The sequence below is a fragment of the Poeciliopsis prolifica genome, unplaced genomic scaffold (genome assembly GCF_027474105.1).
Source record: "Poeciliopsis prolifica strain line A6 unplaced genomic scaffold, Auburn_PproV2 SCAFFOLD015, whole genome shotgun sequence".
In the NCBI taxonomy this organism is placed as follows: Eukaryota; Metazoa; Chordata; class Actinopteri; order Cyprinodontiformes; family Poeciliidae; genus Poeciliopsis; species Poeciliopsis prolifica.
In genome coordinates this window covers 225,435-369,613 of record NW_026562390.1, presented here as the reverse complement: position 1 = coordinate 369,613, position 144,179 = coordinate 225,435, and the positions used below count along the sequence as shown (strand labels likewise).

General features: G+C 38.7%; 3 protein-coding genes and 4 pseudogenes across 3 annotated transcripts in view; all 7 read left to right on the top strand.

The window, feature by feature from the left end:
* LOC129366332 (NLR family CARD domain-containing protein 3-like) overlaps positions 1-1,160 on the top strand; it is a 2,124-nt gene extending 964 nt beyond the window's left edge. The window contains exon 2 of the mRNA XM_055040111.1: positions 1-1,160. This exon is cut by the window's left edge and continues 633 nt beyond it. Within this exon, the coding sequence (XP_054896086.1) occupies positions 1-1,160 (1,160 nt within the window).
* A 12,086-nt stretch (positions 1,161-13,246) lies between these two features.
* On the top strand, positions 13,247-16,443 carry LOC129366650 (annexin A1-like). The gene is made up of 5 exons (XM_055040624.1): positions 13,247-13,295; positions 14,114-14,209; positions 14,967-15,025; positions 16,086-16,208; positions 16,289-16,443. Exons 1-5 carry the CDS (start codon positions 13,247-13,249, stop codon positions 16,343-16,345), a joined length of 384 nt encoding a protein of 127 aa, XP_054896599.1. The 3' UTR covers positions 16,346-16,443.
* A 7,182-nt stretch (positions 16,444-23,625) lies between these two features.
* On the top strand, positions 23,626-30,396 carry LOC129366330 (NLR family CARD domain-containing protein 3-like; annotated as a pseudogene).
* Positions 30,397-46,840: 16,444 nt separating this feature from the next.
* On the top strand, positions 46,841-49,001 carry LOC129366335 (NLR family CARD domain-containing protein 3-like; annotated as a pseudogene).
* A 32,915-nt stretch (positions 49,002-81,916) lies between these two features.
* On the top strand, positions 81,917-122,074 carry LOC129366331 (NLR family CARD domain-containing protein 3-like; annotated as a pseudogene).
* LOC129366649 (NLR family CARD domain-containing protein 3-like) lies at positions 86,454-105,306 on the top strand (annotated as a pseudogene).
* Positions 122,075-128,856: 6,782 nt separating the features above from the next.
* LOC129366648 (uncharacterized) lies at positions 128,857-130,945 on the top strand. The gene is made up of 6 exons (XM_055040621.1): positions 128,857-128,925; positions 129,715-129,787; positions 129,869-129,931; positions 130,083-130,487; positions 130,590-130,670; positions 130,781-130,945. Exons 1-6 carry the CDS (start codon positions 128,857-128,859, stop codon positions 130,906-130,908), a joined length of 819 nt encoding a protein of 272 aa, XP_054896596.1. The 3' UTR covers positions 130,909-130,945.
* Positions 130,946-144,179: the final 13,234 nt, after the last annotated feature.

The following is a 144,179-nucleotide window of genomic DNA, read 5'->3' as shown; positions in this document are numbered from 1 at the left end:
CTGCTCTCCTCTGGATAACCACACGACCTGCAGCAGCCAATCAGATCCCTCCTCAGTGTGTTGGCATGGTGACAGAGGTCAGAGGGTTCAATGACCCTCAGAAGGAGGAGTACTTCAGGAAGAGATTCAGAGATGAGGAACAGGCCAGCAGGATTATCTCCCACATGAAGACATCACGAAGCCTCCACATCATGTGCCACATCCCAGTCTTCTGCTGGATCACTGCTACAGTTCTGGACGATGTGTTGGAGACCAAAGAGGGAGGAGAGCTGCCCAAGACCCTGACTGAGATGTACATCCACTTCCTGGTGGTTCAGACCAAAGTGAAGAAGGTCAAGTATGATGGAGGAGCTGAAACAGATCCACACTGGAGTCCAGAGAGCAGGAAGATGATTGAGTCTCTGGGAAAACTGGCTTTTGATCAGCTGCAGAAAGGAAACCTGATCTTCTATGAATCAGACCTGACAGAGTGTGGCATCGATATCAGAGCAGCCTCAGTGTACTCAGGAGTGTTCACACAGATCTTTAAAGAGGAGAGAGGTCTGTACCAGGACAAGGTGTTCTGCTTCGTCCATCTGAGTGTTCAGGAGTTTCTGGCTGCTCTTCATGTTCATCTGACCTTCATCAACTCTGGTGTCAATCTAATGAAAGAAACACAAAGATCTAAGAAATCTTCACTATTTAATAAACGTAAACTAAAGTCTCTCCATCAGAGAGCTGTTGACCAGGCCTTACAGAGTCCAAATGGACACCTGGACTTGTTCCTTCGTTTCCTCCTGGGACTTTCACTGCAGACCAATCAGAGACTCCTACAAAGTCTGCTGACACAGACCGGAGGTAGCTCACAGACCAATCAGGAAACAGTTCAGTACATCAAGAAGAAGATCAGTGAGAATGTGTCTGCAGAGAAAAGCATCAATCTGTTCCACTGTCTGAATGAACTGAATGATCGTTCTCTAGTGGAGGAGATCCAACAGTTTCTGAGTTCAGGAAGTCTCTCCACAGATAAATTGTCTCCTGCTCAGTGGTCAGCTCTGGGTTTCATCTTAGTGTCATCAGGAAAAGATCTGGATGTGTTTGACCTGAAGAAATACTCTGCTTCAGAGGAGCTTCTTCTGAGGCTGCTGCCAGTGGTTAAAGCCTCCAACAAAGCTCTGTAAGATCATAGATTGTTAATGCAGTTATGTTCATAAAAATCTGCTATTGATGAGGTAAATATATATTTATGTTTCAGATTATTTATTGGTGGATTGTTTCTTCAAAGTGTCTAAATTGAATAGTATTTCAGATTTTTGTCTTACTTCTGGTTAACTTAGAAGGTGAGTGTTAAGAATTAATAAGAGGAATAACTTTATTTAGCTCGTTAATTAATTCTTTGTCCCGAATTCCTGTGTCTGTGTAAGTGTGCAGAGAGAAAAGAGCAATCATACGACATCAGACTTCAGATATTCAGAGTTTTATCCAGAGAAATTCAATGCAGTTCAGAATGTTACAACAAGCATCTCACCCTAGATTATCCAAAAGTCCAAGACATGACCAAAACAGAGACAAAGAACTGAGTAAAAAGACAAAAGATTAACAGAAGATGCATCCTCCGGGAAACTCTCACTCAGCACAAAGAGATTCCAACTTCTGCTGTGAAACAAACCATTTTTTATAGAATGTGTATTCTCCTCATTTAAATATATGCATTAGGAGGTGTGTTCTTTTTCTTTGTGTGGGCTGTCTTAATGTTAATTTTATTACCTCCTGCTAAAGAGCCCCAAAGGCAGATATACGGCCCGGCTCTTCTCGTACCTGCCGCTGTCCAGTTTGATATATGATTGCAGCTGCAGTGTTATCTCTGCCTCAAAATGTTTTCACAAGAAAGTAGTTTGTATTTTTAACCAAGCTTGCACACAATGTAATGCTAAATAATGACTATAAGTTTGGATCTAATAAGTAACTAATTAAAAACATGCTTAAAGAAATATAGTTAATTCTAATATAGATCAAATTATTTATAAAAAGTTTTAAGATCCTAGTGAACTTTTGAACGATGCTAAGGAATTTGATAATTGCCTGGCAGACAGGCTCCCTATCCAAAGAGATTCAAGGCGTCTAGGCCTGTTTTCTGTCTACTCCTCTGCGTTCAGAGAGTCACCAGCTGTCCCAGTTTGGATCTGTATCTAAGTTTATCTTAACCTAAAAGTTAACTTATGTACTATTGTGCTACTTTAAAATTCTTATTCCAACATGAGCTATTACTGTTACAAGTTAATCTTCTAAACTAACAAAAAGTAACTGTTAGAGATGATCAATAAACTGGACTGATATTTTAATGCAATATTAACACAGGTGTTATGCCAGATTTACCAAGATTTTATTTTATCATTGTTTTTTATTAAATTAATTGTAAGAATAATTGATAGATTATTCTAGTAATCGAGTGATTACTAAAATATTTGTTTTAAGCATCCCTAGTAAAATAAAGTTTTCCAAAAAATATTTTTGGTAGGAAAAAAAATAAAATTATGAGGAATTGTTTAACAACAGATTTTCCTCCCTGTCTCCTCAGACTGAGTGGCTGTAACCTCTCAGAGAGAAGCTGTGAAGCTCTGTCCTCAGTTCTCAGCTCCCAGTCCTCCAGTCTCAGAGAACTGGACCTGAGTAACAACAACCTGCAGGATTCAGGAGTGAAGCTTCTCTCTGCTGGACTGAAGAGTCCAAACTGCAACCTGGAAACTCTCAGGTAACTCTGGGCTCTTGACAAATTGCTGCATCTTAGGAGTAAAAATAAGCATAATTACAGATTCATCCATCCATCAGTTCAGACCTTGGTCTCTACCTCAATGTTCTCATTTTCTCATCATGTGATGAATTGTGTGTCTGCAGCTTATCAGGCTGTTTGGTCTCAGAGGAAGGCTGTGCTTCTCTGGCCTCAGCTCTGACCTCCAACCCCTCCCATCTGAAAGAGTTGGACCTGAGCTACAATCATCCAGGAGACTCAGGAGTGAAGATGCTGTCGGCTGGACTGAAGGATCCACACTGGAGACTGGAAGCTCTCAGGTATGGAGGAACATCCTGCAGGAGCAGAGAAGGTCTGATAGAGGAGGAAGAGGGAGAAATGTCTTTAGTCAGTCTGCTGGGAAACATTTAGGTTGAAGATCAAAATTGATTATGCTAATTCAGTATCTGTCTTGTATTTATTACAGTTAAATTATAAATACTGCTGGTAATTTTAGCTTTGTAAGTTTGCAAACTACATCCAATTAAAAACTGTAGGAATCTTCCACATGGTTCTGAATGAACCTGGGAAACCAACCCATCTACTGAACCACAATAACATGGTATTCAGAGCAGCAGGGGGCCAAATATAGCTCCATGTGGAACCAAGAGGTTGGAGAGAGAAAATCAGTTGAAACTGTTTCCTATCAGAGTTCAGTTTGTCTCTCTGTCTTCACAAACCAGGAGCATCATGGGCTGGGCGGGCTTCCACTGATGATCTACTGAGGAAATACAAGAAGCTGATTGGCTGATGGACAGGAAGTTAAAATATGAAGATTAATAACATCATAAATCAGATATTATTGGTGTTGTGTATAGATGTAGTGCTGCATCACATGGTGTTATTAGTGATTATAGATCAGCTGTTGCTCACCTGGTGACTTTAGTCAGTGATGATGGAGGAGGTTTAGTTTTTACTGATCACTTTAAGCTTTTATGTTTTTATCTTTGATCTTTGTTTAAACCTGTTAATCTGGTTTTAATGCTTTTGGACACAAATATCTGTTTTCCACTGATGTTCTGGATCTTTGATGATATTAAGGAAAATAAAATCATCTTAACTGCAGATTGGATTTAAGTTTTGATCAGAGATTTTGTTTGACAGTCGCTAATAATTAGTAATAAAGAGACATGGCTGAGAGCAAATATACAGTCATATGAAGAAGTTTGGGCACCCCTATTAATCTAAATTATTTTCATCTCTAAATATTTGGATGTTTGTAATAACTACTTCAGTTTGATATAACCAATAACTTATGGACACAGTAACATTTCAATATTGAAATGGGGTTTATTGGACTAAAAGAAAATGTGCAGTACACATAAACACAAAATTTGACAGGTGCAAAAATATGGGCACCTCAACAGAAAAGCAACATTAATATTTAGTAGATCCTCCTTTTGCAACAATAACAGCCTCTAGTCGCTTCCTGTAGCTTCTAATGAGTTCCTGGATCCTGGATGAAGGTATTTTTGACCATTCTTCTTTGCAAATCAATTCCAGTTCAGTTAAGTTTGATGGTCGCCGAGCATGGACAGCCCGCTTCAAATCATCCCAAAGATGTTCAATAATATTCAGGTCTGGGGATTGGGATGGCCGTTCCAGAACATTGTAATTGTTCCTCTGCATGAATGCCTGAGTAGATTTGGAGCGGTGTTTGGATCATTGTCTTGCTGAAATATCCATCCCCGGCGTAGCTTCAACTTCATAACTGATTCTTGAACATTAGTCTCAAGAATCTGTTGATATTGAGTGGAATCCATGCGACCCTCAACTTTAACAATATTCCCAGTACCAGCATTGGCCACACAGCCCCAAAGCATGATGGAACCTCCACCAAACTTCACAGTGGGTAGCAAGTGTTTTCTTGGAACGCTGTGTTTTTTTGCCGCCATGCATAACGCCTTTTTTATGACCAAACAACTCAATCTTTGCTTCATCAGTCCACAGGACCTTATTCCAAAATGAAGCTGGCTTGTCCAAATGTGCTTTTGCAGACCTCAAGCGACGCCGTTTGTGGCGTGCTTGCAGAAAAGGCTTCCGTGCATCACTCTCCCATACAGCTTCTCTTTGTGCAAAGTGCGCTGAATTGTTGAATGATGCACAGTGACACCATATGCAGCAAGATGATGCTGCAGGTCTTTGGAGGTGGTCTGTAGGTTGTCCTTCTCAGTTCTCACCATTCTTCTTCTCTGCCTCTCTGATATAACCCAGAAGTGGCCTGCCACTTCTGGGTTTAACATGTACTGTCCCTGTGGTCTTCCATTTTCTTACTATGTTCCTCACAGTGGAAACTGACAGTTTAAATCTCTGAGATAACTTTTTGTATCCTTCCCCTAAACAACTGTGTTGAACAATCTTTGTTTTTAGATCATTTGAGAGTTGTTTTGATGTGCCCATGATGCCACTCTTCAAAGGAGATCAAGACTGGAGAACAACTTGCAATCGGCCTCCTTAAATACCTTTTCTCATGATTGGATATACCTGGCTATGAAGTTCAAAGATTAATGAGGTTGCCAAACCAATTTTGTGTTTCAGTAAGTCAGTGAAAAGTAGTTAGGAATATTCAAATCAATTAAATGATAAGGGTACCCACATTTTTGCACCTGCCAAATTTTGTTTTTATGCATATGTAAATGCCCTGTAAAAGGGGGATATTTTAATAAAGAGCCAGACACGGTGCTTCTGCTCCAGCGATTATTATTATCAGAGGAGGAAGTTCCGGTGCTCTTCACTATAACTAGCGCAAGCGCTAGGCTCCCCCTGCTGGTGGCATCTGGCCACTGCTTTAACCAAATCAGCCTAGTCAATCTCTGAGGTGACAAAATTTCAATCCATCACACATATTGCCCATTTTCTGTTAGTACAATAAACCTCATTTCAGTACTGAAATATAACTGTGTATATCAGTTATTAGATATATCAAACTGAGATAGCTGTTGCAAACACCCAAATATTTAGAAATAAAAATAATACAGATTAATGGGGGAGCCCAAACTTTTTCATATGACTGTAAATTTTAGAATCAATTTAAATGTTTCAGTGACAGGAAGAAAAAAACAAGAAACATAAATAGAGGAACTGATCCAGAAAGATATAATTATTATCAATAACATGTAGTAACTTTAATGCATATTGAATATAATGGGATGGAAACAGAAAACTGAAAGTAACTGAAAGAGCAGAAGAACATTTAGAGATACGAACTGATGATGTTTGAATGATGGAAAAGAGACAAAAGATGTTGATGAAGGAAACGGATCAGTTCTTGATTTAACACTCGTGTTTAGGAAGATTTCAGCTGATTGTGGAAAATTATTCTGACTAAGAACGTGAGGAGAGCCTGGAGCTAAATAGGAGCTGGAAATAATAATGAATTTATTCTGATTCAACATCTTCAAACTGTCACATCACTCATTCAGGAGTCTAAGGAGTTCAGCTGTTAGATTCCTATGATGATTTACTGAGGATAGAAACATTAAAACCATGTTGGATGGAGCTTCAGACCAATCAGCCCCCAGAAGCAAAGAGGAGAAGAAAAGCAGCTCCATGGTGATCAGGTGGATTTTAAAGATCTCAGAGTGAAATAAATAAATTCAGATTTAAAGCAAACCTCTCAACTTTAATAAATTTGTGTTTTAAAATATAAAACACATGAAAAAGTGAAGAAAACTATTCATAAGGCAAATAGATTTAGAAGTTTAGTAGATCCATCTATGTGGCAGTTTATCTCCACCAGGGGGCAACATCTGGAAAATGATCAAAAGTATGAATGAAATCAGGGAATAAATTAAATCCCTTGTTTTCCAGAAGGAGGGAAGAATTGAAGTGAATAATGAGGAAAAAGTAGAAAATGTAAAAATGAGAGCAGAAACTGGTTCAGATCCAAAGTTCTGATAAATTTACTAGGAAAGATAAAAAGACAAGATCAGCTCATCCAGAACTTCTGCAGTGGAGGGAGGATTACTTTCACAAGCCATTACTGCAGCTGCTGGGTTCAGGATGCTGCTTCTTCTTCTTGGGCTCATTGTAAATGTGTGCAGCGCCACCTGGTGGTGCTGGTTGGTAGAGGAAGTGCTGAAAGAGACTGATGGTCTGACCCCCCTCCTCCTTTCAGGGTGGAGCCTGCTGGAGGCCGATTCTTGACTCCAGGTCTGAGGAAATGTAAGTGTGTTTTTCATCTGATTCATGACAACAAAGCAGCTCACATTCAACCATCTTCAAACTGTCACATCACTCATTCAGGAGTCAAAGTGTCAATAAATGATCAATAACTGCAGCTGGATTGTGTTTGTTCTCCATCAGATTCCTGTCAACTCACCATCGACACAAACACAGTGAGCAGATTCCTCAAACTGTCTGAAGACAACAGGAAGGTGACATGGATGGAGGAGCTTCAGTCATATCCTGATCATCCAGACAGATTTGATTATTCTCAGCTGCTGTGTAGAACTGGTCTGACTGGTCGCTGTTACTGGGAGGTTGAGTGGAGAAGAAAAGTTGATATATCAGTGAGTTACAGAAGAATCAGGAGGAAAGGAGACATTATAGACTGTGTGTTTGGATATAATGATCATTCCTGGAGTCTGAGCTGCTCTGATATTGATGGTTACTCTGTCTGGCACAATAACATAGGAACTCGTCTCTCCTCCTCCTCTGTCTCTAACAGAGTAGCAGTGTATGTGGACTGTCCTGCTGGCATTCTGTCCTTCTACAGAGTCTCCTCTGACTCACTGATCCTCCTCCGCACCTTCAACACCACATTCACTGAACCTCTGATTCCTGGATTTGGGTTCTGGAGGTCCAGTTCTGGTTCCTCTTCAGTGTTTCTGAGCTGATTTGAGTCTAAAGAGTCTAAAGTTTTTCATCCTGCTAGAAAATCTCACTGTTTAAAAGATAGTCCAGTCTCTATATGTCTGTTTCATTCAGAAATATATTTTCATGGATCCAATCTGTGTCTTGGTTAAACTTTTTAACAACCCTGGGATTATTCCAGGATTATTCCAGGATTATTCCAGGATTATAACTGGATCAACATGTTTTATCATTTTCCAGTCAAAAAATCACAATGAATCTCAGGATGTTTTGTCTCTCTCTTGATTTTTTACCTTTCATTTATCATCAGATTCTTTGAATTTACTGCAGTTTTTCTCAATTACTGGATATTTTTTGTTTCTGTTATCTCCTGTATTATTAAATTCATCTTGGATTCAGATGTTATTTTTTGTATATTTACTGCAGTTGTACTTCATGTGTTTTATTGAACAATAAACATATTTTATTCATTTGCTGCTCATCCTGTTCTGTTCCTGTTTAAATGTCAGTAGATTATTTTTCAATTTCAACTCTGACTTGTAATTTATATTTAAACATTCCCATATTGAAACATTTTAAAATACATTATTTATTTTTTCTTTCTTTCTTAAAAATGTTTTCTATGTTTCATAAGTTTCAATATAATCTCAACAATTCCCCCCTTTTTGAAGTATTTTCTATATGGAAATACATCAATCAAAGTCCACTATTGCAAATAAAAATTCTGATGGAACAGATTCATCATTGTACCTTCAAACAAATCCTTAGTATTCAATGCTAAGTTTTCTTTCTCCATTTCACTGTTCCAGGTATCTTTTATGCATGATAGTTAATTTTTCTACATCCAACACCTTTAGTTTCGCTACTATTGTTACTGTTTTTATATTTGATCAATTAACCTGGTGTCTTCAAAGAATTGCTACCTATCATAACGTTTTGTCAAATTTCACAAGGTAGAACATTTCCCTTTATCCCCCAAAAGATGTTTCTAGTTGGTTCTTCTCCAAAATACTGTTCTCACTTTTAATAAAAATTAGCCTTTCCAAAATTAAATCAAAATCCCAAATTGTCCAATTTCCAAAAATGTGTCAATTTAACGTCCATTAATCAATTAATCCTGGATTTAAAATTTCTAAGCCTCAGTCATAAACCAGGTTACTTTATCCACACGTTCTTTTCTTTTCAAATCAAAGTAATTAGTTACTTTATTTTCTAATATCAAATGAATAATGTGATCACTTTCTCAACTTCTGTGTACAATTTGTTTGCTATTTTCATTTTATTTTCTGATTTTATTCTAATCACACAAAGTCATACTATGTAATCACAAACAAACAATAACACAACAAACAAAAACATAAAACATTTAGTCTCGTCGTGGTCAGTCACAGTCAGTCTATTATCTACATTTTTCTTTCGCTCAAATTTGTTCAAAAGTATATATTGAAACTTCAAATATTTTCCAAATGTTTTAGCATTTTTTGATGTTTTCCTGTTTAATTTAGTCTTCAAGATTGTAATTACCATGTGCACATTCTAAAAAGATCACTACCTTTTATTAGGGCCTTATAACAATTAGTAATTTCCTGCTGTTGAAACATGTTGTCAGTTTCAAAAAAATATAGATTCATTTCCTTTATTTTAGAATGATCTATTCCATTTTAGATGCATCAAAATACTTAAATACCACTGTCTCTATAATTTTCAACAATTTAAGTTCTCAACAAATTCCTTCATTAAGGAGATTCCTTAAATTTCAACTTACTTCCATAACTTAATAGTTTAAAGACCTCTTAAATTCTTTATTTTATTCCCAGGATTGTTCTAATAAATTTATTGTTGTTGATGTTTATCTTTATTAATTTCTTTACTATTTTGTTAAAGATCACTGCCCTTTTCTTAAAAGAAAACTTTCACAACAAACATATTTATCTTTTAGGAAGATTTAAACCTTCAAGATGACTCTATTTTTTTCCAAAACACTTCACATTATAGTTTTAAAGTTCATCACATCATCTTACTCATTAATAATTTTTTAATTCGCAGAATTTTATGATGTTTTTCCCTTGCAAAACATAAATGGTTATAGATTCACTTCTAAACTTTCTTGATCTTTTGTTCTCAATATTCAGGGATCACTAGAACAACTTTTCAGAATTTCTCCATTGTAGAATCATTAAAAACATCTATTAATGCGTTCTTTGTTTATTTGATAATTCTTATATGAACAGATTAGCAAGCAAACAGTCCTGGCTGTGATCACAATGTGCATAAAATATATTACCCTTAATATATTTTATATACTTTTTCCTTGTTTTTGTATAGTTCTTAGGTCACTTTTAGTTATCAGCTTTATTGCTGCATTTGTCCTTTCTCACCAACTTGCAACCTCCCCACAGGAGATTCATAACCAGCACATTCCTAAGTTATTCTGATCTTATCACTAGAACTAATAAAACAGCCTTTTTCTCTCAAAGCATAAATTGAGACATTAAACTAGATAATGTCCTCTCAAAAGATCACAGTACCAAATTAGTATTTTCTTTACAGTTGTACATTAATATAAAAGTATATTTATTTTTACAAACTGTCCTAAAGAATTTTAACTAATGTTTGACAAGGTATGTTTACCAATTTTTAGACCCAGCGTTTTGATGTTAAAAATTTACATTTAACATTTCCATATTATTTCATTAATCTCAATTAATTTGCTTGCTTAAACAATCCACTCTAAAAAAAAAATGGTTCTTTGAACTTAGATTGGCCATAAAACAATTTCACACCTCCTTCACAAACTTTCCCTCACCTTGTGAAAGGAAGTATTTCATGGCAGCAGGAGAAATCTGCTGTTTCATTCAGATTTTAGCATTTATATCTCAAATTCATCTTTTAACTTAAATTGTTTGGGGTACTTCTGTTTACATTCTTTAACCTTTTATTGTGCACTGATGTTTTGTCATCAGGACTTGTTCTCACCTTTATATGACAGCTTAAGATGTTGAACTGCTGTTTAGATCTGCTATTCAAACTATTTTCTTTCTGTTGAACCAGCTGCAAGATCAGGGGGATAAGGCACAGCTACAACTTCTGCCTATTGTAGTTCCTATTGTGCCTATTGCCTGTTGTTCTCCTGAACAGACCTGTTGCTTTGTCCCGCTTACTTTATTTTCAACATTGTCTCCTGTTGATTTTGTATTTTTATGTTTATCCATAACACTGAGATCATAGCATTAACTTTCTGTCAGTCATTTGTGTCCCAAATATTTCATCTTTCATCTGCACATTTGGAGTTTTGTTGTTGCTAACTTTGTAGTTTTCTTTAGCTAAATATTTCAAACAAGGCTAAAGTTTCCTTTTATTGGGGTCAATTTATTAAGTTCTAGTTCATAATTTTTTCGCTCATCCTGAAATTGTTTTGAAACACAGAGTTATCCTAAACTCTAAATACAGCATTTCTCCAGTCAGCAATCAATGCTGAATCAGAGCTGAGTGGGGTTTATTTGGGCAATCTAATGAATAATCACAGAACAGTTGTCCTGCTCTTTTGAGGACATCTGTTTTTCTCCTGACTTTTCTATTTAGTTTCATTTTTGTTTATTATATACCTAATTTATAATCACTTGTAATCATGTCACTACATTTTGATATCCTCAATTGTTTCAAATACTGTTTTTCCCATTAATCAATAAGTTATTTCAAACTTTATCCTTTTTACATCCTGTAAATTTTAGCAAACTTTCCTGTATTTAATCAATTTCTATTTATCCAGAGAGTTACCTCTAGTTTATCCTGTACTATAATTATCAATAAGTTCTGTATATCTAATAATATTTATCCATTTTAATAGAGTTTTGTTCATTGTTAAAAGAATGTTATTTGTTAAGGGCTTCTCTCTCTAAAGTTCTGCTCTCTTTTTTTTTTATAATCAATTCATAAAATGTCCCTATTGTAATTTTTGTTTTTTTATTTTATTCCTCCTTTTGACCTCATACAAAGTCCATCATGATGTTTCTCCTCATATTCTGGAGGTAAGGGCAACTCAGGGTATAATCTAGCACTCTGTTCAACATTCTTTTTAGATTTTTTCTCTCCAATCTCTCATTTTTGTGCTACTTCTAACCAAAATTTTACATCACACCCTTCTTTGTATATATATATTTTTTTATTTGAATTTGTTTTTTGTTTTATTTTATCTTGCAGTAGAATTAATTTCTGTATGTTCAGACTGCCATCAAAATGATACTTTGTTATCCATTTATCTAAGTTTTTATTTTACACGGATCCTGATCTTAATGAACTTCCAGTCGTTTGATTTGAGACTGTCTACTGGATTAGTTTTAGTGATCTCTTTCCCCATTTTTAAAATTTTTTAAATAAAATTTAGACCAGTTTCAGACTGATCCTTTGGACCTAGTCTGGCGAGGAGTAGCTGTATATTTTGGAGGTGCTCTTTTGATAGGTTGCAAAGGCACAGAGGGTGTTGCTGCTGCTGCTGCTGCTTCCTCTGGCTCTTGCATATCTCCTGCTTGCTCAATTAATCCCTGATAGGGTCCTGGCATAAATTCATCATCTTCCCTTCTATAAAACAACACTTTCTTTTCTTTCTCTTCACCTCTTTCTTTCTCTGCCTCTTGTTCTTTTTTTTCTGCTCTTTTGCTCTTTTTTCCCTTCTTCTCTCTTATTTGCCATTTTCATCCACACTCCTGTTTGTTCATACCTTCTTTATTCATCAGTTTTTCTTTGCCCTTACATTTTTCTCTTATTTTCCTTCTCAATTCTGCAATGTTTGCAGTGCTTAAATTACCATTAAAGCCATATTTGTGTACCCAGTATGCCAGTGGTTCAACTGCTCCTGGTTCTTGTTTCTCAACTACCTTCCAATCTTTACAAATTCAACCTTCTAGTTTTATTTCTTTTTTCCATTTTTAACTATGTTTTGGTCCAGTGTGGGGTAACACCTGGTGTGTTCTAACACTGGAATATTTTCAGCAAGATGGTGATAAAACTTCCTGTCTGTGGTAAAGTTCACTTCAACTCTTTTGATTGGAACTTTCTTGCCTACATGCAGCCACAGAGGGTCACCATTTACTTCCTTGCTGTTTTGGTATGAAATCAAGTATCCAGTGATACTTAAATTTCCTTTCACTCTCACATACACACTCTGTTTTTTGTCACGGAATTGAAGCGCCTGTTTCGCTGGACTCCGCCGTCCATTTGAACACGGGTATTAGTCGGGCCCCGTTCCCACAACAGGTGGGGTTTGTAAGATCTCAAACCAGGTGAGGTTGCAAAATACCGAAGCAGGTGAAGTTTGCCAGTCTTCGTCCCAGTAGGGTTTTACAAGACCTCCAGCTAGGTAAGGTTTACAAAGCATTATTTTCTAGTTTTTTTATGATTTATTATTTTTCTTTTCTTTTTCTTTTTATCACTCTTTTATTTCTTCACTCTTTTATTTCTTCAAGCAGGGAACTCCGTCATCCCACGGACTTTAATTACTTCTATGAGTAAGGACTCCGCCGTCTTCACAGAATTTAACTGCTTGTTTTAAGTTACCTGATAGTGTCTAGAATTGTCAGGGTTTTATTTCTTCACTTCTTATTCTCTATTTTATTGCAATATCCATCATTCACCACTTCTTTTTAAAAGAAATTCCTACTCACTGATATGTGTCAGTCTTCCCCTGGATGTCCACCAACCCCCCGGATCCCAGCCTGTGAGAAAGGACCAGTCCCGGAAAGGGTCTTAGTGCTGTGGCCACAGAAGACTGGCTGAGAAATATTCAATGACCTGAACAAGTTATGTCACAAGAATTTGAGATGATGTTGAGTTTTAATCAGACAGGAAAGCATCCAGGCCACTAGGGGGGGAAGATTTCTGAGATTACATTTAGGATTCTGATATTTTCATGTAAAAAGTGTGAATTAATATTTTCAAAAAGTCAGAGTTCTAGCTTTTTTGACAATCTGAATTCTGGGAAAATTTTGAATTCTGAGATTAAAATAGAAATTTTGATCAATTAAAAAAAATTAATTGAATTGTTTTTTTTTCCCAAAAAAAATTCTGAACTCAAAGAAATAATTAACATATGAGGAAAAAACAAATTTTGAGATTGAAATTAGGATTTTGAGTCTAAAGGTGGAATTTTTGACATTTTCAGAAACATTTTTTAAAATTCTGGGGAAAATCCAAAAGTTTTTAGATTAATTAGAATTTTGAGATTAGTGGTAGGATTCTAATATTTAGAAAAAAGTCAGATTTCAGAGAAAAAGCCAACATTTTGAGATTAGATTAGATTGAACAGGATATTTTAGTGGCCATAATCTTCTTCCATATGGTAAGTGTAATCAAATTCAACATTTACTCAGGTTTTCAAGAAAAAAACACAAATATAAGTCAACTTCCAACATGTATTCTCCTGTTTTTCCTCATGGATACAATATCTTCTGCTTTACAGCAGGAATGTATTTAAAAGCAGTAACATATATTCAGGTCATTAGTTGAAATGAAAGTTGTGTTTTTGTTTCCTGCCAGCGTTCCAGCATTATGCTGCCATCAGCGACCTGACGCTGCCTAAAGCCCTGCAGTTGGAGCTGAAGGGAGACATCGAGGATTGCCTCATCGACATCGGTGGGAAGGCCTGTCACCAAAACTCATCAATCTCCCAACTAATAACATGATTAGTTATTAATGCTCTGACATATGCAAAATATATTCATTTCTAAAGAAAATTTAACATTTTAATTCAGAATATTAGAAATAAAACGAAATATGATGAATTGCTCTCTCTAGTGGTGGTTCTAGATATGGCAGCATTTATAAATCCAATAATTTCCACATTTACATCCTAATCAAATGTTTGACTTTTCAATCTCAGAAAGTGTTTTACATTTTGAGTGTTTAACTTTTTTTATTTTTTCAAGTTTTCAGACTAGAGTGTAAACTGAGCATTTCTCAAAATGTTCTGAAATTAATTTAAAAAGTTTAAAAACTAAAATTTCAGCATTTTTTGGTAGAAAAGTTTTGGAATTAATCTCAAAATTTTGAGTTTCTTCTATAAAAATTTTGACTTTTGGAGCTCAAAGATGTTTCTAAAAATTGTTTTTTTAGCATGAATTTGCTATTTTTTCCTTATCTGCAAAGACCCTAATATGTTGTTTTACTCTTAGACTCGGATCCCAAACTGAACAGAAATTGTTTATTTTTTAGTATGCTGCGTCCATCAGAATCCTGCTGGTTTAAATGTTTCTCACCTTTTTGTTCATCTTGAAAAGTTTCTGGTTGAGCTGAACCTGAAGCTCCACAGCTGGAGACACAGAAACATCTGGACTCTGTTATTTTTGTCTGTGACGGAGTTTTTATTTTCTGTTTCCTCTTTCATGTCCAGTGAAATGCGCCTGGAACACACCGGCTTTCTTTGCTGAGAAACTCAATCGGGCCATGAAGGTGAGTGAACGCGTCTGCTGCTCCTAATCCCACTAATAACATGGATAAAATAGGGATTATTTGGATTATTACGGCTACAGTGTTCATATTTTACCATGTTTTAATAAACTCCTTAGTTTGGAGTCATATGGAAAGCCGTCTTAACATAAAATTGTTTTTTTCTGTTTGTAATTAAATTCCAGATGTGTGAAAAATAGTTTTGTATGATGCCGTATTAATAGCAGTGGAGATAGAAAAAGGAAGAACACTAATGCTAAAAAAGCTCAAAGTTTTAAAATCTCAGGAATGCTATGAAAAAATAGTTAAAAATTGTGATTGAAAAGTGAAATATTTGCTGGAAAATCTCAAATTTTGACTTTAATCTCAGTAAATTGCTAGAAAATCTTTTGACATTTCTGAGTTTATAAAGTTCAAAATATGCAAGAAAAATTTAAATTTTAAGATTCATCTAAAATGATAAATTTCTGAGGCTGAAAAGTTGAAAATTTGCTAGAAAAACTTCAGAAATGTTTAATTTAATCTCAGAAATGTTGCAGAAAAAACAGAGATTCTGAATTTGATCATTATAAACTTTGTTGGAAAAAAATGACATTATTTATGTTTATCTCAGACATTTTCTAGAAAAAAATAGGACAATAGAAAGTTGAAAATTTTAATCTTTTGACAAGAAATTCATTTATAACATGATGTATGTTGTATGTAAAATAATATGACAGTGAACCACAACTTTAAAAAAAAATCAATATAAAGAAATTATTGACTTAAAACAAGCTCCGATGTCTTTGATTTTTGAGCAAGATGTTGTTTTGTCTTATTTAAAGTGTTTCAAGACATTTGCACTAGAAACTAAACCAAAACCATTTGGTAAGATTTTGAGTTTTTGCAGTGTAGAAAGGACCTTTTGGCAAACTATATTTCTAAGATTGTTGACAGTTTATTATGCCACATACAGTTTTTTGTTACATTAACATAACATAATAATTTAACCTAACTAAGATCCATGAAAAGGAATCAAAATGTCCAACTCAAACATCATGTGGTCCATTTTGTGCCTTACCAGGGCCACGGTACGAGGGATCAGACTCTGATCCGGATCCTGGTGAGCCGCTCCGAGGTCGACCTGCAGAAGGTCGTAGAGGAGTACCGGGCAATGTTTGACAGAACCCTCCATGAGGACATCGTGGTAAAATACGTTTCCCAAACTGTTTCTATGTTTAAGTTTCAAACCACATCAATAATGCTTTTTTATTTCTGTTTTAACAGAACGACACCAAAGGACATTATCAGAAAGTCCTGCTGGCTTTGTGCGGACCGTACTGAAAACCTGAAGACCTGAAAACCTGAAATCCTGAAGACCTGAAGATCTGAAAACCTGAAAACCTGAAGACCTGAAGACCTGAAAACCTGAAAACCTGAAGACCTGAAAACCTGAAAACCTGAAAACCTGAAAACCTGAAGACCTGAAAACCTGAAAACCTGAACCTGAAAACCTGAAGACCTGAAAACCTGAAGAACTGAAGACCTGAAAACCTGAAAACCTGAAAACCTGAAGAGCTGAAAACCTGAAAACCTGAAAACCTGAAAACCTGAAGACCTGAAGACCTGAAGACCTGAAACCTGAAAACCTGAAAACCTGAAGACCTGAAGACCTGAAGAGCTGAAAACCTGAAGACCTGAAAACCTGAAAACCTGAAGAGCTGAAAACCTGAAAACCTGAAGAGCTGAAAACCTGAAAACCTGAAGACCTGAAAACCTGAAAACCTGAAGACCTGAAAACCTGAAGACCTGAAGACCTGAAGACCTGAAGACCTGAAAACCTGGAGACCTGAAAACCTGAAAACCTGAAGACCTGAAGACCTGAAAACCTGGAGACCTGAAGACCTGAAAACCTGGAGACCTGAAAACCTAGATCTGTGAGGAAACAAAAAATAAGTCAAATTTATGCTCTAATAAAGTTTTTCTTTCCATTTCTGTCTCTTTGTTTTAATGCTGCTTGTAGAAAAAAATGCAAGCAGAAAAAAATACAGGAAGAATGAAAAACTTTGCTTGTTTATTTGTTTCAGTTTTGAGATTATATCTGGAAATTGTGTTTAAATGGAGACGTGTCTGATCCAACATGCCTGCAGGAAGAACATTATATAGTTTTATACTGAGATTAATTGACACAAATTCAATAAAAATAACGTATTTATCCCAAAGGGAAATTAAATGTTTTAAATGATATTATCTAAGGTTCTTCAGAGTTCACCAGAAACAGACAACCTTCACTTCCTCCACATGAATATGTTTTTTATTCACTACATAACAGACTTTTGATGCTTCTTTACAGTGTATTGTTTTTTCTGCAACTGTTTAAAAGTTATGGATCCCATTTGATTGAAAAAAACAAAACTTGTATCCCAGTTCCACATCTCCACTAAAACTTTGCTATTATGAGTCATAATAGTGATTTAGTCGATTGAGCCATAATTATGAGATAAAAGGCTTTACTTTCACTAGATTGGCAGAAATGAGTTTCTTTAAAACGTTGCAATACATCTGTTGTACTAATGATTTAAAATACTGTTTTTAAACTCCAAAGATCAGTTTTTATTTGTACTTGATGTAACTGACAATTACCTGTCAAAATAAACTGTGATTTCTTTTAGTACAGCAGAAAAAAACTTGAAGTATGTCGATGTAATTGTTTTAAATAGAATTTTATTTACTGTCACTTACTTTGTTTTTGCATTGTAAAAATGTTTTGGCTCAGCAACGGCAACAAAAAGTAAAAAGTAAAACAGAAGTAATTGAACAATCAATTGAAAAAGAAAACAACAAAAAAAACAATTAGCAGGTTTTCATTTTGCACAAACAAAATAAAAATGTTATGAAAATGTAACTTTTTTAGACAAAACAATAAATATATTAATACTAGAATTCCAGCACAGAGCATCTGATTAGATACAAGAGATATTGTTCAGAGTGAGACCTCTCGCCTCGCTGCAGCAAACAGAAAGGGGCGGGGCTTGGCTCTGAAAGAAGAAACTACAAATCAGGTAAGAAGTTCTGCAACATCTGTCACATTTACTTTCAGTTTGAATCCACCGTTTAAGGTGTTTCTCTGATTGTTGCTCAGATTTTCTTCATCAACCATTTGGATTGATTGAACAAACAGTAAGTTTTAATTTTTTTTATCCTTCTTGAACTTTGAGTTTAGGAACTTTCCTGCTAGTTTTTGCTCTCTGATGTTTAGAGAACATGTTCACTGCTGATTCAGATCCAAACATCCCATTTTCAAGGAGTCACTGGTTTCATCTTTCATTGTTCAGGTTCCTGAGTCAGAATCCAGAACCTCCTGTAAATCCTGGAGGTTGAATGTTCAGGTTCTCCTCCCAAACATCCAACAAGCTGCCAACTCAACAGGTTCTGGTTCTGATAACTTTTATCAGTCATATTTGGATCATTTAAAAACCCTTCATCAATAATCAATAATCAGACGTCATTCAGGTTGTAGTTTCCCCACCAACGAAGAGTCCAGTTGGTTCCAAGTTAAAACAGGTTCTGGTTCCATTAGAGCTGAACAGAACCTGAATCAGAATAACAGCAACAGAACATTTGTGTTCAAACTGAGAGTTATGAGTAGATTTTATGTCTTCAGACGTCAACAGATAAACTTTCATCTGACAGTTCTCAGTCAAACCAGTCAAACCAGTTTGGCCTGTGAAGGTTTGGTACCAGTCTGGTTCTGTTGGGTCTCAGTTTGTTGATCACATATTCTTGTTCAACTCTTTGGATCGTCTGAACAAACTGTAAGTTTGCTTTGTTTTCTACATGAACTTTGTCTTCAGAAACTTTACAGCCAGTTTGTTATTTTTCTCTCTGATGTTTGGAGAAAATGTTCACCTTTAATTTCAGATCAAACTTTAATCTCTGTTGTTTGAAGGTTAATCTACAGGATTATTGATGAACTAGGATAAAAGAAGATGAACATTTGATGTTTTTGTTCTGGTCTGAACAAATTGACTCATGATTTTTTCCCCCATTACATCAAACTCTGGTCTCCACCATAAAAGACAAAAACAACAAGTTTGTCCTACTTTCATTCAAAAGGAAGTAGGACATATGTTGCTATAGTAAGATGTGTTTAATTCAGTCAAATTACTTGATACTTAATCTGAATTGCATTTAATCCACTTGTAGAGATTAATAATTAACTAAAATCCTTCCTGTTCAGGTTGAATCAGTGAATGTAAATGTTGCTCCATGTCTCTATCTAGTGGACTGATAGTAGAAGTGCAGCAGCTGATGGCAGCTTCCTCTGCCTCTCTGCTGTCTGACTGCATTCACCTGACACTGATATGAAGCAGAGAAGAAGAGCCAATCAGAGGAGGAGCAGCTGATCTTTTTCCAGCACTAATGATGTAAAGGATGATCAGAGTTGATGTGCAGATGAATGATGTGTGTTTCCTCTGCGGTGAAGCTAGAAAGTGTGTGTGAGCTGATGTGGATTCAGCAGCATGGATCAGTGTGAGGACAGAGAGGAGGAGTCCCTCCCTCTAAACCACTCTGTGTGGGGAAGATGAGAGCCAGAGCAAAGGTCAGAGGTGAGGTCACCATCTCTAACTGTCCACAGCCCTTTTCACACAGCGTTCACTATATCAGGCCAGAACAGACGTGGTGATGAAGCTGCTGCTGCTCCTCTTTGCTGATTCAGTTTTAATCATCATGTTTCTGTCAGGATCCATCAGAGACTCAAACCAGAACCAGAACCAGAACGCAGCTGTGTGTCCTTAAAGAGCAACAGATCAAAAGCTGAAGGCATTCTCTTTAAATCTTCTAGCGCCCCATCATCAGAGAGGTTAGTTGTTTCAAACTCCTTTAACTCTTCTGTTTATGTCTATTATTGTGGCCATGTGATGATAAGTTCTGTTGGGTTCTGTTGTCATGAAAACATTAGACTGAATTTCAGGTTATTTTCTTTTAATATGTCACATCAATACATTGATGTCTCCATGTTTACATGGTCCAATAATCAACTTAGGAACTTTGTATCATGGACTTTCTTAGTCTCTATCAGAACCAAATATGTGTATTTTGGGTTTTTGGTGACTAGATGGGACAATGGCCTCCAGAATAAGAACCAAGAGCTGATAGGTGTTGAACCCAGAAGGCCATACAAGTTACTGACTGCTGTGGTGGAGTCATTGTTAATGCTGTTGTCATGTTTACTGGGGGCTGCACAGTGGCACAGTTGATAGCACTGTTGCCTTGCAGCAAGAAGGTCCTGGGTTCGATTCCCGGCCCGGGGTCTTTCTGCACGGAGTTTGCATGTTCTGTGCGTGCGTGTGTTCTTTGCGGGTTCTCCGGCTTCCTCCCACAGTCCAAAAACATGACTGTCAGGTTGATTCTCCTTAGGTGTGAGTTTGTGTGTGCATGGTTGTTTGTCCTGTTTGTCTCTCTGTGTTGCCCTGTGACAGACTGGCGACCTGTCCAGCTGGAGATAGGCACCAGCACCTCCCGACCCCGTTAGGGAGAAGGGTGATGGAAAATGGATGGATGGATGTTTACTGGATTAATTGGATTTTGTTCACAAATGGTTTCATCTGACTGGAATAAATTTGAATTTGAACAACTAAGGCAACCTCTGGGATTGACTTTACATGCAATGAATAAGTACAACGTTAGCAGCTCAGTTCGTCTTAAAAAAGCCGCAACAGATAAAAGCTTAACACAGTACTAAACTGGCTACTACAGTCTCCAATGGCTGCAAATAAAGTCCAACTTGATTGTTGGTAAATTAATAAAAGATATTTGGAGTGTTAATCAGGTCCATTTAGATCCACAGTCTCTATCCATAGCTTTTCCAGGTCCATCTAGTTAACATAGGTCTAGAAATCCCATCTGATTTCCAGATGTTTCCCTGATATCAAATAAACAATCATTCATGTAGTGATAATCCTCTCTAGAGGCCAGAACTAAATCATTACTGCTGATGAATAACAGGAAACAAAATATCCAACCAGAATAAACTCACTTTTCTGCTTTAACCTCTAAAATATAAAATATAAAGAACAAAGAAAATCCTCAATCAGGATATAAACTATTATGTTGACCTTTGAACCTCACATTTAAATGCATATTATTCTATTTTCCATCAACTTAATTTTTCCAAATGAAACAGTCACATTAATTTACACAAATATTATTATTATCACATAAACAAAAAGCCAGAAGTGAATTTAATGTCTAGGTTGATATTAATATTGTTGTCTAAATCTGATGAATGATTAACGTTGAAAGAAAAAAGTTTACATGGATTTTGTGATTCCTATTTCAAGCATCACCCAAAATCTCAGGAACAGATATTTCTGCTCTTTAAAGAAGACGGACATTATTCAGGAGGATCAATGATCAGGAACATGTTGGAGGATTGGACCGGTTCTGATGGGAATCAATTAGAACATGAAGTTGATGAAGTTCTGTTGTGTCTCAAACCTCTTTATTTTACAAGGAGTCAAAATAAAAATTATGTTTAAACTAAACCTTCACAAAAGTTTATAGTGGATGTTTTTCTATCAGGATCCATCAGCGAATAAAACCAGAACCAGAACCAGAACCCAGCTGCGTGTCCTTTAAGAGCGACAGGTCAAAGGATTTTATCATTAACTTTAAATCTCCTGGATCTCCACCATCAGAGAGGTGAGCTGTTTCTAACTGCTGTAACTTCTGTTTATATCTGTTATTGTGGCCATGTGATGATAAGTTCTGTTGGGTTCTGTTGTCATGGGAACATTAAACTGAATACCAGGTTATTTTCTTTTAATCTGTCACATTAATACATTGATGTCTCTATGCTTATATTGTTCAATAATCAACTTAAGAACTTTGTATCATGGATTTTATTTATATTTGGCTCTATAAGAACCAAATATGTGTATTTTGCTTTGTTGGTAACTAGCTGGGACAATGGCCTCCAGTATAAGAACCAAGAGCTGACAGGTGTTGAACCTTGAAAGGTATACAAGTTTTTGAGCGCAGAGCGCTGTTGCTGTGTATCATGGAATAAATGGATTTGTTCAAAAAAGATTCATCTGACTGGAACAAATTTGGACAACAAAGAAAATCTCTGGGATTGACTTTACATGCAATCAACAGGTATAAAATTAGCTACACAGCACATCTTAACAAAGCCACAATGGATCAACGCTTAACTATTACTTACTACAGCCAGTTTCATACTGGCTACCAATAGCTGCAATGAAGTCCAACTGAATTGTTGGTAAATCAATGAAAGATCTGAGGCGTATTGTGGTGGCGCAAGGGTTTAGCACGCCCCACGTTTGTCATCTGCCCTCTTTGCTGTCTGCCTACTCTCTAAAATATGAGCTACTAGAACTACAAAAAGTCTTTTCTTACATAGAGATTTGATCCATTATCTACAGAAATCAGCTGCTCTGTTCTCATGAAAACACCTTCATATCTTTATCTCTGGATGTTGATGATGATGTTCTGTTGCTTCCTGGCTCCATGTCAGACTAACAGTGGATCCCATTTCCACTGGGAAATACCTGGTAAAGCCATTCTGGTCCATCAGGACTTGGTTCCTGTGTGCATTGTGAGAGCAGTTCAGCAGGGAAGGAAAGCTTCATGATGTGGTTGGTGAGATCTGCTGGAACTCAACCAAACTGAGCTGATGTGGACCATCAGAGGTTCTGCTGGTTCTGAATGGGATCAGCAGGAACATTAAATCTTTACAACTACTTAGATCACCTGGTTCACTGCTCACATCCAGATATGGACCTTTACCTTCTGATTGTCTCTGTGTGGACAGATACAATGTGAGCTTACTAGCTCACATTGTATCTGTCCACACAGAGACTGATACAATGTGGCATTGGGAAAACAGTCCTAACACAGAAGTTTCACTCTGGACTGGGCTGAAGACAAAGCCCACCAGAACATCCAGTTCATATTTCCATTCAGTTTCAGAGAGCTGAATGTGCTGAAAGAGAAAAAGTTCAGCTTGGTGGAACTTGTTCATCACTTCTTTAGTGAAACCAAAGAAATCTGCAGCTTTGAACACTTCCAGGTTCTGTTCATCTACAGGATCTACAGGATCCATTTTAAAATCCCCACTATAACATCCAGGAGAGGATCCCACATGGACACACACACATATTTCAGACCTCCTCCATGTCCACATCACCTGAGATCTAGTCATCAGAACCTGATGGATGTCCCACATTATCCTGAAGACCTGTGTGGACAGAGCCTTCACTTCCACTGTCCCCAAGCTCTGGGAAACTGTCTCCACCAGCATCAGATCTGCTGACAGTTTGGACTGTTTGAAGTCCAAGTTCAGCACCAATTTTTTAGAATGTCTATTGGGATGATTCTGTTGTTGTTGTTTTATTACTTCATCTGTGTATTTTCATCTTCCTCTTTCTAATGTCTTTGTATTATGTTTCTGTGATAATCAATTTTTCTGCTTTAAGGGATTGTATTGTGAAACTTTTGATTATTTAATCTGTTAATTGTTGGATGAATATTTCCTGACTTCCTAATTGTTCCTGGTTCCTCCACAGAGTGGACCAGCAGAGCTCAGAGGTTCCCAGGGATCCAACTGTCCAGCAGAATCAAATACAGCTGGACTCCATATTTATGGTCTGTATATGAACAACAAATACTTTTCCATGAGTTCTGTTCAAAGTCACCTTCATGCTGCACTTTGTAGACCAGAGGACTGTCAGTCTGTCCAACATCCATCTGGTGTTTGGCTCCATGATTTCACTCTGATGTTTTCCTTCATCTATTATTCTGTTCCAGCTGCTGGAGGACAACATTGTTACTTTTGTGAAGAAAGAACTGAAGAAGATCCAGAAAGTTCTGAGTCCAGATTACCCAGAACATTCAGAGAGTCAGAGAGATGATGAGGTGTTGGAAGATAATGATGAAGAGCAGAGGAGGAGCAGCAGAGAGGCAGTGATGAAGATCACACTGAACTTCCTGAGGAGGATGAAGCATGAAAAGCTGGCTGACCATCTGCAGAGCAGTAAGAGGATTTCTAAAGAGATTTGAAATGATAGATAAATTACACATTTAATGATGTTTGAAGGGATAAAATCATATTTCTTAACATCTTCAGATAATAATTTAGTTGAGTGACTGATTTTATTTTTTCTGTTAATGTAGAACATCTTGGTATAGTAGGTTGTTGGCAACAACTTAAATCTGGTCTGAAGAAGAAGTTCCAGTCTGTGTTTGAGGGAATTGCTAAAGCAGGAAGTCCAACCCTTCTGAACCAGATCTACACAGAGCTCTACATCACAGAGGGAGGGACTGGAGAGGTCAATGATGAACATGAAGTCACACAGATTGAAACAGCATCCAGGAAACCACACAGACCAGAAACAACAATCAGACAAGAAGACATCTTTAAAGTCCCACCTGGAAGAGATCAACCAATCAGAACAGTGATGACAAAGGGAGTGGCTGGCATTGGGAAAACAGTCCTAACACAGAAGTTCACTCTGGACTGGGCTGAAGACAAAGCCCACCAGAACATCCAGTTCATATTTCCATTCACATTCAGAGAGCTGAATGTGCTGAAAGAGAAAAAGTTCAGCTTGGTGGAACTTGTTCATCACTTCTTTAGTGAAACCAAAGAAATCTGCAGCTTTGAACACTTCCAGGTTCTGTTCATCTTTGATGGCTTGGATGAGAGTCGACTTCCACTGGACTTCCACAACAAGGAGATCCTGACTGATGCTACAGAGTCCACCTCAGTGGATGTTCTGCTGACAAACCTCATCAGGGGGAAACTGCTTCCCTCTGCTCTCCTCTGGATAACCACACGACCTGCAGCAGCCACTCAGATCCCTCCTCAGTGTGTTGGCATGGTGACAGAGGTCAGAGGGTTCAATGACCCTCAGAAGGAGGAGTACTTCAGGAAGAGATTCAGAGATGAGGAGCAGGCCAGCAGGATCATCTCCCACATGAAGACATCACGAAGCCTCCACATCATGTGCCACATCCCAGTCTTCTGCTGGATCACTGCTACAGTTCTGGAGGATGTGTGGAGACCAGAGAGGGAGGAGAGCTGCCCAGAACCCTGACTGAGATGTACATCCACTTCCTGGTAGTTCAGACCAAAGTGAAGAAGGTCAAGTATGATGGAGGAGCTGAAACAGATCCACACTGGAGTCCAGAGAGCAGGAAGATGATTGAGTCTCTGGGAAAACTGGCTTTTGATCAGCTGCAGAAAGGAAACCTGATCTTCTATGAATCAGACCTGACAGAGTGTGGCATCGATATCAGAGCAGCCTCAGTGTACTCAGGAGTGTTCACAGATCTTTAAAGAGGAGAGAGGTCTGTACCAGGACAAGGTGTTCTGCTTCGTCCATCTGAGTGTTCAGGTTTCTGGCTGCTCTTCATGTTCATCTGACCTTCATCAACTCTGGTGTCAACCTGATGAAAGAAAAAGAAACATCTAAGAAATCTTCATTATTTCATTTACCTAAACTAAAGTCTCTCCATCAGAGAGCTGTTGACCAGGCCTTACAGAGTCCAAATGGACACCTGGACTTGTTCCTCCGCTTCCTCCTGGGACTTTCACTGCAGACCAATCAGAGACTCCTACAAGGTCTGCTGACACAGACAGGAAGTAGCTCACAGACCAATCAGGAAACAGTTCAGTACATCAAGAAGAAGATCAGTGAGAATGTGTCTGCAGAGAAAAGCATCAATCTGTTCCACTGTCTGAATGAACTGAATGATCGTTCTCTAGTGGAGGAGATCCAACAGTCTCTGAGTTCAGGAAGTCTCTCCACAGATAAACTGTCTCCTGCTCAGTGGTCAGCTCTGGGTTTCATCTTAGTGTCATCAGGAAAAGATCTGGATGTGTTTGACCTGAAGAAATACTCTGCTTCAGAGGAGGTTCTTCTGAGGCTGCTGCCAGTGGTTAAAGCCTCCAACAAAGTTATGTAAGGACACATTGATAATGCAGTTATGTGCATAAAAATCTGCTATTGATGAGGTAAAAATGTATTTATGTTTCAGATTATTTATCGTGGATTGTTTCTTCAAAGTGTCTAAATTGAATAGTATTTCAGATTTTTGTCTTACTTCAGGTTAACTTAGAAAGTGAGCTATTACTGTTACAAGTTAATTTTCTAAACTAACGAAAAGTAACTGTTAGAGATTATCAATAAACTCGACTGATATTTTAATGCAATATTAACACTGGTGTTATTCCAGATTTACCAAGATTTTATTTTTAATTTTTTTTTTTACAAAATTAATTGTAAGAATAATAGATAGATTACTCAATTACTAAAATATTTGTTTTAAGCATTCTTAGTAAAATAAAGTTTTCCGAAAAATATTTTTGATAGGAAAAAAAAAATCATGAGGAATTTTTTAATAACATATTTTCCTCCCTGTCTCCTCAGACTGAGTGGCTGTAACCTCTCAGAGAGAAGCTGTGAAGCTCTGTCCTCAGTTCTCGGCTCCCAGTCCTCCAGTCTCAGAAAACTGGACCTGAGTAACAACAACCTGCAGGATTCAGGAGTGAAGCTTCTCTCTGCTGGACTGAAGAGTCCAAACTGCAACCTGGAAACTCTCAGGTAAAATGTTCTCAATCCTGGTGAAACCAGATTTCTGTCCATTACCTGCTATAAGATATTATGTAAATTTTATTTCAGTATCAGATTATAAGATCAGTAGATGTCTGACTGTGATGAGGCTAATCATAAGTCTTGACACATAAACTCAGCTGGTTTTCATTTATTCCAGGCTGAAAGAACCAAGAAGAGAGGAATGTAGAAAGATGGAGATCAGACTTTAACTGTTAGTGTAACGCTGGACACTTGACAGATTGTTGCATCATCAGAGTACAAAGAAGTATTAATGCAGATTCTTCCTGCAACCAGTTGTTAGACTTTCTCATCCATTTTACAAATAACAAATTTAGATTTATATTATCTACAGAATGAAATACAGTTTTATTTCTATTTTATGTTATTAACAGGTGAATCTCATGTTTCTTGAGAGTTTTCCTCTCATGAAAATATCCAGTTCAGACCTTGAGTTCTACCTCAATGTCCTCATTTTCTCATCATGTGATGAATTGTGTGTCTGCAGCTTATCAGGCTGTTTGCTCTCAGAGGAAGGCTGTGCTTCTCTGGCCTCAGCTCTGACCTCCAACCCCTCCCATCTGAAAGAGTTGGACCTGAGCTACAATCATCCAGGAGACTCAGGAGTGAAGCTGCTGTCGGCTGGACTGAAGGATCCACACTGGAGACTGGAAGCTCTCAGGTATGGAGGAACCTGCTGCAGGAGCAGAGAAGGCCTGATAGAGGAGGAAGAGGGAGAAATGTCTTTAGTCAGTCTGCTTGGAAACATTTAGTTTGAAGATTAAAAATTTATTATGCTAATTCAGTATCTGGCTTGTATTTATTACAGTAAAATTATAAATATTGCTGGTAATTTTGACTATGTAAGTTTGCAAACTACATCCAATTAAAAACTATAAGAATCTTCCACATGGTTCTGAATAAACCTGGGAAACCAACCCATCTACTGAACCACAATAACATGGTATTCAGAGCAGCAGGGGGCCAAATATAGCTCCATGTGGAACCAAGAGGTTGGAGAGAGAAAATCAGTTGGAACTGTTTCCTATCAGAGTTCAGTTTGTCTCTCTGTCTTCACAAACCAGGAGCATCATGGGCTGGGCGGGGGCTTCCACTGATGGATCTACTGAGGAAATACAAGAAGCTGATTGGCTGATGGACAGGAAGTTAAAATATGAAGATTAATAACATCATAAATCAGATATTATTGGTGTTGTGTATAGATGTAGTGCTGGATCACATGGTGTTATTAGTGATTATAGATCAGCCGTTGCTCACCTGGTGACTTTAGTCAGTGATGATGGAGGAGGTTTAGTTTTTACTGATCACTTTAAGCTTTTATGTTTTTATCTCTGATCTTTGTTTAAACCTGTTAATCTGGTTTTAATGCTTTTGGACACAAATATCTGTTATCCACTGATGTTCTGGATCTTTGATGATATTGAGGAAAATAAAATCATCTTAACTGCAGATTGGATTTAAGTTTTGATCAGAGATTTTGTTTGACAGTCGCTAATAATTAGTAATAAAGAGACATGGCTGAGAGCAAATATAGATTTTAAAATCAGTTTAAATGTTTCAGTGACAGGAAGAAAGAAAGAAGAAACATAAATAGAGGAACTGATCCAGAAAGATATAATTATTATCAATAACATGTAGTAACTTTAATGCATATGGAATATAATGGGATGGAAACAGAAAACTGAAAGTAACTGAAAGAGCAGAAGAACATTTAGAGATACGAACTGATGATGTTTGAATGATGGAAAAGAGACAAAAGATGTTGATGAAGGAAACGGATCAGTTCTTGATTTAACACTCGTGTTTAGGAAGATTTCAGCTGATTGTGGAAAATTCTTCTGACTAAGAACGTGAGGAGAGCCTGGAGCTAAATAGGAACTGGAAATAATAATGAATTTATTCTGATTCAACTTCTTCAAACTGTCACATCACTCATTCAGGAGTCTAAGGAGTTCAGCTGTTAGATTCCTATGATGATTTACTGAGGATAGAAACATTAAAACCATGTTGGATGGAGCTTCAGACCAATCAGCCCCCAGAAGCAAAGAGGAGAAGAAAAGCAGCTTCATAGTGATCAGATGGATGTTTAAAGATCTCAGAGTGAAATAAATAAATTCAGATTTAAAGCAAACCTCTCAACTTTAATAAATTTGTGTTTTAAAATATAAAACACATGAAAAAGTGAAGAAAACTATTCATAAGGCAAAGAGATTTAGAAGTTTAGTAGATCCATCTATGTGGCAGTTTATCTCCACCAGGGGGCGACATCTGGAAAATGATCAAAAGTATGAATGAAATCAGGGAATAAATTAAATTCCTTGTTTTCCAGAAGGAAGGTAGAATTGCAGTGAATGATGGAAAAAGTAGAAAATGTAGAAATGAGAGCAGAAACTGGTTCAGATCCAAAGTTCTGATAAATTTACTAGGAAAGATAAAAAGACAAGATCAGCTCATCCAGAACTTCTGCAGTGGAGGGAGGATTACTTTCACAAGCCATTACTGCAGCTGCTGGGTTCAGGATGCTGCTTCTTCTTCTTGGGCTCATTGTAAATGTGTGCAGCGCCACCTGGTGGTGCTGGTTGGTAGAGGAAGTGCTGAAAGAGACTGATGGTCTGACCCCCCTCCTCCTTTCAGGGTGGAGCCTGCTGGAGGCCGATTCTTGACTCCAGGTCCATGGAGATGTAAGTGTGTTTTTCATCTGATTCATGACAACAAAGCAGCTCACATTCAACCATCTTCAAACTGTCACATCACTCATTCAGGAGTCAAAGTGTCAATAAATGATCAATAACTGCAGCTGGATTGTGTTTGTTCTCCATCAGATTCCTGTCAACTCACCATCGACACAAACACAGTGAACAGATTCCTCAAACTGTCTGAAGACAACAGGAAGGTGACATGTGTGGAGGATCTTCAGTCATATCCTGATCATCCAGAAAGATTTGATTACTGGCCTCAGCTGCTGTGTAGAACTGGTCTGACTGGTCGCTGTTACTGGGAGGTCGAATGGAGAGGAAGAGTTGATATATCAGTGAGTTACAGAAGAATCAGGAGGAAAGGGGACAGTAGAGACTGTTGGTTTGGAAATAATGATCATTCCTGGAGTCTGATCTGCTCTGATAATGGTTACTCTGTCTGGCACAATAACATAAAAACTCGTCTCTCCTCCTCCTCTGACTCTAAAAGAGTAGCAGTGTATGTGGACTGTCCTGCTGGCATTCTGTTCTTCTACAGAGTCTCCTCTGACTCACTGATCCTCCTCCACACCTTCAACACCACATTCACTGAACCTCTGATTCCTGGATTTGGGGTCTGGTTGCTCAGTTCTGGTTCTTCAGTGTTTCTGAGCTGATTTGAGTCTAAAGAGTCTAAAGTTTTTCATCCTGCTAGAAAATCTCATTGATTAAAAGATAGTTCAGTCTCTATATGTCTGTTTCATTCAGAACTATATTTTCATGGATCCAATCTGTTTCTTGGTTAAACTTTTTTAACAATCCTGGGATTATTCCAGGATTATTCCAGGATTATTCCAGGATTTTAACTGAATCAACATGTTTTATCATTTTCGAGTCAAAAATTCACAATGAATCTCAGGATGTTTTTTTTCTCTCTTGATTTTTTACCTTTCATTTATCATCAGATTCTTTGAATTTACTGCAGTTTTTCTCAATCACAGAATATTTTTTGTTTCTGTTTTCTCCTATATTATTAAATTAATCTTGGATTCAAATGTTATTTTTTGCATATTTACTGCAGTTGTACTTCATGTGTTTTATTGAACAATAACATATTTTATTCATTTGCTGCTCATCCTGTTCTGTTCCTGTTTAAATGTCAGTAGATTATTTTTAAATTTCAACTCTGACTTGTAATTTACATTTAATTATTCCCATATTGAAACATTTTAAAATACATTATTTATTTTTTCTTTCTTTCTTAAAAATGGTTTCTATGTTTCATAAGTTTCAATATAATCTCAACAATTTCCCCCTTTTTGAAGTATTTTCTATATGGAAATACATCAATCAAAGTCCACTACTGCAAATAAAAATTCTGATGGAACAGATTCATCATTGTACCTTAAAACAAATCCTTAGTATTCAATGCTAAGTTTTCTTTCTCCATTTCACTGTTCCAGGTATCTTTTATGCATGATAGTTTATTTTTCTACATCCAACACCTTTAGTTTCGCTACTATTGTTACTGTTTTTATATTTGATCAATTAACCGAGTGTCTTCAAAGAATTGCTACCTATCATAACCTTTTGTCAAATTTCACAAGGTAGAACATTTCCTTTTATCCCCGAAAAGATGTTTCTAGTTTGTTCTTCTCCAAAATACTGTTCTCACTTTAATAAAAATTAGCCTTTCCAAAATTAAATCAAAATCCCAAATTGTCCAATTTCCAAAAATGTGTCAATTTAACGTCCATTAATCAATTAATCCTGGATTTAAAATTTCTAAGCCTCAGTCAGAAACCAGGTTACTTTATCCACACGTTCTTTTCTTTTCAAATCAAAGTAATTAGTTACTTTATTTTCTAATATCAAATGATTAATGTGATCACTTTCTCAACTTCTGTGTACAATTTGTTTGCTATTTTCATTTTATTTTCTGATTTTATTCTAATCACACAAAGTCATACTATGTAATCACAAACAAACAATAACACAACAAACAAAAACATAAAACATTTAGTCTTGTCGTGGTCAGTCACAGTCAGTCTATTATCTACATTTTTCTTTCGCTCAAATTTGTTCAAAAGTATATATTGAAACTTCAAATATTTTCCAAATGTTTTAGCATTTTTGATGTTTTCCTGTTTAATTTAGTCTTCAATATTGTAATTACCATGTGCACATTCTAAAAAGATCACTAACTTTATTAGGACCTGATAACAATTAGTAATTTCCTGCTGTTGAAACATGTTGTCAGTTTCAAAAAAATATAGATTCATTTCCTTTATTTTAGAATGATCTATTCCATTTTAGATGCATCAAATACTTAAATACCACTGTCCCTATAATTTTCAACAATTTAAGTTCTCAACAAATTCCTTCATTGAGGAAATTCCTTAAATTTCAACTTACTTCCATAACTAAATAGTTTAAAGACCTCTTAATTTATTTATTTTATTTTCAGGTTTGTTCTAATAAATTTGTTGTTGTTAATGTTTATCTTTATTAATTTGTTTACTATTTTGTTAAAGATCACTGCCCTTTTCTTAAAAGAAAACTTTCACAACAAACATATTTATCTTTTAGGAAGATTTAAACCTTCAAGATGACTCTATTTTTTTCCAAAACACTTCACATTATAGTTTTAAAGTTCATCACATCATCTTACTCATTAATAATTTTTTAATTCGCAGAATTTTATGATGTTTTATCCCTTGCAAAACATAAATGGTTATAGATTCACTTCTCAACTTTCTTGATCTTTTGTTCTCAATATTCAGGGATCACTAGAACAACTTTTCAGAATTTCTCCATTGTAGAATCATTAAAAACATCTATTAATGTATTCTTTGTTTATTTGATAATTCTTATATGAACAGATTAGCAAGCAAACAGTCCTGGCTGTGATCACAACATGTATAAAATATATTACTCTTAATATATTTTATATACTTTTCCCTTGTTTTTGTATAGTTCTTAATTTACTTTTAGCTATCAGCTTTATTGCTGCATTTGTCTTTTCTCACCAACTTGCAACCTCCCCACAGGAGATTCATAACAGCACATTACTGAGTTATTCTGATCTTATCACTAGAACTAATAAAACAGCCTTTTTCTCATCAAAGCATAAATTGAGACATTAAACTAGATAATGTCCTCTCAAAAGATCACAGTACCAAATTAGTATTTTCTTTACAGTTGTACATTAATATAAAAGTATATTTATTTTTACAAACTGTCCTAAAGAATTTTAACTAATGTTTGACAAGGTATGTTTACCAATTTTAGACCCAGCGTTTTGATGTTAAAAATTTACATTTAACATTTCCATTTGCTTGCTTAAACAATCCACTCTAAAAGAAAATGGTTCTTTGAACTTAGATGGGCCATAAAACAATTTTGCACCTCCTTCACAAACTTTCCCTCACCTTGTGAAAGGAAGTATTTCATGGCAGCAGGAGAAATCTGCTGTTTCATTCAGATTTTAGCATTTATATCTCAAATTTATCTTTTAACTTAAATTGTTTGGGATAATTAAGTTTACATTCTTTAACCTTTTATTATGCACTGATGTTTTGTCATCAGGACTTGTTCTCACCTTTATATGACAGCTTAAGATGTTGAACTGCTGTTTAGATCTGCTATTCAAACTATTTTCTTTCTGTTGAACCAGCTGCAAGATCAGGGGAATAAGGCACAGCTACAACTTCTGCCTATTGTAGTTCCTATTGTTCCTATTGCCTGTTGTTCTCCTGAACAGACCTGTTGCTTTGTCACGCTTACTTTATTTTCAACATTATCTCCTGTTGATTTTGTATTTTTATGTTTATCCATAACACTGAGATCATAACATTAACTTTTCCATCAATCATTTGTGTTCCAAATGTTTCATCTTTCATCTACACATTTGGAGTTTTGTTGTTGCTAACTTTGTAGTTTTCTTTAGCTAAATATTTCAAACAAGGCTAAAGTTTCCTTTTATTGGGGTCAATTTATTAAGTTCTAGTTCATAATTATTTTTTTTTCCTCATCCTGAAATTGTTTTGAAACAGAGTTATCCTAAACTCTAAATACAGCATTTCTCCAGTCAGCAATCAATGCTGAATCAGAGCTGAGTGGGGGTTTATTTGGGCAATCTAATCAATAATCACAAAACAGTTATCCTGCTCTTTTGAGGACATCTGTTTTTCTCCTGACTTTTCTATTTAGTTTCATTTTTGTTTATTATATACCTAATTTATAATCACTTGTAATCATGTCACTACATTTTTATATCTTCAATTGTTTCAAATACTGTTTTTCCCATTAATCAATAAGTTATTTCAAACTTTAATACCCTTCTGACATCAAATCCTGTAAATTTTAGCAAACTTTCCTGTATTTAATCAATTTCTATTTATCCAGAGAGTTACCTCTAGTTTATCCTGTACTTTAATTATCAATAAGTTCTGTAGATCTAATAATATTGATCCATTTTAATAGAGTTTTGTTCATTATTAAAAGAATGTTATTTGTTAAGGGCTTCTCTCTCTAAAGTTCTGCTCTTTTTATTATTTTATAATCAATTCATAAAACGTCCCTATTGTAATTTTGTTTTTTATTTTATTCCTCCTTTTGACCAAATACAAAGTCCATCATGATGTTTCTCCTCATATTCTGGAGGTAAGGGCAAATCAGGGTATAATCTAGCACTCTGTTCAACATTCTTTTTAGATTTTTTCTCTCCAATCTCTCGTTTTTGCTACTTCTAACCAAAATTTTACATCACACCCTTCTTTGTATATATATTATATTTTTAATTTGAATTTGTTTTTTGTTTTATTTTATCTTGCAGTAGAATTAATTTCTGTATGTTCAGACTGCCATCAAAATGATACTTTGTTATCCATTTATCTAAGTGTTTTATTTTACACGGATCCTGATCTTTAATGAACTTCCAGTCGTTTGATTTGAGACTGTCTATTGGATTAGTTTTACTTATCTCTTTCCCCATTTTTTAAAATTTTTAAAATAAAATTTAGACCAGTTTCAGACTGATCCTTTGGACCTAGTCTGGCGAGGAGTAGCTGTATATTTTGGAGGTGCTCTTTTGATAGGTTGCAAAGGCACAGAGGGTGTTGCTGCTGCTGCTGCTGCTTCCTCTGGCTCTTGCATATCTCCTGCTTGCTCAATTAATCCCTGATAGGGTCCTGGCATAAATTCATCATCTTCCCTTCTATAAAACAACACTTTCTTTTCTTTCTCTTCACCTCTTTCTTTCTCTGCTCTTGTTCTTTCTTTTTCTGCTCTTTTGCTCTTTTTTCCCCTTCTTCTCTCTTATTTGCCATTTTCATCCACACTCCTGTTTGTTCATAACCTTCTTTATTCATCAGTTTTTCTTTGCCCTTACATTTTCTCTTATTTTCCTTCTCAATTCTGCAATGTTTGCAGTGCTTAAATTACCATTAAAGCCATATTTGTGTACCCAGTATGCCAGTGGTTCAACTGCTCCTGGTTCTTGTTTCTCAACTACCTTCCAATCTTTACAAATTCAATCTTCTAGTTTTATTTCTTTTTCCATTTTTAACTATGTTTTGGTCCAGTGTGGGGTAACACCTGGAATATTTTCAGCAAGATGGTGATAAAACTTCCTGTCTGTGGTAAAGTTCACTTCAACTCTTTCGAGTGGAACTTTCTTGCCTACATGCAGCCACAGAGGGTCACCATTTACTTCCTTGCTGTTTTGGTATGAAATCAAGTATCTAGTGATACTTAAATTTCCTTTCACTCTCACATACACACTCTGTTTTTTGTCACGGAATTGAGGCGCCTGTTTCGCTGGACTCCGCCGTCCATTTAAACGGGTATTAGTCGGGCCCCGTTCCCACAACAGGTGGGGTTTGTAAGATCTCAAACCAGGTGAGGTTGTAAAATACCGAAGCAGGTGAAGTTTGCCAGTCTTCGTCCCAGTAGGGCTTTACAAAACCTCCAGCTAGGTAAGGTTTACAAAGCATTATTTTCTAGTTTTTTTATTATTTATTATTGTTTTTTTTCTTCTTTTATTTTTATTTTGATCACTCTTTTATTTCTTCACTCTTTTATTTCTTCAAGCAGGGAACTCCATCATCCCACGGACTTTAATTACTTCTATGAGTAAAGGACTCCGCCATCCTCACAGAATTTAACTGCTTGTTTTAAGTTACCTGATAGTGTCTAGAATTGTCAGGGTTTTATTTCTTCACTTATTCTCTATTTTATTGCAATATCCATCATTCACCACTTCTTTTTAAAAGAAATTTCTGTCAGTGTCAGTCTTCCCCTGGATGTCCACCAACCCACCGGATCCCAGCCTGTGAGAAAAGACCAGTCCCGGAAAGGGTCTTAGTGCTATGGCCACAGGCTTTTCCTGGATCTCGCTCACCCGCTGGAATCTGTAGGGTCTCGAGACTCCGGCTCGAAGGACCAATTTAATGTCAGGTTTAAACCCCTAACATTAGTAAAACACTACCTGGAAAGAAAGACAGAACACATCAGTTAAGTTTTACTCGCGAGGAGAGTGCCCCAGAGACGTACATCAGTTATAATCTCCAACACACTCTGAGTACGTCTTGGCTCTCTTTTATTTCCTTGGGTCACCCTGGTTACACAAGAGTCACAGCCTCTATAGGGGGAAGAGTAACAAATGGCTGCAACTCAGAGATAAACACATTCCAACATACATAGTAAGAAAAACAAGAACTGGTTGCGGGTGCGACCTCTTGACCTGCACTAAATAGTTTAAAGCCATCTGGTTGAGATCTCTACACCTCTTCCTCTCCCGCTGTTAAACTGACTCTTGCACACACTTCAGACCAGGCTGCACCAACTCAACATACAAGAAACAACACTACATGGGATAACTTATATACAATTATTCCAACAGTCTGATAGAGGAGGAAGAGGGAGTCAGTCTGCTGGGAAACATTTACTGTGAGCTGAACAGTTAGGTTATTGCTCAAAGGAACAGTTTTTGTCTGTTTCTGCTCAGTTTTTCATCTCTGAATCCAAGCAGTTAAAAGAGAGAAAGATAAAAATATGAGATTCTTTCTGCTTTGCTTGAAGCTGTGGTTTTCTGTCAAACCAGCTCTGATGCTGTTTTTCAGACTAGATTTTCACTGGACTTTTTCTGTTAAAACTGAACCTGAATTCATTCATTTCATGGTGGATTATAATATTTCTCTTGCCTCCTTGTTGTCTATTCAATCTTTCAAGACAGGAGGACCATCTACAAAATGATCCAATTCACAAGATCAGCTCATCCAGAACTTCTGCAGTGGAGGGAGGATTACTTTCACAAGCCATTACTGCAGCTGCTGGGTTCAGGATGCTGCTTCTTCTTCTTGGGCTCATTGTAAATGTGTGCAGCGCCACCTGGTGGTGCTGGTTGGTAGAGGAAGTGCTGAAAGAGACTGATGGTCTGACCCCCCTCCTCCTTTCAGGGTGGAGCCTGCTGGAGGCCGATTCTTGACTCCAGGTCTGAGGAAATGTAAGTGTGTTTTTCATCTGATTCATGACAACAAAGCAGCTCACATTCAACCATCTTCAAACTGTCACATCACTCATTCAGGAGTCAAAGTGTCAATAAATGATCAATAACTGCAGCTGGATTGTGTTTGTTCTCTCCATCAGATTCCTGTCAACTCACTCACCATCGACACAAACACAGTGAGCAGAAAACTCAAACTGTCTGAAGACAACAGGAAGGCATGTGTGAAGAAGCTTCAGTCATATCCTGATCATCCAGACAGATTTGATGTCTATTCTCAGCTGTTGTGTCAAACTGGTCTGACTGGTCGCTGTTACTGGGAGGTCGAGTGGACAGGAAGAGTTTATATATCAGTGAGTTACAGAAGAATCAGGAGGAAAGGAAACAGTAGAGACTGTGTGTTTGGATGGAATGATCATTCCTGGAGTCTGAGATGCTCTGATATTCATGGTTACTTTGTCTATCACAATAACATAGTAACTGGTCTCTCCTCCTCCTCTGTCTCTAACAGAGTAGCAGTGTATGTGGACTGTCCTGCTGGCATTCTGTCCTTCTACAGAGTCTCCTCTGACTCACTGATCCTCCTCCACACACCTTCAACACCACATTCACTGAACCTCTGATTCCTGGATTCTGGCCCAGTTCTGGTTCTTCAGTGTTTCTAAGCTGATTTGAGTCTAAAGAGTCTAAGGTTTCTCATCCAGCTAGAAAATCTCTCATTGATTAAAAGATAGTTCAGTCTCTAGATATTTTCATAGATCCAATATGAGTCTTGTTTAAACTTTTCTACACAATCCTGGATTATTCCAGGATTATTCCAGGATTATAACTGGATTATAACTGGATCAACTTGTTGTTTTTTCTGTTTCCAGCCAAAGATTCACAATGAATCTCAGGATGTTTTGTTTTTCTTTTTATTTTATTCCTTTCATTTATTATTCAGATTTCTTTAAATTTATGGCAGTGTTCTCAATCACTGGACTTTTTTTTTCTTTCTATCAACACATATTTTCTGAAATTCATCTTGGATTCAAATGTTATTTTTTGTATATTTACTACAGTTCTATTTCATGTGTTTTATTGAACAATAAACACATTTTATTCATTTGCTGCTCATCATGTTCTGTTCCTGTTTAAATGTCAGTTGATTATTTTTCAATTTCAACTCTGACTCTTCATGTACATTTAAATATTCCCATATTGAAACTAGTTGATAAAGTTGCTGGTGCTTTGCAGAATAACAGGGAGATCATGTTATTATATTTAGTTTCATTCAGAACCTGCTGTTGTTGTTGCACATCTCCTCCCATCCTTCTCTCTACTCTCTCTCTCTACTTCCTCTTCTGAGAGGACGAGATGAGCTTCCAGCTCTCCGTCTAACGGGGGAAATGAGTTTCCTAAATCTGCTGGGATTCACCCTGCAGAAGTAGGAAGGAGAATTAAAGCAAAGTTTACATGAGACAAAAACAACCAGATTGAATTTATTGAAGTTTAACTCTATTGTTGGGTCTTGGTGTTATTGTGTGATTAACTTTAAAGGTAACTTTATCTATTGTTGCTGTTAAATTAAAATCTCCAGCATGGGGAACTGGGATGATCTCAGGTTTTCTTGACAGTGAAGAACATTTTCCACCTTGGAAAAAATCCCAGAAACTGGAAGATTAGATTTGGACAGAAAAGGTCTGATTGATTTAAAAAATTCTGAGAATTTAAAATATGATTTTGTTAACAAAAGTGAATCAACTTTATTTGCTGCTGCCAACAACAGACATGTCTCAGTTTAATGGACCCACCATGTTGGAGAAGGAAGAGAGGAAAATATTCTGCTTCTCTGACCTAAGAAATGATAATTGTCGTGTTATTATCAATTTGGTCATAAAATATTAATATTTATCCAAACACAGCCGTCAAACCTGACCCAGTTCTCCTGGTTCTGTCAGGAGGAATGGACCAGAACTCCAACAAGCTCTCATGAGAACCTTGTGGAGGAAACCCTGATATTTGACAAAGTCAGACAGTTTCATAAAAATTTAACCAAAACCTGAGGAGATAAAATTCAGATATACTGGAGGTTATTAGAGTACTGGGTCCTAAATGTTTTTACTTTATATAAATGATATTATAATGAATCTAACTGGTTCACATTTACTTTATTTGCTGATGGTTCTACATTATCAATCAATCAGTCAATTAATCAAATTTTATTTATATAGCACATTTCATCAGCAAGGCATTTCAAAGTGCTTTACATCATATACACAAAAACACAAAGTCATGCAACATATAATAAACAATACATTGTTACATATTACATTTCAAATAAAGTTCTAAACAGTGTTTTTAGTTGAGATTTAAAGGAAGTCAGGGTTTCTGGTGTTTTACAGTTTTCTGGAAGTTTGTTCCAAATTTTTGGTGCAAAGATGCTGAAAGCTTTTTCTCCTCTCTTGGTTCTGGTTCTGGGGATGCAGAGCAGAACCAGAACCAGAACCTGGGAGTCTGGAAGGTTGATACAACAACAGCAGATTGAAGATTACATTATAAAGCTACATTATGAAGCTCTGGTATGTTTTTAGAAGCTTCTCGGTTTAATGGACCCACCATGTTGGAGACCATTAAATACAAGCATTGAAGAAATGGTATGGGAAAAAATAAAATATTACTAATTTATGGCAAAAGAAAAGTTTTGATATTTAGTGACAAGAACATCAAAAGTGATGTCAATGGGGCGTGTTGTAGTGGTGCACGATCCATGTCTGGAGGCCTCAGTCTTCGACACGGACATTGCGGGTTCGACTCCCGGTCCCGGCGACCTTTGCCACCTGTCTTCCCCCCTCTCCTTGCTCTCTTTCCTTTCTGCCTACTGTCAAAAATATGAGCCAGTTGCGCTGCAAACACTCTTCGAAGAAAAAAATGATTAAAAAAATGTTTATGTCAAGCTCATAATACTGAAATAAATCGAGTTCACAAAATCAGATTTTTGCAAATGGTAAAAGGCCAGAAATTGGAAGGATCATCTTGACAGTCTTAAAGCTAAAATATAAAAAAACTACTGCAATACTGAATAAATAGAATTATTTTATAAATGAGAAATCACTTTACATTTTACATTGTTGCTTAATGTTTCCATGTAGTGAACCTTTTATAAATCCAACACAAAATCTCCAGAATAAACGATCTGAATTATAGCTGTGTTGATTTTTTTCATCCAGATAATTCAAATTCAATTTAAAAAATACTTAATTGATCCTAAAGATAAATAAATGTGGTTGTAACTCATAAATTTAAGTTTTCAAAGGGTTTTTGTAAATCATGATGGAGGTTGGCAGGTAATAGCTATTAACCCTTTCATGCATTAATTATGATGTTTTTAAGTCAATGTTATTTTTCCAAAGTGGTTTTGATTTTCTTAAGACATTGAAAATTGGTGTGAAAAGAATTTTGTAAAAAAAAATAATAATGAAATTCTAGGATTTATCCAAATGTCACTCAGGTGGATAACATGCACTTAAATTTTTACTAATGAAATGCTGTTTAAATCATAATGTGAATATATTTGATATTAGTTTATGGTCAGTGTTCTCATGCGGTGGTTTAGGCCAGTGGTGTCCAAAGTCTGTCCTGGAGGGCCGACATCCTGCATGTTGTAGTTCTGATTCAACAAACCTGAACCAAATGATGATTAGAGGCCTAAGCAGGACACTGACATGCTGAGGAGGAAGTTACAATCAGGCAGAATCAAGAAATCAAATTTCTTTCATTTGTAATGAGAAGATCTGAGCATCTGGTTTGGTTGATCCAGAAGGTTCTGGACTGATCCAGAATCCCAGAACAACTGGACTTCAGTCACACCTTAAACAGAACATTTTTCTAAATCCAGACTGGACCGCTTGATTTCTTTGGTTTTATCAACATGTCTCTAAGTATTTGCTCCTTTACAGATTATTTCTGTTTTGCCTTTTTGTCGATCTGAAATGTTTCAGATCATCAAACTGATTTCAACATTTGATGAAGAAAACTTTATTAAATATAATAAACAGTTTTCAAATTATGATTTTATTCATTAAATGAAAAGAGAAGAAAAACTACAAGTTCTGACCCTTGTGGTTTTCCACAGGTAACTTCTAGTAAATTATAATTCATATTATTTGTACATTTTGATGTTTTGAGGAACTTTTACCCAGGAATGTGAAATGAATCATGATTCAGAAATAAGAGAATAATTATATAAATATATATTGGAGACAGTTTATATGAGCTATAGTAATAATCTGTATTATAATAATGTTATTTCAGCTGCAGTAGTTTGGTGATATCAGGAACTACTGATTATTTTGTTTCTGATTATTTTCAGTTTGTATTTATAGTCAGTTCAGTTACTGCTGCAGGAATCAGCTGTTATTTTTCTCTGGACTTTTTTCCCTCATGATTCCATCATGAAACATTTTCATCAGAACTTCTCTTTTCCTCATGAAGGTTTTATCAACATGTCTCTAATTTCACTGCAGATTTTCTGCTGCTCTGAAAGAAGAAACTAAAAATCATGTGAGTTGTGATGTCATCAGTCCCCACACATCCCTCACATTTACTTTCAGTTTTAGAGTCAGACTGTTGTTCATATATTCTTCATCAACTCTTTGGATCATTTGATCAAACTGTAAGTTTTCTTGTTTTTTCTAATTGAACTTTGATTTTCTTCTTTGTTTTTTCTCTCTCATGTTTTTAGAAAACATCCACTTCTGATTTCTGGTCAAAGTTTCATCTCTTCCTTTTAAAGTTTAATCTTCAGGATTATTAGATTAGTGATGAACAGCTGATGTTTCTTTGGTTTTTCTCTGAACAAATTATTTCATGTTTCTATTTCCTGGATTCAAACTTTGAGTTGTTTCCCAAAACAAGATAGAAGATTAAACCATGATTTATCAGATATTCAGACTTAATTACACCTTGATTTGGTTTCTCAAAAGCAATAACACATATGTTACATTTATCCAATTATCCACATATGTGACAATTTATCCTCTGCCAATAATCTGGCAGAGGATAAATTGCTGTTCTTAGTTCATCCTGGTTCCCCAAACCCATCAGAAACCAAAGTGTTTATCAGTGATTCACCATCTTGTCTGCATGTTTTGGTCTTTTTTCCCTTCCTGAAATAAAATGCTGCAAATTCATGTTGATATTCAGTCATGTACTATTATTATTTTTAACATTATGATGGTAGAAAATACTATTATCAAGCTTAAAAAGATTTATGTTACAGTTTGTTTCTGAAGACTGATGTTCTAACTTTGTCTAATTACACAGTGAGGTTGCAAAAAACCTCTGCATATGAAAAGCAACATGTTGATAATATAAAAAACAGGACATGTGGTATGAAAGAGGGAGAAATGATGGAGAAATGAGGTGAGCAACGCAGCAACCTGGTGCGTTGCAGCAACCTGGTTTATTGCAGCAACCTGGTGTGTTGCAGCAACCTGGTGCGTTGCAGCAACCTGGTGCGTTGCAGCAACCTGGTTCGTTGCAGCAACCTGGGTTGTTCTGTGGGGGATGAGGGAGGGGAGCCGGCGACGCCAGCATCTCAGACTCAGATGACAATAATTGTTCTCACTATTACACCTCAATGCAACTCCAGACAGAAAAACTTCTGATCGGTTCTGCTGAGCTTGCAAATTCTCCAAGGTTTATTCCTGAGGTTTCAGGAACTGCAACTGAACTGTTCGTCTCAGTAAGAACCAGTTCATGTTTGTGGTTCTTCTCACACAGCATCTGAGTCTGAATGTTCACAGCAAGGCATTTCCTTGTATAAGACAGGCAGCCTCTCAATGGGCAGAACAGCTGCCAATGTTTTCTGAATTGTATGATATACCAGATAACTGACAAGCCCAAAAAGCAGAAATCCTGTCATAAAAAACTGAGTTATATCTTAAAATCCTCAACCAACAATATGACAGACGGAGGGTCTTCCACTTCGCCCAGGGATTCATTATGTATAAATATCCTGTTGGGTAAAAAAGGCTTTCCTTTGCTCATTCTCCTCATCAAACCCAGATCCATTGTTTACAATTTGGAAGATATGAAAGAGAGGATCCATAAGTGATAGTGCAAAACACAGAGCAAAACGCACAGCAGATGAAGAAGATAATAGGAGAATAAAAGCATAAAAGCAAATAAATAAATAAACACTATCAGGCCCCCACATTATAATATTGACTTTCTGATTTATGAATTTAAAGTTGTTAAATTGAGCAAATGGCTGATTATGATGATTTTTAATAGGAAATTGTTTGAAAATGTACATTTTGAGCAAATTATGCCTTCAATCATTCAATCCACTATTGGTTACTATAGTACCAACACTTGTTTTGCCTTGAGTCTGATGTTCTTCAATTCCTCATAATCTTCTATCAAAACATGTTATTTGTTTGGTGTGCGGTTTGGCGAATGGAAATGATCTATTATAGCATCAGTGAGCCTGTGAGCGAACTCATGGTTTCTTTAAGACATTTGTTAACATATAGTCATCTGATTTATTTAGGCCTGGCTCAAACTAAGTGAGTCACAACTCCTTAGTTTGGTTTGTTTTTGTGAAATGGATAAAACTAGAATGAACTGATGGCGTTGTGTCAAGCTTGGCTTTATCTCTCATCCTGGATTTCTGAATCAGACTTTTGTAAGAGAGCTCTCCACCATTAAATTCATATGCAACAGTTTCCTGCTGCTTCCTTTCAATATAAAATATTAAAATGTGTTTTATTCAGTCAGAATATTAGCTTTTTAATCCAACTCCTTCACTGGATTGGCAGTTTTGTGCGGGCCTGAATCATTGCCAACAAAAACACACAAAACATGCATCCAGTTTTTCATTTTTCCTTGCTCTCTTTTTTTTCTTTTTATCCAAATTCCTCTAATTCCCATCAGACGTGATAAAGGCTTGAATACGTCTCTATGGACTGATAGTAGAAGTGCAGCAGCTGATGGCAGCTTCCTCTGCCTCTCTGCTGTCTGACTGCATTCACCTGACACTGATATGAAGCAGAGAAGAAGAGCCAATCAGAGGAGGAGCAGCTGATCTTTTTCCAGCACTAATGATGTAAAGGATGATCAGAGTTGATGTGCAGATGAATGATGTGTGTTTCCTCTGCAGGTGAAGCTAGAAAGTGTGTGTGAGCTGATGTGGATTCAGCAGCATGGATCAGTGTGAGGACAGAGAGGAGGGAGTCCCTCCCTCTAAAACCACTCTGTGTGGGGAAGATGAGAGCCAGAGCAAAGGTCAGAGGTGAGGTCACCATCTCTAACTGTCCACAGCCCTTTTCACACAGCGTTCACTATATCAGGCCAGAACAGACGTGGTGATGAAGCTGCTGCTCCTCTTTGCTGATTAAGTTTTAATCATCATGTTTCTGTCAGGATCCATCAGAGACTCAAACCAGAACCAGAACCAGAACCCAGCTGTGTGTCCTTTAAGAGGACATATCAACTCCTCGTCTCATTGACTTTAAATCTCCTGTATCTCCACCATCAGAGAGGTGAGATGTTTCTAACTGCTGTAACTTCTGTTTATATCTGTTATTGTGGCCATGTGATGATAAGTTCTGTTGGGTTCTGTTGTCATGAAAACATTGGACTGAATTTCAGGTTATTTTTCTTTTCATACGTCAAAGATGTAATACGTATGATGTCTCCATGAAACATGTACCAATAATGAACATGTTACTATGAACACAATAAAGTTCAACTGGATCCTTTGTATAAAAATCAAACAGGTCCGTTTGGATCCACAGTCTCTACCCAGAGCTTCACTAGTTAACAGAATCTCTAAATCTGATCTGATGTTTACCTGACATCAATTTAACCATCATTCATTGGACAGTTATTGACTCCATACAGAAAGAATCTTATAAATCCTCAGTCAGGACTCACTCTTATAAACTATTATGTTGACATGACATTTGGACCAGAAACATTTAACTGTTTTATTCTGTTTTGTTTAAGATTAATTTTTCCAAATGAAACTCATTTATTTTGTCTGATATTAATATTAACACAAGAACAAATAGACAGAAGTGAATTTTATTTCTAGGCTGATATTTGAATATTTCTCTAAAATCTGACAAAAGACAGATTCTTTCTGAAATAAAACATTTTTAATGAATTATTTTTATGATTCCACCTCTGAAGTTCAAACATCATCCAACATGGCAGATTATCAACCATTTCTACAGTTAAACTAAATATTTAGTGGATCTGATTGAGCAGTGGGCTTCAGTGCCTCTAACGGACCATCTGGTTCTGATTGAAGCTCCATCAGATCCTCCTTGGATGGTCAGAGTGGAAATGATTCCTGGTTCTGTTCCATGTCAGAGCTCAACACTAAGATCACCAAACTGTTCTCTCAGTCATTTCAAACCAACATGTTGGTCTCAGAAACAATTCTTTCTGCTCTTTAAAGAAGGCTGGACATTATTCAGGAGGATTAATGATCAGGAACATGTTGGAGGATTGGACCGGTTCTGATAGGAATCATTTAGAACATCAGGTTGATGATCTGTCCGGTTCTGTTTTTGGTTTACAGCTTTTTATTTTACAGTCATAATTATTATCTTCAAAGCAAACAGAAAGTTTCTAATGAAATTTTTTCTTTCAGGATCCATCAGAGATTCAAACCAGAACCAGAACCAGAACCCAGCTGTGTCTCCTTTAAGAGTGACGGGTCAATGGATCATCCCATTAACTTTAAATCTCCTGGATCTCCATCATCAGAGAGGTGAGCTGTTTCAAATTGCTGTAACTCTGGAAACTGAACCAGTAAGAACTCAGATGTTTCCAGTTATATTTCCAGAGGTTTGATCCATTATCTACAGAAATCAGCTGCTCTGTTCTCATGAAAACACCTTCATATCTTTATCTCTGGATGTTGATGATGATGTTCTGTTGCTTCCTGGCTCCATGTCAGACTAACAGTGGATCATATTTCCACTGGGAAATACCTGGTAAAGCCATTCTGGTCCATCAGGACTTGGTTCCTGTGTGCATTGTGAGAGCAGTTCAGCAGGGAAGGAAAGCTTCATGATGTGGTTGGTGAGATCTGCTGGAACTCAACCAAACTGAGCTGATGTGGACCATCAGAGGTTCTGCTGGTTCTTAATGGGGATCAGCAGGAACATTAAATCTTTACAACTACTTAGATCACCTGGTTCACTGCTCACATCCAGATATCACTTCATGGACCTTTACCTTCTGATTGTCTCTGTGTGGACAGATACAATGTGAGCTCACTGGATTCCAGGATCTACAGGATCCATTTTAAATCCTCTATAACATCCAGGAGAGGATCCCACATGGACACAAACCTACATATTTCAGACCTCTTCCATGTCCACATCACCTCAGATCTAGTCATCAGAACCTGATGGATGTCCCACACTGTCCTGAAGACCTGTGTGGACAGAGCCTTCACTTCCACTGTCCCCAAGCTCTGGGAAACTGTTTCCACCAGCATCAGATCTGCTGACAGTTTGGAGTGTTTGAAGTCCAAGTTCAAAATCAACTTTTTCAAATGTGTATTGGTTCAATCTGGTGTTAATGTTTTTCGTCTTTGTAGTTCATCTTTTCTCTTTCTAATGTCTTTGTATTGTGTTCATGTGATGGGCTATTTTTCTGCTTTTAGAGTTTTTATTGTGAAACATTTGATAATTTCCTCTGTGAATTCTGCTGGATGAATAGTTTGTAACTTCCTCATTGTTCCTGGTTCCTCCACAGAGTGGACCAGCAGAGCTCAGACGTTCTCAGGGGTCCATCTGCCCAGCAGCATCAAACACAGTTGGACTCCATATTTATGGTCTGTATATGAACAACAAATACTTTTCCATGGGTTCTGTTCACAGTCACCTTCATGCTGCACTTTGTTGACCAGAGGACTTTTCAGTCTGTCCAACATCCATCTGGTGTTTGGCTCCATTATTTCACTCTGACGTTTCCTTCATCTATTATTTTGTTCCAGCTGCTGGAGGACAACATTGTCACTTATGTGAAGAACGAGCTGAAGAAAATCCAGAAAGTTCTGAGTCCAGATTACCCAGAACATTCAGAGAGTCTGAGAGATGATGAGGTGTTGGAAGGTGAAGATGAAGAGCAGAGGAGGAGCAGCAGAGAGGCAGTGATGAAGATCACACTGAATTCTGAGGAGGATGAAGCAGGAAAAGTTGGCTGACCGTCTGGAGAACAGTAAGAGGATTTCTATGAAGATTTGACCTGATGAATAAATCACACATTTACTGATGTTTGAAGAGATGGAATAATGTTTATTAACATCATCTTCAGAAAATAATATCTTTTAGTTACTGATTTTACTTTTTGTGTTATTAGAACAAATTTTTTCAGTTTGTCAACATCAACTTAAATCTGGTCTGAAGAAGAAGTTCCAGTCTGTGTTTGAGGGAATTGCTAAAGCAGGAAGTCCAACCCTTCTAAACCAGATCTACACAGAGCTCTACATCACAGAGGGAGGGACTGGAGAGGTCAATGATGAACATGAGGTCAGACAAATTGAAACAGCATCCAGGAAACCACACAGACCAGAAACAACAATCAGACAAGAAGACATCTTTAAAGTCCCACCTGGAAGAGATCAACCAATCAGAACAGTGATGACAAAGGGAGTGGCTGGCATTGGGAAAACAGTCCTAACACAGAAGTTCACTCTGGACTGGGCTGAAGACAAAGCCCACCAGAACATCGAGTTCATATTTCCATTCACATTCAGAGAGCTGAATGTGCTGAAAGAGAAAAGTTCAGCTTGGTGGAACTTGTTCATCACTTCTTTAGTGAAACCAAAGAAATCTGCAGCTTTGAACACTTCCAGGTTCTGTTCATCTTTGATGGCTTGGATGAGAGTCGACTTCCACTGGACTTCCACAACAAGGAGATCCTGACTGATGCTACAGAGTCCACCTCAGTGGATGTTCTGCTGACAAACCTCATCAGGGGGAAACTGCTTCCCTCTGCTCTCCTCTGGATAACCACACGACCTGCAGCAGCCAATCAGATCCCTCCTCAGTGTGTTGGCATGGTGACAGAGGTCAGAGGGTTCAATGACCCTCAGAAGGAGGAGTACTTCAGGAAGAGATTCAGAGATAAGAAACAGGCCAGCAGGATCATCTCCCACATGATGACATCACGAAGCCTCCACATCATGTGCCACATCCCAGTCTTCTGCTGGATCACTGCTACAGTTCTGGAGGATGTGTTGGAGAGCAGAGAGGGAGGAGAGCTGCCCAGATCCCTGACTGACATGTACATCCACTTCCTGGTGGTTCAGACCAAAGTGAAGAAGGTCAAGTATGATGGAGGAGCTGAAACAGATCCACACTGGAGTCCAGAGAGCAGGAAGATGATTGAGTCTCTGGGAAAATTGGCTTTTGATCAGCTGCAGAAAGGAAACCTGATCTTCTATGAATCAGACCTGACAGAGTGTGGCATTGATATCAGAGCAGCCTCAGTGTACTCAGGAGTGTTCACACAGATCTTTAAAGAGGAGAGAGGTCTGTACCAGGACAAGGTGTTCTGCTTCGTCCATCTGAGTGTTCAGGAGTTTCTGGCTGCTCTTCATGTTCATCGGACCTTCATCAACTCTGGTGTCAACCTGATGGGAAAATCAACCATCATTTTTATCTAAATTTTTTTCCAAACCAAATATAAACTCTCTCCATCACAGAGCTGTTGACCAGGCCTTACAGAGTCCAAATGGACATCTGGACTTGTTCCTCCGTTTCCTCCTGGGACTTTCACTGCAGACCAATCAGAGACTCCTACAAGGTCTGCTGACACAGACAGAAAGTAGCTCACAGACCAATCAGGAAACAGTTCAATACATCAAGGAGATTATTAGTGAGAATGTGTCTGCAGAGAAAAGCATCAATCTGTTCCACTGTCTGAATGAACTGAATGATCGTTCTCTAGTGGAGGAGATCCAACAGTCTCTGAGTTCAGGAAGTCTCTCCACAGATAAACTGTCTCCTGCTCAGTGGTCAGCTCTGATCTTCATCTTAGTGTCATCAGGAAAAGATCTGGATGTGTTTGACCTGAAGAAATACTCTGCTTCAGAGGAGGTTCTTCTGAGGCTGCTGCCAGTGGTTAAAGCCTCCAACAAAGCTCTGTAAGGACACACATTGTTACTGCATTTGTTTTTGATAAAAATCTGTCAATGATGAGATAAATATTGAGTCATGCTTTATCAGTTTGTTTATTCCGCAATGTTCGCTGCTAGCAGATGATGAGTAAAAGAGAGACCAGCTCTCATAGGTGACAATTCATAATGCTACATGTTCAAGCAACAGAAATAAATTTTCCTATTGAAGGCGACATTGGAATAATGCAGTTCATTATAGAAATTAATGTTTCTCTTGCCAGCCTCTGATGGCTGCTGTACTGCAGTCTTTTAAGACTGGAGGCCTAAATATAGAATAAATTATTTCATAGTACATGTATCATAACGATGTGGATAGTATGATTTTTTTTCCAATCTGTTCAAAAATAATATTTAACAGATATTATTTGTTCTGGGGGGAAAAAATCATACATTTTAAGAACTTTTTCATATTTTCCTCCCTGTCTCCTCAGACTGAGTGTCTGTAACCTCTCAGAGAGAAGCTGTGAAGCTCTGTCCTCAGTTCTCAGCTCCCAGTCCTCCAGTCTCAGAGAACTGGACCTGAGTAACAACAACCTGCAGGATTCAGGAGTGAAGCTTCTCTCTGCTGGACTGAAGAGTCCAAACTGCAACCTGGAAACTCTCAGGTAAAATGTTCTCAATCCTGGTGAAACCAGATTTCTGTTTATTACCTGCTTTTAAAATTGATGTAATTATATGTTATAAAAATAGATGTCTGACTGTTGCATGGTTGACCAGGTTAAATCTCAACACATATTAATTGTTAATTTTAATTTACTCCAGACTGAAAGAACCAAAAAGAGATTTATTAAGAAAAGTGGAGGTCAGGCTTTGACTTTTGGTGTAACTCTGCATACTTGACAAATTGCTGCATCCTAGTTGAACAGAGGAGCATCAATGCAGATCTTTACAACCAGCAGTTGTTAGACTTTCCCAACCATCATGAGGGAAACGTTGGTTTTCATTACCTACAAAAGAATGTACAGTTTTATTATTTCATATTATTAATAGGTTAAGCAGTAGTTTCTTGAGTATCTTCCTGTTGTGAACATTTCCATTTCAGTCCTTGGTTTTTACCTCAATGTTCTCATTTTCTGGTCATGTGATGAATTGTGTGTCTGCAGCTTATCAGGCTGTTTGCTCTCAGAGGAAGGCTGTGCTTCTCTGGCCTCAGCTCTGACCTCCAACCCCTCCCATCTGAAAGAGTTGGACCTGAGCTACAATCGTCCATGAGACTCAGGAGTGAAGCTGCTGTCAGCTGGACTGAAGGATCCACACTGGAGACTGGAAGCTCTCAGGTATGGAGGAACCTGCTGCAGGAGCAGAGAAGGTCTGATAGAGGAGGAAGAGGGAGAAATGTCTTTAGTCAGTCTGCTGGGAAACATTTAGTTTGAAGATTAAATATTTAGTTTACAGTCATGTCATTTATAAATGAATGATAACATTTTGAACCCATTTTGTTTCTTATTACAGTTTAATAACTCAAATTATCTCTGGTCATTTTGGTTGTGTAACTTTTCGAACAGCAGCTCAATTAAACTATAAGAATCTTCCACATGGTTCTGAATGAACCTGGGAAACCAACCCATCTACTGAACCACAATAACATGGTATTCAGAGCAGCAGGGGGCCAAATATAGCTCCATGTGGAACCAAGAGGTTGGAGAGAGAAAATCAGTTGAAACTGTTTCCTATCAGAGTTCAGTTTGTCTCTCTGTCTTCACAAACCAGGAGCATCATGGGCTGGGCGGGGCTTCCACTGATGGATCTACTGAGGAATACAAGAAGCTGATGGCTGGACAGGAAGTTAAAATATGAAGATTAATAACATCGTAAATCAGATATTATTGGTACTGAAGCAAATGTAGATTTTAGAATAAGTAGAAATGTTTCAGTGAAAGGAAGATGAGCAACATTTAGAAAAGATTCTCTATGTTCAGAGAAACCAGCAGAGCAGGGCGTCTCAAACTCCTGTCCTCAAGGACTGATGTCCTGCAGTTTTTCGATGTGACACACGTACAAAACGCTGGAATGAAATGTCTTAATTTCCTCCTCCTTGTGTAGATAAGTTCTCCAGAGCCTTGCTATTGACCTAGTTATTATATTCAGGCGTTGCAGCAGAGCAACATGTAAAGTTGCAGGACTGCGGCTTTCGAGGACTGGACTTTGAGACCCTTGAAGTAGAGAAACTGATCTAGATTATGTAGCAATAGAGACAATAATAAATGAGCTGAAATTATCTAGAGATAATAATTATGAAAGTTAGATTAGAATCAGTTAGTCCACATCAAATATTTAGATAATCCCAATGCAAATACAATGGGATGAAAACAGAAGACATGTAAATGAACAAACAGTAAAATAATACTTAGAGGAAACAAATGATGTTTGTTTGAATGATGGAAGAGAAACAAGAACAGATATTGATCCAGGAAATGGATCAGTCCTTGATTTAACACTATAGTGTCCAGGAAGATTTCAGATGATGAAATGAGATTATTAGACAATAATCTGGAGGCAGAGACTATTACCCGGTTTTCTGGAATATTCTCCTGACTAAGAACTTATCACAAGGAAAATTAAAGAGTAGAGGATCTTTAATGGACCTAAAATATATTAATTAAAATATTCAGATTCTTCCTCAAACTGTCATTATTCATCAAAGAGTCTGAGGAGTTCAGCATTTAGATTTCCATGATGATCCACTGATGGCAGAAAGACTTTAAAACCATGTTGGATGGAGCTTCAGACCAATCAGCACCAAGAGCAAAGATGAGAAGAAAATGAGCTTCATGTTGGTCAGATGGATGTTTAAAGTTCTCAGATAGAAAAATAACTAACTTTGGATTTAAAGCAAACTCACAAATTTGATAAAATTGAGTTAAAATATATGACACATGAAGCGCATCTAGAAAAAAACATTTATAAAGAAAAAAAGGAAATTCAAAAGTATAATATTTCTATCTATTTGCTATTTTAACCTCCTTTCAGGGTAGAGCCTGCTGGAGGCCGATTCTTGACTCCAGGTCTGAGGAAATGTAAGTGTGTTTTTCATCTGATTCATGACAACAAAGCAGCTCACATTCAAACCATCTTCAAACTGTCACATCACTCATTCAGGAGTCAAAGTGTCAATAAATGATCAATAACTGCAGCTGGATTGTGTTTGTTCTCCATCAGATTCCTGTCAACTCACCATCGACACAAACACAGTGAACAGAACTCAAACTGTCTGAAGACAACAGGAAGGTGACACATGAGGAGCTTCAGTCATATCCTGATCATCCAGACAGATTTGATGACTGGTATCAGCTGCTGTGTAGAACTGGTCTGACTGGTCGCTGTTACTGGGAGGTCGAGTGGAGAGGAGAAGTTGAGATATCAGTGAGTTACAGGAGAATCAGGAGGAAAGGATTCAGTACAGATTGTAGGTTTGGATGTAATGATCATTCCTGGAGTCTGAACTGTTCTGATCGTCATGGTTTCTCTGTTTGGCACAATAACAGAGAAACTCGTCTCTCCTCCTCCTCTGTCTCTAACAGAGTAGCAGTGTATGTGGACTGTCCTGCTGGCATTCTGTCCTTCTACAGAGTCTCCTCTGACTCACTGATCCTCCTCCACACCTTCAACACCACATTCACTGAACCTCTGATTCCTGGATTTACAGTCTGGTCCATTTATGGTTCTTCCGTGTTTCTGAGCTGATTTGAGTCTAAAGTTTTTCCTCCTGTCAGAGAAACTCTCTCACTGTTGAACAGATAGTTCAATCTCTACAATCTATTTCTTGGGGAAACTCCAACAAGATTCCTTGGAAATTTCTTCTTCTTCCCGTCCTTTAAAGATGGAAGCTGGTATTATTCCACGATTATTCCAGGTTGTTTTTCTGTTTCCAGTCAAATATTATTTTAATTTAATGCAGTTTTTCTCTATGTTCTTTAATCCATCTTGGATTCAAATCTTAAATATTTCTTTTGTATTTTGCTGCAGCTAAACTTTATGTATTTAGTGAACAATAAACACGTTTTCTTCTGCATTTTATTCATTAGCTGTTCATTCTGTTCTGATCCTGTTTAAATGTCAATAAGAGATTTTTTAAATCTCAGCTCTGACTTTCACAAATACCTCATTTTCAGTAAAATATTCCCATCTTGAAACCAGTTGATCAATCAGTCAATCAATCAAATTTTATTTGTATAACACATTTCAGCAACAAGGCATTTCAAAGTGCTTTACATCATAAACATAAAGTCATGCAACATATAATAGACAATACATTGTTACATATTACATTTCAAATAAAGTTCTAAACAGTGTTTTTTAGTCGAGATTGAAAGGAAGTCAGGGTTTCCGCTGTTTTACAGTTTTCTGGAAGTTTGTTCCAAAGTTTTGGTGCATAGATGCTGAAAGCTGCTTCTCCTCTCTTGGTTCTGGTTCTGGGATGCAAAGCAGACCAGAACCAGAAGACCTGAGAGGTCTGGAAGGTTGATACAACAACAGCAGATCTTTGATGTATTGTGGTGCTAAACCGTTCAGTGATTTATAAACTAACAACAGTATTTTAAAATCTATTCTTTGAGCTACAGGGAGCCAGTGGAGGGACTTTAAAACTGCTGTTATGTCTCTATCTTCCTGGTTTTAGTGAGAACGTGAGCAGCAGCTTCTGGATCAGCTGCAGCTGTTTGATTGATTTGTTGGACAGGCCTGTGAAGACGCTGTTGCAATAATCAATGTGACTAAAGATAAATGCATGGATGAGTTTCTCTAGATCTGGCTGAGACATTAGTCCTCTAATCCTGGAGATGTTCTTCAGATGATAGAAGGCCGACTTTGTAATTGTCTTTATGTGGCTCGCAAGGTTCAAGTCCGAGTCCATCACTACTCCCAGGTTTTGGTCTGATCGCTAGTTATTAGTTGTAATGAAGGGCTGATGATGATGCTTTGAATAATAAAATGAAGAAAATTTTAATAGTTTCGGTTTCATTCAGAACGTCAACCTGGAAAACAAAAAAATCAGAAATCAGTTTCTTGCTTATTTTTATTTGGAGGAAGTACAGCAGCTTTACAAAAAATCTAAAACTCAGTCAGAAAGGATGGAAATTATCTATAAACATTTATTTCAAGTCTGAAAAAAGATTTAGTAGGTTTCAGGTCTGGACTTTGACTAGGCCATTCCAATCCATGACTATGTTTTGATGTAAAACAAACTTTTTGTCACAGAAGCAAAATAGTCAAGTTTCAAACAAAGTATTTCTTCCTTATTAACTATGAACTAATCCGCAGTATCTTAATTTGAAATAAATTAAATTGTCTTAACTGAAAAAATAAAAATCAGATTCGGCCAATTGAATTTATTTTGTTTCTTTTATTTTGGGCTTTTCCTCATCAATCATTCAAATGTTTTTACACAACAGAAAACATTCATCATGTTTCAAATTAGATAATCACATCTTATAAATTTGCTTACATGTGACAAAACATTTAAATTCAGTTTTTTAGATTAATATAAAGAAATTAAATGAGAAATTTTAATCCTTGTTTGAATTAACAAAATCTGAGGATTTGCATGCTTAAGTGTGACGGCCCTGCTGTGCAGTCCTGTGTGTCATGTGATTTACTAGCTATCAATTAAGGTCCTCAATGTGGGAGGTGCTTTCATCAGACACCAGCATGGTATATAAGTGTTGGGTTTATTTTGTTCCCCAACCTGCAAGAATCAACGAAAGACACAAATTACTTTTCCGCAGAAAAAGGGAGAAGAGCCCGATGCAGAGAACCGCTGCCAAACGCTGTCTGAGGTCAACTCCGTCGGTTCTCAGTCCCCAACTGCCTTTTATTATTATGTGAATACACAAAGAGGTTGGCTTTCTCACTCAGACATGCAAACAATTGACCAGTACACTATCCTACAGGATGTTCTGGGAGTCTTCCGTTGATGTCCCATCATTGGGACACAACAATGACCACTCTCAGGATACAGATATAGATCATTGTGGCTTGTTAACACAGAAATGTGTGACATTTCCAACCATCAAGAGAAAACCCTAAAAGACAGTTAAGAATATACAATAAAGGAAAGGCTAAGAAAACAACACACGGAATAATATGAAAACATAACCATTCAATATAAAAGTAAATGAACTAAGATAATCATTTTCCTAACATACAATCTAACAATCATTATTCTCTTCAGCATTTTTTTTGCAAAACTGCTGAAATACAATATTATCTGAGAAATATCAGATCATCTGGGACTTTTTGGCACAAAATATTTTTCTTCTGAGAATGAAAAACTAAATCAAGCTGAAGCATCAGTTTAGGTGTTAAAATGCTTCATCCCCTCATGTTTTAAATCTCTGGTTTTCCTCCACATATTTTCGTGCTGTTGGGTTTTCATTACTTTAGCAAAACGTTTCAGGAAGCAGAACGGAGCAGAAAGCTGAGAGAAGTGGAGGCAGCGTGGAGCCGCTTGGTGGCAAATAAAAAGAGAAACCCAATAAAAGTCACCAAGAAAAGAGTTTCCTCTAATGAAACTTTAATGTTTTATTCACAGCAGCTTCAGTCTGCAGTCAGGCAGCGAAACAGCAGATTAATTATAAAAACATTTTCGTCTTCTCCCATAGAGCTTTGCAGCGTGACGTCAATGCTCTGGGCAGAAGGGATCTGAGCGCCATGTTGTTTGGCCACTGTAACGGCCCTGCTGTGCAGTCCTGTGTGTCATGTGATTTACTATCAATTAAGGTCCTCAATGTGGAGGCTTCCATCAGACACCTGGATGGTAAATAAGGAGCGCCGTTCCATTCATGTGTGTGACTGTCAGAAGCCACCATGTGCAGACGACCCGGAGATCCAGGCCAGGATGAGTCCAGACTGGAGGGCGCGGACTGATCACCCCTTGGGCCGTCTATTGATGTCTCCTAGACAACTCCATTCTTTTAAAAAATAAACGCCTCTCATGGGCTTAACACTGACTGGTTGCCGTGTCCTCCTAATTTTGTTGCGGCTTTCCGAGCCGGGCCGTAACAAATGGGGGCTCGTCAAACACAAGACTTTTGCAATTTGGAAAATTGTTGGTTCGAGTGTGTGACGTTTTCATTCACCTTTTTCCTGTTTGTAGGAGTGAGCAGTGACATCACCGTTGGGGGTGGGACACGGCTTTGTTAACCAGTTTTGTTTGTTGAGAAGTGTTGTCCTTGAGAAGTGTTGTCCAAGAGGAAAATCGATTCAGGCGATTGAGGATATCATTACTACCTTTGACTTCAGTTGCTAGCACCTGAATTGTCTTTACTTCAGGATCACCGACAAGTAATTCTGTTGGAGTGCTGGATGTCAGTTGTAACTCATGCTCCCAAAGAAACCTTGGACCTTGCAGCCAGTTTGTCGAATGAATATCTGAAGCACAAAGACCTCTGGATGCATGATCGGCCGGGTTTTCTGACGTTTCAACATAATGCCATTGATTAGGATCACTGTTATCTCTAATCAGCTGCTGCTACTTCCGAAGAATCCAAGCAGGTGAGAACAGCGTCCTTGTTTGAGTTGAATTTATGAAGCCTTAAGCCTCCTTTCTTGCACAACTCTTGTGATTCAATGATCAGTTTCTTGGCTTCCTCAACTGATGGCACACTGACTAAGCCATCATCCACATAAAAGTTTTTCTCAATAAATGTGGCTGCTTGAGGATAGTTAGCTTTGTGTTGCTGTGCCAGATGCTTTAACCCAAAATTGGCACATCCTGGAGATGAAGCAGCTCCAAAGAGGTGAACTGCCATTCTGAACTCCTGTGGTTCTTTCTCCAAATCTCCACCTTTCCACCAGAGGAACTTGAGATAATTTCTGGATTCAGGAGTGACAGAAAATTGGTGAAACATTCTTTCTATGTCACAAATTATAGCTATGGTCTCTTTCCTGAAGCGACATAGTATTCCTAACAAAGGATTGATTAAATCAGGCCCAGTAAGCAATGTGTCGTTAGGTGAAACACCATGGAACTTGGCTGAACAGTCAAAAACTCTCAGCTTATCTGGTTTCCTGGGATGGTAGATGCCATGATGTGGAAGGTACCACTCTGTTTCTCCTTCAGATGTTGTAGGAGCAGGCTCTGCATCACCCTTATTTATAGTTTCTTCCATGAATGTTTTGTATTGCTCATAGAATTGTTTGCTGGTCTTTAATTTTTTCTTAAGACTCTGCAGGCGAACTTGGGCTAGTTTTTTGTTGTTTGGTAGGTCAGGCGGGCCGTTGCCTTTGAACGGGAGAGGCATTTCATAATGCCCGTCATCCCTCTGTGTGATGTTGTTACTGAGAAACTGTATAAAATTAACATCATCTCGAGACACATATTTTTCTTCGTAACTTCTCTCCGTAAAATCCAACTCTAAGACCTTTAAAATGTCAGTTGAAGACGGGCTTGGTAACTCCTTTACTGTGAGTCGATGCACAAAACTTTGACCTCCTTGTCTGTCTAGGTGGGGGTTTGATGAGCCTATTATACTCCATCCTAGTTCTGATCTCTGTGCAAATGGTTGGTTTTTATCACCTGTTATAACTTCAAGTGGAGCTAGAGCAGCTGGACAGTCGTATCCAATGAGAAGCCCTACATCACAGTCCTGAACGGGAGGTAATTTATCTGCCAAGTTTCTTAGATGGGGCCACATTAATGCAGTTTCTTTTGTCGGGATATAAGACTTGTCCACTGGGATAAAATCTCTGCTATAAGCTTGATGTAGTTGGATGCTACTCTCAGAGTTAAGTCCTCGAACTTGTAGACCATGAACACTTTTGCTGGAAATGATTGTGTCGACAGCAGTCATAGTACTCAGTTTCAGCTTTGTTGGATGGAAATCCACATTCAGTCTGTCAATTACATCTTCTAACAAAACATTGAATCGCTTTGTGTGTCCAGCATTGCATATATTAATATTTCTCTGTGTGGCTCTCGTAGTGAAGACACAAGTACTGGTACAATACTGGTAGTGGCAGAAGCATGCTGAGTTAATGTCTGGGACACGACTCTGTGTTTCTTGGCTTGCATGTTCTTCTGTGGAAGTGGAGTTATTTGTTGTTGTCTCCACATGTCTTTCCTTCCTCTCTTCATGTAAGCAGGTTGGATGACGACGTCTGCATATATTGCATGTGTGTCGTCTCTTACATTCCTTGGTCACGTGACCTTTTCTCAGGCATCCAAAGCAAAGCCGATTTTCGTGTATAAATGTCCTTTTGTCTTCAACAGTCTTTAAGGCGAAAGCGGGACATCTGGTGATTCCATGGGCTTCACTTTTACAAACATAGCAAGATGATTTTGCTTTACAGTCATTTGTATTTTGCATTCCATGACTGAAACTCTTTTGTTGTGCATTTGTGTTGAAAGTCTTGGCTCTCCTTTGGGTTCTGTCATCTGCAAACTTGAAATTTCCTATCAGGGTGAGGCAATGGGATTACAGGCTATTTTTGCCTCTTTGCTTAAAAACTCTGTGAAGCATTTAAAATCTGGATAATCACCTGATTCATCAAGTTCATCCACAACTATTCGACTCCACTTGCGAACAATCCATTCAGGTAATTTTTTGAGCAACTTATGGTTCTCTTCACAGTCACTGAGGATAGCTAATCCCTTGACATGTGGAATTGCTTCTTTGCAACCTTGGAGGAAGTCAGAAAATTCACGTAGTGCAAGTGAGTCATTTGCATTAATCTTTGGCCATCTTGCAAGCTTGTCACGAAAAGCTTTCTGTATAATAAACGCGTTCCCATATCTGTCCTGTAAGACTTTCCAAGCTCCAATGTATGCACTTTCTGAATCTCGGTAAAAGAAACCTTCAACAGCTTTGCGTGCCTCTCCAGCAAGATAATTTCTGAGATAAAACATCTTCTCACTAGCTGGGATGGGCTTTCTGTCAATGAGAGTCATAAATGACATTTTCCAATCAGTAAACCTTAAAGGATCCCCACTGAATACAGTTGGTTCAGGGACCGGTAAGCGACTCATACTTAATGAGCTGGCGATTGCTTCAGCTAGATTGGATGACTCTGGATTTCTTGTCATCTCATGAGCTGATTGGTAAGGCTGGAACGATGTAGCTTCTGGATTCAAGCAGGGTTTATCTCTAGAAGACAGGGTTAGTTCTGTAATTAATATCTTCAACATTGTTTTCACAGCGTTCAAATTCATCATATGCTCTCACACGAGCCGCTGCTACAGCTATTTCCTTTTCTTCTTTTAACCGCTGCAGTTTTGCTCTTTCCTGATCCAGCTGTTGTTGCATTTCCACTTCTTTTTGCTTCATTTCTGATAGCATTTTTGACTCTTTAAGTTTCCATTCGTTTTCTAATTTTTGGAGCTGTGCTTGAATTTCTTTGGTGGCCTTTGATTGCTCCACTTTAGCAGCAAACTCTGCTTGCGCATCTGCCTTGCTGTTATTAGTACTAGATGAGCTGGAATGGCTGCTTGAATTCTCTGATGATTTTGATGAGCTTATGGTTTCAGTTTTAGTGTGACCAAAGATAAAGCCATATTCATCTTTGTTTAATGTTTCTCTCACTCTTTCTTTCTCAAGATGACTATTATAATCTTTATCAATAGTCTCTGTACGAGTGTTTATAAGGTCACAAATTTCCTTTGTGAGCGTAACACAAGCTTCCATCTTTTTGACAATCTCTGCTGTGGTGTTACTGTTACGTAGGATGGGCTCGTACTGCATTCTTACAGCATCGCACTTTGCTTGAATGTTTTCTTGTAAATCATTGAGGTCTTCTAATGTACAGAGGGCCTTTAGTTTTTTCCTCGTTTCTCTTGCTACACACTTCCAAGAATCATAAACCTTGTGAAACGCTTTCTCACGTTTTTCGTTCTCTTGGACGTGCATCTCTTGGCCTTTTTCTGTTAGTTTTCTTTCTCTGGAGCTAGACCTGAGCGGCATGTCTACAGGATTATCCGTTTCCTCTGTTGGAAGTGACATTTTATTTGCTTTCTGCAACTGCTTTGGTTCACCGAAGACTTTTTAATTATCCTTTGACACACTATGCCAATTCAGTTATGCCGTGAGCTTGTTCATGTGATTGTCCATTTATCTTGCCTGTGTGACATCATTGAAGCAAGCGGCGACAGTTGGGTTCCAGGTAGGATGGTGTCGGCTTCACTGCGGAAAGATCTGGTCTCTAGCGGTGAGTTTTCACTGTAGCGACCTCTTGGAGTAAACAGCCAGACGCAGGGAGTTCCAAACGGGTGCAGTTTAATCTTGACTCAGACACCGTGAAAACTGTACATAAATAAAAGATACATAACTGTTGGGCATGCTCAATCCCTGTACAAATAAACATAAACGTCCACACGTACAAAAAATACGTCGTGTCCAAATTCGTTAGCATACACAGTTTTGTTAATAAACAATAAACTACTGCCGTTCCTACTACTTTTAAATAAACTTGTTTTATCACAATTTATGACTCATACCTCATTCTGCTTTCCAAGGGCGCTAGTTTACAGATTGTCATCGGTTTTCTTAAGGCTCTAACACTGACTCGTGGTTAGCAAAACAGGAAGCGTATAACACAAAATACACAAAGAAAAAATCTACCGTTCTTCAAATAAAAGCACAAATCAACTAATAGGTGTCACTGTTGGACCAATGAACAAAATGAGAATTTTACTATTTGGTAGTTATTTACAATGGGAAGTAATTAATGATAACAACCTTGGAAGTGATCAACATCCTATCTGCTTAAGTTGCAGTTTTAAGGTAGTAACTGAAGAAAATTGGTATCTAAATGGAGAATGAGGGAGGCTATTGGGCAACATATCATAAGATGGCAAGTGATCAACTTATTGAGATTATGCCAAATTTAAGCAATGATATTGAAGAATTAAATTCAATGATTACAAATAATATGTGAATTTGCAGAAAAGACCATTGGCAAATCTACTGGATTAAAGGAAAAGCAAATGGTTCCTTGGTGAATCAATGAATGTAAAGAAGTTATAAAAGTTAGGAATAAAGCATTTAGAAGGTTAAAATTCAATCATTCATGCGATAATTTAATATTATACAAAAAATCACAGTCTAAATTTAAGAGAATAGTTAAATTATCTAAAAAGAATTATTGGAGTTTTTTTTTTTTTAAATATAATTGGAACAGAAGTTAAAGTAACGAGATCTGGGGAATGATTAGAAAGATGGGAGGAATCAGAAGGGATTTTTCTTTACTTATAATTAAAGAGAATCAGTGTGAAGCTTTCACAAACAAGGAAAAAGCAGAGATGTTTGCTAGATCCTTTGTGGAGCTACGTAGTTGTAAAAATTGACCAAAGAAAGAATTATCATGGAGATTGGAAATGATTGAAGATAATAGAGAGATTTTAGGTGTTTTAGATAAGATTTTACATTGTTTGAAATGAATAGAGCTTTGATTGGAGTTAAGAATACATCCCCAGGTAAAGATGGCGTCTGCTATAGGATGATGGAGCAGTTATCAGATGCTGCTAAAGGAGAAGTTTTAAAGTTATACAATAAAGTATGAGAACAAGGTGAATTGCCCTCCAGTTGGAAACATTCAGTCGTTTTACCAATAGTAAAGCCAGGTAAGAATAAAGTAGCGGTAAAAAGTTATAGGCCTAAAGCTCTTACATCTAATTTATGTAAATTGATGGAGAGAATGAAAACTAAGAGATTAATGTATGAATTAGAAAAAAGAGGTTTTTATCTCCTTATCAGAGTGATTTCAGGATGGACAACTATAGTTCCAATTGTTTGTTTAGAAAATGAGATAAAAAGGCTCAGATAAATAAATAAATTCTCCTAGCTACATTTTTGATATTGAAAAAGCGTATGACATGCTTTGGAAGGAGGGTTTATTAATTAAGATGGATAAAATGGGAATAAAAGGAAAATGTTTAATTGGATTAAGGATTTTTCAAAGAATAGAACAATAGAAGTAAGAGTTGGAGTAATTGATTCAAATATATGCTATACAAAATGGAACTCCACAAGGCAGTGTATGTAGCCCATTGCTTTTTAATATAATGATTTATGATATTTTTGATCATACAGATTTTAGAATTAGTAAAGCTTTATATGCAGATGATGGAGCATTATAGGTGAGAAGAGGCAATATTATTATAAAAAAATAGACTCCAATCAGCAATTAATAGGGTTGAAAGATGGTTGCATGAATGGGGTTTCATTTGTCTGTTGAGAAAACACAAGTAATAAGTTTTTCAAAGAAAATAATTAATCCTACAGTAGATCTTAGATTATATGGGCAAAAGTTAAAGCAGGTAAATATTGTAAGGTACCTTGGCATATGGTTTGATGTAAAACTTTCATTTAAGATGCATGTTCAGAAGATTATTGATAAATGTAAAAGGGCATTAATATTTTGAGATGTTTGTCAGCAAATGATTGGAGGCATCAAGCACATCTTTGAAAAGAATATATGATGTTTTAATTTGTTCTGTGTTGGATTATGGATGTAATGTTTATAATTCAGCTGCAAATTCCTGATTAGATTCAGATCAAATCCAAGCTAAAGCCTCAGGATCTGTTGTGGATCTTTAGAACGTCTCCAATTCCTGCTCTTCAGGGTCATTACTGGATAAATGCCATTAGACTGAAGGTGAATGAAACTGTCAGCAATTTATTGGATAAATTTACAAGGGCATGAAGAAAATCACTCACTAAACAAATATTCAGAGAATGTTGGGAGTTTGGCCATAATATAAGGAGTTTTGGATGGGAAGGAAATATTTACGCATATCAGTTGGGGATACACAATATAGCAAGTTGTAAAACTAATTAAATCTAAAATTGGCCCATGGTCATTTGAAAGGCCAATAGTACATTTAGAAACCAAAAAACTAGAACAGACATGTGGAGATTTATATCAATTATTCAGCAGTATTTAGAAATAATGTATATACAGATGCATCAAAAGAGGAAATGGTAAAACTGGAAAAGCAGTTTATATTCTGAAACAAAAAGTTATCATGAAAGAAGAACAACAGATAATCTATCAATGTTTTCAGCAGAAATGTTGGCAGTTATTTTGGCATTGCAGTGGCTGCTGGAGGTGAAGCCCAGTAAGGCAGATATATGTTCAGATTCAATGTCTTGTTTCACCAGAATTATAAGTGAAAAATCTGATAGTCATCAAGATCTTCTGGATGAAGTTCATTATTTGATATATGGTATAAAGCAACAACAAATAAGTATTCAATTCACATGGGTTCCAGCACATAAGGAATTGCAGGTCATGAAAACGTAGATAAATTGGCTAAAGAAGCAGTTAAGGAGAGAGAAATTGAATATAAAGTCCCACTAAGTAGAACAGAAGTTAAAGTAATTATTAAAGATAAAATAAATAACATGTGGCAGGAGAGATGGAATTTAGAAGAAAGAGGAAAGAATGACATAAAATACAGAAGGAGGTCATCATGAATAACAATAGTATAATGAATAGTAAAGAGGAAGTATGGATTAACAGGTTGAGGATTAAAATTAATAGGGAAACATCCATCAGGTGATTGTTCTTATTGCAGGGAAACAGAAAATGTTGATTTATTGTAGGAAATATAAAAGAGAGGAAAGAATTGGAAAGGATGATGGGAGGTCAGTAAATATGGATAATTTATTAGGAAAAGCAATCAAATGATATAATTCAAACACTTATTAAATATTTAAAAGACACTAAATTATCTGGTGGTAATGCACAAAGTTTGTAAACTGCCAAGAAACACTATAGAAGAAGAAGAAGAACCAGAGAGCGTTTGCTGAGACGAAAGCTGCTCTAACAAGACTGGAAACATCTTGGACACGTTAGAGCAACGAATGGAAGAAGCAGAAAGTAGGACCGGCTCGGCAGAAGGAGTTAGCTGGAGAAACGAGAGAGTGCTTCGGTCCTTGCTGAGACGTGAGGCTTTACTCAGTAACCAATGTGATGACCCACAGAACCGTCTGCGCCGGAACCATCTCAGAATCTAGCAGGTTCTGGAGGGAGGGAAGCCAGAAACAGGACATGATCGGCTTCGTAAAGGAATGAATCAGAATCAGAACCAAGGGAAAACAATATACTTTGACTGGGACTTCTCTCCAGAGCTCCAAAAGAAGAGAGTGAGACTGCGGAGCTTCATCAAGCAACTTAAACGAAAACAGGCAAAATGTGGTTTTCCGGCACAACTCAGAATGGACTTGGGAACGAAAAGCTTCCCTCCTCTTGTGGACGCCCCGACGTTGGAGAGGTTGGACGTCTCGGTGCAGATGAGTGAGAGAGAGAGGATGGAAGCGGAGCCTCCAGAGAGGCCTGGACTCCAAGAGTCAACAACAGGAGACATGGAAAAGGGGGACAACCTGTGCACATCTAAAAGTTTACATTGAAGACTGAGGAGAACAAAATGTTGATAAACAGAGGAACTCTGGAGGATATAAGGGATGTTTTAGCAACAATTATTAGGGGAGAAGAAAGACGTTATGGAAACAGCCAATGTTACATAGTTATATAGTGAATCTGTATTTCAAATGTTTCTGATCTCACGGGTCGCCAATATCACCTGGTTACTATCGTTATCCCAATTGGTGGAGATCTCAGCAGGGAATTATTGCTGTTCTTTGTGATCTGGAAGCACTTAGTGCTTTTTCCCCAGAGCGACTACGGGCACACGGCGCTCTGCCTTGGTTACATCGGCGGCTGGTCAGGAGGCCACCACAGATTATATGTGGTCTTAATAGAACCAGGCGGGTTTATGGGAGTCCTTGGGGCTTCATGTGTTCAAACTATCTCTGTGTTACTATGTTCTTGTTCCTTGACATGTTTGTGGCCACACTGAGTGACCAACAGGAGGCAGAAACAGATCAGATGCAACATCCAGAATTAAGGTCAAAGGTCAAAAGGTAGAGGTCGAGGTTGACATGAATCAAACAACTATATATTATGAGTGATTTAAATATTGTGTGTTATCATGTGAGAGGACTGGGTCATCTGATAAAGAGGAAGAAAATATTAGCTGAATTAAAATGGCTTAAAAGTTCAATATCTCTTTTGCAAGAGACTCATCTTAACGACTTGGAGCAGCAGAAATTAAAAAGAGAGTCGGTGGATCAAGGGTTTTTAGCCAGCTGTCCAAAAAGCAGAGGGAGGGGCAATTTTATTATAGAAATAGTTCAAATTACTGTTAATGACAGGAATACATTAGTTAGTTTGTTTAGTTTGTTTCATTTCTGACAATGTTTCTTGTAAGGACACAGATTGTTGCTGCTTTAATTGATAGATAGAAATTGTATATAGTTCCTTCTTTTTAAGAAAAACATTGTTAACTGGGGAAAAAAGACATACAGTTTGAAGAATTGTTTAATAACAGATTTTTCTGTTATTATGTTATGTTAAGTAAGTACACCCTCATTTTATCTCCTTCCTCATGAAGATTTATCAACCTGCCTCTGATGTCACCTCAGAGATTCTACTTCCTGGTTGTTTTGCTCTGAAGGAAAAAACTACACACCAGGTGAGCTGTGACGTCATCAGTTATGCAACGTCCATCAGATTTACTTTCGGTTTGAATTTACCTGTTCAGGTGTGGCTCCAGTCTGTTAGTTCTTTAAATTTTCTTCTTTAACTCTTTGGGTCGTTTGAACAAACTGTAAGTTTGATTTGTTTATTTCTTGAACTTTTTCATCACTTTAACTTTTTCCTGGTTGTTTCTAATCTCTGATGTTTGGAGAAAAGTTTCACTCTGATTTCAGCTGAAACTTTAATATCTGCTGTTTGAAGGCTGATCGACAGGATTATTGGATTATTGATAAACTGGAATCATTCAACATGATGAACAGCTGATGTTTCACTGTTTTCTTCTCCAAACTGATTCATGTTTATATTCCTGGTAGTGAACTCTGATGTCTCCACCATTAATGTCAGCAACAGTTTCCTGTTGCTTCCTTTCAAAATAAAATATTATTAAAATGTCTTTGATTTAGTCAGATGATTAAATAGTTCATCTTTAATGGAGCAAATAATGTAGAAATTACTAATTGTGAACTAAAAGACTTGTTCATTTTGAATCAGTGAATGTAAATGTTGCTCCATGTCTCCATCTAGTGGACTGATAGTAGAAGTGCAGCAGCTGATGGCAGCTTCCTCTGCCTCTCTGCTGTCTGACTGCATTCACCTGACACTGATATGAAGCAGAGAAGAAGAGCCAATCAGAGGAGGAGCAGCTGATCTTTTTCCAGCACTAATGATGTAAGGATGATCAGAGTTGATGTGCAGATGAATGATGTGTGTTTCCTCTGCAGGTGAAGCTAGAAAGTGTGTGTGAGCTGATGTGGATTCAGCAGCATGGATCAGGGTGAGGACAGAGAGGAGGGAGTCCCTCCCTCTAAAACCACTCTGTGTGGGGAAGATGAGAGCCAGAGCAAAGGTCAGAGGTGAGGTCACCATCTCTAACTGTCCACAGCCCTTTTCACACAGCGTTCACTATATCAGGCCAGAACAGACGTGGTGATGAAGCTGCTGCTGCTCCTCTTTGCTGATTAAGTTTTAATCATCATGTTTCTGTCAGGATCCATCAGAGACTCAAATCAGAACCAGAACCAGAACCCAGCTGTGTGTCCTTTAAGAGCGACAGGTCAAAGGATGACGTCATTAACTTTAAATCTCCTGGATCTCCACCATCAGAGAGGTGAGCTGTTTCTAATGCTGTAACTTCTGTTTATATCTGTTATTGTGGCCATGTGATGATAAGTTCTGTTTAATATGAGTATTAGACTGAATACCAAGTTATTTTCTTTCAATATGTCACATTGATGACATTGATGTCTCCATGCTTACATGGTTCAATAATCAACTTAGGAACTTTGTATCATGGACTTTATTGGTCTCTATAAGAACCAAATATGTGTATTTTGGGTTTTTGGTAACTAGATGGGACAATGGCCTCCAGTATATGAACCAAGAGCTGATAGGTGTTGAACCTTGAAAGGTATACAAGTTTTTGAGCGCAGAGCGCTGTTGCTGTCTATCATGGAATAAGTGGATTTGTTCAAAAAAGATTCATCTGACTGGAACAAATTTGGACAACAAAGAAAATCTCTGGGATTGACTTTACATGCAATCAACAGGTATAAAATTAGCCGCTCAGCACGTCTTAAAGCCCCAATGGATCAACGCTTGACTAATACTTACGACAACCAGGTTCATCCTGGCTACCAATGGCTGCAATGAAGTCCAAACTGAATTGTTGGTAAATCAATGAAAGATCTGAGGCGTATTGTGGTGGCGCAAGGGTTTAGCACGCCCCATGTTTGTCATCTGCCCTCTTTGCTGTCTGCCTACTCTCTAAAATATGAGCTACTAGAACTACAAAAAGTCTTTTCTTACAGAGAGGTTTGATCCATTATCTACAGAATCAGCTGCTCTGTTCTCATGAAAACACCTTCATATCTTTATCTCTGGATGTTGATGATGATGTTCTGTTGCTTCCTGGCTCCATGTCAGACTACAGTGGATCACATTTCCACTGGGAAATACCTGCTAAAGCCATTCTGGTCCATCAGGACTTGGTTCCTGTGTGCATTGTGAGAGCAGTTCAGCAGGGAAGGAAAGCTTCATGATGTGGTTGGTGAGATCTGCTGGAACTCAACCAAACTGAGCTGATGTGGACCATCAGAGGTTCTGCTGGTTCTGAATGGGATCAGCAGGAACATTAAATCTTTACAAACTACTTAGATCACCTGGTTCACTGCTCACATCCAGATATCACTTCATGGACCTTTACCCTCTGATTGTCTCTGTGTGGACAGATACAATGTGAGCTCACTGGCTTCCAAGGATCTAGAGGATCCATTTTAAATCCTCTATAACATCCAGGAGAGGATCCCATATGGACACACCCACATATTTCAGACCTCCTCCATGTCCACATCACCTCAGATCTAGTCATCAGAACCTGATGGATGTCCCACACTGTCCTGAAGACCTGTGTGGACAGAGCCTTAACTTCCACTGTCCCCAAGCTCTGGGAAACTGTCTCCACCAGCATCAGATCTGCAGATAGTGTGGACTGTTTGAAGTCCAAGTTCAGCACCAATTTTTTTGAATGTCTATTGGATGATTCTGGTGTTGTGTTTTATTACTTCATCTGTGTGTTTCATCTGCCTCTTTCTAATGTCTTTGTATTATGTTTCTGTGATAATCACTTTTTCTGCTTTAAGGGATTTTATTGTGAAACTTTTGTTGATTTAATCTGTTAATTGTTGGATGAATATTTCCTGACTTCCTAATTGTTCCTGGTTCCTCCACAGAATGGACCAGCAGAGCTCAGAGGTTCCCAGGGGTCCATCTGCCCAGCAGCATCAAACACAGCTGGACTCCATACTTATGGTCTGTATATGAATAACAAATACTTTTCCATGAGTTCTGTTCAAGGAACTCATGGAAAAGTGACTGTTCTGATGTCCCTTTGTCATCAGAACAGTGATGACAAAGGGAGTGGCTGGCATTGGGAAAACAGTCCTAACACAGAAGTTCACTCTGGACTGGGCTGAAGACAAAGCCCACCAGAACATCCAATTCATATTTCCATTCACCTTCAGAGAGCTGACTGTCTGCACTTTGTAGACCAGAGGACTGTCAGTCTGTCCAACATCCATCTGGTGTTTGGCTCCATAATTTCACTCTGATGTTTCTATTATTCTGTTCCAGCTGCTGGAGGACAACATTGTCACTTTTGTGAAGAAAGAAACTGAAGAAGATCCAGAAAGTTCTGAGTCCAGATTACCCAGAACATTCAGAGAGTCATTGAGATGATGAGGTGTTGGAAGGTGATGATGAAGAGCAGAGGAGGAGCAACAGAGAGGCAGTGATGAAGATCACACTGAACTTCCTGAGGAAGATGAAGCAGGAAAAGCTGGCTGACCATCTGCAGACGAGTAAGAGGATTTTCTTAAAAGATTTGATTTGATGGATAAATCACACATTTACTAATGTTTGAAGAGATAGAATAAGATTTATTATCATCCTAAGAAAATAATTTTGTTAGTTACTAATTTTACTTTTTGTGTTATTAGAACAATTTGCTGCAGTTTGTCAACATCAACTTAAATCTGGTCTAAAGAAGAAGTTCCAGTCTGTGTTTGAGGGAATTGCTAAAGCAGGAGGTCCAAACCTTCTGAACCAGATCTACACAGAGCTCTACATCACAGAGGGAGGGACTGGAGAGGTCAATGATGAACATGAGGTCAGACAGATTGAAACAGCATCCAGGAAACCACACAGACCAGAAACAATAGTCAGACAAGAAGACATCTTTAAAGTCCCACCTGGAAGAGATCAACCAATCAGAACAGTGATGACAAAGGGAGTGGCTGGCATTGGGAAAACAGTCCTAACACAGAAGTTCACTCTGGACTGGGCTGAAGACAAAGCCCACCAGAACATCCAGTTCATATTTCCATTCACCTTCAGAGAGCTGAATGTGCTGAAAGAGAAAAAGTTCAGCTTGGTGGAATTTGTTCATCACTTCTTTAGTGAAACCAAAGAAATCTGCAGCTTTGAACACTTCCAGGTTCTGTTCATCTTTGATGGCTTGGATGAGAGTCGACTTCCACTGGACTTCCACAACAAGGAGATCCTGACTGATGCTACAGAGTCCACCTCAGTGGATGTTCTGCTGACAAACCTCATCAGGGGAAACTGCTTCCTCTGCTCTCCTCTGGATAACCACACGACCTGCAGCAGCCAATCAGATCCCTCCTCAGTGTGTTGGCATGGTGACAGAGGTCAGAGGGTTCAATGACCCACAGAGGGAGGAGTACTTCAGGAAGAGATTCAGAGATAAGAAACAGGCCAGCAGGATAATCTCCCACATGAAGACATCACGAAGCCTCCACATCATGTGCCACATCCCAGTCTTCTGCTGGATCACTGCTACAGTTTTGGAGGATGTGTTGGAGACCAGAGAGGGAGGAGAGCTGCCCAGAACCCTGACTGAGATGTACATCCACTTCCTGGTGGTTCAGACCAAAGTGAAGAAGGTCAAGTATGATGGAGGAGCTGAAACAGATCCACACTGGAGTCCAGAGAGCAGGAAGATGATCATGTCTCTGGGAAAACTGGCTTTTGATCAGCTGCAGAAAGGAAACCTGATCTTCTATGAATCAGACCTGACAGAGTGTGGCATCGATATCAGAGCAGCCTCAGTGTACTCAGGAGTGTTCACACAGATCTTTAAAGAGGAGAGAGGTCTGTACCAGGACAAGGTGTTCTGCTTCGTCCATCTGAGTGTTCAGGAGTTTCTGGCTGCTCTTCATGTTCATCTGACCTTCATCAACTCTGGTGTCAACCTGATGAAAGAACCATCAACATCTAAGAAATCTTCGTTATTAATAAATCTGACCTACAATCTCTCCATCAGAGAACTGTTGACCAGGCCTTACAGAGTCCAAATGGACACCTGGACTTGTTCCTCCGCTTCCTCCTGGGACTTTCACTGCAGACCAATCAGAGACTCCTAGAAGGTCTGATGACAAAGACAGGAAGTAGCTCACAGACCAATCAGGAACAAGTTCAATACATCAAGGATAAGATCAGTGAGAATGTGTCTGCAGAGAAAAGCATCAATCTTTTCCACTGTCTGAATGAACTGAATGATCGTTCTCTAGTGGAGGAGATCCAACAGTCTCTGAGTTCAGGAAGTCTCTCCACAGATAAACTGTCTCCTGCTCAGTGGTCAGCTCTGATCTTCATTATACTGTCATCAGGAAAAGATCTGGATGTCTTTGACCTGAAGCAATATTCTGCTTCAGAGAAGGCTCTTGTGAGGCTACTGCCAGTGGTTAAAGCCTCCAACAAAGCTCTGTAAGGACACAGATTGTTAATGCAGTTATTATTGATCAAGTGAAAACATTTAATGATGTTCTAAATATTGATTCATGATGTTTTAGTTCATTTATTGATGCATTGTCTCCCAGATGTTGCTCATAGGGATACATTGGGAAGAATGTCTATTAATATGTAAAACAATAACCGTAACTACCCCATCATCGTTATACTCATTTAAGAAGCAAAACTCATCTTTCTGCTAAAACTGAGACTGGATGCATTTAGTTTTATTCTGGAATTCAAAAATTTTGTTGCCAGCCTCCTTGTTCTTTTTAGATCAGACCTTCAAAGATTGTGACCCAACCATTGACTGAATCAATTCACAACGAAAGACAACATAAATATGTGCAACAATAGATAGTTCCTTCAATCTTACAACAAAGCATGTAATTGATTGGAACGTAAAATGTCATTTTATGAATTGTTTAATAACATATTTTCCTCCCTGTCTCCTCAGACTGAGTGGCTGTAACCTCTCAGAGAGAAGCTGTGAAGCTCTGTCATCAGTTCTCAGCTCCCAGTCCTCCAGTCTCAGAGAACTGGACCTGAGTAACAACAACCTGCAGGATTCAGGAGTGAAGCTTCTCTCTGCTGGACTGAAGAGTCCAAACTGCAACCTGGAAACTCTCAGGTAAAATGTTCTCCATCCTGGTGAAACCAGATTTCTGTCCATTTTATTCTATCAGTTATGATGCAAATGTTTTCTCAATGATAGAGTAAAGTAATAACAGATGTATTACTGTGAGATGGGTATTTCCCCCTTCATTAGTTTTCTCAATGTTTTCTTTACTTTTTTTTGCCAAATATGAGTTTATTGTGGAGGAGTATTTTATTCTATACTTTTACTGAATAATTTGATTCTTGTTCAAAAGAATGTTTTTTGTCACTTGCTGCTCAGTTTTCCATCTCTGTATCCAACAGTTAAAACAAGTAAAGATGAAACTGTAGATTTGCTCTGCTTTGATTCAAGCTGCTGTTTTCCCTAAAACCAGCTCTGATGCTGATCCTCAAACTGAGCCTGATGCTGATCTTCAGCCCAGCCTTGATTCTCAGGCTTCATTGGACTCTTTCTGTTGAAACTGACATGGATTCATTTAGTTCATAGAGGAATTTAATATTTCTCTTGCCAGCCTCCTTGTTGCCTTTAGTTCAGTCCTTCATGGCTGGAGACCCAAATATAGACTGAACCAGTTCACAACAAAAGGAAACATGATTATATATAAAACAGTCCATTAAATCAGTAAAGAGGAACATTGTTGACTGGAAAAAATACATTTTTATGAATTGTTAAATAACATATTTTCCTCCCTGTCTCCTCAGACTGAGTGGCTGTAACCTCTCAGAGAGAAGCTGTGAAGCTCTGTCCTCAGTTCTCAGCTCCCAGTCCTCCAGTCTCAGAGAACTGGACCTGAGTAACAACAACCTGCAGGATTCAGGAGTGAAGCTTCTCTCTGCTGGACTGAAGAGTCCAAACGGCAATCTAGAAACTCTCAGGTAAAATGTTCTCAATCCTGGTGAAACCAGATTTCTGTCCATTACCTGCTATAAGATATTATGTAAATTTTATTTCAGTATCAGATTATAACATCAGTAGATGTCTGACTGTGATGAGGCTAATCATGCTAAGTCTTGACACATAAACTCAGCTGGTTTTCATTTATTCCAGGCTGAAAGAACCAAGAAGAGAGGAATGTAGAAAGATGGAGATCAGGCTTTAACTGTTAGTGTAACGCTGGACACTTGACAGATTGTTGCATCATCAGAGTACAAAGAAGCATTATTGCAGATTCTTCCTCCAACCAGTTGTTAGACTTTATCATTAATTTTACAAATAAATTTTTTAAAATTTTTTATTATCTACAAAATGAAATAGTTTTCATTCTATTTTATGTTATCATCAGGTGAATCTCCTGTTTTCTTCTCGTGAAAATAATCAGTTCAGACCTTGGTCTCTACCTCAATGTTCTCATTTTCTCATCATGTGATGAATTGTGTGTCTGCAGCTTATCAGGCTGTTTGGTCTCAGAGGAAGGCTGTGCTTCTCTGGCCTCAGCTCTGACCTCCAACCCCTCCCATCTGAAAGAGTTGGACCTGAGCTACAATCATCCAGGAGACTCAGGAGTGAAGCTGCTGTCGGCTGGACTGAAGGATCCACACTGGAGACTGGAAGCTCTCAGGTATGGAGGAACCTGCTGCAGGAGCAGAGAAGGTCTGATAGAGGAGGAAGAGGGAGAAATGTCTTTAGTCAGTCTGCTGGAAAACATTTAGTTGAAGCTGAATGAATGTCAGCTTCAAATCTTTGATTCTTGTTGAATTTTTGTTGAATGTGATGCAGCTTCTCCTTTTTAATGTTTGTATTTCTGGATATTACAGTGAGGCCACAGCAGGTTTTCAGCAGCAGGGCTGTTTAGTGTTTCATTCCTTCATCTGTGTGTGGGAGTGTGGATGGATCAGGTATCTATCCAGGTGTTGATCAGAGATTAGATTGATTGTACTTTAATGCTGATTATTAAATCAGGTTGAGCTTCCAGAAATGTTTCCTTAGTTTCCTGATGTCCTTTTAGGCTTCAGTGAGTTTCTTCAGGTTGTTACTGAGGGATTTCCTTTCTCCTCTCTGTTGGAGCTTTTCCTGTGTTTGGAGAAATGAGTTGTGCTGCAGCAGCACCAACTGTCCTTCCTACATCCACTGCAGTTTGCAATCCAGATGTTGGACTGTTCCTGTCTCAGTGGAGGACAATGTGTGTCTGAGAGACATGTAATGTCCATGTTTGCTGCTGAAAGAGACTGATAGTCTGACCCCCCTCCTCCTTTCAGGGTGGAGCCTGCTGGAGGCCGATTCTTGACTCCAGGTCTGAGGAAATGTAAGTGTGTTTTTCATCTGATTCATGACAACAAAGCAGCTCACATTCAACCATCTTCAAACTGTCACATCACTCATTCAGGAGTCAAAGTGTCAATAAATGATCAATAACTGCAGCTGGATTGTGTTTGTTCTCCATCAGATTCCTGTCAACTCACCATCGACACAAACACAGTGAGCAGAAAACTCAAACTGTCTGAAGACAACAGGAAGGTGACATGGGTGAAGGAGCTTCAGTCATATCCTGATCATCCAGACAGATTTGATTTCTGGTATCAGTTACTGTCTAGAACTGGTCTGACTGGTCGCTGTTACTGGGAGGTTGAGTGGAGAAGATTAGTTTATATATCAGTGAGTTACAGAAGAATCAGGAGGAAAGGAGACATTAGAAACTGTTTGTTTGGATGTAATAATCATTCCTGGAGTCTGAGATGCTCCGATTTTAATGGTTACTTTGTCTGTCACAATAACATAGAAACTCGTCTCTCCTCCTCCTCTGTCTCTAACAGAGTAGCAGTGTATGTGGACTGTCCTGCTGGCATTCTGTCCTTCTACAGAGTCTCCTCTGACTCACTGATCCTCCTCCACACCTTCAACACCACATTCACTGAACCTCTGATTCCTGGATTTAGACTCTGCTGGTCCAGTTCTGTGTTTCTCTTCAAACACTCTTCAGTGTTTCTGAGTTGATTTGAGTCTAAAGTTTTTCCTCCTGTCAGAGAAACTCTCTCACTGTTGAATAGATAGTTCAGTCTCTACAATCTATTTCTTGGTGAAACGATTCTGATTGAGTCCTTGGAAACTTTTTCTTCATCCAGTCCTTTAAAGATTGAAGCTGGGATTATTCCAGGATTATTTCAGAATTGTCCCAGGATTATTCCAAGATTATTTCAGGATCCTCATGTTTTCTCATTGTTTCCAGTCAAAGCTTCACACTGAATATCAAGATGTTGTTTCTCTTATTTTTTCCTTTCATTCATCAGATTTCATTGAAATATTCATCAATTTTTCTCAATCTGATCATTTTCTGTTTCTATCGGCTCCTATTTTTCTCAACATGTCAGATTTTAATATTAAATCTTTCTTTTGTAAATTTGCTGCAGTTTTTCTTCATGCATTTTAAATAAAAACATTTTTCTTCTCTTTCCTTTCTAAATGGGTTTCATGTATTTGTAAAAATGATTGTTGGAGAATAATTGATCAAAAATAAATGCTGCATCATGTAAGATATTAAAATGTATTTACCTAAACAGATATTATTGTCCTCAGCTTTATTTGAGCACAAAAACATGCACTAGCAGTGACATTGTAGGAACACGACTGATGTTGATGATCAGCCCTTATCAATATGTTTTATTTTTTCTTCATACATTCTGCTGCAGGTGAATCTGTGGCTGTTATTTTGAAGATGCTATTGAATTGGTTGCATCTGTGTCTCTGCTAAAGGTGCAGGAACATGATGAGGTGCAGCTTGTGAAGATGTGTGTAATGGGGCTGGGTGTATGTTTGGCAAATGTGCAGGAATGTGGCTGGCAGCGGGTCAGATGTGTGTCCGTTTAAATTGTCTTGTTCCTGAGCTTCATATATGGCATTCATTATTTTCCTCTTAAGTCTTGTTTTTACCAAAGGGTTTGTAAAGGATTGCAGCTCCTCAGCTTCCTGATCTCCAAAGCAGCATCACTATCTGCATCATGTCTGCTTCTACCTGCCTGTAAAGTCGAGGACATCTGCTGCAAAATGTTTCATTTTTCCATTTCTATAGCATCTACAGATTGTTTTTTCTTTTGTTGTTGTGAAGTTGGAGAAAGATTTCAGTTCAGTATGAACTGCAGATGATTCTTGTTCATGTTCTTTCACAGGTGTATCCTCAGATATTTGATAGACGTCGTCCTGATCACTACCAGGTCCACCTCTGCAGCAAGTGCATCTTTAATTGAATCTTTTAGCTAAAATAGTTACAAATAAATAAATGACTGTTTTTTGTAAATATAAAAGTCTCTTATTGAGAGACAATCAGCAATAAGTGCTGCACACAGAGCTTTCAGTGGGACGTTTTGTGACGTGCTTCTGGAGAAACATTAATGACTTTATTAGCCGTTTCTGTTTCCACGTGAACCTTTTTCGCCACTTCCACTCGGTTTGACTTTCACAAGTTCAAAAGCTGAACTGGGTTCTCAAGGACGTCGCCCGCTTCTTTACTTCTTCCATGCAAAAAAGAAGTTAAACACGCATTTCTTAATGTTGCTCAAAGTACATTATATATATATATTTATCTATGTTAATCTTTCTAAAACATTCCTGTATTAAATAGCAAGGTATAATACATCAGTTGTGGTTTTAGTATCAGATCATGATTCTATGTTGCTGATGAAATAAAACCGTATGGTGATGACAGTGTATATGCAGTGTGCATGCGCTGAGAGTGTCTGCTAATCTGACAGAACAAGGGCTAAAAACCATGTTTATGTTGAGAACAATGGGCACAACATAATGTATACATCCAATTGTTAAATGATTTGAACGGCCGAGTGACACAAATATTAATGACTGTTTTAATAGCAACAATCTAACTGCAAAGCACTAGGATAGTGACAGTGTCAAGCCCTGGCTGAATGAATAAAACTATTGTTAACAATTGTTGTCAGTTAACGAGTAGCAGAAGAGTTACCGGGTTCAACGACTGCCGTCGCAATTTCGCTCCAGCTTCTTTCTTTGTCATTTCTGTTGTGATTCTCGTTAGACGAAATATTTAATAAACACTTGTGTTCTTTCCACATTTCCACCAAACAAAAGGTATTTTTAACGTCTTACTTCAAATGTATCACAGCTCTATTTTATAAGAATTTTCTTCTATTCAATTTAAATGCCACAAATATTATCTGGTTTACCAAAATGTTATAAACACTGCAGTATTAATGATCTCTGATTCTTAACCCTGAAAGATGTTTTGTTTATTCCCATATTAATATGTAACTACAGCATAAATCTTCAACAAGGAGAACAAAAATAAATCTCAACCATCTGATGGTCAATTTTATTTCATTGCAGAACAAAAATGATTGCAGTTTTTCTTCACAGTTTCTCTATCTGTGGTTCATGGACCCTTAGAGGATCATTAGTGTTGGTCCTTCTGTTCAGGACTTAGAATTAACAGGATCAAATGAAAGAGTTTCTCTATTTATTGAGCATAAAATCTATTGAAGGCATTCTTTTCTCGCTAAAGAATTTATAAATATGAACAGGGTTAATAAGCCAGCAGTCTTAATGCAGTGGCAGTGTGTGTGTGTGTGTGTGTGTGTGTGTGTGTGTGTATGTGTGTGCCTTGGTAAATGTCGTTTAGAAGGACATTTCGTCAGAATACAGAACACACTCGGACATTTTGAATTAACAGCACATGAGCCGTGTCCTGCTAATTTTGACAAAAATCTAAAAACGTAGGAAGGTTTCTATTGGTTCATTAAGCCCATTAACCTGATTTTGTGCATAATCTGCATATCACCACAGTGCCCCCTTTGGCAGGTTTGTGTAATAGCAAGACCTCATGAATATTCACGCAAGGTCTTATTCTGATTGGTTGACTGCCGGAAGGTCCTGCTAATTATTACAATGTCCTTCTTATTCATGTGTTTGCTCATTACACTGGGGATGAGTTCGCAATATAATTACTTTGTGCTATACATCTGAATATTTTATAAGAGTTGGTTGGATTCCTAAGCCCAACCTTTTGACAAACCTTGGAATGTATGTGGCACCTAAAAATATGCAAAAATTAATATATATTTTGATCAAATACTGTTAATTTGGAATATTATGAATAATAAATGTGCAGAATATGTGCATGGATTAAAAGAAATATAAACCATAAGAGAGACATTTTTTCACCAAACTATTTTTGCACTCCAGTGCTAACATTTTGTTGATTCTAGTCTGCTCTGCATCCCCAGAGCCAGAACCAAATATTTTAAACCAGAATTTAGCTTGAATACAAACGAAATCTTGAATAAATTTTCAGAAAGTTCCGTTCTTTTCTCGCTAAAGAATTTATACATATGAACGGGGCTAATAAGCCATCAGTCTTCATGCAGTGGCAGTGTGTGTGTGTATCTTAAATGTCTCCTTTCTCTTCTCTCTCCCTCCTGCTGTCGGCGTCGCTGCAGTGAAATCCTCCCCGTCTCTCTCCTCCGGCTCTCTGTCAGTCCAACTGGTTCTGTTCTTGGATCTTTGGGTCGTCCAGATCGTCCATCAGTCGATGTACATGTTGTCCTCAGATGAAACATGCATCACCAGGTCAGAGTGGTGTCTTCTCCTCTCTCAGCTCTGAATCCTGTTTATCTTTTCTTTCTCTACGCTGATGCTGGACAGCAGACCAGCAGAGTTCGGTAAAGTTCAGTCACACAGTTTCAGTCCAAATGTCCAACAGGAGACCTGACAGTTGTCCCCTGGATGGAAATGTTTCATCAGTTCTCTGGTGTCAAACATTAAAATTAGGATCAACAGACACTTCAGTGCCTGTAGTTGATGAAGGTTTTAATTATTTTCCTGATCTTCTTGATCCACTGGATCTACTGGATCACTTTCATCAGCTGGTGGTGTGAGAGGGACATCATATGTCCATGGGAGGACAGGGTGGAGGTCAGAGGTCAGATACACCTCAGCGAGGCTCAGACAGAGAGAAGAAGAAGAAGCCAATAGAAATCGATTTGGGTTCATTTTTGTTGTTTTTCTAGATGGAGGCCTATAATTTATAGACTAAAGATTCTTGTTCAGAAATAGAAGCATTTCCATTTGTTTAGCATTTTTCTGTCTTTCTCTTCATTTTCCCTCTTTCATCCAACCTTCACACAACTTTCCTTGTGTTTCTCTAGATCAACTAGACTCTTTGTTTCTGGTTTCTTTGCCTCAGTTCACTTCCTCTGCTTCTGATTCTCTTTCTCTTCCTTTCAAAACAATCAGTTTCAATGAACCACCAGCAGGAAAAAAGACACTTTTCATTCATTCATTCACACCATGCAGACACTTTCCTCAATATTTCATGATTATATAGTGAAACAATTCACCCCGAGGATGAGAAAAGACCAGGGAACCACTCAGACCAATTCTTCTGAATAGGTGGGATTTCTTCTTTAGACTGCAAACGTCTTCACAGAATCCAACCAATCAGGTTTGTGGTCGCTTTGCCTCTTCATCCTCTAAGAGGCTCTTTATTTCTGATAAAGGTCTTTAGGATTCTCTAAAGTTTGGTTCCCTGAAATTACAAACCAAAACTCTTGTAAATACCTGCTATATTCCCATAAGGACTTTAACTAGGACTCATCCTGTGGTTCCATCAAAACTCTATGAAGGTTTTTTCTTCATCTTTCCAAGAAAAACAATAAAATCTCTAAAAGTTCTCAATTTCTTCAAGAAAATAATCTTACACTTTTAGAAAGATCTGTCTTCTCTTACTTTTCTTCTTTCTTATTCTTTTCCTCTTTTTCAATTTATTTTTCTTTATTTTGCAATCTCTATTAATCTGGTCAATCTCAATGCTCAGGGAGAAAGGTTTATCAGATTCTTTATTATATTAGATTCTATAATTTAGAGTTTTAAGTGAATTTATTACCTGACTGAGAGTCTCACCAGATATCAGTGGATTGAATTTGTTGATTTCAGTGTTGGAGCCGTGGAGCCGACCAGCAGTCCTCGTCTATCTTTAATCCTAATCCAGGTTTGAAGCTGGAGCCAAGTGTCCAGGTTGGCACCAAATTTTTGTGGAAGAAATTATTTTCTAAGCTCTGTCAGATGAAATCACTCAATCAGGTTTATCTGTGCACAATACAGAGCTTGTAAGACGATCAATAATGAAGCAGTTCAGAATGAAAAGCTCTAACAGGCAGAGTCAACATGGAGGTTTTATATCCAGGATTAGGATCCAGAACATGGAGAGACAGTCTGGTTCCCATGCAGCTGCAGGAAAACAACTTCCAACCTTGTGTGTATGACCCAAACAGGTTCTGTTGATGAGAGTTCACAAGCATTTAATGATGAGCAGATTTAACTTAGAATAATTTTACCTCCAAACAGGCACACTTAATTTTTCATTTTATTTTTATATTTTTCTTTATTGTGGCCCTAAAACTCTGTTATAGCAAATAAAACTGGACATAAATCTATAAATTTATACATAAATTTAATCTAAAAATTACAATCTTTATATTTGTGGAATACAAGATGTTAGCTTTGTTAGCTAATGTGGTTTTGGCAATAATTATGATATAAATGGTGATTATCTTGACTGAGGCATGTTTGTTCCTCCATACATCAGGTTTAGTTTATATTAGTTTGCTAATAACATAATTAATAAATTTAATGGTTGCTGCTTCAAAATAAAACGTCTAATCAGTTTGATTTGTTACAAAGAGCAACAATTTTTAAAATACAAGATGCCGACTTCACTCAATTAACAGCAGAAGTGTTTGGTTTTATTATTACGACTATTAGTGGACAAAATTCCTGATGTTTCCAACTGATTTTAGTTTGAAAGTTCAGAGTCTGAACATCACTGAATGGAGGAGTGAAGGTTTCCCAGCATTCAGTCTAAAGAAGCTCAGCTCTTCTCAGCTCTCAGACATTTCTGAATAAATCCCAGTCAGTGAATCTACAGACCTGCTCAGATCCCAAACATCCCATTTTCAGGAGTCACTGGTTCATCTGTGTCGTTGTTCCAGGTGCTGAGGTCAGAATCCAGCTGTAAAACCTGGAGGTTGAATGTTCAGGTTCTCTCCTCCAAACATCCCCCCTTCCTCCAGCTGTGGAGGAGAACAATTGGAAAACAGCTGCATGTGTAAATAATGAGTCTGGAACAAGCTGCCACCTCTCTGCTGCTATGTGACTCTGACTTTAAATTCAGGTTGATGATTGAAATGAAATCAGGGTTTCAACCTGGATCAGCAGAACCTCCTCAGCTGATCCTGGTTTTAACAGAGACTGTCCTCACTCTGCTCACCACACATAACATCATGATCAATGATTATATAGGAGCTTTAGGAATAATCTGCATTAGAACAATGTGTGGTTTCAGCTGCAGTAGTGTGGTGGATGTTAAGGATTATAGTTTAGTTTTTCTGATTATTTCCTGTTTGTATTTATATTCTGACCAGTTACTGCAGCAGGAATCAACCAGCTGCTCTTTCTCTGGACTCTTTTCTCCTCATGACTCCATCATGAAACATTGTTCATCAGAACTTCTTCCTGTCTCATGAAGATTCATCAACCTGCCTCTGATTTTACAGCAAACCTTCTGCTGCTCTGAAAGAAGAAACTACAAACCAGGTGAGCCGTCATATAATCACGTATGCAACATTTATAACAGTTTGACTTTGAACTATTGTTGTTCAGGTAAAAGTCCAGTTCTGTTGAGTCTATGTACAGGTGTGGCATTAGTCTGGTTCTCCTGCGGTTCTGTTGGGTTTTGGTCTGTTGTTCAGATGTTCATCTTCAACTCTTTGGATAGTTTGAAAAAACTGTAAGTCTGTTTTGTTTCTACTTGAAGTTTATCTACAGAAACTTTTCTACTTGTTTCTTTTCTAACATTTAGAGAAAATGTTCATTTTTAAATTCAGCTCAAAGTTTCATCTCTGCTGTTTGAAAGCTAATCTAGAGGATTATTAAATTATTGATGAATTGGTAGAAAAACATGATGAACAGCTTGATGTTTCTTTATTTTATTCTCTAAACAAATTAATTAATCATTTATTTTCAGGAATCAAAGTCCAGACTCAACCATTAATTTCAAACACAACAGTTTCTTGCTGCTTTGTTTTAAATTGAAGTATTATTCTTAAAATGTCTTTGATATAATCAGAATATATTAAATAGTTGAACTTTGATGCAGCAGATAATCCACTTGTACAGTTTAATAATTAACTAAAAATCTTCCTGTTCAGGTTGAATCAGTGAATATAAATGTTGCTCCATGTCTCCATCTAGTGGACTGATAGTAGAAGTGCAGCAGCTGATGGCAGCTTCCTCTGCCTCTCTGCAGTCTGACTGCATTCACCTGACACTGATATGAAGCAGAGAAGAAGAGCCAATCAGAGGAGGAGCAGCTGATCTTTTTTCCAGCACTAATGATGTAAAGGATGATCAGAGTTGATGTGCAGATGAATGATGTGTGTTTCCTCTGCAGGTGAAGCTAGAAAGTGTGAGCTGATGTGGATTCAGCAGCATGGATCAGTGTGAGGACAGAGAGGAGGGAGTCCCTCCCTCTAAAACCACTCTGTGTGGGGAAGATGAGAGCCAGAGCAAAGGTCAGAGGTGAGGTCACCATCTCTAACTGTCCCACAGCCCTTTTCACACAGCGTTCACTATATCAGGCCAGAACAGACGTGGTGATGAAGCTGCTGCTGCTCCTCTTGCTGATTAAGTTTTAATCATCATGTTTCTATCAGGATCCATCAGAGATTCAAACCAGAACCAGAACCAGAACCCAGCTGTGTGTCCTTTAAGAGCGACAGGTCAAAGGGTCATATCATTGACTTTCCATCTAGTTAACATAGGTCTAGAAATCCCATCTGATTTCCAGATGTTTCCCTGATATCAAATAAACAATCATTCATGTAGTGATAATCCTCTCTAGAGGCCAGAACTAAATCATTACTGCTGATGAATAACAGGAAACAAAATATCCAACCAGAATAAACTCACTTTTCTGCTTTAACCTCTAAAATATAAAATATAAAGAACAAAGAAAATCCTCAATCAGGACATAAACTATTATGCTGACATGACCTTTGAACCACACATTTAACTGCATTTTATTCTGTTTTGCATCAACTTAATTTTTCCAAATGAAACAGTCACATTTATTTCATCAAATATTATTCTTAACACACAAACAAAAAGGCAAAAGTGAATTTAATGTCTAGGTTGATATTAATATTGTTGTCTAAATCTGATGAATGATTAACGTTGAAAGAAAAATGTTTACATGGATTTTGTGATTCCTATTTCAAGCATCACCCAAAATCTCAGGAACAGATATTTCTGCTCTTTAAACAAGACGGACATTATTTAGGAGGATCAATGATCAGGAACATGTTGGAGATTGGACCGGTTCTGATGGGAATCATTTAGAACATGAAGTTGATAAAGTTCTGTTGTGTCTCAAACCTCTTTATTTTACAAGGAGTCAAAATATAAGTGATCTTTAAACTAAATCTTCACAAAAAGTTTATAATGGATGTTTTTCTATTAGGATCCATCAGAGACCAGAACCAGAACCAGAACCCAGCTGTGTGTCCTTTAAGAGCCACAGGTCAAAGGGTCATATCATGACTTTAAATCTCCTGGATCTCCACCATCAGAGAGGTGAGCTGTTTCTAACTGCTGTAACTTCTGTTTATATCTGTTATTGTGGCCATGTGATGATAAGTTCTGTGGTTTTCTGTTGTAATGAAAACATTAGACTGAATTTCAGGTTATTTTCTTTTAACTTGTCACATCAATACATTGATGTCTCCATGTTTACATGGTCCAATAATCAACTTAGGAACTTTGTATCATGGACTTTATTGGTCTCTATAAGAGCCAAATATGTGTATTTTGGGTTTTTGGTGACTAGCTGGGACAATGGCCTCCAGTATAAGAACCAAGAGCTGAAATGTGTTGAACCTGGAAGGGCATACAAGGTTTTGAGCACTGTTGCGCAATCATTGTCAATGCTGTTGCCGTGTATCATGGAATAAATGGATTTGTTCACAAATGGTTCATCTGACTGGAACAAATTTGGACAACTAAGAAGATCTTTGGATTGACTTTACATGCAATCAACAGGTATAACATTAGCTGCTCAGCACGTCTTAAAAAAGCCTCAATGGATCAACGCTTAAATATTACTTACGACAGCCAGTTTTATACTGGCTACCAATCGCTACAATGAAGTCCAACTTGATTGTTGGTAAATTAATAAAAGATATTTGGAGTGTTAATCAGGTCCATTTAGATCCACAGTCTCTATCCATAGCTTTTCCAGGTCCATCTAGTTAACATAGGTCTAGAAATCCCATCTGATTTCCAGATGTTTCCCTGATATCAAATAAACAATCATTCATGTAGTGATAATCCTCTCTAGAGGCCAACGGAACTAAATCATTACTGCTGATAAGTAACAGAAAACAAATATCCAACCAGAATAAACTCACTTTTCTGCTTTAACCTCTAAATATAAATATAAAGAACAAAGAAAATCCCCAACCAGGACATAAACTATTATATTGACATGACCTTTGAACCTCACATTTAACTGCATTTATTCTGTTTTGCATCAACTTAATTTTTCCAAATGAAACAGTCACATTTATTTTATCAAATATTATTCTTAACACACAAACAAAAAAGGCAGAATTGAATTTAATGTCTAGGTTGATATTAATATTGTTGTCTAAATCTGATGAATGATTAATGTTGAAAGAAAAATGTTTACATGGATTTTGTGATTCCTATTTCAAGCATCACCCAAAATCTCAGGAACAGATATTTCTGCTCTTTAAACAAGACGGACATTATTTAGGAGGATCAATGATCAGGAACATGTTGGAGGATTAAACTAGTTCTAATGGGAATCAATTAGAAAATGAAGTTGATAAAGTTCTGTTGTGTCTCAAACCTCTTTATTTTACAAGGAGTCAAAATATAAGTGATCTTTAAACTAAATCTCACAAAAAGTTTATAATGGATTTTTCTATTAGGATCCATCAGAGACCAGAACCAGAACCAGAACCCAGCTGTGTGTCCTTTAAGAGCCACAGGTCAAAGGGTCATATCATTGACTTTAAATCTCCTGGATCTCCACCATCAGAGAGGTGAGTTTTTCTAACTGCTGTAACTTCTGTTTATATCTGTTATTGTGGCCATGTGATGATAAGTTCTGTGGTTTTCTGTTGTAATGGGAACATTAGACTGAATATCAGGTTATTTTCTTTTAACTTGTCACATCAATACATTGATGTCTCCATGCTTACATGGTCCAATAATCAACTTAGGAACTTTGTATCATGGACTTTATTGGTCTCTATAAGAGCCAAATATGTGTATTTTGGGTTTTTGGTGACTAGCTGGGACAATGGCCTCCAGTATAAGAACCAAGAGCTGAAATGTGTTGAACCCGGAAGGGCATACAAGGTTTGAGCACTGTTGCGCAATCATTGTCAATGCTGTTGCCGTGTATCATGGAATAAATGGATTTGTTCACAAATGGTTCATCTGACTGGAACAAATTTGGACAACTAAGAAGATCTTTGGATTGACTTTACATGCAATCAACAGGTATAACATTAGCTGCTCAGCACGTCTTAAAAAAGCCCCAATGGATCAACGCTTAAATATTACTTACGACAGCCAGTTTCATACTGGCTACCAATCGCTACAATGAAGTCCGACTAGATTGTTGGTAAATTAATGAAAGATCTTTGGAGTATTAATCAGGTCCGTCTAGATCCACAGTCTCTATCCACAGCTTTCCCAGGTCCATCTAGTTAACATAGGTCTAGAAATCCCATCTGATTTCCAGATGTTTCCCTGATATCAAATAAACAATCATTCATGTAGTGATAATCCTCTCTAGAGGCCAACAGAACTAAATCATTACTGCTGATAAGTAACAGAAAACAAAATATCCAACCAGAATAAACTCACTTTTCTGCTTTAACCTCTAAATATAAAATATAAAGAACAAGAAAAATCCTCAATCAGGACATAAACTATTATGCTGACACCTTTGAACCACACATTTAACTGCATTTATTCTGTTTTGCATCAACTTAATTTTCCAAATGAAACAGTCACATTATTTTATCAAATATTATTCTTAACACACAAACAAAAAGGCAGAATTGAATTTAATGTCTAGGTTGATATTAATATTGTTGTCTAAATCTGATGAATGATTAATGTTGAAAGAAAAATGTTTACATGGATTTTGTGATTCCTATTTCAAGCATCACCCAAAATCTCAGGAACAGATATTTCTGCTCTTTAAACAAGACGGACATTATTTAGGAGGATCAATGATCAGGAACATGTTGGAGGATTAAACTAGTTCTGATGGGAATCAATTAGAACATGAAGTTGATGAAGTTCTGTTGTGTCTCAAACCTCTTTATTTTACAAGGAGTCAAAATATAAGTGATCTTTAAACTAAATCTTCACAAAAAGTTTATAGTGGATGTTTTTCTATCAGGATCCATCAGAGACCAGAACCAGAACCAGAACCCAGCTGTGTGTCCTTTAAGAGCCACAGGTCAAAGGGTCATATCATTGACTTTAAATCTCCTGGATCTCCACCATCAGAGAGGTGAGTTGTTTCTAACTGCTGTAACTTCTGTTTATATCTGTTATTGTGGCCATGTGATGATAAGTTCTGTGGTTTTCTGCTGTAATGGGATCATTAGACTGAATATCAGGTTATTTTCTTTTAACTTGTCACATCAATACATTGATGTCTCCATGCTTACATGGTCCAATAATCAACTTAGGAACTTTGTATCATGGACTTTATTGGTCTCTATAAGAGCCAAATATGTGTATTTTGGGTTTTTGGTGACTAGCTGGGACAATGGCCTCCAGTATAAGAACCAAGAGCTGAAATGTGTTGAACCCGGAAGGGCATACAAGGTTTTGAGCGTGTTGCGCACTCATTGTCAATGCTGTTGCCGTGTATCATGGAATAAATGGATTTGTTCACAAATGGTTCATCTGACTGGAACAAATTTGGACAACAAAGAAGATCTTTGGATTGACTTTACATGCAATCAACAGGTATAACATTAGCTGCTCAGCACGTCTTAAAAAAGCCGCAATAGATCAACGCTTAAATATTACTTACGACAGCCAGTTTCATCCTGGCTACCAATCGCTACAATGAAGTCCTAGATTGTTGGTAAATTAATGAAATCTAGGGCGTGTTGTGGTGGTGCAAGGTTTAGCACGCCCCACGTTTGTCGTCTGCCCTCTTTTCTGTCTGCCTACTCTGTAAAATATGAGCTACTAGAACTACAAAAAGTATTTTCTTACAGAGAGAATTGATCCATTATCTACAGAAATCAGCTGCTTTGTTCTCATGAAAACACCTTCATATCTTTATCTCTGGATGTTGATGATGAAGTTCTGTTGCTTCCTGGCTCCATGTCAGACTAACAGTGGATCACATTTCACTGGGAAATACCTGGTAAAGCCATTCTGGTCCATCAGGACTTGGTTCCTGTGTGCATTGTGAGAGCAGTTCAGCAGGGAAGGAAAGCTTCATGATGTGGTTGGTGAGATCTGCTGGAACTCAACCAAACTGAGCTGATGTGGACCATCAGAGGTTCTGCTGGTTCTTAATGGATCAGCAGGAACATTAAATCTTTACAACTACTTAGATCACCTGGTTCACTGCTCACATCCAGATATCACTTCATGGACCTTTACCTTCTGATTGTCTCTGTGTGGACAGATACAATGTGAGCTCACTGGCTTCCAGGGATCTACAGGATCCATTTTAAAATCCCCACTATAACATCCAGGAGAGGATCCCACATGGACACACACCCACATATTTCAGACCTCCTCCATGTCCACATCACCTCATATCTAGTCATCAGAACCTGATGGATGTCCCACACTGTCCTGAAGACCTGTGGACAGAGCCTTCACTTCCACTGTCCCCAAGCTCTGGGAAACTGTCTCCACCAGCATCAGATCTGCTGACAGTTTGGGCTGTTTAAAGTCCAAGTTCAAAATCAACTTTTTAAAATGGCTACTGGATTATTCTGGTGTTACTGGTCTTCATCAATGTAGCTCATTTTCACCTTTCTAACTTTGAATTGTGTTCATGTGATGCTCTGTTTTTCTATGTTAAGGACTTTTAATGTGAAACTCCTAGTGATTTCCTCTGGACATACTGCTGGATGAATATTTCCTGACTTCCTAATTGTTCCTGGTTCCTCCACAGAGTGGACCAGCAGAGCTCAGAGGTTCCCAGGCGTCCATCTGCCCAGCAGCATCAAACACAGCTGGACTCCACATTTATGGTCTGTATATGAACAACAACTATTTTTCCATGAGTTCTGTTCAAAGTCACCTTCATGCTGCACTTTGTAGACCAGAGGACTGTCAGTCTGTCCAACATCCATCTGGTGTTTGGCTCCATAATTTCACTCTGATGTTTCCTTCATCTATTATTCTTTTCCAGCTGCTGGAGGACAACATTGTCACTTTTGTGAAAAATGAGCTGAAGAAGATCCAGAAAGTCTGAGCCCAGATTACCCAGAACTTTCAGAGAGTCAGAGAGATGATGAGGTGTTGGAAAGTGATGATGAAGAGCAGAGGAGGAGCAGCAGAGAGGCAGTGATGAAGATCACACTGAACTTCCTGAGGAGGATGAAGCAGGAAAAGCTGGCTGACCATCTGTGGAGCAGTAAGAGAATTTCTAAAGAGATTTGAAATGATGGATAAATTAGACATACTGATTACTGATGTTTGAAGAGATTAAATCACATTTATTAAACTCGTCTTCAGAAAATAATTTTGTTTAGTTACTGATTTTACTTTTTGTCTTATTCTAGAACATCTTGCTATAATTTGTCAACATCAACTTAAATCTGGTCTGAAGAAGAAGTTCCAGTCTGTGTTTGAGGGAATTGCTAAAGCAGGAAGTCCAACCCTTCTGAACCAGATCTACACAGAGCTCTACATCACAGAGGGAGGGACTGGAGAGGTCAATGATGAACATGAGGTCAGACAGATTGAAACAGCATCCAGGAACCACACAGACCAGAAACAACAATCAGACAAGAAGACATCTTTAAAGTCCCACCTGGAAGAGATCAACCAATCAGAACAGTGATGACAAAGGGAGTGGCTGGCATTGGGAAAACAGTCCTAACACAGAAGTTCACTCTGGACTGGGCTGAAGACAAAGCCCACCAGAACATCCAGTTCATATTTCCATTCACCTTCAGAGAGCTGAATGTGCTGAAAGAGAAAAAGTTCAGCTTGGTGGAACTTGTTCATCATTTCTTTACTGAAACCAAAGAAATCTGCAGCTTTGAACACTTCCAGGTTCTGTTCATCTTTGATGGCTTGGATGAGAGTCGACTTCCACTGGACTTCCACAACAAGGAGATCCTGACTGATGCTACAGAGTCCACCTCAGTGGATGTTCTGCTGACAAACCTCATCAGGGGGAAACTGCTTCCCTCTGCTCTCCTCTGGATAACCACACGACCTGCAGCAGCCAATCAGATCCCTCCTCAGTGTGTTGGCATGGTGACAGAGGTCAGAGGGTTCAATGACCCTCAGAAGGAGTACTTCAGGAAGAGATTCAGAGATGAGGAGCAGGCCAGCAGGATCATCTCCCACATGAAGACATCACGAAGCCTCCATCATGTGCCACATCCCAGTCTTCTGCTGGATCACTGCTACAGTTCTGGAGGATGTGTTGGAGACCAGAGAGGGAGGAGAGCTGCCCAGAACCCTGACTGAGATGTACATCCACTTCCTGGTGGTTCAGACCAAAGTGAAGAAGGTCAAGTATGATGGAGGAGCTGAAACAGATCCACACTGGAGTCCAGAGAGCATGAAGATGATTGAGTCTCTGGGAAAACTGGCTTTTGATCAGCTGCAGAAAGGAAACCTGATCTTCTATGAATCAGACCTGACAGAGTGTGGCATCGATATCAGAGCAGCCTCAGTGTACTCAGGAGTGTTCACACAGATCTTTAAAGAGGAGAGAGGTCTGTACCAGGACAAGGTGTTCTGCTTCGTCCATCTGAGTGTTCAGGAGTTTCTGGCTGCTCTTCATGTTCATCTCACCTTCATCAACTCTGGTGTCAACCTGATGGAAGAAAAACAAAGATCTAAGAAATCTGCATTACTTAATAAATCTGATCTAAAGTGTCTCCATCAGAGAGCTGTTGACCAGGCCTTACAGAGTCCAAATGGACACCTGGACTTGTCCTCCGCTTCCTCCTGGGACTTTCACTTCAGACCAATCAGAGACTCCTACAAGGTCTGCTGACAAAGACAGGAAGTAGCTCACAGAACAATCAGGAAACAGTTCAGTACATCAAGGAGAAAATCAATGAGAATGTGTCTGCAGAGAAAAGCATCAATCTGTTCCACTGTCTGAATGAACTGAATGATCGTTCTCTAGTGGAGGAGATCCAACAGTCTCTGAGTTCAGGAAGTCTCTCCACAGATAAACTGTCTCCTGCTCAGTGGTCAGCTCTGGGTTTCATCTTAGTGTCATCAGGAAAAGATCTGAATGTGTTTGACTTGAAGAAATACTCTGCTGCAGAGGAGGTTCTTCTGAGGCTGCTGCCAGTGGTTAAAGCCTCCAACAAAGCTCTGTAAGGACACAGATTGTTACAGTGTTTATGTGGATATAAATCTGCTATTGATGAGGTGAATATATATCCATGTTTGAGTTTATTTGTCAGTGCATTGTCTCTTCAAAGTGTCAAACTGATGGGTCTGGGAGACCACTTTCCTTGAGGATCTGGACATAATGTTACATATTCAAGTAGTAAAAGAACTTCTTTTTATGCTAAAATTTATTCACTTACTTGAATTGTATAATTCTCCTTCCAGCCTTCTTGTTTCCTGTCATTCTGTTCTTTAAATCTGGAGGATTACCATGAACATCAATAGGTGTAAAATATAGGGCTGAAACGATTCCAAGAATGATTCAAGTATTAAAATTCCTCAAGAAAAATGTTCCTGCCTCGTGTAAAACATAATTTGTTTGTTGTTTTTTTGTTCACCTTGTTCCCGCCAGAACATTATTTGAGTTGCACGGAGCTCTGACTTCTGCCTCTGAATTGTTGATGAAAGTTAAGTGTTGGCGGCATAATGTCCAATTTTCAAGTTCAGCCCTTGGGGATTTTATTGATCGATCATAATGCCTGGGGTTTCTTCAGTTTTGGGGGATTAATCAACATCCTTAAAATGAATGGCAGCAGCCTTTCTCCTCTGGGAGCTGCTGGTTCAGAGCGAATGCTGGGAAGAGCGATGTGGGGGATTAACTAGCGCCATGTCTGTGAAATATAACTACCAGTAATGAATAGTGAAGGTTCAACAGCGAGAGGAGAACCAGCGTCTTTCACTGAATTGTTTATCAGGTTATTTTAGCTTTCTGACCGTGATGCTGATCCAGGTGACTGTTGGTAGTTGAGCTGCTTTACCTGCTGTCTGGTCGCTCAGGGTGTCATTTTGTTTCTGCATTGAGCCTCAATGTATCAAAACTCCATCAAATGCTTGTTTATTAAATCTCATATTAGATTCATTGTATTGATGCATTTTAACATGCTTCACCTCCGAGGTAATTTCCCTCATCACACAAACTTCCCCATTCACTATCAGAGTGTTATAGTTCCTCATGACAGGATTTGTTGCTGTGCAGTGAGAAGGAAGGAAGAGATGAGCTGCACATGCAGGCTGAGAAGTGAGATACAGGTGATCAACAGGAGACAGTGATCAGCGATCAGACACTTTTTCATGGAAATCGTCCAATTTGATCAGTGGCCGATCAATCAGCTCACCTCTAATTCATAAATATCATTTGTCTAAGGATGAAAATGCCTGCACTTATTTTGCAGAAAAACTTTGGAATTTAATGGACTGTACAACTTTGCGAACAGCAGCTCATTAAAACATTAGGATTCTTTCACCTGGTGCTTAATGTACCTAGCAAATGTTAAGAATTAAAAAGAGGAATAACTTGATTTAGCTCGTTAATTCATTCCTCTTTTTCCCGAATTCTTGTGTTTCAATATATGTGCAGTGAGAAAGAGCAATCATACGATGTCAGACTTCAGATATCCAGACTTTTATCCAGAGAAAATCAATGCAAAAATAATGTTTACAATAAGCATCTCACCTAGCTCATCAAAAGTCCAAGACATGACAAAACAGAAACAATTAACTGAGTAAAAAGGGAAACGAAAACACAAACAAAAGATGCATCTTTTGGGAAACTCTCACTCAGCACAAAGAGATTTGAACTTCTGCTGTAAAACAAACCATTTTATAAGAATGTGTATTCCCCTCATTTAAATATATGCATTAGGGTGTGTTTTTTCCTTGTGTGGGCTGTTTTAATGTTAATTTTATTACCTCTGAGACCCACTGAAACACCCAACTCTTCTCATACCAGCCTCCTTAGGCGACCTGATTTAGCGTGGATCTGGAACGTTATCTCTGCCTCAAAATGTTTCAACAAGAAACCAGTTGGTGTTTTTAAACAAACTCGAACAAAATCTATTGCTTAATCCTAACTATAAGTTGGGTCTAAGACTAACTAATTAAAAACATGCTTTTTAATGCTTAAAGAAATATATTAATATGTTTGATTATATGTTGGAACAGACTTCTATAGTTTTTAATGTTTGTCTGAACTATTCAACCCTGAGTAAAGAATTTATTGCCCTGATAGCCAATACACTCCCTGTCTGACATGCTCCTTAGGGAGTATAAGACTGCTTTCTGATTAGAAATTTATGTAAGTTCAGAGAGTCACCAGTTGTCTTAGTTTGGATTTGTATCTAAGATTATCTTAACGTAAAAGTTAACTTGTGTACTATTGTGCTACTTTTAAAATTCTATTTCAACACAAACCAAACCATCTACTGGTATTTACTGATTATTCATCAGTACATTGCTTCCTAGTCTGCTGCTAGCAGGTGATGAAAAGAGACAGACCCTTGTTAGTGACTGAATTAATGCAGTTTATTGTAGATTTTAATATTTCTCTTGCCAGTGTCCTTGTTGCCTGTAGTTCAGTTTTTCAAGTCTTGAGTCCCAACTATAGAATAAACCAGTTAAAAAGATATCATAAAGTTTAGAAAAATATGATCTATTCTTCAATCAGTCCAAGAAGAATATTGTTGACTGGAAAGTAACACAAACATTTGATGGATTAATAACATATTTTCCTCCCTGTCTCCTCAGACTGAGTGGCTGTAACCTCTCAGAGAGAAGCTGTGAAGCTCTGTCCTCAGTTCTCAGCTCCCAGTCCTCCAGTCTCAGAGAACTGGACCTGAGTAACAACAACCTGCAGGATTCAGGAGTGAAGCTTCTCTCTGCTGGACTGAAGAGTCCAAACTGCAACCTGGAAACTCTCAGGTAAAATGTTTACAATCCTGGTCAGATAAATTATATTAACAGATATTTTTGGCATAGAAGAGATATGGCTGAGATCAATTGTAGATTCTAGAATAAGTAGAAATGTTTCAGTAACAGGAAAAGGATGAGCGACACGTTCAAATAATCATCTATATTCAGAGAAACAATAATATAAAGTCAGAACCTTCTTAAAATTCACTGTTATTCAGACCGTCAAACAGTCATTAATATGTAAAATAACCCTTTGAAGAATTTGAATTAATATGAGTTACAAGAAGATTTTATTTCTTTTGGGATCAACTGTTTTTTAATTTGAATTTAAGAACAGCAGTAGAAAGAATAATAAATAATTAGTAATTAAAGAATAAAAATATATTTGGAGGTTCATTCAATGTTGATATTTATGAATGCAATTTTAATTGTGTTGATTCTGAAAGTGTGTTTTCTATGTGTTTAGTGACCTTTAGTGTCAGGTTGGTGTTTTCAGAACTCTTTAATTTAAATACTGGATTAAATTTCCCCATATTTAATGTTTGGCTAGTGATTGTTTTTGGATTGTTTTAGGAGAGAATTTGATTCAACTTTTTCCTACATTAGTTTTGTCATAATTTGTTCTCACATACAAAAAGAGTTCTTTATACAATCCTTTTATAGAACAATTTGATTCTTATTCAAAGTAGTTTTTGTCAGTTGCTGCTCAGTTTTCCATCTCTGTATCCAACAGTTAACATGTAAAGATGAAACTGTAGATTTGCTCTGCTTTGATTCAAGCTGCTGTTTTCCCTCAAACCAGCTCTGATGCTGATCCTCAAACTGAGCCTGATGCTGATCTTCAGCCCAGCCTTGATTCTCAGGCTTCATTGGACTCTTTCTGTTAAAACTGACATGGATTCATTTAGTTCATAGAGGAATTTAATATTTCTCTTGCCAGCCTCCTTGTTGCCATTAGTTCAGTCCTTCATGGCTGGAGACCCAAATATAGACTGAACCAGTTCACAACAAAAGGAAACATGATTATATGTAAAACAGTCCATTAAAAATCAGTAAAGAGGAACATTGCTGACTGGAAAAAATATTAATTTTTATGAATTGTTTAATAGCAGATTTTCCTCCCTGTCTCCACAGACTGAGTGACTGTAACCTCTCAGAGAGAAGCTGTGAAGCTCTGTCCTCAGTTCTCAGCTCCCAGTCCTCCAGTCTCAGAGAACTGGACCTGAGTAACAACAACCTGCAGGATTCAGGAGTGAAGCTTCTCTCTGCTGGACTGAAGAGTCCAAACTGCAACCTGGAAACTCTCAGGTAACTCTGGGCTCTTGACAAATTGCTGCATCTTAGGTGCAAAAAGAAACATAATTACAGATCCATCCATCCATCCATCCATCCATCATCCATCCATCAGTTCAGACTTTGGTTTCTACCTCAATGTTCTCATTTTCTCATCATGTGATGAATTGTGTGTCTGCAGCTTATCAGGCTGTTTGGTCTCAGAGGAAGGCTGTGCTTCTCTGGCCTCAGCTCTGACCTCCAACCCCTCCCATCTGAAAGAGTTGGACCTGAGCTACAATCATCCAGGAGACTCAGGAGTGAAGCTGCTGTCGGCTGGACTGAAGGATCCACACTGGAGACTGGAAGCTCTCAGGTATGGAGGAACCTGCTGCAGGAGCAGAGAAGGTCTGATAGAGGAGGAAGAGGGAGAAATGTCTTTAGTCAGTCTGCTGGGAAACATTTAGTTTGAAGCTGAATGTTTAATTTGATCATTAAATATTTAGACGCCTCATCTGGAGGCAGAGATCATCACCCAGTTTTCTGGAATATTCTCCAGACTAAGAACAGCTCACAAGGAAAATTAAAGAGTGGGATGGTTTAATAGTTTAATAGGGTCTCTGACTAAATTAGTAACAAAAGTTCAGTTAGATTTCCATGATGATCTACTGATGGCAGAAAGACTTTAAAACAATATTTAATGGAGCTCCAGACCAATCAGCCCCAAGAAGCAAAGAGAAGAAAAGTAACTCCATGTTGGTCAGATGGATGTTTAAAGTTCTGGGAGAGAAAAATAAAGAACTTTAGATTCTTTATCTTTCAGGCTTTAATATAATATAAAATACATAAAAAGTGAAGAAAACAGCTTCCGGATTGGACGACCACCGCAATGGTCACATAGCAAGAGCGCTCCTGGTGTAACCGTAGTAATTAGAGAAATTTCCCCCATGAAATCTGGGTAAATATGCCAATATAATAATTAAGAGGTGATAAGATCGTACCACTATTTTGAGAAATAAACGCCGACTAAAGAGACGCAGCAGGAAATAGCAGCTAACGTGTTGAAGCTAACAAGCCACGAGTTGCAGCGCCTAAAAAATGGCCGACACTGAACTGATCTTGCGAGAACTAAAAGGGTTTCGTCAAGAAAATAAAGAACAACTGGAGATGATAAAAGAAGAAATTGTGAAGGTGAATACCAGAATGGAGGAGGTGGAGGGACGAATTGAGAAAGCAGAAGAAAGGATCCTAAACACGGAGGAGGTCATAACAGCTATGCTAAAGCTACACGCTAAGCTGGAGGACAAGCTGACGGATTTGGAGAGTCGATCCAGACGGGAGAACAGAAGAATGTATGGGTTCCTGAGGGATCCGAGAAGGAATCTACAATGATCCCATTTGTCAAAAACCTACTCCGTCAAGGTCTTGAGCGGAACGAGGTTTCCCCTGAACTCCATATTGAAAGAGCTCATCGGTCAGTGGGGCCGCAGCCTCCAGCCGATGCGCCGCCAGCCGACGCACCGCCAGCCGACGCGCCGCCATGCTCCATTATTATCAAGTTCTTAAGCTTTAGAACTAAAGAGATGATTCTCCGCAAAGCCTGGCAGAGGAAGGGCTTTACAAGAAAATCACATCAACCTGGATAACCAAAGTATTGAAGGAAAATAACATCCACTTCCAGACCCTCTTCCCCTGAGGCTACGCGTTAGATACGAGGACGGATCCAAAACCTACGATACGGTGGAGGAGGAATCAGAGGACCTGCTGAGACCAGGATTCACCGCGTCAACCATCAAACCTCCGGAGTCGCTCCTGGAGCAGATGCAGAGATTGTCCTGGACGAGAATGGACCGACGAACGATGAAGGGAGCATCTAAAGCCGGTCGGGGATCCAACTCCAGGGAGAAGCTGCGAACCTTCAGGAGAACCGGAGGCCCCTCTGGGACCAGCGGATCTTCCCCAGACCGAAGATGGCAGGAGGAAATGTGAAATATCTTCAACCAAATCTGTAACTAGTGATGGAAACAAACTATAAAGTAACTCGGTTCGACCGGGACCTTTTTTCCTTTGGAGTTGGGACATTTTTGTCGCCTTTTCTGTTTTTCCAACATGTGACTGTTGCAGGTAAGGGCCTGTCCCTCTGGACCGAGGAGGGGGACTTTTTCCTTCGACCCCCTGGTGGGTACTCAACAGGGTCAGGTTAATAGATCAGGTTAACAGTTTTATGGACAAATTGTGTTCAGTTTTATGTGCGAGACAGGGAGCTGCTCCTCTTTGCCTTGTTTATTGATCTCATGAGTCAGCTGATCAGGCAAAGGCTGGATATAAAGGGGGTTACAATGACGGAGCAGAAACTATCCTTGTTCGCAGATGATTTATTGATAAGTATAACACAGCCCACACTGACTCTCCCCAAACTGATGAAGTTACTTGAAGAGTTTAGTTTGATTTATGGCTACAAAATTAACATAAATAAAACCCAAGTATCAACATTTAATTATGATCCACCGTCTTCTATTAAAACAAAGTACAACTGGAATTGGGGGGCTGAGTCTATCAAGTATTTGGGAGTCTCTCTGCCGAGGGACTTCTCAAAACTATATGATATAAATTATGGGCCACTAAATTTGAAAATAAAATCTGATTTACACAGATGAAATGTTATTCCCTTTTTAAGTTTAAGCTCCCGGATAGAATCCATCAGGATGAATTTCCTCCCACAGTTGCTGTATTTATTTCAATGTTTACCTGTCAGAATCCCACCTACACAATTTTTAGGATGGGATAGATTAATAGCGAGGTATTTATGGCAGGGTAAAAAGGCCAGAATTAAGTTTAGAACTCTGCAGTTAAAAAAAGAAAAGGGAGGAATGGGCCTTTCCTGCCTACAGAAATATTACCATGCAGCCCAACTGAGACCTTTAGTCTGTCTGTGCTCACCATCATACAGCACAGCATGGAAGGACATAGAAGGCACCACGATAAAAGGAATCCCAATAACAGCCCTACTTAGTGATTATAAATTACAGGAAGAACAGCAGATCCCACAAGACTCCATAACAGGTCGCTTTCTTAAGTCCTGGCAGGAATTGGTTCAAATCTGCAGAATCGGAGACGTATCTAAAATTATGAGATGGTGTGCCTATAAATCAGATTTTGCACCAAACAGAAATGATAACAGATTCAAACTATGGACCTCAAAAGGATTAACTACATACTATTCATTTCCCCACAAAGGGATATTGCAGAGTTTTGAAACCTTACAGAAGGTTCATGGGTTGGGAAAAGATGATTTCTTTAGGTACCTGCAGGTGAGACACTATTTTAAAATAAATTTTAAAGAGCGATTGAGAGAAAGTGATTCAAGTCTCATAGGTGTATTTCTATCACTAATTAAGTCTGGGTCAGACAGCAGAATTATCTCCAAACTATATAACGTTATACAGCTATCTTAACAGGAGAATACAGAATACATAAAGAGGAAATGGGAGAAAGAAATGAAGGCAACAATCTCAGCAGAGGGTCGGGAGGAAATATGTCAACTGCAGTGGGTCTCAACCGGATCAAATGCATGCTGGGAATTTTGCTGGAAAAACATTGCACGATTTTTTTGTTAAACCCAAACTCTGTTATTCTTATACCAATGTTGGTCCTCAAGGGCCGGCATCCTGCATGGTTTAGTTCTCTCCCTGATTTAAAGCGCCTGGATAATTTGATGGCTCGTTAGGCGCCTAAGAAGAACACTGACATGCTGAAAAGTAAGGTTGGATGTGAATGGCTAAGGTTAGGGTTAGTGTTGTGAAGGTGGAAGCTGATTCGGGTAGTTATAGATCAGCAATCACTCCAGGGTATCGGTCAGGATAGACCAAGTATATGTCAAGGCGAGTTGATGTGTGATGTAACAATAAATGTCCAACTCCAGACTTTGGTTCCACTTGACTTTAATGAGCTCTTGAATTGCTCTGTACATCACATGTGGCTGAGCACACAGGTAGAAAGGGTGCGAGTGCAAGCAGCAGTGTAAATATATGTGGGTTGTGTATGTGTGTGTGTGTGTGTGTGTGTGTGTGTGGTTTCCTACAATGAGAAAGAAACAAATACAGATTGTAAGAATTACATGTACAATAATTCAAATGTCCACAATGAATAAACCTGGTTATGTGTAAACATTACGATTAACCAGCAACTGTGGAATATCTATAAATGTAAATAATATTTAACCGTACAGGTTATAGCGTTATATGTAAACACACAAGAAATAAGGCATGTGCTGCAATAGCAATCAGCACAACACCTGCACCTAATTAGCGGTCTTAATAGCGTGAGCTAACAGCTAACCGTAGCTCTCAACGATATAAGCACACCGCAGCAAGCGAATATAATATTAAACGTGGTATGGCACAACACAGACGTCCCGCATTTACATTCGAACTAACAAACTCCAGGATTACTTACATCCAAGGGACGGACGCGGGAGAAAGAAAAATGACGAAGCCTGCTTTGAGAGCCACACTGCTTAACGCTCAGATCTAAAACAGTATACAATAAGCAAGCACGTGGATCCACCTAGTGGTCGAAATAAACACTATATCCAAAAACACCGTAACAATGAATAAAACCAGAGGGCTGAAACAGGTGATTAATTGTCTTTTGTACAGTACAGTTAGGGTTAGGGTCACTCCCGTGTCAGGGAGTGATCTCGCAGAAATGGAGGAGGGTTGTGATGGCGGGTAAAATGAAGGAACATGGAATATTCAAAAGCTAAAAACAAACGCAAAAAATCGAGACAACAAACAGAATCGTCTCTTTCTGAGGCAGAAGGAGAAACAGATGTGATGACAGACGTTAAAATAGTCTAGAAAACTGTTAAAGAGGGTGTGTCCTTTGGTATGTGGAATCTAATAAAAATTACTAAAGAAATTAACTCACTGGTTGGAAAAGTGAAATATGTTAAAGTGATGAGAGATGGATCTTTATTGATCATTTGTAATGATGTTAAACAAAAAGAAAGGGCACTGAATATTAAAAAAGTCTTAGGTGAGAATGTAAGGGGGAGAATGTTGGATAACAGGAAATGTGTACATGACGTAATTTCAGGTATTTCTCCTGATGTGCCAGTTGATGACATTAAATCTAATATGTCAGGAGGGAAAGTAGTTGAAGTCAGATGGTTGAAAAGGAACCAGGATGGAGAAAGGAGTGATAGCTTTTCTGTCATGATAAAGTTTGAAGAGAAAACTCTTCCAGACAAAGTATTTGTGGGATATATGAGTTATGATGTTGGACTATTTATTCCTCCACCTCTACAGTGTTTTAAATGTCAAACATTTGGACATGTTGCAGTGGCATGCAAGGGGAAACAGAAGTGTGTGAGATGTGCTGGGGATCATGAGTATGGGAAATGTGAGGAGGGAGCTCCTTTAAAATGTTGTAATTGTGGAGGTGAACATAGTTCAGGTTTCAGGGGATGTCCTGAAACCTGAGGACGTCCCCTGTCCTCAGGTTTCAGGACATCCCCTGTCTACTAGAGCTTCTCCTGTACAAGAGCTCTAGTATAAGAGCTGCAGAAGTACAGAAAATTAAAATTACTAATGGGATCACTTATGCAGAAGCGGCTAAAAAAGTGCCTGTCTAACCAATGATGTATCCAAAGAAAGTGATGGTAGAAGAAGGAAGTTCTAATTGTCTGGAATGCAATCAGATTAAAGATGACACTACTCATGAAGAAAGAGGATTTTGTTTTATTCATGGTGGAGGTTATAAATTGCACTGCTAAAACACAAAGGAAAACAGAAAATCATTGTGAAGGCAGCACAAAAGTATCTTAATTTTAAGAATGCTAGCTGGGAGTCAAATAAGGAAAAACTGAATGAGACACAATCTTCTCTATTGTCATCATGCAGTGGTGGCTCTTCTTCTTCATGTTAGTTATATACCATTGGAATGCAAGAAGTCTCATTAGTAATGGTCTAGAGTTCAAGAAATACATTTCTGATTTGATAATTAAACCTCATTTGATCTGCATTCAAGAAACTTGGCTTAAGCCGCAATTAGAGTTTGTAATCCCTGGATATTCAACAATTAGACATGATAGAAAGGAAAGACCAGGTGGGGGCAACTTTTGTGCAAGATGGTATAAGTTATAAAGTGGAATCAATAGGACAGAAATATGAATTGATCATTTCTTTCCAGATTTTAATAACTATCAGATTTCAGTGATTAATTTGTATAATTCTAGCAAGAAGTTGACCATTCAAGATTTAATGAAGTAAATGATTAGAATAAAGGAACGACTGTATGGTGTGGTGATTTTAATTCATATAATAGTTTATGGGGGGTCTAAATACAGATTCAAATGAGTTAGTTATTGAAGAGTTTCTTGAATCATATTCACTGGTTTGTGTCAATGATGGATGTTCTACTAGATATGATTGTAATAGGAATTTAGAAAGTGTGTTCGATCTAACATTGGTGCAAAGGGAATAGCAGGAATTACATGTTGGGAGGTGCTGAGTGATTCTCCTTTGGGATCATTTTGCAATTATAATGACGGTTAGTTAAGTAATTAAAGAACAGGAAGTAATGATCCCTAGATGGAGATTAAGTGAGGCTGATTGGGATTTATTTTAATATTTTGTTAAAAAACAGTTTGAAAAATTAGATGAAACTTGTTTTTTGATGTGGAATTATGTAATTCAAATATTGTGTCTGTTATTATTAATGCAGCTGAAACTGCCATTTCTAAAACAGGGGAAGAAGAAATAAAAAATCTACTCCATGGTGGAATGAGCAATGTAGTATTGCTATAAAGGGAAGAAATAAAGCTTTTAAATTGGTAAAGAGATGGCATACTGTTGAAGCTTTAATTCAATATAAGAAAACAGGCTATAGTTAGAAAGACAATAAGAGGTGCTAAGAAAGCTTGTTGGAGGCAATATTGTAATTCTATTGGAGGAGAAACTAAGTTAGCTGAGGTATGGAGAGTTATTGAGAAAATTAATGGTGTTAAGAAAAACGTTTCTTTACCTGAACTAGAATTCAATGGGAAAATAGCTGTTAGTAATATAGAAAAGTTAGTTTTTAGCAGAAATGTTAATTAAAGTACATAGTTCAGAAAATCTGTCTGAAGATATAAAGAATTATAAAGAGAAGAGTTTAGCTGAAAATCCAGGAGTCACTAATAAGAAAATATTCTCAAATCAAGAGCTAGATTTGCCTTTTACTATGTATGAGCTGAAAAAAGCTCTTTAATGCTAAACAGTCAACACCAGGAAAAGATGGACTTTGTTATATAATGCTTAAACATTTAAATGATATGTCGCTTACTGTTATTTTAAAATGTTTTAATCTGATTTGGGAGACAGAAATAATTCCTGCTGTATGGAAACAGTCAGTTATAATTCCTGTGTTGAAACCAGGTAAAAATCCTACAGACCCTTCAAACTATAGACCTTTAGCTCTTACATCTCAATCTGAGAAAATAATGGAGAGGATAGTAACAGAAAGGCTATCATATTTTCTTGAAAGTAAAAATGTATTCTGTCCATATCAAAGTGGTTTTTGTGCAGGAGGAAATATGATGGATGTGATACTGTGCCTGGAGTCAGAAGTAAGGAAAGCTCAAACAAATAAAGAAATGGTGATAGCTGTGTTCTTTGATATAGAAAAGGCATATGATATGTTATGGAAAGACGGATTATTGATTAAACCAGAAAAACTTGGTTTTAGGGGAAGGTTTATAACAGTTTTAGATTTTCTGTTTGGTAGAGAAATGGAAGTTAGAGTTGCTTTTTCCTCTAGATACACAAACTACCACACAAGGTCGTGTGTGTAGTCCAATTCTGTTTAATATTATGATAAATGATATTTTTGATGAGATAGATAGAAGTATAGGGAAATCTTTATTTGCTGATGATGGGGCTCTCTGGTTGCATAATCTCAATTATTTACAGAAAAAGATGCAGGAGGCCATTTTGAAAGTGGAAAGTTGGGCAAATAAATGGGGATTTAGGATGTCAGTTGTAAAGACTCAAGTGATGTTTTAATAGAAGAGGGTTAATTTAAAACTCTATAATCAGAAGCTTGATCAAGTGAATAAAATGAGATTTTTAGGTGTCATCTTTGATGAAAAATTAACCTGGAGACAGTAAATAGAATTAGATCAAAATAAATGTAAAAAGTGAATAATTTGTTGTCTTTCTGGACAGGAATGTGGAGCTTCAAGAAGTGGCTGTTGGGAGTTTATCAGGCTCTCATGAGATCTTCCTTAGATTATGGAGGTGTAGCATATATAGCAGCTGCTGACAGTCAGTGGAGAAAACTTGATAATCTCCTTTAGCTGCTTTGCAAGTTGAAACTGGTGAGCTTCCTTTAAGATGAAGAAGACTGAAGCTGATGAATGTGTATTGGGTAAATCTACAGGGACATAATTACCATCATCCAACTAAGGCTGAGCTGCAGGACTGTTGGGAACATCATAAATCTGATTGTAATAGCTTTGGATGGATTGGAGACTTAAAAGCTCACAATTTCAGTCTGAACCAGATCCAGTTTAGTTTTATGGTTCCACAGTCACCAATTCCACCTCAGTTATTTATCACAGCACAAGTTGATCTGCATGGAGCGCAGCGTCTCCTGCCATGAATGTCCCAGTAACGTTAAACTCCTCCACATCTTGTTACTGGATTAATGTCAATAATCTCATATTTACAGTCATATTCAATAAATTAGAATATGGTTCCCATGAGGCTCGTTTGTCAGGTTTTAAAACAACTTCAGCAGAAATTAAACATATTTTTCATTTGACCCACATTTCTGCATTAAGTGTTTTTATTGATCTGTAATCTGATCAGAAATGTTTTCATGAGCTGTAAACAACAAATCATCATCATTAACAAATAAAAGCTTTAAAACAGTTTGTGGGGAATTAATCTGTATGATGTGTTTAACTTGTGAGCCGAGTTACTGAAATACTTTTCATAAATATTGTAATTTATTGAAAATGATTGTAGTTAAGGATGATAAAGAGACGCAGGTCATCCTGAAATTCATAGAATCACAAATTTAATCTAAACTGTCAAAGAGAGAAAACACAATAAAACATGATTTATCTGCAGCATTGATCATTAAATGGCTCATTACTGATGTATTAAAATTAAATATGATTGGTACATTTAATGATATTGTATTAGCCATGACGTAATACATTCAGCAAGTACTTTTACTTTTAATACTCTAAGTATTTATAAAAGCCAGTGCTTAATTACTTTCACTGCAGTAAAAATATTAATCTGCTGGTTCTGGTTCCAGATGCTCCTTGGACACTTTCACAAGCCATTACTGCAGCTGCTGGATTCAGGATGCTGCTTCTTCTTCTTGGGCTCATTGTAAATGTGTGCAGCGCCACCTGGTGGTGCTGGTTGGTAGAGGAAGTGCTGAAAGGTTGGAGGTGTTTGTCAGAGGTGTGTGATGATGGAAGCCTCTCCCTGGTTTGTGAGTCTGAGCTCAGAGATCAAATCTTTGATTCTTGTTGAATCTTTGTTGAATGTGATGCAGCTTCTCCTTTTTAATGTTTGTATTTCTGGATATTACAGTGAGGCCACAGCAGGTTTTCAGCAGCAGGGCTGTTTAGTGTTTCATTCCTTCATCTGTGTGTGGGAGTGTGGATGGATCAGGTATCCAGGTGTTGATCAGAGTTTAGATTGATTGTATTTTAATGCTGATTATTAAATCAGGTGGAGCTTCCAGAAATGTTTCCTTAGTTTCCTGATGTCCTTTTAGGCTTCAGTGAGTTTCTTCAGGTTGTTACTGAGGGATTTCCTTTCTCCTCTCTGTTGGAGCTTTTCCTGTGTTTGGAGAAATGAGTTGTGCTGCAGCAGCACCAACTGTCCTTCCTACATCCTCTGCAGTTTGCAATCCAGATGTTGGACTGTTCCTGTCTCAGTGGAGGACAATGTGTGTCTGAGAGACATGTAATGTCCATGTTTGCTGCTGAAAGAGACTGATGGTCTGACCCCCCTCCTCCTTTCAGGGTGGAGCCTGCTGGAGGCCGATTCTTGACTCCAGGTCTGAGGAAATGTAAGTGTGTTTTTCATCTGATTCATGACAACAAAGCAGCTCACATTCAACCATCTTCAAACTGTCACATCACTCATTCAGGAGTCAAAGTGTCAATAAATGATCAATAACTGCAGCTGGATTGTGTTTGTTCTCTCCATCAGATTCCTGTCAACTCACCATCGACACAAACACAGTGAGCAGAGACCTCAAACTGTCTGAAGACAACAGGAAGGTGACATGTGTGATGGAGCTTCAGTCATATCCTGATCATCCAGACAGATTTGATAACTGGCCTCAGCTGCTGTGTAGAACTGGTCTGACTGGTCGCTGTTACTGGGAGGTCGAGTGGAGAGGAACAGTTGATATATCAGTGAGTTACAGAAGAATCAGGAGGAAAAGAGACAGTGATGACTGTGTGTTTGGATGGAATGATCATTCCTGGAGTCTGAGCTGCTCTGATCGTTATGGTTTCTCTGTTTGGCACAATTACATAGAAACTCGTCTCTCCTCCTCCTCTGTCTCTAACAGAGTAGCAGTGTATGTGGACTGTCCTGCTGGCATTCTGTCCTTCTACAGAGTCTCCTCTGACTCACTGATCCTCCTCCACACCTTCAACACCACATTCACTGAACCTCTGATTCCTGGATTTACAGTCTGGTTCAGTTCTGGTTCTTCAGTGTTTCTGAGCTGATTTGAGTCTAAAGAGTCTAAAGTTTTTCCTCCTGTCAGAGAAACTCTCTCTCTGTTGAACAGATAGTTCAGTCTCTACAATCTATTTCTTGGTGAAACGATTCTGATTTGAGTCCTTGGAAACTTTTTCTTCTTCCAATTCTTTAAAATGGAAGCTGGGATTATTCCAGGATTATTCCAGGATTTTCTGTCTGTTTCCAGTCAAAGCTTCACATTGAATATCAAGATGTTGTTTCTCTTATTTTTTCCTTTCATCCATCAGATTTTATTGAAATATTGATCAGTTTTTCTCAATCTGATCATTTTCTTTTTCTATCAGCTCCTATTTTTCTCAACATGTCAGATTTGAATATTAAATCTTCCTTTTGTAAATTTGCTGCAGTTTTTCTTCATGTGTTTTAAATAAAAACATTTTTCTTCTGCATTTGGTTCATTTGCTGCTCATTCTGTTCTTTTCCTGTTCAAATTTAAATATTTGCATTAAAATGATTTTTTTTCATCAACTCTGCCTTTCAGAAAGTCCTAATTAAAGTAAAACATTCCCATCCCATGAAGGTCAGAGGTCAATGCTTTGAAGCATAAAGTGGGAATATCTTAATATTTTCTGTTTCATTCAGAACTTCTACCGGAAACTCAGAACCTGCAGAACATTTTTCACTTTGGAGAAAAAATCCAAAAGCCAAACAGAACCAACATTAATCAGTTAACTAATGTTGGGAATATAAGTTTGGTTATATTAATGTTAGAAGCAGTTACGCTTTGTGTATATAAAATATTAGATGTATTATTAATATTTTGAGTAGATTTTAAGTTAGGTAGACTAAGATAAAGATCCAAACTAAAACAACTCCTGACTCTCTGAACCTTACATAAATTACAGGGGGTGCCTGCAGACAGAGGGGTCTGCCTGTTCACAAGATGAGTCAAATTCTTTTGTGTTCTTTTAGGAGTTCAGTAAAACATTAAAACATTTAGAAAACAATTATTCTATAAGTATAATCAAATGTATTACGACATTTCTTTTAACTATTAACAGCAGGTTTTGAACTAGTTAGTGTCTAACCATAATTTGCATGAAACTTAGATTACTAAAATAGAACAGGATTAGGAAACTAAAAGTCTTAGAAGTTAAAATATTTCAGGTATTCTAAGAGTTTTTTTCTAAAAGAAGATAATCCTGCAGTTTTTAGATCCAAACTCATAGTTATCATCTGACACCAGATTTCTGTGTTAGTTTGTTTATAACAGGAATAAGTTTCTTGATGAATCGCTGAGGCAGCAGAATAATCAGGTCTAGTTGCAGTTTAAAGATTCTGGTCTGGAATGTAAAAAGGAGGAGACTGGTATGGGAAGACCCTGGTTGAGAATGACCTTTGTTCTCTCTATAGATTTGCCTTTGGATTTTAACAGGTCTCAAGCAGGGTAATAAAATTAACATTAAACAGACCTACAAGGGGAGAACACACCTTCTAATGCATATTTTTAAATTAAAAAGGTCTATTTTACAGCAGATGATCAAATTGCTTTTTGGCCGAGTGAGCAATTCCCAAAAATGCATTTTTGTCTTTCCTTTCCAACTCCTTGCAGGTAATTCTATGTTTTGTTATGTGTTGGACTTGAAAATCTGGGTTTAGTGCTGATGTAACATTCTGTATGCATTGATTTCTCTGGATAAATCTCTAGATATATCCAAAGTCTGATGTAGAATGGTTGTTTCTTTATTATTTCCCTTGTGCATAAGGAGTCCCTAGATCTGGGAGACTGGAGGAAAATTGACGAGCCAAGTGAAGTTTAATGCTCTAAGTTCAACACTAACCAGAACCTGCATTAATTAGCTAGCTAACCAGAACCAGTGTTAATCATTAGCTGCTGGTGTAACACAGGTTAAAATAGCCTTCATTCGAATTAACTAATTACTATTTTATAATAAATAATTATAAAATGCGTAAATAGGAAAGAATAAATAGGGCAAAATAGTTTCAAATAAATAATAATAAAAGAATAAAATAAAAGTTACAGACAGTGTGATTTATATTCATGTATTTTATTTTGTTTTATTTGAAACTGTGTGAAGTTTATTTATTTTGTCAGCAGTTAGAACGGTCAAGTGTAAGAAAAAAGTATCTTATTCTGAAGGGTCACATAGTCAAGGTGACTAGCCCCATCCCTGCGCTAGGGGAAGGGAGCGAGACAGACCGAGAGAGAGAGAGACAGACCGAGAGAGAGAGAGACAGACCGAGAGAGAGAGAGAGACAGACCGAGAGAGAGCGAGACAGACCGAGAGAGAGCGAGACAGACCGAGAGAGAGAGAGACAGACCGAGAGAGAGCGAGACAGACCGAGAGAGAGCGAGACAGACCGAGAGAGAGCGAGACAGACCGAGAGAGAGAGACAGACCGAGAGAGAGAGACAGACCGAGAGAGAGAGAGACAGACCGAGAGAGAGAGACAGACCGAGAGAGAGAGAGAGACAGACCGAGAGAGAGAGAGAGACAGACCGAGAGAGAGAGAGACAGACCGAGAGAGAGAGAGACAGACCGAGAGAGAGAGAGAGACAGACCGAGAGAGCGAGACAGACCGAGAGAGAGCGAGACAGACCGAGAGAGAGAGAGACAGACCGAGAGAGAGCGAGACAGACCGAGAGAGAGAGACAGACCGAGAGAGAGCGAGACAGACCGAGAGAGAGAGACAGACCGAGAGAGAGAGACAGACCGAGAGAGAGAGAGACAGACCGAGAGAGAGAGACAGACCGAGAGAGAGAGAGAGACAGACCGAGAGAGAGAGAGACAGACCGAGAGAGAGAGAGACAGACCGAGAGAGAGAGACAGACCGAGAGAGAGAGAGACAGACCGAGAGAGAGAGAGACAGACCGAGAGAGAGAGAGAGACAGACCGAGAGAGAGAGAGAGACAGACCGAGAGAGAGAGACAGACCGAGAGAGAGAGAGACAGACCGAGAGAGAGAGAGACAGACCGAGAGAGAGAGAGACAGACCGAGAGAGAGAGAGACAGACCGAGAGAGAGAGAGACAGACCGAGAGAGAGAGAGAGACAGACCGAGAGAGAGAGACAGACCGAGAGAGAGAGAGACAGACCGAGAGAGAGAGAGACAGACCGAGAGAGAGCGCGAGGGAGCGAAGAGTCGTGTTGAGCTAAGGGAGATCAAAGCGAACCGCCGATTAGCAAGGCTATGAAAAGCTGGAAACTTTTCCCTCATTTTTGGAGGAGGAGTTTTTTTAAGAGTGTTGTCTGTTGGACTTGGCTTTTTTTATGAAGTTCTACTCAAGCCGGACCGGGAATTTCCGAGCCAAATTGCTGAATTGGACTACGATGGCGAGCCGTTGACCCAGGAACCCAGAAAAGCGGATCCAGAGAACCAGGATCAACCCTTCAAAATCACCATAAGGAAAGACTGATTGGATCACAAGTTGTTCAGTATCTTACTGGATTATTATTATTGTGTTTTATTTTTTCCTTTTGAATTGTATTCAGGTACATTATTGGTGTGGATTGTACATTTTTTGTTGGGTGAAAATAGAAACCAGTTAGTTAAAATAGGAGATTAAAAATATATTTATATATCATAATCTCTTAAAATAAAACTAAACACCTAAAATAGATTTTAAAAGAATAAAATTAATTAGATTAACCTTCTTAGCTAGAACTAAATTAGGACTACAATTTAGGTTAAATAAACAGCATCCCTTAAAACGTAACATTAGGTTTAAAAGTTCAAATAGGGATTAATCTGGAAGAACAGGAAATTATTTTGAATTGATTTTGTGTTATTGTTTATCAATTGTCTGTATTTATATTGTCTATTTTTCTTTTTTAACCAATAATAAGCCGGCAGTTAAACTTACTTTTCCTTGTCTGTGGTCATTTATATACTTGCAGCCGAACCTAGCACTGGTTCTATTATTGTTGTTTAACTGTAAACACGTTGTGAGTGTTACACTCTCAGGAAGTTTTGATTCATTAACTTTGGATCATAGATTTTGGTTCAAGCTGCATTTTTACTTTGAATGAATGTTTCCCTGTTTTACTGAACATTATTTGATATAATAATGTTGTGAGATTATTGGCTCATGTATAATTTATGCTACAGAGAACTTTACTGTTCATGTTGTTGAACTGGTTGCAGGTTTTCACTTCTTTTGACTCAGTAGCTGCTGTTTTGTGCCTGCAAATTTGTTGCATGTTTACGTTAATTAGGTGAATTTATAAGCAGATCCATTTTTATTTTGCCACATCACATAGTATCATTTCTAACTAAGATGAAAAATAATCAGCGGATCCAAGCAATCAACAAAGATGGGCCTCATGGTGATCGGTATCGGAATCGGCAGCAATAAACCTGATCTTTTCCTCCCTACCAAAGACCTTTCTAAAAAGTCCGTATTGACTTTTGGCTGGTATCAAAGCCAGTCGGTTCTGCTGCTGTTAATATTGATACGCACCCTGCTCCTTTCTCTGACCGTGAAATAATCCCGTTAAGCCTTTGGCTCTGGACGCCCGGCATTCCTAGAGCCGTCTGTTGGAAGAGGAACAACAGTCTTCTCTCATATGAGGATGTTACTGAAAGCATCAGATCCCTGATTAAATCCCGCTGGGAGGAAAAGCCTGGAGACAAAACTCCTTTAGTCCTTTTTGGGAACTGTTCAAATATGACAGAGGAAAATCCAGCAGATCCTTCAGCAGGAACCTTGCAGAAAAGAGAAGGCAAGAGGAAGAAAGTCTTTGCTCTCAGACCGCTTCTTTATCCAGGATCAGCCATGATGACCTTCATGAGGATGACCTTTCTCTCCTTAGTGAAGGTCAAACTAAACTGGATGAAATATAGAAACAGAAGCTGGAGGCGCGTTTGTCAGGTCTGGAGCCAGATGGTTGGAGGAAGGGGAGCAGTGTTCTTCCTACTGTTTTGGTTTAGAACAATCTAAACTTCATGAGACTTTAGACTCACTTAAAGTTCATGACAAGATTGTATCAGACCATAAAACTCTTGGTTCATTTGGTTCCAGTTCCTACAACAACCTCTACTCCTCTGAAGACTCCCATGAAAAAGCTTCTTTTCTGATTGACTCCATGAAACATTGTGAAGTTGATCTGAGAACAAAATGTGTGATGCTAACCTCACGCTACAGGAAGTAGAAGAGGATATTTGAAGCCTTAAAACAACCAATCAGCAGGTAGTGATGGGCTGTCAAGTAGCTTTATGAGAAATGTGTCAAAGATGTGAGTCCCTTTATTCTCTGGCTCTTTCAGAAAGTATTGATGGTGGAGAATTGCCTCCTACTTTAACACAAGGCCTTATTACTCTGATCCCAAAGGCTGGCAAAGACAAGTTACCCATTGACAACTGGAGACCTATTTGCTGACTGAACAATGACTGGAAAGTTTGGATTTGGCCAGAAGAATGAAACAAACCCTCAGTTCTATTATTGATGAATCTCAATCAGGCTTCATTTCCCACAGACACAAACAACCTGAGGCTTGTGCTGGATCTACTGGACCCTTCAGAACCAATCAATGATAAAAGCTTGATTTGCTTCTTGGACTTTTATAAGGCTTCTGACTCTCTAGAGGACGGCTTTACGTATGGGAGCTTAGAAACATTTGCTTCCAGGCCATATTTCATATCCAGCCTCTTTACAAGAAGGTAACTGCTGTGTTAAACTGGTACCTGTCCCAGATTCCCAGTATCCACAGGAGAGAGACTGGGCCGCCCAGTTTTCCCTATTTATTCCTGATGGCAGCCCAACTTCTTGCAACATTTATTCTGGGAAACAAAATGCGCCGCATCCCAGTTGCTGATGGAGAAATGTGTATCAGTACAGTTGCTGATGACACGACTCTGTTTCTGAGAGATGCCGACCAAATTCCTGTTATCCGTCTCATCCAAACTTTCTCTGATGCTTCAGGCCTCAAACTCCATTTAAACTCATGTGAATCGCTTCCCATGTCATCCTGTCGCCAATCCCATCTTTACAACATTCCTGCTGCTGAAACACAAGTTTCTTATCTTGCTGTGATTATCACAAAAGATGCCAAAGAAAGACGCCAGCTTGACCTGAACATGAATGAAGACAATCTTCCTTAATCTGAACAAACATTTTATGTCGACCACTAAACCTTTTAAACGGCCGTGGCAACATCACTGACCAGTTAGATTCATATTGTCTCCCACCTGCCAAGAACTTTTGAGTATCTTTTGACAAAAAGTGAAAAACAGGTTAGCAATGTTTTAAAGACAGACTTTTATCAACTTTCTGACTTCATGTGCTGCTATTTTCAGTTTGACTTTGTAAATTAAAACCAGACCCAATCAGTTTATATTTCAAAGACTCCATGCCTGATGGTCGGTACATGTCATGCTCTTTCTTGCATGTTATTCTTGCATGATTTCTTAGTCTTGTGCTGAGTGTGGAATACATGTGGATATAAACAAGAATATGCCAGAGCTAAAGTCCACTCTATAAAACTTTGGCAAAGTGAGCCATCCCACAAAGGGCTTTTATTTCTGCTTCAGTGGCTTTGAAGGATTTTGTCAAAGAGGGATATTTGAAAGACAAACAGACACGGCCAGAAATAAAACACCTGCTGCTACGTTTGAAAAAGGTGCAAGGACTGAGATCTGTGAACAACTTCAGGAGCCTTTGAAACAAGAAACTACCTTTCACAAGCACCAAGTAAATCAATTTGTTCATTGGTTCTATCAGCTCACAATTGCCGTCCGAAAAGGCAGTTATCAAAGAGAACATCACACATGTCAAGTCTTTTGTGTTTTGAGACCCACGAGAAAGCAGAAAAAAAAGAACAGATCAATGTGGGGAATCATTCACTTTGACTGCCTGTCCTATTGGACCTTGGTGTTTTGTTCAGCTAAACTGTCCAGGTGGAGGGCGATGGTGAACCTGACAGCCTTGTGCCACCATGTTTTAAACCATACTGAAGTAGTGTGCCTTACAAAAGATTACTTATCCTTGAACTGTTTTTAATAATTTGTCTCATTACAGCAGCAAATGGATGTTACATTATCTACAACACAAGACAATGTATAATTTCAAAGTGGAAGAAGATAGTTCTATGGTTTTTCAAGTTTTCTTAAGAAAAAGATGAATTTAAATATGCTGTAGTTTGATTCCTCAAAATAAAATGATTTTTAGATGCCAGAAAGCAGTCGACTGATGTACTCAGATGTTTGTTGAAGAACAAACCTCAGACAACATCCCTAGACATGCAGTCAAAACTACTCATTTACTTAAACCATGTCCTGATTTAGAATGAGGCAGACAAAATCCAAACCTCAATTCAACATCTCTTAAAAGACTTGTAAATCTATACTCACAGACAGTCTCCATTCACACTGGATGAGTTTGTTTTTTTTTATTTTGTCAAGAAGAATGGCAACAATGTTGCCTATCAGATGTGCAAAGGTGGTAAAAACAAAACCTGAAAGACTTGCAGCTTTACCTGATGCAGGAGACACGTTGACTCGCACAAAAGCATCTTACTTTCTTTTGTAAAGTATTTAAAACCATCAATCGCTTTCATGACTTCACAAAGGTTCTGGACCTTGTGGTGGTCTGTTCCTTAACATCTCAATGAAATACAATGAATCTTGTGGTGTATTATTTGATTCAGTGTTGTATAGTAACAAAGTAAAAATACTTCACTACTTTACTTCAGTATATTTTGGAGTACATCATACTTTCCTCGAGTATGAACATTTTGATAACTTTCACTTTTTCTTGCTGTTCTCTATGTTTTCAGTGTGTTTTCTGGTTTGGTCACATGATCTGCAGACTGACAGACTTTAAGAAAACCCTCAATGGCGGCTAAAGCAGCAGGTCAATAGTGGTGGAACCAAAACCAGCTCTGTCTCAACTGTTTGCTGAAAGAACATGGAAGATGGTGAGGAATGTTTTAATAGAGAGCCTCCATCCTCATGTTTCATCAGTTTGAACCTCTGGGCTGATTAAGGCCTTATTGATCCTCTGGTCACTAAGAACATCGATTAGACGTCATTTATTGATAGCACAATTATTATTCTTAACCAGATTAAAAGCATTTATCTGTGGAATGCTAAGTGAATGTATTGCTTGGTGCACATATTGTTGATATAGTTCAGGGATTCAAGGGTTTTTATTGTCTTACCACCACCGGCCACCAGGGGCTCCCCAGCGTGCCCCAGCTCCAGGCCAGGGTGGCTCCAGGGTGGGACCTCATGTACGGAGAGAACAACCCCTGTTTCCAACGGTCGTATCATCATAAGGGATCTTTGGGCTGCACTTGGTCTGGTCCCTCACCTAGAACCGTCTGCACTGGGCAGCAGAACTCCTAGGATCACTGGGACACGCAAACCCCCCCACCACGATAAGGTGGCAGCCATGGAGGAGATGTGTGTGTGTGTGTGTGTGGGGGTGTGTGTGTGTGTGTGTGTGTATATCTTAAATGTCTCCTTTTTCTTCTCTCTCCCTCCTGCTGTCGGCGTCGCTGCAGTGAAATCCTCCCTGTCTTTCTCCTCCGGCTCCCTGTCAGTCCAACTGGTTCTGGTCTTGGATCTTTGGGTCGTCCAGATCGTCCCTCAGTCGATATCCATGTTGTCCACAGATGAAATAAGCGTCACCAGTTCAGAGTGGTGTCTTCTCCTCTCTCTGCTCTGAATCCTGTTGATCTTTTCTTTCTCTAAGCTGACGCTGGACAGCAGACCAGCAGAGGTTGTTAAAGTTCAGTCACACAGTTTCAGTCCAAATGTCCAACAGGAGACCTGACAGTTGTCCCCTGGATGGAAATGTTTCATCAGTTCTCTGGTGTCAAACATTAACATTAGGATCAACAGACACTTCAGTGCCTGGAGGTGATGGAGGTTTTCTTCATCTTCCTGATCTTCTTGATCCACTGGATCTACTGGATCACTTTCATCAGCTGGTGGTGTGAGAGGGACATCATCTGGTCCATGGGAGGACAGGGTGGAGGAGTTGAGGTCAGAGGTCAGATGCACCTCAATGAGGCTCAGACAGAGGGAAGAAGAAGAAGCCAATAGAAATCATTTTGTTGTTTTTCTAGATGGAGGCCTATAATTTATAGACTAAAGATTCATGTTCAGAAATAGAAGCATTTCCATTTGTTTAGCATTTTTCTGTCTTTCTCTTCATTTTCTCTCTTTCATCCAACCTTCCAAACTTTCCTTGTGTTTCTCCAGATCAACTAGACTCTTTGTTTCTGGTTTCTTTGCCTCAGTTCACTTCCTCTGCTTCTGATTCTCCTTCTCCTCCGTTCCAAACAATCAGTTTCAATGAACCACCAGCAGGAAAAAAGGCACTTTTCATCCATTCATTCACACCATGCAGACGTTTTCCTCAATATTTCATGATTATATAGTGAAACAATTCACCCTGAGGAGGAGAAAAGACCAGGGAACCACTCAGACCAATTCTTCTGAATAGGTGGGATTTCCTCTTTAGACTGCAAACGTCTTCACAGAATCCAACCAATCAGCTTTGTGGTCGCTCTGCCTCTTCATCCTCTAAGAGGCTCTTTATTTCTGATAAAGGTCTTTAGGATTCTCTAAAGTTTGGTTCCCTGAATTTACAAACCAAAACTCCAGTAAATACCTGCTTTATTCTCCCATAAGGACTTTAACTAGGACTCATCCTAGAACCTTTGGTTCCATCAAAACTATATGAAGGTTTTTTCTTCATCTTTCCAAGAAAAACAATAAAATCTCTATAAGTTCTCAATTTCTTCAAGAAAATAATCTCACACTTTTAAAAAGATCTGTCTTCTCTTACTTACTTTCTTATTATTTTCCTCTTTTTTCAATGTATTTTTCTTTATCTTTGTAATCTCTATTAATCTGGTCAATCTCAATCCTCAGGGAGAAAGGTTTATCAGATCTTTTACTATATTATGTTCTATAATTTAGAGTTTTAATCAGCTGATTGTTTCTGCTACAGGCTGAACTTTATTAGTTGCTGTGAACAGTACCACATATTGCTACTGTATGTGCAGAATAGATGTACGCACACACACACACACACAGGATGGAGACACCAGTGGGTCTCCATTTGTGGATTGTTTGGAAAACTGACAGCATCAATTTACTGGATTGAACTGGAGATTAATAAAACACAGAGTCGAGTTTTTTCTGTGCATTTTTTGCCATAAAGGGTTTGGAAACCAAATCTGGAAAGATTTTGACTGGAAACTAAAAACTAGATTTAATTGAACTCCATTAAAAACTTCTCTCCTTCCTCATGAAGACTTTATCAACCTGCCTGATTTCACTGCAGACTTTCCACTTTCTGCTTCTGCTGCTCTGAAATAAGAAACTGCAAACCATGTGAGCTGTGAGGTCATCAGTTATGCAGCATCACATGTTACTCAAAGTGGGCGACCCCGGTCCGGTTGTTGAGCCTCAGTTTGTTGTTCAGATATTTTTCTTCAACTGTTTGGATCATTTGAACAAACTGTAAGTTTTCTTTGTTTCCTACTTGACCTTTTTCTACATGAACGTTCCTGCTGGTTGTTGGTCAACAGGTTCACTTCTGATTTCAGCTCAAAGTTTAATCTCTGCTGTTTGAAGGCTGATCTACAGGACTGTTAAATTACTGATGAACTGGAAACTGGAACAACAGGATGAACAGCTTATTATTTGTTTTCTGTTTTCTTCTCCAAAAATACTGATCTTTGATTTAGTTTCCTGGAATTAAACTCTAGTTTCCTGTTACTTACTTTCAAAATAAAATATTGTTCAAAAATATTTCATTTAATCACATTAAATAGTTAATCTTTGATGGAGAAGATAATCTACTTGTAGAAATGAAAATTTGTGAACTAAAATAGCTCCTAATATTCAGTCAGTGTATGAAAGTGTTGCTCCATGTCTCCCTCTAGTGGACACAAAGACATAAAGCAGCTGATTGCAGCTTCCTCTGACTGACTGCATTCACCTGACACTGATATGACATTCCTGACTTGAACCCACAACTATAGAGTCTAAAAAATAACAAATAAAAAATACAATTAAAATAAACATCAATTATCTGCATTACCTTTACATCCAATCTAAGTCAGCAGTCAGTGGATCTGAAAACATGATGTCATAGTGATCACATTGAGCCGCCCATTGCATAAATGAACTAAGCAGCTACTTATGGCCCGTCAGGCCTTCAGGATCCCCATAATTACTAACATTTTAACATAGACCACAGATATAGAAATTTAATGTGTTTATTGAGAATGTCAATGCTGTTAAATTTGTTTTGTTTCAGCATAGATAAAATAAAAGATTTTAAATTGTTTAATGTTTTAGATTTTAAGGATCTGACAAGTTTACTGTGTAAAAGTACAAAGAATAATCGTCATAGTTAGAATGTTTTGTTACCATTTTGTTACCAACAATCTGCTTCCTCTGCCTCTCTGCTGTCTGACTGCATTCACCTGACACTGATATGAAGCAGAAAGAAGAGCCAATCAGAGGAGGAGCAGCTGATCTTTTTCCAGCACTAATGATGTAAAGAATGATCAGAGTTGATGTGCAGATGAATGATGTGTGTATCCTCTGCAGGTGAAGCTAGAAAGTGTGTGTGAGCTGATGTGGATTCAGCAGCATGGATCAGTGTGAGGACAGAGAGGAGGGTCCCTCCCTCTAAAACCACTCTGTGTGGGAAGATGAGAGCCAGAGCAAAGGTCAGAGGTGAGGTCACCATCTCTAACTGTCCACAGCCCTTTTCACACAGCGTTCACTATATCAGGCCAGAACAGACGTGGTGATGAAGCTGTTGCTGCTCCTCTTTGCTGATTAAGTTTTAATCATCATGTTTCTGTCAGGATCCATCAGAGACTCAAACCAGAACCAGAACCAGAACCCAGCTGTGTGTCCTTTAAGAGCGACATGTCAAAGGAAGACTTCATTGACTTTAAATCTCCTGGATCTCCACCATCAGAGGTGAGCTGTTTCTAACTGCTGTAACTTCTGTTTATATCTGTTATTGTGGCCATGTGATGATAAGTTCTGTTGGGTTCTGTTGTCATGAAAACATTGGACTGAATTTCAGGTATTTTTCTTTTCATACGTCAAAGATGTAATACGTATGATGTCTCCATGAAACATGTTCCAATAATGAACATGTTACTATGAACATAATAAAGTTCAACTGGATCCTTTGTATAAAAATCAAACAGGTCCGTTTGGATCCACAGTCTCTACCCAGAGCTTCACTAGTTAACAGAATCTCTAAATCTGATCTGATGTTTACCTGACATCAATTTAACCATCATTCATTGGACAGTTATTGACTCCATACAGAAAGAATCTTATAAATCCTCAGTCAGGACTCACTCTTATAAACTATTATGTTGACATGACATTTGGACCAGAAACATTTAACTGTGTTTTATTCTGTTTTGTTTAAGTCTAATTTTTCCAAATGAAAGACTCATTTATTTTATCTGATATTAATATTAACACAAGAACAAATAGACAGAAGTGAATTTTATTTCTAGGCTGATATTTGCATCTTTCTCTAAAATCTGACAAAAAACAGATTCATTCTGAAATAAAACATTTCCTATGAATTATATTTATATAATTCACGAGCGGAGATCTAATTAAAGAGTCTGTGTTATCAAGCCAGCACACATACATAAACATGCACAATTATTAACTTACGTTTTTTGTGCAGCTTAAACTGAGGCGGTCCATCGTGGGTGCACACGAAGTGTTTTTGTTTCAGTTGGCATTTATTCTAATTTGTTACTTTCAGTCAAACATTTTCCCGGCTTTCTTTTTGAGTAGAGTAGTTTCCGGTTTGTGGCGCACCGGGAGCAAATTACGTAAAATTGTGCTGTCATCACAATGTGCTGGCTGTTTTCTATTTTGAGTGTATTTTGTTTACAAATCTATTTTTTATTATTATTATTTTGTATATTTTGGGAGTTTATTTGAGTTAGAAGTAATTGCTTAGTTTTTGTTTTTTTTGTGTGTTTGATTGGACTTTATGGGGGCGGAGCCTGTGGCTTTAAAGCAGGGCTCTGTTCCACAGGGAGTCAGTCTGCACCTGGACTCTAGAGGTGCCACACTGAAGGTGAGACTATTGGACTTGGAAGATATTGATTGCTGTGCTGTTTTGCTTTTAACCTGACTTGGACTTCCTTTTGTAAAAATTTTGCACCTGCCATTTTTCACGGCACTGATAGAAAATAAATATCACTGAAGTAATCTCTGGCCTTGGTCCGTCATTTTTTCTTGTGTACGGTGGCCCAAGTCATAAAAGAACCCCGTTACAGTCCACCTCTGAAGTTCAAACATCATCCAACATGGCAGATTATCAACCATTTCTACAATCAAACTAAATATTTTAGTGGATCTGATTGAGCAGTGGGCTTCAGTGTCTCTAACAGACCATCTGGTTCTGATTGAAGCTCCATCAGATCCTCCTTGGATGGTCAGAGTGGAAATGATTCCTGGTTCTGCTTCATGTCAGAACTCAACACTAAGATCACCAAACTGTTCTCTCAGTCATTTCAAACCAACATGTTGGTCTCAGAAACAAATCTTTCTGCTCTTTAAAGAAGGCTGGACATTATTCAGGAGGATCAATGATCAGGAACATGTTGGAGGATTGGACCGGTTCTGATAGGAATCATTTAGAACATCAGGTTGATGATCGGTCTGGTTCTGTTTTTTTTACAGACACATAAAAATTATCTTGATAGCAAACAATAGAGAGTTTCTAATGAAATTTTGTCTTTCAGGATTCATCAGAGATTCAAACCAGTACCGGAACCAGAACCCAGCTGTGTCTCCTTTAAGAGCAACAGGTCAATGGATCATCCCGTTAACTTCAAATCTCCTGGACCTCCATCATCAGAGAGGTGAGCTGTATCTAATTGCTGTAACTCTGGAAACTGAACCAGTAACTCAGATGTTTCCAGTTATATTTCCAGAGGTTTGATCCATTATCTACAGAAATCAGCTGCTCTGTTCTCATGAAAACACCTTCATATCTTTATCTCTGGATGTTGATGATGATGTTCTGTTGCTTCCTGGCTCCATGTCAGACTAACAGTGGATCACATTTCCACTGGGAAATACCTGGTAAAGCCATTCTGGTCCATCAGGACTTGGTTCCTGTGTGCATTGTGAGAGCAGTTCAGCAGGGAAGGAAAGCTTCATGATGTGGTTGGTGAGATCTGCTTGAACTCAACCAAACTGAGCTGATGTGGACCATCAGAGGTTCTGCTGGTTCTTAATGGGATCAGCAGGAACATTAAATCTTTACAACTACTTAGATCACCTGTTCACTGCTCACATCCAGATATCACTTCATGGACCTTTACCTTCTGATTGTCTCTGTGTGGACAGATACAATGTGAGCTCACTGGCTTCCAAGGATCTACAGGATCCATTTTAAAATCCTCACTATAACATCCAGGAGAGGATCCACATGAACACACCCACATATTTCAGTCCTCCTCCATGTCCACATCACCTCAGATCTAGTCATCAGAACCTGATGGATGTCCCACACTGTCCTGAAGACCTGTGTGGACAGAGCCTTCACTTCCACTGTCCCCAAGCTCTGGGAAACTGTCTCCATCAGCATCAGATCTGCTGACAGTTTGGACTGTTGTTGTCAATCTGGTGTTAATGTTTTTCATCTTTGTAGTTTCGTCTTCCTCTTTCTAATGTCTTTGTATTGTGTTCATGTGATGGTCTATTTTTCTGATTTTAGAGTTTTTATTGTGAAAGATTTGATAATTTCCTCTGTGAATACTGCTGGATGAATATTTTCTGACTTCCTAATTGTTCCTGCTTCCTCCACAGAGTGGACCAGCAGAGCTCAGAGGTTCCCAGGGGTCCATCTGTCCAGCAGCATCAAACACAGCTGGACTCCTTATTTATGGTCTGTATATGAACAACAAATACTTTTCCATGAGTTCTGTTCAAAGTCACCTTCATGCTGCACTTTGTAGACCAGAGGACTGTCAGTTTGTCCAACATCCATCTGGTGTTTGGCTCCATGATTTCACTCTGATGTTTCCTTCATCTATTATTCTGTTCCAGTTGCTGGAGGAAAACATTGTTACTTTTATGAAGACAGAACTGAAGAAGATCCAGAAAGTTCTGAGTCCAGATTATCCAGAACATTCAGAGAGTCAGAGAGATGATGAGGTGTTGGAAGGTGATGATGAAGAGCAGAAGAGGAGCAGCAGAGAGGCAGTGATGAAGATCACACTGAACTTCCTGAGGAAGATGAAGCAGGAAAAGCTGGCTGACCATCTGCAGAGAAGTAAGAGGATTTCTACAAAGATTTGAAATGATAGATAAATTACACATTTATTAAAATCATCTTCTGAAAATAATTTTTAGTTACTGATTTTACTTTTTGTGTTATTAGAACAAATTGTTTCAGTTTGTCAACATCAACTGAAATCTGGTCTGAAGAAGAAGTTCCAGTCTGTTTTTGAGGGGATTGCTAAAGCAGGAAGTCCAACCCTTCTGAACCAGATCTACACAGAGCTCTACATCACAGAGGGAGGGACTGGAGAGGTCAATGATGAACATGAGGTCAGACAGATTGAAACAGCATCAAGGAAACCACACAGACCAGAAACCACAATCAGACAAGAAGACATCTTTAAAGTCCCACCTGGAAGAGATCAACCAATCAGAACAGTGATGACAAAAGGAGTGGCTGGCATTGGGAAAACAGTCCTAACACAGAAGTTCACTCTGGACTGGGCTGAAGACAAAGCCCACCAGAACATCCAGTTCATATTTCCATTCACCTTCAGAGAGCTGAATGTGCTGAAAGAGAAAAAGTTCAGCTTGGTGGAACTTGTTCATCACTTCTTTAGTGAACCAAAGAAATCTGCAGCTTTGAACACTTCCAGGTTCTGTCATCTTTGATGCTTGGATGAGAGTCGACTTCCACTGGACTTCCACAACAAGGAGATCCTGACTGATGCTACAGAGTCCACCTCAGTGGATGTTCTGCTGACAAACCTCATCAGGGGGAAACTGCTTCCCTCTGCTCTCCTCTGGATAACCACACGACCTGCAGCAGCCAATCAGATCCCTCCTCAGTGTGTTGGCATGGTGACAGAGGTCAGAGGGTTCAATGACCCTCAGAAGGAGGAGTACTTCAGGAAGAGATTCAGAGATGAGGAGCAGGCCAGCAGGATCATCTCCCACATGAAGACATCACGAAGCCTCCACATCATGTGCCACATCCCAGTCTTCTGCTGGATCACTGCTACAGTTCTGGAGGATGTGTTGGAGACCAGAGAGGGAGGAGAGCTGCCCAACCCTGACTGAGATGTACATCCACTTCCTGGTGGTTCAGACCAAAGTGAAGAAGGTCAAGTATGATGGAGGAGCTGAAACAGATCCACACTGGAGTCCAGAGAGCATGAAGATGATTGAGTCTCTGGGAAAACTGGCTTTTGATCAGCTGCAGAAAGGAAACCTGATCTTCTATGAATCAGACCTGACAGAGTGTGGCATCGATATCAGAGCAGCCTCAGTGTACTCAGGAGTGTTCACACAGATCTTTAAAGAGAGAGAGGTCTGTACCAGGACAAGGTGTTCTGCTTCGTCCATCTGAGTGTTCAGGAGTTTCTGGCTGCTCTTCATGTTCATCTGACCTTCATCAACTCTGGGGTCAACCTGATGAAAGAAAAACAAACATCTAAGAAATCTTCATTATTTAATAAACCTAAACTAAAGTCTCTCCATCAGAGAGCTGTTGACCAGGCCTTACAGAGTCCAAATGGACACCTGGACTTGTTCCTCCGCTTCCTCCTGGGACTTTCACTGCAGACCAATCAGAGACTCCTACAAGGTCTGCTGACAAAGACAGGAAGTAGCTCACAGACCAATCAGGAAACAGTTCAGTACATCAAGAAGAAGATCAGTGAGAATGTGTCTGCAGAGAAAAGCATCAATCTGTTCCACTGTCTGAATGAACTGAATGATCGTTCTCTAGTGGAGGAGATCCAACAGTCTCTGAGTTCAGGAAGTCTCTCCACAGATAAACTGTCTCCTGCTCAGTGGTCAGCTCTGGGTTTCATCTTAGTGTCATCAGGAAAAGATCTGGATGTGTTTGACCTGAAGAAATACTCTGCTTCAGAGGAGGTTCTTCTGAGGCTGCTGCTAGTGGTTAAAGCCTCCAACAAAGCTCTGTAAGGACACACATTGTTAATGCAGTTATGTTGATAGAAATCTGCTATTGATGAGGTAAATATAGATTCATGTTTTAGTTGATCAGTGCATTGTCTCTTCAAAGTGTCAAACTGAGGGATCAGGAAGAAAGACTTTCTTCAGCAGCTGGACATCATGTTTCATATTCAAGGAGTAAATTACCTCCTCTTTATGCTAAAATTGAAATATAATACACTTAGACCATACTTCTCTTTCAAGCCTTCTTGTTGCCTGTTCTGTCCTTTAACACTTGAGGATTATACAATGATCCTACCTATCACAACAATAGGTGTAAAATATAGGTCTGAAATGATTCCTCGAATGATTCGAGTGCCTCAATTATTAAAATTCCTCTAATAAAACATAATTTATATTTTATTTAGACCACCTATTTCCAGCTGGAACTTTATTTGCATTGAGCAGAGCTCTGAGCTCTGCCTCTGAGTTTTTGACGAAAGCTAAGTTTTAGCGGTAAAATGTCCAGTTTTTACATTTAGCCTGTGGTAACTTTCTGCCTTATCAAACAAACTTCCCCATTAACTTTCACAGCATTATAGTTCATTATTACAGGACTTGTTGCACAGCGAGAAGGAAAGATGAGCTGCAAACACAGGCTGAGATGGTAGATACATGTGATCGGAGTTGGTGATCTGCAATCATACACTTTTCATGAAAATTGGTCAATTATGATCGGTGGCCAATCAATCAGCTCACCTCTAATTAATTCATAAATATCTTGATAGGGAGATTTAAGGATGTAAATGGATGCTCTTATTTTGCAGAAAAACTTTGGGATTAAATGGACTGTACAACTTTGTAAACAGCAGCCCATTAAAACATTAGGATTCTTTCACCTGGTGCTTAATGTACCTAGGAAACCAAACCATCTACTTTGATTTATTAATAACATATTTTCCTCCCTGTCTCCTCAGACTGAGTGTCTGTAACCTCTCAGAGAGAAGCTGTGAAGCTCTGTCCTCAGTTCTCAGCTCCCAGTCCTCCAGTCTCAGAGAACTGGACCTGAGTAACAACAACCTGCAGGATTCAGGAGTGAAGCTTCTCTCTGCTGGACTGAAGAGACCAAACTGCAACCTGGAAACTCTCAGGTAACTCTGGGCTCTTGACAAATTGATGCATCTTAGGTGCAAAAGGAAGCAAAATTACAGATCCATCCATCCATCCATCCATCCATCCATCCATCCATCCATCCATCCATCCATCCATCCATCCATCCATCCATCCATCCATCCATCCATCCATCCATCCATCCATCCATCCATCCATCCATCCATCCATCCATCCATCCATCCATCCATCCATCCATCAGTTCAGACCTTGGTCTCTACCTCCATGTTCTCATTTTCTCATCATGTGATGAATTGTGTGTCTGCAGCTTATCAGGCTGTTTGGTCTCAGAGGAAGGCTGTGCTTCTCTGGCCTCAGCTCTGACCTCCAATCCCTCCCATCTGAAAGAGTTGGACCTGAGCTACAATCATCCAGGAGACTCAGGAGTGAAGCTGCTGTCGGCTGGACTGAAGGATCCACACTGGAGACTGGAAGCTCTCAGGTATGGAGGAACCTGCTGCAGGAGTAGAGAAGGTCTGATAGAGGAGGAAGAGGGAGAAATGTCTTTAGTCAGTCTGCTGGGAAACATTTAGTTTGAAGATTAAAATTTATTGTGCTAATTCATTATTTGGCTTGTATTTATTACAGTTTAATTATAAATATTGCTGGTAATTTTGGCTTTGTAATTTTGCAAACTACATCCAATTAAAAACTCCAGGAATCTTCCACATGATTCTGAATGAACCTGGGAAACCAACCCATCTACTGGAACCACAATAACATGGTATTCAGAGCAGCAGGGGCCAAATATAGCTCCATGTGGAACCAAGAGGTTGGAGAGAGAAAATCAGTTGAAACTGTTTCCTATCAGAGTTCAGTTTGTCTCTCTGTCTTCACAAACCAGGAGCATCATGGGCTGGGCGGGGCTTCCACTGATGGATCTACTGAGGAAATACAAGAAGCTGATTGGCTGATGGACAGGGAGTTAAAATATGAAGATTAATAACATCATAGATCAGATATTATCGGTGTTTTGTATAGATGTAGTGCTGGATCACATGGTGTTATTAGTGATTATAGATCAGCTGTTGCTCACCTGGTGACTTTAGTCAGTGATGATGGAGGAGGTTTAGTTTTTACTGATCACTTTAAGCTTTTATGTTTTTATCTCTGATCTTTGTTTAAACCTGTTAATCTGGTTTTAATGCTTTTGGACACAAATATCTGTTATCCACTGATGTTCTGGATCTTTGATGATATTGAGGAAAATAAAATCATCTTAACTGCAGATTGGATTTAAGTTTTGATCAGAGATTTTGTTTGACAGTCGCTAATAATTAGTAATAAAGAGACATGGCTGAGAGCAAATATAGATTTTAGAATATAGATTTTAGAATCAGTTTAAATGTTTCAGTGACAGGAAGAAAGAAACAAGAAACATAAATAGAGGAACTGATCAAGAAAGATATAATTATTATCAATAACATGTAGTAACTTTAATGCATATGGAATATAATGGGATGGAAACAGAAAACTGAAAGTAACTGAAAGAGCAGAAGAACATTTAGAGATACGAACTGATGATGTTTGAATGATGGAAAAGAGACAAAAGATGTTGATGAAGGAAACGGATCAGTTCTTGATTTAACACTCGTGTTTAGGAAGATTTCAGCTGATTGTGGAAAATTCATCTGACTAACAACGTGAGGAGAGCCTGGAGCTAAATAGGAACTGGAAATAATAATGAATTTATTCTGATTCAACTTCTTCAAACTGTCACATCACTCATTCAGGAGTCTAAGGAGTTCAGCTGTTAGATTCCTATGATGATTTACTGAGGATAGAAACATTAAAACCATGTTGGATGGAGCTTCAGACCAATCAGCCCCCAGAAGCAAAGAGGAGAAGAAAAGCAGCTCCATGGTGATCAGATGGATGTTTAAAGATCTCAGAGTGAAATAAATAAATTCAGATTTAAAACAAACCTCTAAACTTTAATGAATTTATTTGTTTTAAAATATAAAACACATAAAAAAGTGAAGAAAACTATTCATAAGTCAAAGAGATTTAGAAGTTTAGTAGATCCATCTATGTGGCAGTTTATCTCCACCAGGGGGCGACATCTGGAAAATGATCAAAAGTATGAATGAAATCAGGGAATAAAAGTAGAAAAAGTAAAAATGAGAGCAGAAACTGGTTCAGATCCAAAGTTCTGATAAATTTACTAGGAAAGATAAAAAGACAAGATCAGCTCATCCAGAACTTCTGCAGTGGAGGGAGGATTACTTTCACAAGCCATTACTGCAGCTGCTGGGTTCAGGATGCTGCTTCTTCTTGGACTCTTTGTAAATGTGTGCAGCGCCACCTGGTGCTGCTGGTTGGTAGAGGAAGTGCTGAAAGAGACTGATGGTCTGACCCCCCTACTCCTTTCAGGGTGGAGCCTGCTGGAGGCCGATTCTTGACTCCAGGTCCATGGAGACTGAAGAGATGTAAGTGTGTTTTTCATCTGATTCATGACAACAAAGCAGCTCACATTCAACCATCTTCAAACTGTCACATCACTCATTCAGGAGTCAAAGTGTCAATAAATGATCAATAACTGCAGCTGGATTGTGTTTGTTCTCTCCATCAGATTCCTGTCAACTCACCATCGACACAAACACAGTGAACAGAAAACTCAAACTGTCTAAAGACAACAGGAAGGTGACATGGGAGGAGGAGCTTCAGTCATATCCTGATCATCCAGACAGATTTGATAACTGTCCTCAGCTGCTGTGTAGAACTGGTCTGACTGGTCGCTGTTACTGGGAGGTTGAGTGGAGAGGAGATGTTAATATATCAGTGAGTTACAGAAGAATCAGGAGGAAAGGAAACAGTATAGACTGTTGGTTTGGATATAATGATCATTCCTGGAGTCTGAGATGCTCTGATAGTTATGGTTACTCTGTGATTCACAATGACATAGACACTTGTCTCTTCTCCTCCTCTGTCTCTAACAGAGTAGCAGTGTATGTGGACTGTCCTGCTGGCATTCTGTCCTTCTACAGAGTCTCCTCTGACTCACTGATCCTCCTCCACACCTTCAACACCACATTCACTGAACCTCTGGTTCCTGGATTTGGGTTCTGGTGGCCCAGTTCTGGTTCCTCTTCAGTGTTTCTGAGCTGATTTGAGTCTAAAGAGTCTAAAGTTTCTCATCCTGCTAGAAAATCTCACTGATTAAAATATAATTCAGTCTCTATATGTCTGTTTCATTCAGAAACATATTTTTATGGATCCAAACTGTTTCTTGGTTAAACTTTTCTACACAATCCTGGGATTATTCCAGGATTATTCCAGGATTATTCCAGGATTATAACTGGATCAACTTGTTGTTTTTTCTGTTTCCAGTCAAAAATTCACAATGAATCTCAGGATGTTTTGTTTCTCTCTTGATTTTTTTTCCTTTCATTTTTCATCAGATTCTTTGAATTTCCTGCAGTTTTTCTCAATCACTGGATGTTTTTCATTTCTGTATCTCCTATATTCTTAAATTCATCTTGGATTCAAATGTTGTTTTTTTTGTATATAAACTGCAATTCTACTTCGTGTGTTTTAATGGACAATAAACACATTTTAATCTAAAATATAATTTGTTAACAAAAATGAATCAACTTTCTTTGATGCTGCCAACAGCAGACATGATTCAGTTTAATGGATCCACCATGTTGGAGAAGGAAGAGAGGAAAATATTCAGCTTCTCTGTGATTGTCATGTTATTATCAATTTGGTCATAAGAAGTTAATATTTATACAAAGACCCTTCAAACCTGACCCAGTTCTACTGGTTCTGTCAGGAGGAATGGACCAGAACTCCAACAAGCTCTCATGAGAACCTTGTGGAGGAAACGCTGATATTTGACAAAGTCAGACAGTTTCATGGAAATTTGACCAAAACCTGAAGAGATAAAATTCAGATTTACTGGAGGTTATTAGAGTACTGGGTCCTAACTATTTTTACTTTATATAAATGATATTTAAATGAATCTAACTGGTTCATATTTATTTGCTGATGGTTCTACATTATGAAGCTCTGGGACGTTTTTAGAAGCTTCTCAGTTTAATGGACCCACCATGTTGGAAACCATTAAATTAAATGATGTAGCTCATAAATTCAAAGTCTTCAAAGGGTTTTTGTAAATCATGATGACTGTTGGCAGGTAAAATCTCTTTAATGCATTAATTATGTTTTTTTAAGTCAGTGTCATTTTTCCAAAGCATTTTGATTTTCTTAAGACATCCTGCATCGTCCCAGTGCCCAAGAAGAACAGGCCCAGCGAGCTGAATGACTTACGGCCCGTGGCACTCACTTCACACCTGATGAAGACGTTGGAGCGGCTCTTCCTCAGCCTCCTCAGACCTCAGGTGGAACATGCTCAGGACCTCCTGCAATTCGCCTACCAGGCAGATGTTGGTGTGGAGGATGCCATCCTCTACCTGCTGCACCGGGCCCACTCCCACCTGGATAAGGGCAGCGGCACAGTGAGGATCCTTTTCTTGGACTTCTCCAGTGCCTTCAATACAATCCAGCCCCTTCTGCTCCAGGACAAACTAAACAGCATGGGAGTGGACCAGCTCCTGGTCACCTGGATCCATAGTTACCTCACCAACTGGCCGCAGTATGTCAGGCTAAAGGACACCGTGTCTGACACTGTGGTCAGCAGCACAGGAGCCCCTCAGGGCACAGTGCTGGCCCCTCTTCTCTTCACCCTGTACTCCTCTGACTTTCACTACAACTCGGAGCTGTGTCACATACAGAAGTATGCTGATGACACAGCCATAGTCGGATGTATCAGGGACGACGGAGAGGAGGAATATCGCTGTCTGGTGAGGGACTTTGCACTCTGGTGCCACACAAACCATCTGGAACTCAACACCGCTAGGACGAAGGAGCTGATTATAGACTTTGGGAGGTCCAGACCAAAGCCAAGACCAGTCTTACTAGAGGGAACTGAGGTTGAGGCCGTGGACTCCTACAAGTACCTCGGGATGTGGCTGGACAGTAAACTGGATTGGTCAAAACACACCAGCCACCTGTACGGGAAGGTGCAGAGCAGGATGTACTTCCTGAGGAGACTGCGGTCCTTTAACATCTGCAGCAAACTGCTGTGGATGTTCTACCAGTCAGTGATCGCCAGTGTCCTCTTCTACACCGTGGTGTGCTGGGGAGGCAGCACATCCAAGAAGGACACGTCCAGACTGGACAAACTGACCAGGCGTGCCGGCTCTGTGGTCGGCATGAAGCTGGACTCTCTGGTGACGGTGGCAGAGGCGAGGACACTGAACAAACTGCTGGACATCATGGACGATAGCAGCCACCCTCTACACGCCATCATCAGCAGCCAGAGGAGCCTGTTCAGTGACAGACTGCTGCTTCCCAAGTGCCGGAACAGAGAGACATTAGGTACATGCTTTCGTCAAATTCCATTTTGACAGGTCCCCTTTGACCTAATTCCCCCCCCCCCCCCTCCTCCTCCTCCTCCTCCTCCTCCTCCTCCTTTCTCCTCCTCCTCCTCCTCCTCCTCTTCCTCCTCCTCCTCCTCCTCCTATTGATTTTTATCTTTTTAAAGAGTAATACCAATACAACAACAGTTATTTAATCAAGAAAAATGTATATAATTATATACTATGCCTACTGAAGTTTTAAATAGATTTGGAATGGAGATGTTGCTTCTGATTCTGCGACTGGTGTACAACTGTGGTCTGAGCTGTGGGGGTTTGATCAAATATAGGGTACGGGCTGTGAAATCCATATGGTCTGTGTGTTAGGTTTTTTCTGTTTTCTCTCTGCTGAATTCAGAAAATGTCGTATATCTGACTTTCTTTTTAAGAGTAATACAGCACCCAACAACAACAACAATTATTTAACCAAGTAAAAAAAAATGTATATAATTATGTAGTGAAGTTGAAATAGATTTGGGATGGAGATGTTGCTTCTGATTCTGTGTCTTTATTCAGTCAGGCATAGAATTGGAGGTCCGAGCTGCGATACGCAGAGGCTTGCTTGCTTGCTTGCAAGTAGGTGCGAACTTTGCTGGATGCAGACAGAATGATAAATTAGCCACCTCGGGGATGGGAATTCAGAGCGATACAGAATGACAAATTAGCTAGCTCATGAACCCCCCGCTGATCCTTGGTTCATGAAGGGGGCAAACCAGAGCGACATCTGGTTTTTGTTTGTTTTTTGTTTTTTTTCTCAGTTTATCGCTCTTTCTCTAAAAGAGTAATTACCTTCAGTTATCTGTGAGCGACACACGCTTTAGAAAGAATTAGAACTCGCAGCATTTTCAGAGAGAAGCCCTCCTTACTTTCGGTATAACATAAATCGAAAACTATTCTTTTTTTTTTTAAAAGAAAAAAAGTATTATTCTGAATCATGTATGGTTCTGATGCAGAACAGATCGCTGCTTTAATAAACTCGCAGGACCAAGCTACGCTTTTCGAACGTAAGTAAAAAATCCTCTCTATTTTTAAAAAATCTCTGTATTAAAATATATCGAAAAATGTTTTCTATCTCAATAGTTTATTGTTTTATTTTTTGTAGGTGCAGCGGGTGAAGACGCAGGCCGCGTTTTTCTTCCATATGATATAAGCGGTATTTTATATTTAACTATTGTTTATATTCGATTTCAGAAAAATTATTTAATTAATTAATTAATTTTCTGTCGTTCTATAGACGCAGAGCTCAGGGAGATAGCGGGGGTTCAGGAGCAGGCTGGTTCAGAGTCAGGCAGAACCGGTAAGAGTTTCTTATTTTTGTCATAACTAGTTTTTAGCTCTGAAACTAGTTTTTTTTTTTTTTTTTTTTTTTTGTTAATGTTTCTACTCTCTCTCTCTCTCTCTCTCTCTCTCTCTCTCTCTGATCGGGTGATTTCCATTTCTGACAAAAGAACTCCCTGGCTTACGCTCGCCAGAGGCGTCTAATAACAACTTTATTCTGAAAACCGAATCGCATGAACCAGAAGTTCTACCCGAGGCAGCTGGTTATGATGATGATGATGATGATGAAGTCGTTGATGAGGTCGATGTTTATGAAGAGATAGTGCCAGCGGGGTTATTAACGCCTCCAATATCTCCGTTGAGTGCGCCAGCAAGCCCTATCGGACTTCCAGCACTGCCACCACCACCGCCATCTTCCCCGGCCTCGCAAGAGCTGCAACAATCTGACCCTGAATCAGAAGACGGGGCCTCTTTTGAGATTCCCGCAGCGCAGGAGCAAAACGAGAATCGCCAACGAAAAAGTGAATCAAAGGATAAGATTCGCGGGGAAAGGAATCCTTCTTCTTCACGCAGGGGTAAGTTTATGTATATATTATTTTAATTTAATTATTTTATTTTATTTAAGTTAATTAATTAACATTTTAATTTAATTTAATTGTTTTAAATATATTTAACAGCGAGAAGAGAGAGACGGCGAATTAAGTATGCCTCAGAACGCTTTCACGACAGAGTGGATTTACTTCTTGGATTGATGAAGGGTAATGGATTTTTATACTAAAAATAAAAAAATAAAAAAAACATTTAATAACTGTTACGAGTTTTAATTCCTATGTAATTTTTTTTTTTTTTTTTTTTTTTTTCCTTACAGAATCTTATTTCGTATTACGCAAACGAAGGATCCAGAAAGATGACCGGCTGAAGGGTCAGACTTTCCTGAAGGCTGGCAGGGAAGTTCTTTTCGAAATTGTTAACGACGCATATGAACTTGTAAAATAATTCATGTATGTCTCTTATAACTAATTAAAAGAATGGATGATCGAGAAAGTAGAGTTGAACCATCAGATTATACCAACCAAATTACTGATACAATCCATAATTTACAGGCTCTTGCTGCAGCTTTGAATACTGAGGAAAATAGTGAAAATCTTTTCTCTGAAAATGCTGTCAGTTCACCAATCGGGGACGCTCCCGACGCTGTCGATTATTTAAATCAAATTAACGAGGCGGTTTGTCAGTTGAATAACTGTTTATCCCCACGAAATCCGGTTTTGTTGGACGGGGGGTTACAAAATACAGAATGTCAGCCAGATTATACCAACCAAATTACTGATACAATCCATAATTTACAGGCTCTTGCTGCAGCTTTGAATACTGAGGAAAATAGTGAAAATCTTTTCTCTGAAAATGATGCGAGTTCAGCTCTCAGTTCACCAATCGGGGACGCTCCCTACGCTGTCGATTATTTAAATCAAATTAACGAGGCGGTTTGTCAGCTGAATAACTGTTTATCCCCACGAAATCCGGTTTTGTTGGACGGTGGGTTACAAAATACAGAATCAAACTCTGCTGCAGATGACGATGATGATGATAATGATGATGATGATGATGATGATGATGACAGGGAGCAAAACGGGGGAAATTTAAACCCAAATCAGAGAGTTGAACGTCAGCGTTTTAATAACATTGAAATACGGAGATCATTGTCTATTCCACCTCCGGCTAACAACGTCCCCCATCTTGCTGAATTCTATACAGCTGTGATGAACGTAATAATTGACCTGGCTAACACCGCTGGTTCAATTGCCTCACGCAATGATGTTTTGCAGCTGGAATTAGTGGGGGGAAATAATATTTTCCATCATCTGACTTTTTCTGTTGATGAAAATGACACAATTCTGCCTGCGTTTGAAGAATTTTTAGAAGAGCTTGTTCAGTCTAATTCAGACTTGCCTTCTCAAGATAATTTAGAATTAGTTCTTCAGATAGTTCAAAATCCCAATGGCGGGGCGGGGGAAAAACGCAAGGCTGAAAAAACTCTGGAATCGGAATTAATTAAAAAGAAAAAGCGACACTTGTATATTATAGAAAATACAGGTAATCAGTTATGTTTAGCAATAAATCTGGCCCACATAACACATCCGGAATTTACAGACGCGCAAGCTTTTGAACAAGGCAGAAAGTGGCAGCATCAGGCTGGGTTAACGGACCAGACAGCTGCTACTCTTAGTGACATCGCTAAGTTTGAAAACATTCTACAGAGAAAAATTGTAGTGTTTCATCGAACCTCGAAAATCGGTCCCTTCAATAAATTTGAAACAGGTTTTCAAAATCGAACAGACCCGTGCTTTCTCCTGTTACATAATAGGCATTTTTATGGAATTAAGAACCTGCTCGGGTTTACAGGATCGCGGTATATCTGCAAATTTTGTTACAGTAGTTACAGTAAGCCAAACATGCACCATTGCTCCGGTTACTGTGGAGTCTGTAGGACGTACAGCTGTGCACAGCTTGTGTACACAGCTGTACGTTGCGCGGATTGTAACAGAATTTGTCGAAACGCAAGATGCTTCGAACTGCATAAGGAAAAACGCATCAGACCTCGTGCTGAAATGCTAGTGAGTGATTGTGACATAATCAAATTCTGCTCCACGTGTAAGAGAATATATTATCATTCTCTATCTAAAGAAAAAAAAATTGAGCACGTTTGCGCATCCAATTGCGTAATCTGCGGTGAAAAAAATGTACCTCCCGATATCGATGTAACTCTGAACGATCATCAATGCTACATTCAAAAGAGTCACCCGGACAAAAAGCTTCATGACAAGCTTGTCTTTTATGATTTTGAATCATTTATCGATCAGAGAGGGACACATATCCCTTTTCTAGTCTGTTCGAAAACTCTAAACGGGGTCGAATGGCACGCGTACGGGGTCGATTGCGCTAAGGAATTTCTTCTCCATTTTCGACGACCTCTTTATAAAAATTTTACGTTTCTAGCCCATAATGCACGAGGGTATGATAGTTATCTCATCCTCAACGCTATGACGCAGCTAGGAATAAAACCGCATTTAATCATGCAAGGTGGGAAAGTGCTGTGTTTTACAGAACCAGACTATAAGCTCAGATTTATCGACAGCCTGTCATTTCTCACCATGAAACTTTCAGCGATGCCTAAAGCTCTAGGATTTACGGACCATTCAAAAGGTTATTTCCCACATCTGTTCTCGTCATTAGAACGGCTAAACTACGTAGGTGAATTTCCTTCTCTCGACTTTTACGGTGTCAAACTTATGAACCCGCTCGAGAGGGAGAAAATTACTGAATGGTACAGAGAATCATCCAAAGGCATTTTTGACTTTGAGAAAGAATCACTCCGGTATTGCAAAAATGATGTGGAAATTCTTTTACAAGGTTGTGTTAAATTCAGAGAGGAGTTCTTCAGGGAGACTAAAATTGACCCATTTAACAGCATCACTGTAGCGTCAGCGTGCATGAGGGTTTTTGTTAGCAATTTTCTTCCAGAAAAAAGTTTAGCCATCCCATCGCCTGTAGATTACAGACGAGGGTCTAAATCGTTTTCCAGCGCGTCGGTGCAATGGCTGGAATGGAACATGAGCGCTAGAAACATTCATATTGACCATGCGTTGAACACGGGTGAACGCAGGATAGGGCCATATTTTGTAGATGGATTTGCTGTAATTTCAGGTACACCCACCGTGTTTTCGTTTGAGGGGTGTTTTTACCATGGATGTCAGCGCTGTTTTACACCTACGGAAACATGCCCGCTCAGGAAGGTCCCGTTCGAACAGATTTATGCGGCTACTGTTGAAAGGACTAGAATTCTGCAATCTGTTTACAAGGTTACAATCGAAACAATGTGGGAGCATGACTGGGATGACATGAAAAAATCTCACGCAGGGGTGATTAGATTCTTGGAGAAATTTGCTGCGCCTGAGCCATTAGCGCCAAGAAAGGCCCTGTATGGGGGCAGAACTTGTGCTCTGAAATTGCGTTACACAGCAGGCCCGGGCGAATCCGTGCATTACGTGGATTTTACGTCATTGTACCCCTTTGTGAACTCCACTTGTGCATATCCATTAGGTCATCCTACGATCATCTACAAAGATTTTAATAACCCGTGTGAATATTTTGGTTTCATCAGGGCAAAAGTGTACACACCCCGAGGGTTATATTTTCCAATCCTGCCCTACAAGACGTCTAAAAGCAAACTAGTTTTCACTCTTTGTCGCACTTGTGCAGAGATTAACAATCAGACAGAAGCCTGCGCGCACGACGACGAGGAGCGGGCTCTTACCGGTGTGTGGGTGACTGAGGAATTAAAAAAAGCCTTGCAGTGTGGGTATCGCGTTGCTAAAATCACAGAGGTTTGGGATTTTCAGAGAAGCAGCAATACCATCTTTAAACCGTACATTCACACTTTTTTGAAAGGCAAGCAAGAGGCCTCCGGTTATCCGTCTGACGCGACGGATGAGGAGAGCAAACTCAAATATGTGAGAGATTATGAGGTTAATCAAGGGATCCGGCTGGATCCAGAAAAAATTCAGCTGAATCCTGCTAGACGTCAGACTTCAAAGCTCTGTCTCAACTCTTTTTGGGGAAAGTTTGCACAGCGAAATGATCTAACTCAGACCACCATTGTGACAGAGCCTGATGAGTTTTTTAAGTTCTTATTTTCAGGTAAATATAAAGTGAAGTATTTTATATTCATCAGCCCTGAAACCTGTTTGATCGAATGGGTTTACAGCAAAAACTGTGTGACTCCTCCCTCAAAAGTAAATAATATATTTGTTGCAGCATTCACAACAGCCTATGCTCGTTTAAAACTTTACAGCTGTCTGGAACGAGTGCAGGAAAATGTACTTTACATCGACACCGATAGTCTGATTTACAGGGTTAAAGATGGTCAGAGTCCTTTAGAACTGGGGAATTATCTCGGGGATTTAACTGATGAACTGAATGGGGATACTATTCGTGAATTTGCTTCGGCTGGGGCTAAAACATACGCTTACCAGACTAAAAATCTTAACAGAGTAGTAATTCGTGTGAAAGGCATCACTCAAACTCATGAGTGTGCGGAGAGGGTCAATTTTGACAGCATCAAGGAGCTGGTAGAAGGATACTTACACAAAACAGGGGAGGGGATGATTCAGGTGCCGCAGAGCACTATTAAACGTGATAAAAAGGGCTTCTTGTTAAAAAACGCCACATTTCTGAAAAAGTTCCAGGTCGTGTATGACAAACGAAGGCTTTTTTCTGATGGTTCAACTCTACCTTTTGGTTATTAGAGTTTTAAGAGGAAAAAAAAGAGAAACAGATAAAAAAAAAAAAAATGATGTTCAATTCAGATGATGATGTAAAAGAGGTCAACTTTGACCCCAGATTTAAAACCCCTTTCTCATGTATGGTTGTAGGAGCGAGTGGGTGTGGTAAATCGTACATTGTAGGAAAAATGTTGCGAAATCTTGAATATGTTATGAATATTGTACCTGATAATATCATATGGATTTTTACCTCATTCCAGCCTCTGTATGCTGAATTACAAAAAGTGAATAAAAATATTAAATTTGTGAAAGGACTCCCTGATTCTTTCGAGGATGAAGATTTGTACCCGTTGAATAAAAGCCATTTGATTATTCTGGATGACGTCATATTCCAAGCCTCTAATCATCCTGAGGTTGCTAAATTATTTACTCAATACCGACATCACAGAAATGTCTGTTTTATATCTCACTCAGAATGTATTTCAGTAGGGAAAATACAGTCGCACCATCAGTCTAAATAGTAATTATCTGATCCTCTTTAAGAATCCTAGAGACAAATTACAGGTGGATATTTTAGCGCGCCAGATTTTCCCTTCAGCAAAAGCGAGTTTCCTGGAGAGTTTTGAAGATGCGACAAAAGAACCTCATGGTTATTTATTAGTGGATCTGACCCCCTCCTGTCCAGAACGGTACAGATTGAGAACGGGGATACTGCCTGAAGAGCAATTGGCTGTATATTTACCAAAGTAATAAAAATAAATAAATAAATAAATAAAACAGGATGTCAGCTCGTATAAGACGTAATATCCCTCTTCTTAGAGCTCTTTATCATTCTACACCTCAGAAGCGGAAAGATATTTTATTGCATTGCTCACCCGATTTCCTTAAGACTTTATGCGAGATTGCTCTAAACATTCTAAAAGGAAATATTAAACTAACACCTTCCCAGCATCAGAAATTGAAAAAGCAGCGGAAAATCATCAGACTTTTAGCTGATAAACGAGCCACGCTTAAACGCAAGCACTCGATTATTAAATCTCAAGGAGGAGGCTTTATTCTACCGATTCTAGCTGCTCTCGGGCCTATAATTGGAAATTTGCTAGGCGGGGTCCTTCACAGATAGAAAAAAAAAAGTAATGGCCCTTAGAACATCCCAAAAAATGTTTCTGGTTACACCTCAGCAATTTAAGCAGTTTAAGCGTTTGAATCCTTCAGAGACCCCGATCAGAGAAGCAGCGGAGCTGGATTTGGATTCTCAAATGAGGACGATTCTGGATGAGACGGAGTTGACCGCTTATGAAAAAATTAAGAAATATGATGCTTTGCTGCGAAGATACCAATCCTTAATCAAGCAAGGTCAGATAGAAGACGAACCCTCGTTATCTGTGACTCTGCAGCGTGTCGGGGACGATCCTGTGTCTAGACTACCAACAGCAGCAGCAGCAGCAGCACCAGCAGTACCATGGACAGCACCAGCACCAGCAGCAGCAGCAGCAGCAGCAGCAGCGACAGCGGGTAGACAACACGATGATGTTTCCATTCAGAAACATTTGGATGAAACTGCGGATGACGTTGTGAAAGCGCTTCCTGAAAGAGACCGTAAAAATGCCGAATACGTTTTGAAAAAGTTAACAACCGCTACTAACGGGGGTTGGACGTCCAGAGCGGAATTTATTTATAAAGGACAAATCAACAAGGGCTCGCATATGGTTGATTTACTCAAAAATCTTCTAACTCCTTTCAAAAGGAAGTATCAAAAACTCGCGCCTGCAGGATGGAGTAATTTCCTCTCCACTCTACATGAAATCAATTTCCCGGTATCTTCTGTTATTAATCCGGATGCTCGTGATGAATATTTGCGCCTTAAGACGGGCGGTGTGAAAATCCCTTCAATAAGAGAGAGAAAGAAGATTTTTCTGTCCCCGAAATTTGATTTAGAAGAAGATGATGAGATCGTTGACATAAAAAATAGGCGTGAAAAAAAAAGAAATTCATCTTATCCCCCAAATTTGATAATGAGATGAATATAAGAAAAAGTAGTCGTACAAAAAAAACAAATCCATCGCGTTGGATTGCTTTTTCCCCCTAAAAAATCATGACGACGAATGTTTTTTTTTTTTGTTATATATTTGAATAAAATATTTTATTTAAAAATATTTCAGGTGTACAGTTTCTTGTTTTCAAAATAAATAAAAACAATGATAACAATCAGATTACATCAACAATTTATGACATTCTTTAAACATTTGCATGGAACATGTTCCGTGGTTAAAAGAACAATACTTCTGGTTGTTAATACAACGTTGGTGTTTCTTGACAAAATCTGAAACCATGACATCATTTTTAACCGCATCAGCTGTGTATGAATTTAGCACTTGCTGCATTGATAACCCGCAGGCTCTTTTGCAGAGGTAGAAAGCGCAGTGATGACCGCATACGACTGACAGGGTGTCTTGAAGCTGGTTATTATGATATATTATTTTTGAAGATCTGTCTTTTAAAAACTTTACGATGCTTGGTGGATATAATTCAAAATCCGGTCTGACTCCGTACGAGTCGAAAAACGTAGCAATTCCATTCCTCTCCACAGTCAGGGCGAGCCAGTGTTCTCCGGGCATGTGTGCGGGATGTGTGTTCACTATAAAATACGCGGGTTCTGCGTACTCGCGCGCTAGCGATGACAGTTCATCGCACGCCCAGACCCCGCAGAATACTTTGCCCAGCAGACGATGTAACAGACTCTCCAGCTGATGATTGTTCATAATTATTTAATTAATAATAATCCACCAAGACCTGCCTTTTCGAATTGATCTCCAGAATGGAATCATAACAGGTATAAACAATTAACGTAGTTGTATGAGGCAGAGGCACTCTGAAACGAACCTCTAACCTCAAATTGCCTGTAGAAACAATAGAAAGAGCGTCTAGGTCCCCGCTTGGGTTGAGATTAAAGACAAAAAGTGAATACCCGTTGTTAAATTCCTCGCGATCTATGCTCAGCGGGAGATCTTTTAACTGACGGCCTGTTGCTGAAAATATGTTGTAAAATTCTCTGACCGATGCCCCTTGATTAAACTGCGGTTGAAAAGCCTTCCCTGGAATTTGACGCCCCTCTTGGCATAAAGCCACGTATTCAATGTCCATGTGTCTAAGTTGAAAGGTGACAGGTCTCTTTGCCCATAAAAGCTTCGTGGTTGACAAATGCTAGAACTATATATTTCGGTATGGTTCCTAGAAAGAGATTCTCCTGTGTACAAATTCTTGAGTTTTGTGGAATAGAGTAAGTTTTAACGTTCACTCTGGAGATCGGGTACAGAGCGTTCCCGCGCAATAACGCTGACTCATGGCCTAATCGAACCGCAGGTGAAACAGACACTTTTTTAACAAAAAGCGAAGCGCCCAATATCTTCAGTCTGAAGGTGGAGTCACGTGCTCCCATCAGACAAAAAGCATCGCTGGCACGTGTTAATTTAATTCTCAAATCCACAGAATTAAGCAAGCCCTTCACAGAAAAATATATCAGCGTGAATTGGGCCTAGAAGATGAAGCTCCTTAGATTCAGAGGTGAATGAAGCCCTTTTATTTAAACCAGCGTTCGGTCCATTAGTAGTCACGATAGAATCAATAGCACCCGCTGTGTCTTTATAAAACAGGCCGGCTGTAAATTGTGATTTCAAGGTGTCTTCCGAGAAGTTTAACAGAGTTTCGATTATTGCTCTGTAAGGATGAGTGGAGCTGGACTGAGATATCAAACGGTCTCCCAGCGTGATGTCGCATTGCGAAAATATTGTGTTAAGAGGATAATTAATTAACCCCACAGCCTCGTCGTTAGCCAATGGACTACCGTCTGCGTTGGTGATCTTGATGCGTAGATGAAGCAGAGTATCATTCAAATCCAGGTACTTGGACCCTCCTGGTATTAGAAATTCTATCGGTGAAGTGTCAGTCAGAGCCGACAGCGGTAAAATTTCTGTGTATGTTTTATCCTCTATAGATAGCTGCGTCATAGGAGCAGAGAATAAATCTAATTCCGTCAGAGTGCATTCAGGCGATTTCTGATGTAAAAGAGCCATATTATTTTTCTCTTAATGAAATATATCCTTGTTACGAGCGGGCTTCCTCCTCTTTGCCTTCCTCTCGCCGTTTGATTTCTTACGCTTCACTGTTCTGCGTATTTGAACATGTTTGACCCGCTCTCCAGGCGGATGCTTTCTTCCTCTTCTGGACAGAACCATGATCCCTGACCCTTCTTGTTGACCTTCTTTTGAGCCAGATATTTTATTCATGGCTCTACCAATGACGTCTGTAGCGATGCTAGTAGCGGCTTTTTTTAAGTGAGGTTTAGCCAGCGCAAAACCAGATCTAACTAGAGGCGTTACGAAGCGAAATAATCTTGAAAATATTGAACCTAATCCCTTTCCGTACATCACCGACGATCCTCTGAAACCCTGAAGCCCCCCTCCCCCCACTTGCTCATGGTAATAATGTACAAAGCGATGAGGATCATCTCTCAGATTTATCAGAGTCATGTTTTCACCAGCAGCCAGCAGCAAGCACCACGGACAGCGACAGCAGCACCAGCAAGCAAGCAAGCACCACGGACAGCGACAGCAGCACCAGCAAGCACCACGGACAGCGGCAGCAGCACCAGTAGTTTTGTGTTTTATTTTATTTATTTATTTTTTTAGGTAAATACTCTCTTTCGCAGAGCGGCGCTGAGCGTCGGTGAGCCGGTATGAACGAATGATGACTATCGTGTAATCATCCTATTTTTATACATTCGTTTTCTGATCAGAGATTAACCAGTTAGTTATTAGTTAGTTAGTATCTTAGTTTAGTATCTCAAACCTCCACGCGGCCTCGTAGGCCGAAAATGCAATTTCACAATTGATTTTCCGTAGGTAAATTTTACCGGCTCGTTCTGGTCTGTTTTCAATTCAATTTGAATCGTTTCAATATGCTTTTTTGCCACAGGAAGGTAGTCGACGGGGTTAAAAGTCTGAGTAATTACGTCACCAAATTCGCCTTCCACTTTTACCGTCCTCAGTAGGGGGGAATAGCTATCTCCCACTATCTGGTGTTCGACTACGTCGCTGTAGCAATATATCATGTAAAACCCCGCTTTCATATCAATAGGATGCGTGTTTCTGACTTTATCAAAACCGGTCCATTTGTTCGGTTCAAGCCCCAGCATGTAAGCGACAGGAGCTTGAAAATGTAGCTGATATCTTCCTTGTGTTTCAAAGATTATTCTATTTACAAACGTATAGAGCCGTAAGTAGATGTCGGCTTTTATTTCTCTGAGAATAGGATCAATTTCCCCGAGCAATTGTTTTATATTTTTGTAATACCCGGGTAAAAAACCTTGTCGTACGATTTTTTTCTGATCCACGGTTCTCCACTCGAAATAAGAGGAGTCTTCAGGAACATTTAACCAAGTATGCGGATAAGAAATCTCTGCCAAGGCGACTTGCCAGGAACCTTCTAAATTAATATGTTGCGCTAAATTTACGCGAAAACTCGAGATGGTATTATCCTTAAAAACATCTACACTCGCGTTCGAGGGTAGAGTAACGTAAAATCCTTCGTCCTCCTCCATCATTCGCTGTATGACGCTCTATGAGACAAGTGATTTTCTCACAGCTGTCTTTTATATCTCTCGAAGGTCCGTCTGATTAACCCAGCTGTTAAATTTCTGAGGCCAGTTTTTCCACTGTACAAAAACTTGTTTAACGCCTCTTAGAGAGCGTCTGTGCAATATTTTCTCCACGTGATATATCTTGTCTTTACACAGTTTGACTTTCTGGAGCTCCTCTTCGTAAAAAGAACCTTGTATGTGTTCATTATCTAAGTCCCTAATTTTATATACAGCAGGAGATCGGAGTATGATACTGTCTATTGTAAACACCTCATCCGTAAAACTCTGTTCATATTTTTTATCAAAAACTCCACGTAATTTAGATAATCGAACGAGATCCCCGACTTTAAGCTTAGGTTTGGAATTCTTGCTGCTTCTTTTTTTACGGGTTTTGCCCGAGGATGTACGGTACAGGTTCTGGAAGATTTGAAAGGCATTTTCTGAATTCACTTCGATAGGGGTCGATTTTATGGACGAGTGATAAGTATGATTATAACTCTTCACTAAGTCTTGCAAGACATCTATGTAACGGCGGGTATTATTAGCCGTGAAATATCTCCACATTCTGGTTTTTAATGTACGGTTAAACCTCTCAATGACAGAGGCTTTTTTATCACTTGCTGTGGTAAAATGCACAATACTGTGTTTTTTCATCAAAGCTTTAAATTTTTTGTTAAAAAATTCTTTACCTGCATCCGTTTGTAGTTTTTCAGGAGTCGTACCGCCTCTTAAAATTGAATCAAAAGCTTTTACCACTTCGTCAGCTGTCTTTCTCTTTAAAACACGTACAAAGGCCCTTTTAGAAAATATATCAATAACCGTCAATAAGTAATTATACCCGTCATTCTCCTCAGCCAAGGCTTGCATGTCACAGAGGTCTGCTTGAAACTGTTTTAAAGGCCTAGTAACAAAAACTCTGTTTCTCGGGAAATTAATGCGGGCTGGTTTGTGGAGAGTGTAGGCGTCTTCCGCAGATAAGAAATCTTGGACTTTTTCCGCGTTAACCTTCTTACCCGTTTCATCCTCCAAAGCTCGTTTCAATCTTTCCATTCCCCCGAAACTCCCTGGATGTGACGGGTTGTAATACACCTTTTTCATTAACCTTTTCTCAGCCATCCTGTCACCACCCCCCTGTGCTTCAGTGAGCGGTTCTTAAATAATGACGAAACAAGATCATGGTAGAAAGTATTTATTTATTATTTATTTTATTTTTTAATTTTTTTATTTTAAAAAATCCAGTAACAAATACAAACGCATGCATAATAAGATGAAAAATAATACAATTATCGATAAAATACTTGAACTAAATCTATACAACTAGAAAAAGAAATTACAAATAAATGTTAACCGTTAATACATTTTTTTTAAAAATCCAGTAACAAATACAAACGCATGCATAATACAATTATCAATAAAATACTTGAACTAAATCTATACAACTAGAAAAAAGAAATTACAAATAAATGTTAACCGTTTATACATTTTTTTTTTAAATCCAGTAACAAATACAAACGCATGCATAATACAATTATCAATAAAATACTTGAACTAAATCTATACAACTAGAAAAAGAAATTACAAATAAATGTTAACCGTTAATACATTTTTTTTTTTTTTTTAAATCCAGTAACAAATACAAACGCATGCATAATACAATTATCGATAAAATACTTGAACTAAATCTATACAACTACAAACTTATACTGAGTAAGATTATACTTTTCATTCATTCATTCAGAGTGTAACATTCTGAAACAGAGCGAAGTTGTTTGATGTTTTCATCATCCTCCATTTTTTGATACATCTCATTAATTGCGGTTTGGATTCTGTTTGCTGATTTCAGCTCATGTAAAACAGTCTCTGCAATCACCTTCACTTTTGCGTCCTCTGCCAGAATGCGTCGCCGGGTCAGGAGCTCCTATACAGCCGGTATGAAGCGCGGGGTTAGAAGTCGTTGCTTCATGGTATGAAAGTTGAGCTGATAGAAATCTTCCTCAGGAATTTCTAGCATATATGCTGTCTCTGGGATGGGTGATCAATCCGGCACCCGTGACAAATTTCTTTGATATATTTCACACAAATCAAGTTGAATAGATGTAGCACGGCTGTTTTTACATTAGCAATTAGCGTGCTCTGTACCCACCCGTCAATTTCATCTTCTTGCTCCATGGGAGAAGGCGGGGGTTTGCTGTAGCAGGTACCAGAATGTTCCATAGCAGGTGCTGCAGGTTGGGAGTAGTCGCCAGACCCGGTAGCTGGCTCTCCTGAGGCGTCCGCGGCAGCAGAGCCGGTAGCAGGATCTCCAGAGCCCGCGGGTGGATCTCCAGAGCCACCCGCAGGAGCAGCAGCAGCAGCAGCCGGCGGAAATAGACGGTAGCTCTCTAGATCGAAGGTACTTGCAGGCAGAAAATGACTAGGAGACAGAGCTGGGGAGGAATCCGTAGAAGAAGTAGCATAATACACAGGCGAAGGCATATGATAGGGACCCATGCTGGTGTAACTCCCAGGAGACGGCGGATAGAAGACGCTGTCTGTCGAATAACACGCGTCCCCCGCGCCGTATGTTGACCCCCATAGTCCTGAATATCCAGCTTGCTGCATTCTTGAGGTCTAGCATCTGAAACCCCGTGCAAGCCTTCCCTATGTATATATAGGGGGGGGCGGGTCCTCAGAAGAGGATGCGTCTTAGAGGTACGGGATGGACTGGAAACGACAGCGTTTTCTTAACTGATAGAATATCGAGCCAGCTGCGAGAATCCCGAAACAGATTGGAGATTCTATCCCCGAATTTTATCATTTTCTCAGACCAGGCATCATATGGGAGAGCTAGCATGGTTCTGAACACCCCACAGTCCAAATTGTAAGCCTCCAATACAAACATTTCCGGAGAATTTTCCCTCTCACCTGTCCTCCTGCTCGCCCTGAATGACCACCGACCGGATTCAGTAGCTTTCGATTCCCAAATAGCGCTGAAGAGAACTCCTCCCCTTCCAATTTCAGTGTCGGTAGGGAAGCGCTGTCTCTTCTTCTTCTTTTTTTTCCCAGATTGAGGCTCGGCATCCGTCGTAGTTTCCTCTCTGAGCGCCGTAATTCCATGTCCTCGTTGGCACGGGGAACTGCCAGTCTTAGAACTGTCCAGTCATTATATGTCAAACTGCAGGTATTTGATAAAGATGCAAGTTCCTCTTCCTTATCCAGCTGGTAGAAGAGAAGCTCCCCAGTTTCATATCGGAATACGTATCCCCACGACCCCCACAGTCCATGAGGTTCCAAAGACCATTCTTCTTTAAGGGTCGTCCATACAGGCTTCTGTACACGACATAAAAAATAGGTCGATTTCCGGGGGG

What these genes read in the sequence shown, in the direction of transcription:
- LOC129366650 (XM_055040624.1), top strand. Translation starts at nt 13,247, where the DNA reads ATGTGTCAGTCTTCCCCTGGATGTCCACCAACCCCCCGGATCCCAGCC. An exon ending in AACCCCCCGGATCCCAGCCT is followed by an intron (nt 13,296 to 14,113) that starts GTGAGAAAGGAC and finishes GTTTCCTGCCAG; the next exon opens with CGTTCCAGCATTATGCTGCC. An exon ending in CCCTCCATGAGGACATCGTG is followed by an intron (nt 16,209 to 16,288) that starts GTAAAATACGTT and finishes CTGTTTTAACAG; the next exon opens with AACGACACCAAAGGACATTA.
- LOC129366648 (XM_055040621.1), top strand. Translation starts at nt 128,857, where the DNA reads ATGTTGCTTCTGATTCTGCGACTGGTGTACAACTGTGGTCTGAGCTGT. An exon ending in TCTTCCATATGATATAAGCG is followed by an intron (nt 129,788 to 129,868) that starts GTATTTTATATT and finishes GTCGTTCTATAG; the next exon opens with ACGCAGAGCTCAGGGAGATA. An exon ending in ACTTCTTGGATTGATGAAGG is followed by an intron (nt 130,671 to 130,780) that starts GTAATGGATTTT and finishes TTTTCCTTACAG; the next exon opens with AATCTTATTTCGTATTACGC.